Source organism: Danio aesculapii, chromosome 1 (genome assembly GCF_903798145.1).
Source record: "Danio aesculapii chromosome 1, fDanAes4.1, whole genome shotgun sequence".
Lineage (NCBI taxonomy): Eukaryota > Metazoa > Chordata > Actinopteri > Cypriniformes > Danionidae > Danio > Danio aesculapii.
Genome location: NC_079435.1, coordinates 47,104,485 through 47,242,045, shown reverse-complemented (window position 1 = coordinate 47,242,045; position 137,561 = coordinate 47,104,485). Strand labels below are relative to the sequence as shown.

Below are 137,561 nucleotides of genomic sequence, written 5' to 3'. Positions count from 1 at the left end.
CATTCTGAATATACTTAGTCTTAATTTGGTTGCAGGAAGTGACTGTAAGGCTCTTGATGGTTTCGCATTAATATAAAGTGTGCATACTGCAGCTTGTGGGAAACAGCCCAACAGGTAACTGTAGTCAATTTGGTAGGTAAACTATTAGCAGGCTCTTGTAGGTATTAGTCCGGTGGGTCCAAGCCTGTCTGTCAGCTGCAGTGCAATACTGTAATTAAGTGCCTGGATCTACAGAGCATGTAATCTCCTGCTTCGCACCAGTGATGCGTTGCACTCTGGGAGTTGTAGTCAGTGACAGGATTGATGGCTGCCATATGTAGTCCATTTATCACTGGGTTTGTTTGAATTCCCTTTAAAATGAGACAGGAACAGCCAAGGGTACGGACACAAACACACACAGCCTACAAAGCCTGCATTAAAGTGCACAGAAAGTGCAAGTGTGAGAGAGAGAGATGTTTACTGATACATCAAAGACTTCATCACAAAATCACTACATCAAACATATTTTAGATTATTTTACTATGATTTCATTTATTTCATTCATTTCACTCCTATATTCACTCCTAACGATGTCTCACTCCATCCATCACTTAAACTAAGACAAACAGATATATTCAGACAAACACAGATAGAACGATGGATAGATGGAATGATAGAAAAAATAGATGGATAGAATGACAATGGATGGATGGAGAGAATGATAGAATGGATAGAATAACAGAACGATGAATGGATGGATATAGACAGACAAAACAATGAACAAACAAACAATAGATGGATAGATAGAATGACAGACAGACAGACAGAACGATGGATGGATGGATGGATGGATATAGACAGACAAAACAAAACAATTAACAAACAAATGATAGATGGATACATGAAATGATAGATAGACATACAGACAAACAGATAGATAGAACGAACGAACAAAACAATGAACAAAGCAAAGAAGGATGGATGGATGGATGGATGGATGGATGGATGGATGGATGGATGGAATGAACTATAGGCACAGCCAAAGAGACAGACAGATAGACAAACAGATAGATAGAAAAAAACAATTAACAAAACAATGAATGAACAATAGATAGATAGACAAACAGACAGATAAACAATGAACAAAACAACGAACAAATTATATATATAGATAGAGCAATACGATGATAAATAGAACAATAGATGAAATATTAGATAGAATGAACAACCAAACGATGGATGGATGGATGGAAACAGACAGAGCTACAGACAGAAAGACTGACAGAACCAAACATACTAAGATAGACTGAATGACAAACTGACAGGCAGAACTATAGTTAGAAAGGCAGACAGAAAGAGAAACTGAATGACAGGTAGACAGGCAGACAGACAGAACAACAAAGAATGACAGACAGAATGACAGAAAAACTGATACGTGACAGAAAAAAAAACACTAAAAGGTGGAATGACAACCCACAGAAAGAATGGACAGAACAGAGAATCCCTGACAGTAAAAGAAAACAGCAGAAAGATGGAATAGTAGACAGTCAGACAGAACAGTAGACAGACAAACAGAATAGCAGACGAACATGATGATGGAATGATAGAGTAGAATGAAAGACAAACAGACAATGACAGAAAAAAGGAAACAAAGACTAAATGATGGACAATGATAGAAAGAACAACAACAAAGACAAAATGTCTGAGAGAACAAAAAACAATGTATTAGAAAAACTGACAGGCTCAAATAATGTTAGGTAGAATGGCGGACAGACAGATAAAGAGAACAGACAGTTAGACAACAAATGCTCACAGAATGGAAAAAGGGAGAAAAGCAGAACAACAAAGGATGATAAAATGGCACGCAGAAAGAGTGACAGAATGGCAGACAGGCAAAACAACAGACAGACGGATACATACAGTAGATGACAGGTGAGAGAAGGTGTCACAAGATGGATGAACAGATGAATGAATGAATGAATGAATGAACTGACAGAAAAACAGACTGAATGACCATCACATTCAAAGAACAAGAACATGTTGGATGTTGACACTGATAGCATTGAGGGGAATGCACTGACATATAGCCCCATTGCACTTTGGGCATGCTGAGTTCAAGCCCTGGCTCACAAAAGTTTGCCAATCCATTCCCACCTTTCTCTCTCCAACTGCGCTTCCTGTCTAAAATATTGTCCTTTCCTAATAAAGGCAAAAATGGCAAAAAAAAAAAAACCAACATGTTGGAAATTGCAATGACTAGATGGAATGACAAACTGACAGAATGATTGCTAGAATGACAGACAGATAGACACAAATTTGGACAGGATGGAAGAGACCATAAGAATTACAGACAGACAGACAAAATAACAGACAGAACAACCGACGGGACGGCAAACAGACAGAATGATGAAGAGAACAACAGACAGGTAGAAAAACAGACTGACAGAATGTTAGGCAGAATGGCAGAAAGAGAGAATTACAAACAGACAGACATAATAAATAATAATAGACAGAACAACAGACAGATGGGACAACAAACAGACAGAATGATTTATAGAATGACAGACAGAAAGACAGACAGATGTTGGAAAGAATGGCTTACAGATAGACAGACAGACAGACAGACAGACAGACAGACAATAAAACTGACAAACAATATGATGGATGGATTGACAAACATATGGATATAACAATAAACAGAATAACAGACAGATGGAGTGATTAATAGAAAGACAGACAGGTTGAAAAACTGACAGACAGATAGAACGTTGGACAAGATGGCAAAGATTTTTAAAAAATTACAAACAGACAATGATAGACAGAACAACAGACAGATGGAACAACAAACAAACAGAATGATAAATAGAACAACAGACAGAAAGGTAGAAAAACTGACAGACAGAATGTTGGACATGATGGCAAATATTTAAAAAAAATTACAAACAGACAATGATAGACAGAACGACAAACAAACAGAATGATAAATAGAACAACAAACAGAAAGACAGACAGTTAAAAAAACTGACAGACAGAATGTTGGACAGGGTGGCAGACAGACAAAGAGACTTACAAACAGACAGACATAACGATAGACAGAACAACAGACAGATGGAACGACAAACAGACAGAATGATTAATAGAACGACAGACAGGTTGAAAAACTAAAAGACAGAATGCTAGACAGGATGTCAGACAGACATAATGATATACAGAACAACAGACAGATGACAAGACCAACAGAAAAATAGAATGACAGACAGGTCTGACAAACAGACAGAATGTTCAACAAGATGGGAGAGACAGACAGAATTACAAACAGACAGATATAAGGATAGACAGAACAACAGACCGAATGATAAATACAGTCAACAAAGAAAGTCAGAAAGACAAGTAGAAAAACTGACAGAATGTTGGAAAGGATGGCAGACAGACATAATGATAGACAGAACAACAGACAGTATGATAAATTTAATATCAGACAAAAAGACAGACAGGTAGAAAAACTGACAAACAGACAGAATGTTGGACAGGATGGCAGAGAGATAGGACGAAGTACAAACTGATGAACATATTGATGGACAGAACAACAGACAGAAGAAAATACAAACAGACAGAATGATAAATAGAATAACATTCAGGTAGAAAAACTAACAGACCAGCCTGATCTCATGAGAAAACGTAAGTATTTTACGATTTGTCAGTTTAGTGGCTAATTCGTACAAATTTGTACGAGTTCAGTTGTACGAAATTGTACGATTTTAAAAGGGAGGCGTGACACCTAACCCCACCCCTAAACCCAATCGTCATTGGGGGATGAGCAGATCGTACTAAATTGTACGAATTAGATTGTACGAATTCATACAAATTAGCCACTAAATAAAAGTTACTAGAATTGCCGTAAGATTGTGTTGGACAGACTGTTGGACAGGATGGCAGAGAGAGAATAACAAACAGACGGACATAATGATAGACAGAACAGACAGATGGAATGACAAACAGACATAGCGATAAATATAATGACAGACAACGACAGACAGTAAAAAATGAAGAAAACAAAATACAAGTAGAACGAAAGCTGACAGACAAACAGTAACTCAACAGACAGACAGACAGATATTAGCAATGCAAATGCAATAACTCAGCTGCGGGTTTAAGGAGATCCAGTGCTTCAGCGGAGTGGAGGAAAGTTTGTAAAGAAGTTGACGCTGCTCATAGGTGGCCTTGTGTGTTTCTAATTTGAGTGTGGGTGTGTGTTTTTCGGGGATTCTGCTGGTGTTTATCTGTGCAGTTGCTGTACGTGGGGGTTCTGTAACGATTTGCCCACACACTGAGAAAGAATTGCCTTGTTATAGCCGACTGACCACTAACCACAAACATACACACACACAACACAGGAGACTCTCTTTCGCTCGGACACAAACAAACTCTCAAATCACAAACTCAATTGTTCTTACTCTTATATTGCAGAGAAATGGCCACAGACATGTATCTGCTTTTACCCTTTGCCTGTCTTCCTCTCTCTTCTGTCTCTCTCTCTCTCATGCACACCCAGAGCAAAAGGCTGTGAACAACACCCAAACCGTTCTCTAAAGCCGCTGCATACGAAACCTCTCCGATAAGGGAGGGTGTCTTCTTTCAAAACAGCTTTTAGCACTCATTTCTTGGAAGTGCCTCTCTTGCTTTCCTTCTCCCTCTCTCTCGCTCGCTCGTTCGCGGCAGTGTTGCGCGTATCAAGAGCTCCTCCTGCTGGTCGTTTTCTTAAATCTCGCTTTCTTGTTAACCGGATTCAAATGACTTATGAATTGGTCTTCAATTATTTATCGACTAATTTCCATGATGTTTACATGGAGTTTATTAAGGGAAGCTGCCCTAACACTGCCTTGTCAGAATCCATCACTTCCCGTTTAACAGTCTATCATTAGTTCATCCACGCAGTTGACTGACAGAAATTATATTTGCTTCGGATTTGTGGATTTGATTAGGTACCCATTTAGGAGTGATCTTAAATCACACAGCATTGTGTAAATGGCTTTAATTCTGGTCCATCTCCTCCTCCGTAAAAAAACCTCCAGTGGTTTTAGACTCTAAAATTTCCAAGTGTGCAGATATGAAAGGGACTCTGATAACAGCACGTTATTCATGTTTCTGAATAGATGTATTATGGCAGTGAGAGAGAAAGGGACTGTTGGTGCGACTGTGTAGTCGGCCGCCTCTTTCCTCTCTAGACTGTTAATCCTATTTGGTGTGTGCAGTGAAAATGGCTGTCAATAGTTTAAGCTGATAAGCGAGAGAGGCAAAGGGTTTAACCACAGACCTCCAAACAGAGTCTGGTCTCCACAGAGCAGGGATAGAGTACTTTCATTCGTCCCTCTCTCTCCGAATCATTCTAGCATTGCAAAGAAGCTCAGAAAATCTAGTTTTTGTAAGTCATTTTATTCACTTCTCCCTTAACACTCATACACTGACTCCCTAAGATGAACGTATCGCTTTTGATAAGGTCAAACTGCATGCCGAACAGTTCTTAAAAACAGAAACAGTGCGTACATACTCCATCTCAAGAGTTAATCCCGGAGGTTAAAGAGATCTGGGTCAGGAGAAAGCCCTGGACTGTTAAATAACCAACGCTGACAGAATATGAAATGAATAGCGCTGCAATAAAACACTCCGGTTGCAGGAGTTCACCTTTCTGATGATGGACAGCGTGGCATTAGCATTTCATGTAGTGCTTGATGTAACTTATATGTTAAAGGCTTTGAGAAGCCACATGTGGAGGGTCTGGGTTACGGTGTGTAAGCTAATGCTACTTTGCTCTGCTGTCAGGATAGATGATATCTGTTCGAGGCACGTTTCAATCCTCTGGATGTTCTGCGGAGTACTGAACACAATTGTGCAGTGGCTTGAGTTGGAAAGCATTGATCTTGAATCTGACCCCTGCTGGAGGACATGGCTTGAATTTCCATTCGAGAAAATGGGAAGACTAAGACGTTGAGATATGGGGGCACTTTATACTGTTAGGCACTTTGATAGGTTGAGAGAATGGGGAAGGCTATTTTTGATTTCTTTAACTTGGAAAAGGTTAACAGCACATGAATCACTCCACATATATATATATATATATATATATATATATATATATATATATATATATATATATATATATATATATATATATATATATATTAATGTTCACTTACTGTGAGGTCAGCAAGATTGTTTTTTTCCAGGAAGGTCATGTTAAATTGATCAGAAGTGACATTATTTTAAAAAGACATCAGTATTAATAGTCAAAGAATAATGAAATAATGCAGAGTGGTTTACACAAATGTTAATACAGTGGTCCCTCAGTCAGAAGTAGTCAGCTATGTTTTTTTTTTACAATTATTACAGATGTTTTAAGGCTGTAAAAACCCTCACTACACACATTTCTCAGATAGGCATTAACATTTTCACACTTTTCTCTCTCGTTTAAATACTCTCAAAGATCAAACCTTTGTAGAAAAATAAGTCCAGTATTATTAAATGAAACCAAAGATCAAAACCCTTTGATCTTCATTTATTTATTCTGTAATGGCACCCTACAGCTGCGTAACTTGTACCTTCCTTTAGCATGTAGAGAAGTCCAACTATTTGTGCGATGGTTAGCATCTTCCTCTGCCTTTTGGGTGCTACTGCAGTTGCCTTTGATGATGCAGAATGTTTCATCGACATTGTGGGGAGTAAACTAGCAAACATACACAGTGTTGGGGAGTAACTTATGTAATGGCGTTACATCATTTGATTGCAAAATAAATGTAACTGGAATTCGTTAGTTACTGAAAAAGAAATGTGTAATAAAATTACAGTTATTTATGAAAATGCTAAAGAATACAAATGGGGTTACTTCTAAAAATTCTTTCAAAATCTTGCATATGTTGAATAATATTAATCTGTTGCTTTGCCTGTTTTTGATATGCATGATGCCTTCTGCTAAGGCCATTTATTAAAGCGGTGCTATTCTGCTATAACTACATTTCTCAGTAGCGTCACTACTTTCTAAATCAAAAAGCTTTTCAGTAGCGAAGCAATTTTTTTAGTCATGTAGCGCAGTAGCATCCACACAAGCTACATTTACCAATCGCAGATCAATAAGTGAGTGCACCGACATTCACGGAGCTGTGAGGCTGGTGTCTAGCCGATGAAAATAAAGCCATATGATGGCAAGAATGACGATGTCTTCTTCTACCTGTTTTTCGGTGGTTGACAACAAACTTTTTGGTGTGTTACTGCCACCTCTCACTGATGTCGCCAACCAAGGCTAATACGAAAAATTTGCTTGATGGAAAGATGACTGAGGGAGAGGAGTAAAGGCTAACGTATACTATGGTAATTACTATTAGTTCATGATAGTTACCAATAATACTACATTATGTAGTTCATTTAATAATGAAGAGTTGTAAATATATCTACACAATATAATGCTTATTCCTAAATATTTCCCTTCACTATAAATTACTGTAGCATTTTAAATGGGCAACAGTTGGTTTGCTATATACTGTAATTTGTTTCTGTTTAGTGCAGCATATTATTTACAGTAAATAATTGAACTGAACAATTCTGTTTCATTGACAGTTTTATTGATCACTAAGATATGATTGACTTGGATTTGAGTTGCTTCGATTTTAAATTGAAAACTGCAAAAATAGCTTAGATATATTTTTTTTTATTGCAAATGCCACAAAAAAAAAAAAAAAAAAAAAAAAATCACCTTGCACAACTAAAAATTTGATTTTGTAACAACAGTAAATACTTTTTTGTTATAAGGTCTGGTTTTGTGGTGGCTGTACTTTAAAATTAAACTAATATCTTAATTCAAGTGATGAAAGATTTTGAAATTCTAACAGTAAACAGAGTGCTACTGTAAGGTCACATCCGCTTGGTATAAATGCCTGAAAATGATTTAGTTGAAAATATCCATTAGAAAATTAAAAGTAATCAAAAAGTAATCAGATGTAATCAGTTACTTTACTTTTATAAAAGTAATTGAAAAGGTGCACTAATTACATTTTAAATAGGGTAATTTGTAATCTGTAATCTATTACATTTCCAAAGTAACCTCCACAACCCTGAACAGTACAGTCACAATGCTGGCGATCAAAGATTTTTGTAAATCTGGCAAGCTGAACACATTCTGTACTGTAAACAGGGCATGGAGGAGATTGATTGACAATGGTCTACAACCAGTCAGGATGCAGAACACTATGCACTAATCAGGAAGCAGAACATAATGCACTGTAGAAAAAAAAAGCATTTCAAATTACATGACAAACATCTGCGAAACTGCAAGGCCACGAAAAGGGAATCGCATTATAACGAGGCAGCAGCAAATCAGCATTTAAGAGCAATTTTTGAAGGATCATCTGAATGCTAAATGTAAAAGCTGAGATTGCCTAAAACTAAATTAAAATGGAAATCTGTTCTTTATAAAAAGGCAGTATTTCACAATATTACCGTTTTGCATTTTTAATCAAATACACGCAGCCTTCTTGAGCATGCAAGACTTCGATAAAAACATTCAAATATCTTACTGACTGCGAGATTTGAACTTAAATAATTAAAATAATTCCTCTCCAGACTGAGTGAACTTAAATAATTCAAACCAAAATGAAAAAAAAAAAAACACTATTTACTTTTATGAATGAAGAATCAAGAGGCAAAAATCTTTCCAGATATTCTGCAAACCTCCGTAAAATGATAAAATAGCACTGATCTAAGATACACTTAAGTTTCATCAAAGTTAAAATGATGAGACATTATATTTATTCATTTATTTTTTACCTCATATGTGCAAAAGCTAGGGTGCTAAGTAAACACGATTTAATAATAACAACAGGTTTTTACCATAGCAAGCACTATTTGTTTGTTTGTTTTTTACATTTTAGGTTATTCTTCACATGCAGCACTTTAATGGCAAATAGAAGTTATATAGGCTTAATGTTTTGTCGTTTTTGTTGAGTAACACTCTTGCTTATCAAGCAGACTAACTGCAAGAAAAAAGAAGGCATTTTGCTAAATATCCCTATGGGTAAAACAAAACATCATATGCAGTTCGAGAATCATGAGCACAGCTTGTATTTGTGTGAACTGTCTCTTGAAAGATAAAACACAAGTCGGTTTTTCTCTCCGGCAGTAGCACAGGCATTTTCGAGAGGGCATAAGCAGAAAAGCTGAGGGGGTCAGGATTCGAGGGCGATTTTTTTTTTTTTTTCTCTTGTGAAGTTGGTGTGATTGAAGTGTGGAAGCTCTAATACAGAGCAGGAGTACCAGAGAAAGCAGCAAAAACACATACAGACAAGGCAACAGACGAGAATAACACACGTATACAAACAAAAACACCACAGTCATCAATAAATGTGACCCTGGACCCTGTCTTATGCTGCATGGGTATATTTTTGGCAATTGCCAAAACTATATTGTGTGGGTCAAAGAATTATAGATTTTTCATGTGAAAAATCATTACAACATTATGAGAATATCATGATCCATTAAACATTTTAGTAAATTTTCTACTGTAATTACACTGTTAACAACTTCCAGTAGAGCCTACAGTAACTTACAGGCAGTGGTTCGCCAGTAACTTACTGTAAATCAATTACAGCAAAAACACTGCATTTACCACTAGTGTTGATATAATACAGCCATATTGCACTGCTACGAGTGTGATATTGTGCTAATCCAACAGTTCGAAGTATATAAAAGAAAATCAAAAATGGAGACTCTAAAAATCCCTTTGTACAAGGAGCTACTTTCTTCCACCATTCATTCACATCTGCAGCTGACGTCAGAACAGCAGAAACCATTGCTAATTCACAAACATCACAGTAGAGCTAGTATTTGAATGATTCTCTAGCGTAATGTCTAAAGTGATGACAAAACAGGTGATTTTGCTCACATTTTAAGATTGAAATGCCATCAGTCTAGAGACATTTCCCTGTATTTCTCTGTTATGCCGCCCTTAGTCACAACGCGAAGGCTGAGGTTCCTTTTTCACAGATGTTTAATGCACTTATCGACACAGATGCCGACATCAACACCGTAGAACTGTATAAATGATTATAATAACAACATCAGATACATTCACATACATAAGGATTAAGCATACAACTTTAAAATAATTAATGAACAAAAATACATTCACATACCACTTTGCCTGCTTGTAAACTAAGAGAGGAGGGATACATCCTTCGAATTCTTGATTATAGCACTTATAACTTACAAAAGAAACGTCCTTGAATCTTGCCGTTACTTTCCTCTTTCACTTTCATGCGCGTGCCAAACCCGGAAGTAGTATTTTAGCTGGGCAAGATGGGAATAAAAATTAAAAAATGTCCAAAACCGTCAGAATGAATAACTTTTGCTCAAATAAACCATAGATCGGTAAATAACTCAACAATAAGCATTTTAAAATTATCAAAAATCGAAAATTATACATATTAAACTAATCACAAGTTATTGAAGAAAACACGTTTAAAGTACACTAGCGCCATCTAGTGGAAACAAAATACCACTGCTTTATGACAGCAGTTACATCTGTTGCAATTGGGATATCACAATAATTAACCCCGAAAAAAGCCAAAACAAAGCAAACACTACCAGATTACTATGATATAAATACAGCACTACAACATACAAAAGAGAGAGATCGACTTAAGAGTGTGACTCACCTGTTTTGATCAGCTGTAGTTTGAAATTAGCTTTTTTTTTCCCTAAGGGCTTATTATGCAGTCTCTGTCACCATCTTGTGGCAGAACGTCAACCGTCTTTGCTCTGCTCAGTATGACAGGCTGATGGATGCTGATGCGATGCATCTCAGAAATTATAAATATTTAAAATAGGCACTATCCTTATGAATAAACTTCATAGTTGCAATCTAAACAACTATATTCTCGCCCTTAAAGCCTTCAAAAGTTACATTATGTTGTCCAACAGCTGCAATATTTGTCAAACTGTAGTGAGCTTATTGATCTGCTGTCCCTCTATGTGGGTGGAGTAATACAGAAGGGTGAGGAGGCTGTACAAGGGCTGTTATTGCAGAATTTCGCACTGCTATCAGCCAATCAGATTCAAGAACCAGATAGAACTGTATATACACACACACACACACACACACACGCACACATCACTCAATTTTTGAAAAGTAATATGTAGTGCCAATTTAATTTAGACAACTTTAAAAGGCAATTTTCCCACTATTTAGATTTTTTTAACCCTCAGATTATGGTTTTTCATATAGTTGTATCTCCACTAAATATTTCATATTCTAACAAAGCATACATCAATGCACCTTTCAGGTGTTGTATACATCTACATTTAAAAAAATGTACACTTATGACATGGTTTTGTGGTTATGGTCACAAATAGCAGTGAACAACTTATTCATGGTACATATTTACAGATATTACTTGCCCTTTCGGCTGTTAGAAAAGATGTTAGCACAACAACAGCAGAAAATATTATCATATATGACAAAGAGGGGTAAAAACAAAAGAGTGAGCGAGTCAGCTACAGAGAATGGGATATTATGTTATCATTAGGCTCAAATGTGGTCTCATAGGGCCTTAGTTAACGACTCTGTGTCTGCACTCGGAGTGCGTGTGATCATTTGAGACAACACCTCTTCATTTCTATATTCCCCGTACACTACCTCATTACTGCATCTCAGCCATCAGACCAACACTTAATTACCGCTCCCTCCGCTGTGCAAAGCGCTCTTTCAGTGCGAAAGCATCCGCAGAGCAATAATACTCACTCTTCTCTTCTGGAGTTTCTCGCCACTGAGTGATCATGTGTGTCTGCTAAAGCACCTTGACAGGAAAATGCATCATCTACAGTCCGAGTTTCCCATCAGTCCCTGCCATGTACATTCTTGCAGTTTCTATACTACACAGAGGAATGGAGAGAAAGGAAAGGCGAGGGAACAAATCTGTTTCTTTGGTCTCCGTCCAGGTGACTGTGGTGCTCTGAGACCGTGTGAGCGGGATGATCCGCGCTTGGGCTAAACTGTCCTTGGGAACGACGCCACGTTCCCCATCAGCCAGTGCCGACAGAGCTGGCAATGCTCCACGTGAACGCCGCTCTGGAGAGTCAGCTTCCATAGAAAAACGGGAGAGATGGGATGAAGAAACAAGAAAGAAAGCATAAAATGAGATCAAGTCTTCATGTTTGTCAGAGCAGTCGGGATGTTGAGGCTAATTAAGAGATGGATAACAGAGATTAGAAAGAGCGAGAGAAAGAAAAACGCCATCGCAAATGGATTCAGGATGGATTAGGTCCCAACACACTATTGGATGCGTTTTTTGCTTTCACACTCACACAAAGCACAGGCACATAAGGCAGTTTTTATCTTCTGCATACAGCATTTGTGATCCATGTTGCATGGCTATTCTTTTGGCAACAGCCAAAAATATATTGTGGGTAAAATGTATTGATTTTTCTATTATGGCAAAAATCATTACACTATCAAGTATAGATCATGTTTCATTAAGATGTAGTACTTTAAGTATTTAAAAACTCAATTTGTGATTAGTAATATGCATTGTCAACAACTTAATCTGGACAACTTTAAAGGCAATAGGGGTGTCAAAGTTAATTGTTTCTTCGATGAACCGCAATGCAGATGCAGACAATTCAATATCAGTTCAGAAATAATCAAAACCGGTTATTACTTACTGACGTCATTTATCTCCTATGCGCTATGTCATAGTAGAATACTATGGCAGAGTAGGCGAGGGCGAGTTGATAAATCTCTCCAAATACTTAAAAAGCAGATAATTGTGCACAGAGTTTTGTTTAAAACATTCAAAAATAGTGTTTTCTTCGAGCAAGTAAAATTAAAGGTACAATACAAACAGTTGAAGTCAGAATTATTAGCCCCGCTTTGAATGTTTTTTTTTTTATATATATATTTTCCAGATGATGTTTAACAAAGCAAGGAAATTTTCACAGTATGTCTGGTAATATTTTTTCTTCTAGAAAAAGTCTTATTTGTTTTATTTCTGTTAGATTAAAAGCAGTTTATTTAAAAAAAAAAAAAAACATTTTAAGGTCAAAATTATTAGCCCCTTTAATGTATTTTTTTTTTTCGATGGTCTACAGAACAAACCATCGTTATGCAATAATTTGCCTAATCACTCTAACCTGCCTAGTTACCCTAATTAATCTACCTTTTAAATGTAAAATGCCTTTAAATGTCACTTTAAGCTGTATAGAAGCATCTTGAAAAATATCTAGTAAAATATTATTTACTGTCATCATGGCAAAAATAATAGAAATCAGGTAATAGAGATGAGTTATTAAAACTATTATAATTAGAAATGTGTTGAAAAAAATCTGCTCTCTGTTAAACAGAAATTAGGAAAAAATTTACTGGGGGGCTAATAATTCAGGGGGCTAATAATTCTGACTTCAACTGCCAAATTAAAAGAACAAACGTGTATTACAAATAATATATAAATACATTTATAGATTTTATATTTTCTTGTGTTGTGAAGTAAAATATCTAATTGTGGTTGGAAAGCATCATCAATGCACCGTGATGCACTGAGATATTGAATTGAACCGAATCGATGCCATGATAATCGTAACTGAACCAAACAGTGTTCATATCCCTAAAAAGCAATTTTATCAGTAATAAGATTTATTTTGAACCCTCAGATTACAGATTTTCAAACAGCTGTACCTCTGCTAAAAATTGTCCTATCCTAAGCTAACATACCATACATCAATGGGAAGCTTATTAATTCAACTTTTAATTGATATATACTTCAAATTTTCAATACATTGACAATTGAGACCACAGTGGAATGAAGTCCCCACTATTCCAGTATTTTTACGCAGCAGATGCCCTTCCAGCCACAACCCAGCACCGGGAAACACCCATACACTCTTGCGTTTACACAGACATGCATACACTACGGTAAATTTAGTTCATCCAATTCACTTATACCGCATGTCTTTGGACTGTGGGGGAAACTGAAAAAACCCACGGGAACACGGGGAGAACATGCAAACTCCACACAGAAATGCTAACTGGTCCAGTCGGGACTCAAACCAGCGCCTTTCTTGCTGTGAGGAGACAGTGCTAACCACTGAGCCACCGTGCCACCCGGAAAATGTTCTGACTTTGTGTAATTTGTTATTTAGCAGACAGTTTTATTCATAGCCATTTACAATAGGGAAACTGCATTAATAGTAAAGTAATTGACTTGCTCAAGGGCAACTGCAATGTAATAGAATGCAGACACATTCATCCCTCAAAACCTTGGGGTTGAAAATGCTGGAAGCCTGAAGGTGCTGATTTCAAATGTGATCCTGCAAAGCATTTATAAAATGAAAGAGCTTTCCACCTTAGAGCAATAATAAACAAAAAAATGTTTATTTCTTCATTTAAATTCCAAAAAACTTAGCAATTCCTGATTTAAATGTAATTTCAAACTCTGTAAATAGAAACTATTAACTATCTGTAAACAGTAAAACTATCAGCAAACTATAAAAATAAGAAATTAGTGATGCACATACCTGTCAACATTGGGATGTAAAAATACGGGATATGCCCCCGTATCCACTGTTTTTTTTGATAACAGAGGTGTCCCTTTAAGCATCCCCAGATCTATTATGAAATAATTTGATTACTTTCATAACGGTTTATGCACATTTAAGACAAAATTATCTGTTTAAAATAAATCACGCCAGGACAGACATGTTTACATATTATTTATCAGTTTAAAAAAAAAAAAACACCCAAATCCCAAAGTGTTCACTTTCGCTCTTCTTCAAATCACTTGTACAGAAGCTGATCTGGGAACAGTGTTTATAAGGGACGCGTCCGTCAGTTAGCACCACTGAGGTTTATTTGCATGACTGATGCAGAGGTTGCATAGGTGACAATCGACATGTAGCTTTAATAGAAAGGGAGTGAATGTGGCCGTTTTAATATTAATTTCAACGTGCTTTCGAGCCAAAATAAAGCAAAAGCGTAATTCTCTGAAACAGCTCTTGCAATTCTATCACATTTGAGATCGGCTCTTTAATGCAACTTTCAAGTTTCATAGAAACATTTAAAAATACAGGAGAAATATGGGAAACTACTTAAACGGGTGATAGTGGGATAGAATGGTAAAATACTGGAGAAACCCGGCAAAAACGGGAGGGTTGACAGGTATGGTATATGATGCATGATATATCAATAGTAGCGGATGAATTTTTATTTGTAAATTTATCCTTATTGGCACGAAAAGAATGATTTATTTCTGTTGGTTGATCTACATTACTTGTATGGTGTTAAAAACAAATGTGAATTTTAAATTTTATCAGTCTACACTCACAAAAAAAAAAAAAATAAAATAAATTGTACAATGTTGTACCAAAGAAGGTACAAATCCTTGTCACTGGGGCAGTACCTTTTTATGGAACAGAATTGTACCTTAAGACAAAGAAACAAATTTGTCCCATTGCAGTTTGTAGCTTTAAGGACATGATTTGTACAATGGGAAACCAAAATGTACCTTTGTTTATTAAAACCTGCAGATACAATATTGTACCTGTTAAAAATGCCCGTGTCAACGAGCTTGGCATCCCCTCTGGCCCCCCTAAATTTGGACGTGTATTTTTGTGTCACAACTAAAACGCCACAAAGAAGCGAGATCAGCCATCGGTGGCAGACTGTGGCGATATAATTCAGGCCTCTCACACGCTCTCGGTGTCACGTGCACTCGCTCTCTCTGCTTTCTCTTGACTTTTGTCAGGTGACGATGCTGCGGCATCAGTTTCTCACATTCATCACAAGTTAAACCCCAAATTGACACAGGTAATAAAAAAAAAAATTAAACTTCAGTCATATTCATGTTGTGAAACACTATCAAAATATCCACTGTTGATTAAATTAGACTTTTGTTTCCAATAGCGATTTTAAAACTTTTAATATAGGAAGTCCTCAGCTATGCAACGGGCTATTATTGATCAGAAACTTACAACTACATAAACTACATAGTTTTACATTAGGAAATGCAGTCTTGAATTTACAAACAGTCGGCAAGTACCGACTTTAAAAACATGGAAAACATTATTTTAAATTAACAGGAGGGCAAAAAAAAATTGACTTCAACTCTGTTGACGTTTACAGGTGGAAAAAAAGTGCCTTGATGTACTTGAATGTTAAAAATGTGTTATCCTACTACAATACAAAGTTTCTTGTCAAATAAATTAACATGGAAGATTAGCTTGTTTATGAAGACTACAGAGTGATGCATAAAAATGACTTCGAATAATCGGTTAAGCAGTTTGTGATGTATGTTAAAGTGTGCACCCTAAAAGTACAGGTGGCTCCTACCCGGCCTCCCAGTTACTCATGTCTAGAACCGCGACTGATTGTCCTCACAGAACATATTTTTATGTTTGATTACTTCAAAAGAAATATGTTGGCTGTTTGTTAATAAAATACTTATTTAAAATGAGCCGAAACACCACAACTCTTAAGGTTTTTTTTTTTTGGGACCACTTCTTGCAAGCTTCATGTTCAATCCACTTAAATTAGTAAAAACTAACAAGTTAACTTAATTCCTTCATGTTGTCCCAACACAAATTGAATGTGTGAAACCAAGAATTTTTTACAGTGTTGGCTAACATTTCCATGTCCGTGTATTCCCAAGATCCCACATGGACTTGTCCTCAATGTAAATTATACAGTTATAGGTTATACTTACAAATTATAGGTTTACTTGCAAAAAACACAGATTTACAGTAAAAATTACTTGAAAGGCGTTGTTACTTTATTCACAGGTTTTCTCTTATTTGGTAAGATAACTTAATTTTAAGTTCATGTTTTTTGCTTTTTTTCCTGTTAAAAAAATAGAAAATAGAAATATGGTTTACCGTTTACTTATGATATCTTCTGAATTATTTACAGCTACTTTGATATTTAATGTTCATTTGTTTAATGTTGTCCTTCCAGACAATCATCATTAAAATTATTTACTTGGTTATTCTAAAAATGCAGGAGGAATTATAGATACTTAAAGGTTTATTTTGGACCCTAGTCATATCTATTTTAGATTTTGTTCCTCGTCCTACTCCTCTTCCAAAAGTGCTCTCCAATTTTCAACAATCTGGTACTTTCCTCTGTCAGCTCTATGTATATCCATAAATTTACATCAGCTACAGACTGTGATCGTCTTGTTCCGTTTCGAAGGAGCGTGGAAAATGCCATGCTTGATAGACACTACAGGGATAGGCAGTGTATGCACTCACTAAGGCCGAGCATCACAATTACTGTTGCTTGGAATAAGCGTTATGGGTTTGGAAAAACTCTTAAACAGTTAAAATTGAAAGAATATTGCTAAATATATTGTGATCACGAACCACAAAGTGTCAAGACAAAGTCATAAGTGTCAACGTTTTGAAATTGAGATTTATACGTCACCTGAAAGCTGAATAAATGTTTTTCATTGATGTATAGACTTTGTGTGGAAGAAATATTTGACAAGATACAGCTATTTGTAAATCTGAAATCTGAGAGTTAAAGATTGTCTAAAATGTTGCCTAAATGAAGGCATATCAATGCACATTACTACTTTAAAAAAATTCAAGACAGTATATTTACAGCAAGAAATGTACAATTTCACAATGAAATATAATAAAATAAAAATTTTATTAAATTTAAATAAAAATATATTTGGGCTACATGTAAATTATGCTATAAGGATGCCTCCAACAATGTAGCGTGAAAACATTGAATAAATTTACATTAAAAGAGCAACCCACAACCACTCAGAACACCCAAATAGTAGCAAACACTCTAAAATCCACCCAAAAGACCTTAGCATGCTTTCACAATGTCTTATCAATTATGCTGACATGGTTTGCACAGGCAGGCAACACTCACAATTACTTAAGAAAATGTGGAAATCTAGTTTTTCTTGCACCCTCCATCATGTTAATTATGATCATGTTCTCTGCAACAACATTTTTCCATTCACACCCAGCAGACGCCACACATAGTGAACAGAACAAACATGTTATTGAGTATACCACAGGAATGAGTCTTAACCTGAACTCAAGTTAACATTTCCAACTTCTGATTTCATCATGGCATGGTCAGTGTGCTTTTTTCAATCCACTTTGTTTTCATGCATTTTTGCAATTAACACAAGCTCAGGTACAGTAGGTCCATCGGTAATCGTGGGAGTTACGTTCTTAAAAATAAACTGCAATAGGCGAAATCCGCAAAGTAGTCAGTTTTATTTTTTACAATTAGTATAGATGTTTTAGGGCTGTAAAACTCCTCACTACACACTTTTCTCAGACAGGCATTAACATTTTCACTTTTTTCTCTCTTGTTTAAAACTCTCAAAGATCAAACCTTCATAGAAAAATAAGTCCAATGTTATAGAATGAAACAAAAGATCAAAACCATTTGATCATTTATTTTTTCTGTAACGGTGCTCTACAGCTGCGTAACTTCTACCTTCCTTTAGCATGTCCAGAAGTCCAACTATTTATGCGATGGTTAGCATCTTCCACTGCCTTTTGGGTGCTACTGCAGTTGCCTTTGACGGTGCATAATGTTTCGTCGACATTGTGGGGAGAAAACTTGCAAACATACAGTACAGCACTTCAGTCACACTGCTAGCGATCGAAGGTTTATGTAAATTTGGAAAGCTTAACGCATTCTGTACTGTACAGGAGATTGATTGATGTGCTAATCAGGACGCAGAACACAATGTGCTGTAGAAAAGCAGCATGTCAAATTGCACCAAAAAAAAATCTGTGAAACTGCGAGGCTGCGAAAGGTGAACCGCATTATAGCGAGGGGCAGCTGTAATACATAACATAAAATAAATCAGTGATGCTTATTTTTTTATTCTTATTGTCTATTGAGAAAGGTAATTGCAAGTGTTTAACACTACCAGAATTCTATTACTACTAGTATAACCAGCAGTCTTTCTGACCGTTCTCATTTAGGATTTCATATTCTCAAGTCATATTTACATTCAAAGTTGCTATTAAGATATTAAAAGTAAGCTTTGCATGTCTGTTGTCATATTTAATGTAGTCATTACCCTAAAAATACAATCTTTTAGTGATAAGGCCCATTCGTCTTAGGCTACTAGAACATCTGCAAAGTGCCACACCTCACTTTGACTTTCACTTTCACAAGCAGAGGAGAAGGCTTTTTCTAGGGACTGAAAATGCTGTTTTGAAAGACATATCTGAAGTAAGGTTATGTTTTTGCCATCAGAAAGCGGTTTACGTTAACAGGAAGTTGCTAGGCAATAGAGGGACGCATATTCAAAGTAACGGGGAAAATAGCAAACACTGAAATGCATGAGGTCAATTTGACCTCTGTGGTAATTAGAAATACTCATAGCTCTTTTGTGTTTTGTAAATTTAATAAAATAACAATGTTAGAAACACACAGTTAGGAAAAGTCAGGGTATTATAGACAAGTGGGTTTTATTTTAACAAAGTTATTAAATACAAAAATTAAAAACTGTCAATAATTGACTGCTTTTGTTTTTCTAGTGTTAAATAAGACCGTTTTGATGTCTTTTATCATCTTGCAGCTATTTTACCTCAAATTTAGGTTTCAAATAAATACTAAAAGAGTCAGAAGCTCATTGGTGGTGATGTTAAATCTGTTGGTTTTACAGCATTTGACCTTTTAGTAATAAGCTTTAGAATAATGTTGCTTTAATTTATGAAAATCATCCTTGAGGAGCGCAAACTTTGAATGTTTGTAGAGCATAAGTTGGAAATAAAAAGTCAATCCTACTGGACTTTTGTCAAGGAAACCAGGCGTACAAAACATGTCATTACAGCAACTGCCAATTTATTTGTTTAAAGGTTCAATTCACCAATGAAATAACAATCATTAGCAAAAACAGGACAGAATTTGGTGAACACTGACAGGTATTTCAAAGTGCTTTTCCTCAATATATAAATGTTATTTTTCCCAGTGTTCATAATTTCCCAGTAAACACTATTTATAGGGGTTCAAAGTAAAAAAATGTAGTAATAAATAAATAATGGGAGACAATTATGTTTTGAAGTGCAGTGCAGAAAACAAATCTGCAAAAAGAAAAGGAAAATAATCAGAAGGAACAAAGCGAGCAGACTTAAAAGATATTTTGTCACGGTTATTCCTGTGATACCAATGATATGTTTGAATATCAAGCATTATATTATTTTCCAGACGGATAAAAATTGAGCGTGACTGAAAACACACAGCTCAATCTGTCAAACCGACAGATACATTTATTCATACTGACTGCAACCACGATTTGTTTCACTCATTTTGATTGGAAGTTCTAATTAAAACCTGAAAAAGGATGGGTTTTAAGGAAATATATAAATACATATAAACAAGCAAGTGATTGTTGGAAGTTGAGTTGCCAAGAACAGCTATTTTGTGAAGCCTTTTATGAAGTCTGAAAGCATCAAGACATTGGCATAACTCACAGGTATGTTATTTAAGCCTATTTTAGTTCAGTGTGATTTCTGTTATTTGGAAAACGTGGATGTAATGCTGACTTTTCCGGAGAGTTTGGAATATTCCGGATTAATACACTTTAGCAGAAACAAATAAGACTGTCTTTCATAAAATCTATAAAGACATTTAAACAGGGGCATTATAAAAAAGGCTGATTGCAATGAGGTGCTGTGGTGAAGAGGGTAATAGCGGGAAAACCAAATAAAGGTAATTAACCATCTGCATCAATAACAATAACATCTCACCTAGAGACCAATTACAAAGGAAAGCTACAGCTACTACAGACAAAACAACAATAATGACAAGTGCTCATGCGAGAGCGGGTGGTGACTCTGCTTGTGTGTTTTTCCCAACCGACTTTAAAAACTATGCCATTTATGTGACAGAGAAAATGCAAAAAAAATAAAGAAATAAATGAATCGAAGGGGAGGGATGAGTAGCCGAAAGTTGGAGCCACAGATTTCCAATGATTTGATTGTGGCAGTGCAAACACATACAGAAAAGGAAGGTATTGTAAAAAAAAATTTTTATTATTTATTTATTTTTAATGTTTTAAATACCATATCAGCAACATTTGGCTATATATTTGTCAAAACCTACAAAAAAAAATACAATATATAACATACAATCCTATCAGTTTAAGTAACATTAATTGTACAAACAAACTACAAATAACAACACTGAAATGGGTCATATACAATCTTTTAGTTTGATTAATGATAAATATTCAAAAATTCCTCCAGAAGACACCTTTTCAAACATTTCCTGAATAAAAAAAATGTTCTCTAATATCAGTTTAAAATACACATTCTATTAAAATATGTTTTATCGTCAAAATATTCTTACACAAGTCACAAATGGGTTTTTCTTCCCCTTTCAATAAATATGAGTGTGTTAGTCTTGAGTGTTCGATTCTACATCTCCAACTCAGGCTCATTCTGAAAACGTACCACTGTATACATTTCTGGAGAGCACCAAATACTTCCCAAAAGCTACGTTCTTTTGCAGTTTTTGTGAATCCACCAGAGGTCGCTGTGTATGCTTTTTGAGATCTCAAATTTCTCTCGTGAGTGCCATTCACATCTGCTGTTCTCGCGTAAAGAACAGGCCTTTGCTTACTGACTGAACGATCGACTGACCCACCCTCCTCCTTCCTAAAACCCAACGAATAGTGTTTTCATAAGCACCGATTGACCAGCCCACCCACTTCCCTAAATTGGTTGGACAGTTTTCAAAAGCAATCCAGAAAAAGAAAAGCCCTCCCCTGATTTTACCACGTTTTTAGAGTTTACCACATTCTCTTCTTGTTATTTACTTGTTTATTTTATTTTTTGGCTTCTGTTTTTGTTTTGTTTCTGTTACGGCTACTTAATTCGCGGTCTCCAGAAACGTCCACGGGACTACGTTTTCAGAATGAGCCTGTGTTGCGTCATATTGCCCTGTAGCATTGGTTTTAAAAACTAAAATGCAGCCATACGTACTTCTGGCTACATAATTTGCAATCTCCAGAAATGTATATAAGGTTACGTTTTCAGATTGAGCCTATGTTGCACAGCTCGTTTGTACAACCTGATCATGTCTATTTTCAAAATGTTATTTTTTGAAATTTTGCTAAATTGAATTTTTTCCTAAATTGAGGTTGTTGTTTCTTTTTTTATTATATTGGATACATTTTTTTTCATCGTTAATGTTTACATCCCTATACTGTGAAAACTCCATCAATTAGAAGATTTCCATATTTTGAGATTCATATTTTTATTTTTCCCCATTTATTTCTGCTTTTGAATTGCATTATTGGACCTTGATCTTTCTAACAGCTTTTAATCTTGAAAAGTTCAAAAAAGTGACTTTTATTAACATTTTTAATAGTTTGAAGTGATATATTGTCTGGGTTGGTGTTGTATATTACAGTACAAAAACCTTGTAATAAGCTAGCAGTACATACCCTGTTATTTTACAGACTTGTTTTTCTCTATCTTAAACATCATATTATTTTAAACTATACTAAACTGTCAGTGAAAGTCACTTTGTTAAACAGTAGAGTTGAATTTTCAACATCAAATGTCAACAGAGCAGAGATCAACATCCCATAATGCAATACAAAACTGCAAATAAATGGAAAGCACTTGCGAATCACAAAATACAGAAACTTAATTAATAGATATTTTTACAGTAGTTGAACTAAACTGAAAACTAAAATTAAACTAGACTGACAGACTGTCCTGACAATGCTTAGAGTTTGCTTGTGTACATGATAAGACAATATATTTGATGACATAAAACGTTCACGTCCTCATATAGTGACATAATTGAAGCTGACAACACCACAAACTTCACATGCAAATAAGATTGTGTGGAGTAGTCAAGTGGCAGACTGATATAGGATCTTTAATGGCCGATGACAATCATGTCGATAGTGAAAAATCAATCTGCTGGTTGAGTGATAAGAGGCTGCTATAATGCACATACGCTACAGCCAATTTAGTTTATTCAATTCACCTATACTGCATGTCTTAAGACTGTGGGGGAAACCGGAGCCCCAGAGAAAAAACTATGCTAACATAGGGGGAACATGCAAACTCCACACAGAAATGGCAACTGACACAGCTGGGACTTGAACCAGCAACCTTCTTGCTGTGAGGCGGCAGTGCTGCCATACACTGAACCAGCATGTCACCCAAGCAAAGAATATTGTAAGCAAAATGATCTTATTTCAAAGTGAAAACAATATTACTTTGCTTACCTCACTGGCAGATTATTTAGCTTGTTTTATGGAAAAACTCACTCAATTGTTACGTATTGTTAAAAATAGACAATATTTTTAGCTTGTCTAGAAACTGCTTATTGATTTAAAGTATTTTGTAGATATTTGGAATACAAACAAGACAAAAGAAAAGCTTTTTTTTTTTTTTGCAGTGCATTTTCTGAGCGGCAGATTCAGCCAATGATAAACACAATTGACATTTTGCTCACATAGCCATTTTTCTACTTTCTAGTAAAACCGGAAGAAAAAAAAGAAATCTGTATTGAATCAGCCAATATAGTAAAAAAAAATAATAATCCAAATCGAGCACAGAATATCATGATCGGTGCATCACTATTCCAAATCGTGACATACAGTTAAAGTCAGAATTCCAAGTCCCCCTGTATATTATAACTCATTTCTAATATCTCTTTTTTTTATCTTTGTCATTATGACAGTAAATTATATTTTACTAGACATTTTTCAAGACACTAATATTCAGCTTAAAGTGCAATTTAAAGCCTTAAGTAGAATAAGTTAACTAGGCAAGTTAATGTAAAACTATGGTTTGTTTGAAAATAATATATTGTTTAAGGAGGTTAATAATATTGAACATAAAATGTTTGTTTTTTTTTTAATAAAATTGCTTTTATTCTAGCCGAAATAAAATAAATAAGACTTTCTCCAGAAGAAAAAATATTAAGTAAATACTGTTGAAAATTTCCTGCTTTGTTAAATATAATTTGGGGAAAAAGAAATTCACAGGAGGGTGAATAATTTTCAACATATAGGCTCACTTTGAAAAATGTAACCCTATATACATTTCTGGAAATTGAGAATTATTTAGCCAGAAGCACGTATGGCTGCATTTCTTCTTTAAGTTTGTCCAGCTAGCTCTTTATGTACGGTCGGTGGACTTGAGACACAGAGAGAAGTTGACCACGAAGTTTGAGTCCGGTGAAGAATGGTTCCAGAAAGCAGGTAAGACAAAAACAGAAGCCAAAAAATAAAATAAACAAGCAAATAACAGGGTGAGGATGTGGTAAAAGCTGAAAACATGGTACAAATCAGGCAAGGGCTTTTCTTTTTCTGGATTGCTTTTGAAAACTGTAGGTTGGGTTTAGGGAAGTGGGTGGACGGGTCAGTCAATTGGTCAGTCGACAGCGGCCTCTGGTGGATTTACACAAGAACAGCAGAGACGAATGGCACTCGTGAGAGAAATTTGAGATCTCCAAAAGCGTACACAGCGGCTCCTGGTGGATTCGTGAAAATAAAAACTCCAAAAAAAAAACGTAGCTCCTGGAATGTATTTGGCGCTCTCCAGAAATGTATAGACCATTTTGAGAGATGTAAACGAAAACAATGGTCCCAACAAATTTCCTGTTTTACTTTTTTTTTTTCTACAGCTTCCGAAAATCTAAAAAGAGCCACATATTGATAAACAATGTTATGATAGCTGTTTTAATATTAAGTTATGATTTAATTGCCTCTGCTTGCAGTTATGAAATAGTTTGAAAACAAGCAGGAAATGTTTCATGGGCCAATGACATGACCACATTGAAATGGTCTACATAGGGCTACGTTTTCAGAATGAGTCTGGGTTAATATTACTAAATATTTTAATATTACTATATAACATTAACAAACTGTACAACACTACTTTAACTCATCTACAGTTTACCAAATTCCATAACATTCCATGTTTTACATCTAATTCTGTTTTCATAACTGGATTCCACAACTCTGTCAACATTTTCCACACAGGACCCAATAAAAGCCTCGGTTTGGCTCAAGAGCAGATGGTTGGGTTTACGTTTTGTGTTTATTTGCAAGCGTCTACCTAACACCACCAACCTACATCAACCACCAAAACCCCAAGCACCTCCATCTTCCACCTCAGAGAATAAAAACACACATGCAAAAGGCGGGTTACTGACACACACTTCTAGAAACAAACGGCCATGAGCAAAATCCCCCGAGAGCAAAGCAAAAAAAATCCTTCCACTCTGTCTCTCCCTCACACACATTTTTAGACTGCCAAAAGCCTCGCTGAGATGTTGGCACAGATGCAGCGTCACAAAACACTTCCATAAATGAATTCTGTCAAGACACACACACAGACACATGCTCGCCAAACGGCCCAGGCATTTGCTAATTTGTTGGCAGAGCGATGCTTCTTCAAGTAGACTCTCAGGAGAAGTTCTTGTTTGCTAACAGCACAACAACAAAGCGCTGACAGATATGACTCTGGCCTGCTGGTACGAAACCCGTTTTTAGTGTCTCGTGCATTCGTTTTTTTTTTTTTTTTTTTACTTAGGCGACTGATCTTTGATGCGTATTGTATCACATGCCTGTAGCTGGCAAATGATCAGTCTTGTTTAATTCACACCTGTGATGCTCGAACACCCAAACTCTCTAATCGTAAAAAAGACTGTGTAAAGAGGCTGAGCTACCAGGATGTTTTTAAAGAAGGCCTTTCAAACTTTTTAATGGCTGTGGTCTTTCATGTATAAAGATGCATTTAAAGTCAGTGAGAAATAAAAATACCTTTAATTGAAATGGGATATTAAGATTTTAAATTGGCAGATTTGGATTTAAGTCAAAGGGCACCTATTTTACCCCTTTTTCAAGATTTAGGATAAGTCTTTTGTGTCTCCAGAATGTGTCTGTAAAGTTTCAGCTCAAAATACCCATCGGATTAGTTATTATACTTTTCAGAGTATTGGATTTTCTGCTCTAAACACAATTTAGCTGTAATTATAAACATGCACTGTTTTAAAAATGTTTTAAACTTGTAAAAACTCATTCTTGATCACATTTGATGATGATTGATGATCACAGAGAGCTGAACAGACTTATTGTCTTTATACTACTCTAATATGACTGTGGACACACTATACCTACACGCAGTTCTGTCTAAACAGCTTCCAAAATAGGATTTTCATCATAAGTGTTCATCCTTTAATGTTTCAAATTAGGGCTGCTGATTAGATCAAATCAGTGGTGGGTGTAAATAGTTTCAAAGTAACTATTAGTGTAATTAGATTACTTTTCCACAGAAGTAAAGTAAGGGATTACTTTTAATTTTCAGGTAACTTAATTACAGTTACTTATAATATGCATGTTTAAATTCTGTACATACATTCAACAGTTCTGGATAAATCAATTAAGAGAAGAAAATAGAGTTCTCATTCTTGTTTCTCAAGCATGTTCAATGTATGTCAATTTGTGGAATGTACTGTATGAAATATTGTGTCATTGCTTTCAAAGTTATGAACATTATATGTATCAAAACACAAAACATTTCAAAGTGTTACATTTTTTTAATAAAGCCAAAGTGTCCTGTTTGGCTCTGATTTAAGTCGTCATTGAGTTTAATTTCCATTCTCCATGCGGCGTTGAGATTTATATGTAATGCATTTATGCATTGAATTTTTAGTGTTGAGTCAAGTAATTAAATAACTTGAGTTACTTCTCAAACATGGTAATTAAAAATGTAATTTAAATACAATTTTGATGATGTAATTAGTAATCAGCAATTAATTCCTTTTTTAAAGTAACTTACCCAACATTGGATCAAATTCAGTAAATGTGTTGAAGCGCTGCAAAGATAAACCTCTCTATTTTAAATCTGCAGATTAATATGATAACTTTGACATTTTGCATGCATATAAAAACAAATGAGATCTTTTAAACATCTCAATTGTTTAATCTAGTCTAGACAGTTATTTTATCATTATTTATTATGTTTATAATTCATATAATGTATAGGGATGCACAATTAATCGCAATAATAGTATATGCAATATACATAATCACAGACATATGTGATAAATAAAATGTATGCAACGGTTGTTTATCTAAATTTGACCAATCAGATGGGGCCGTAGTATCTTTTACCACACCTCCTCACTAGCTGCCAATAGTATCTAAATGCAGACTTGGATTTGAAAGTTGAGACTGCATATCTCAGACTTGCAATGTCAGACACAATGCACTCAGTGGAGCTAGTGACGTCACTGTGAGAGGTAGGGTTAGGGGTGGGGTTCGGCAATGCATTAAAAAGCATTGCATGCAGCTCACCTTGCAACCAAGTCTGCATTCAGACCTCTCTAATAGTTGCTGTTCTGCTATAGACTGATTTCACACGGCCGCCATTTTAAAAAAAGCGAAAGTGAGGCTGCGGTGGGAAGAATCCCGAAAGTATCACGCATACCTGGCTGTATATCTAATTAGCAAAGAGAAAAGTGACACAAATTTATAATTTCACTACCTTCCGAGTGACCCGAAGGTCTGTTCTGAATAGATAGTGAAAATAAAAAGGATATCCGACCTTATTTTCAGCCAAGTTAAAGGAAATGGCACTAGTTAACTAACATTATCTTTCCCAAACACACATTTTAGATGCCATTTATTAAACTCAATTTAATGAACGGATTCTTTCACTATATTACCCTTTTCACAATACTGAATTTTGTTACTGAAATAAAAAAATAAAATAAAAAACATCAATTTTCCGTTAACGTGTTAGCGCCGCTGAGCGCATTCTTAAACACCACAGATTTGCCACAGCATTCACCAGTGCTCAACAGAAATGACTGAAATTGGCTGTGAACAGTGCCGATGAAAGCTTAACTGGCGCTGTAGGCAAACGTTGATCATCACGAAAGTGAAAAGTTTTGGGTGGTGTCGCGGAGTTCACTGCACTTCACCAATGTTTACTGAGTGTAAACACAAATGAGCAATCGATTGATCTTCACGGCTTTAAAACGCTCCAGTGTCCGTGTATCTGTGTTTGCATTCGGTGAAGAGCGGTGATGACTGATGATGACCTAATAAATACTTTTTTTAAAACAAGAGGAAAATAACAACACTGTCAGAGAGTCAGAATCTGTCTAGGTTTTTACTCATTAATAGTGCTTTAAAGACTAAAGGTTTGCACCATGACACAGTTTTTAGTCTCAATTACTAATGAATTAGATCTGAAAAAAATATTTTACATGTTTATTTTAATATCGGTTAATTAATAAATGATTTAAAAACATAACTTATAAAACTGATTACTGGAGCAGAGCAAGAAGTACATTCACAGACATGCTGTTTGAGAATACAACACACTGCTGCTGCAAACATGACATACATGTAACCATGTAGCAGATCTAAACACAGGTGGAGCTGGGGTGGAGGAGGGTCTTCAAGAACGGGCTGCAGATTGTTAGCGAGGCATTTAAAATGTTGATGAGCGAGCTCATTGGCTGCTGAAGCGATAGCAACCAATCATCTGCGCCATGTAGTTGATGACATAGTAGGAGCAGATTAGATATACCTGTCTTTTTTTTCCAGCTTTTGTCATAATTTCTAATACTTAATCCAAATGCAAAAGTATTAAATATAATATAATATAACACAATATAATGAATTGTTACGCATTAAGTCTTTCATCTAATATTTATAGATTTTATTTATTTTATTTCAGTTTTTAAAGTTGACAAAATTTATCTTTATTCGATTTAGTTTATATTAAATGAGTGAAAATGCAGACACTGTATGTAAATCTCTTGCATTTCACAATTTATTTATTATAACATATGCCTCCATTGCGTTCAAATTGTGCCTAAACCTAATAAACTACTAAAATCTGATATCAAAAGATAAATACCTCAAGCTCTCCTAAACAAATGCATATAGAGCCAATGATATGAGCTGCACCATCCTCGTTCATTTTAAAGCCCTATACTTTCAGTACAGTGTGGCAACAACTGTCTTGTTTGTTTTTATTTTGTATTTCTCTTAAGGAAGTTTTGAAGAGACATCTGAAACAAACTTTGACAGACATGAAAGAGCAACCTCTAAGCAATAAAAATTCAGAGCTGTCACATGGTGAAATGCTGCCAACCTCAGAAATGACCAGCTCAGAGCAGAGAGAAAGAGAGCAGGAAGGAGGTCTGTGTTTCTGTGTGTGTGTGTGTGTGTGTGTGTGTGTGTGTGTGTGTGTGTGTGTGTGTGTGTGTGTGTGTGCGCATGCCAGCTGTCAGTCCTGGGATCAGACCCAGAGTCTGTCCTCAGCAATGCACATGCTGGTGGACCACAGAAATGACCAATCAGAAGCCAGACTCGTCCCCTCGGTCTGAAAATACTTTCGGTCAAAACATCAAAATGTGAAAGATTAAATGACAGGCAAGGAAAACCTTAATCTGTACTGCATAACTGCTCCACTTTCACCATATCCATCTTATATTCCTACCCAAGCATAACACAGAAACTTACACACACACACACACACACACACACACACACACACACACACACATACATATACACTCACCAGATGATTTATTAGGTACACCTGTCCAACTGCTCATTAAATGAAAATTTCTAATCAGCCAATCACATGGCAGCAACTCAATGCATTTAGGCATGTAGACATGGTCAAGACGATCTGCTACAGTTCTAACTGAGCATCAGAATGGGGAAGAAAGGTGATTTAAGTGAATTCGAATGCGGCATGATTGTTGGTGCCAGACACGCTGCTCTGAGTATTTCAGAAACTGCTGATCTACTGGGATTTCCACACACAACCATCTCTGGGTTTGAAGAGAATGGTATGAAAAACAGAAAATATCCAGTGAGCAGCAGTTCTGTGGGCACAAATGCCTTGTTGATGCCAGAGGTCAGAGGAGAATGGCCAGACTGGTTCGACTTCGAGTTGATAAAAAGGCAACAGTAATGCCGCGTTCAGACTGCGTGATTTTAGCCCTGATTTTGTTTCCCCGATAGGTTTTGTGAAATCTCAGACAAATGCCTGAAATCACAGGCAAATCGGTGCTCGTTCACGTGAGTGACAATCATACAGTATGAACTATCAAGGACGTGATATGAGAGAAATCGCAGATGAGTCACCGACGCCCGTGAGATATTTGGCATGCTTAATATCTGGAGTTGTCAGCGATTTAAATCAGGCCATGAGAATGAGTACTGATTGAAAATAACATCCGCGATCACCTACAGCCAATGAGAGAGCAGTATTCACTAGTATGGGTACCTGCAGGCCAGCAGGAGGTTGGGGAGAAGTTAAGTGCTCATTCTATTTGGACCCAAGAAATGTAGGAAAAACTAGTGTAAATTTGGCAGGAGCACGGTGTCTGTTTGACGTGTCATTTGATCAATATCACAATCAGGTCAAAAAGTAAAAAAAATAAAATAAAAAAAGTTGAGAGATTGGTAATTCTCTTCAAAAGCCAGGAGAGCAATACAAGTTTCTAAAGCTAAAGCCTTCTTTTTCCATTATGAAGTTAATAACAAAAAATAAACAGTATTACGTGACCTCGCGTTGTTTCTATGTCACTTTGTTTGGTTGTGAGACATGGTTTTGGACAAAGTTGTCTGTGATTCTTCCTAATTTAAAGTCATGGAGTGTGAACGCTCCATCCTACAGTGTAAATACAGCATAGACAGAACACTACCCCAGATAGATACTTTAAAAATAAACTCAAATAACCACCCATTACAACGGAGGTATGCAGAAAAGCATCTCTAAATGCACAACACGTCCGAACTTGAGATGGATGGGTTACAGCAGCAGAAGACCACACCAGGTGCCACTCCTGTCAGCTAAAAACAGGAAACTGAGGCTACAATTCCCACAGGCTCAGAAACAATTAAAATTGGACAATTAAATATTGGGAAAACGTTGCCTGGTCTGATGAGTCTCGATTTCTGTGTTAAATTCACTCAATAACTTACATTATACTAATTTTAAGAAACAAAAGCCAGTAAAATAATCAAATTATATTAACAGTGAACAAGTTGAGAGGCCTTGTTTAACTAGCAATTGCCATGACAGCACAGTAGTGTTATTGTAAGCAGCACGAACAAGAACTGCATAGAAATGTCCTGTCTGTGTGATTTTTAGGTGGCCCAAAATTCAGTGCATGCCTATTTACTACACTGCCTGATTGCCAAGACATTGCGATATGTTGTGTTCCAGTGTTCTCTCTATGATACGCTGAGCCATCAGTTACAGAAATCCAAGAACGCTAAGGGATTAAACAAGCTGGTATTATATTATTTAAATAAATGCTCATTTCCCCTTGTCTATATCTTTTAAAGGCATCTTATAGTCTTCGTTGCAGCTCTGAATACAATGTCTACAACAATATCCTTGTGGTTTGTGCACGAATGTATAATGCAATTGTAACACATGCAGGCAATCCAAGGACAATTCTTGGCTCAAAGTCTAGTCAAATTTTCACATGTATTTTCCATGATGCCCATGATTTTAAGAGTCCATCTGTGGAGCTTAATGGGAGTGAGTGGAGCTAAGTGCCTATTTTGGTATGCATTTCCCCAGAATGACTCTTTGATTGGTGGAATTTTCCTCAATTGTCATTCTTTCTTTGCGCAAATTCTGCTATTAAAGTCTTTCATGAAAAAAAAAAAAAAAAAAAAAAAAAAAAAACATTTTCCCAGTGCTGGGTTGGAGCTGGAAGGGAATTTGCTGCGTAAACGCCATGTCAGAGTAACTGTGCGTTCACACCGTAAGTGGCGAGAACATAAGAATAGCCGAAAGTCATTCATTCTCAATGGCCGATTAGCGACGAGGAGCGGCACCACAACGGTTTGGGTGTCAAGAAGTGTTGAAATCAAATCAACTTTATGTTAATGAGCTATGACGCAGTTCGGCGGCCAGCAATCAGAATGTTGAAGTCCAAAGCTTGAGATGATTCCAGAGAATGCAGACCTGTGAAAATTTGGTTCCGACCACAGTTGGTCCCAAGGGTTTTATTATTGCGGTCTCAGAATTTCCAACTATTTATTTTCTTACAGGGACATACATTTTAAAAAGTTACTAGCGAGTTACAGGCTGCACGGTGACGCAGTGGGTAGAACGTTCGACTCACAGAAAGAAGGTCGCTGGTTCGGCTGGGTCAGTTCGCGTATCTGTGTGGAGTTTGTATGCTCACCCTGCGTTCGCATGGGTTTCCTCCGGGTTTTCCGGTTTCCACCACAGTCCAAAGACATGCGGTACAGCTGAATTGAGTAGGCTAAATTGTCCGTAGTGTGTGAGTATGTATGGATGTTTCCCAAAGATGGGTTGCAGCTGGAAGGGCATCCGCTATGTAAAACATATGCTGGATAAGTTGCCGGTTCATTCCGCTGTGGCAATCCCAGATTAATAAATGGACTAAACCGAAAAGAAAATGAATGAATGAATAAAGTTTACATTAAAGAGAACACACACACTAATATATATATATATATATATATATATATATATATATATATATATATAAAAATAAAAACACACACACACAGATTTATTTATTTTTAACATTATTTTGAAAAATCACCTTAACATTTTAAATAATAAGTGATATCGGTATCGTAAAAATTAACAAAAGGTATCAGTATCGTATCGCCCATCCCTAGTTCCCTCCTCAGAATAAGCAAGTTTTATCTACTTGTATATTAAGGTAGCGTTTAGAAAAAAACAAGACACCAATAAAGAAACTCAACACAGAGGAACATAAAAGCCTACTGCTAGCTAGTGTTTCGTAGTTATTGCAGAGCAGAAGTATAAATGCACGATTAAACGCAAGGCAGGCACCGTGGGTCACGGCAATCACTCGACGCAGAAGAATAAACCAGCCTTAAGCTGAAGGAAAATGAATGAATGTTAAAATATAAATAGATGGTTTAAAAAAATAAATAAAAAAGCATATATTCGACTGATAAACAACCTCAAAGCTATTAACAGGTACTTCTTTAAAAGATTATCAGTTATTGTAAAAAATCTGTTCCTCCAGATTCCCCCATATTGTGTTTGAGTGATGTCATGATTAATACTGCCTAAATCTCAACACAGCAGACATGTGGATGTTAGGATTAATTTTAATATCCTTAATGTACCTAAAATTGCACTTAATGCTAGGAAAGTACAGATATCAAATTGGGACTGCTTGATCCCTATTTGAATAAGATCTCTCTCTAATTGCTCTCTTTTACTTGAGCCATCTGTCCAAATGTTAGAAACCAGACAGGCCTGGTATGAAGGAAAAGCCACATGGAAGCCCAACAAACAAGAAAGCCAAAAACAAACCGATAGAGGGGAACATCAAAAAGCTGGCTAGAGAGAGGTCATGGGGGTTAGATAGGGGAGACGGAGGTAGAACAAGAGAAAATGGGGCAGAAAAAGAAAGAATGACACAGCCAGCTGCTTTGAAGGTGGAAACCGAAATGACACGGGGCAGAAGAGACAGTGTAAAGTTTTAATGACAGAGAAAAGAGTGGAAGAGGCCGGGTATGAGAGAAAGAGAGAGATGAAAGATATGAGGGTCATTGAGGCACCGCAATAAGGCTTACTGAACTGAATAAATTACAGAGAAGGAGTCGTTAATGAGAGAGGAAGAGGAGGATAAAGAGATTGCACAGGTAGGACAGGAACTGTAGGTTTGTACTCTTTGTAAGGCAGCAGTGCCCTCTGTAGGCAGAAAGAAAAACCAATCATGGAAGCCAGTTGGGTGCATCTCTGTCAAAAAAGAAATAAATAAAGAATTAAAATGACAATAGAGCGAAAAGATCTAAGCCTTTTTTCCCCTTTACAGGATGGCTGTTTTTTAATGAAAAGTTAAAAGAAAACAATCCCCGACAGATTTCACCACCCTGCAGTTTCATTTCACACTGATTCCAAAGCAACATGACTGATTTTGAAATAAAAGCTTCCGGGCTTCACACAAAAGGCTTTTGGAATCAAGACTGAACAATGCAAAACTAATTACATGACGTGCAATAATAGAAAAGGGTGTTCATTTTGAACGCATTATTTTTGGGCAGCTTAAATCAGCTCGTTTAGTAGATAAAAAGAACGAGGAGGGGAGTAAAAAAGACATCTCAGCCGGTATACGACTTAGTTAAGCTCTAGATCACTCTACTCAGTTTGTCTTTTAAATGTCGGACAAATTAAACACCCAGTTTATCAAAACCTCTAATCCGGCCTGAGGGCCTGTCTGCGCTCATATGTGCGTCGGATCGGAAGGGCGGCTTGCCTCGGGCAAAAAAAAAATCCCAAAACATGAGCGGCTGAATTTGAAAATAAAAGGCTTGTCATTCAAAAGAGAAATGAAGTGTGCATATGTGTGTGTGCTTGTGCACCAGTCAATTACAGCATCCTTGAGAGAAGGACAAGGGTTTAACTAGTGACACGAGGAAGTCAAAACAGAGTTGCATTGCACACACACAAACACATTCACAGCGGTCTTATTTAGAAGCTCAGCTGTTATTGCCAGTGGCAACAGCATCATATATTGATTTCCACCCAGAGGAAATGCGACGGCGATACGGAGAGAAGAAATAAGAGAGAGAGAGAGAGAAACTTTTGATTGGCATGCAATAGATAAAGTGAACTGCTTATAATGCAGTGGCAGTAGACGAGAGCAACTTGACTTAACCAGCATGGACAGAGTAAAAAAAAAGAAAGATGGAGAGCTGCGAGTTCTCTATGAGGGTGCGCGTCTGAGGTGGAGTAATCTGTGATCTTTAGTTTCCGCCCTCCCTAATCAACTGTTGCTAAATCCGGATGACCAGATGACCCCGACGTGCTCTTTTATCCAAGAGCTTGAGCGACAAGAAGAGAGAGTCATGCTGAGAGTGGGTAGGAGGGGGGACAACGATGAAAGAAGACTACTTTTACTTGAGGACACAGAGAGAAATTGCTAAGTGAGCAAAGATACTTTAGTAAAAAAGTAGAGGGAAAAAATAAATCGAACGGACTGAGGGTGAACTCAGTTACTGCACAGCCTGCTTAGTTTCCAGAGATAGATGAATTCACTCCACCTCAACTCGAAAATGATCAATATGAGTGGGGGAAAAATGATCAGAAATGTTTCAAGTCTGGGAATTGCTTCTGGCAAGATCAAAATAGGGTGTCTGTAAAAACCAACAGTGGGTTCTGTACGCCTATTTGAGATTAATTTGCACACTTAATATACAGGTTCTAAAATTAGGTAAAAATACAGCCATTTTTGGGCTCCTTAAGGAACCTTTCCATGAAAAGCTGAAGAATGTATGAATGTACATGACGTATGCATGTATCCAAGTTTTAGGAACAGCAAATAATATCTTGACTTCTAGTTGATCATTTGGTATCAGAAGTGGCTTATATGAAAAGCAAAGGCCTCTAGATTACACTTATTTTAACAAAATAAAATATGATCATACCTTGATCTTGCTTAGACAAAAGTCTTGTAACTTAACAGAAATAATGTACAGTATAGAATATAAAGTCATGGTTCAGTGGAAAAATTAATATTGTATATGACTCCCATGAGCTGGGAGGACTGCATCCATACATCTCTGCAATGACTCAAATATCATATTAATAGTCATCTAGAATGGCAAAGAAAGTGTTCTTGCAGAACTCCCAGAGTTCATCAAGATTCATCTTCAATGCCTCCTCAATCATACCCCAGACATACTCAATGTTCATGGCTGGTGACTGGGCTGGCCAACTAATCAACTAGTAGTCAAGTTATTATTTGTTCTTACAACGGGGATTGACGACAAGACTTTTGTCAGGAAGTGTATTTTATGTAATATAGTATAAAGAATATTTTACTAATCTGAGGATTTCAGTGATGGGCAACGTACACACATTAGGCACTTGAGTAAAAGTACAGATGCCCTAATAAAATCTTTAAAAAAGTAAAAATGTCCTCCTTTTCAATATCACTTCATTGTTAAAGTACAAGAATACTTGAAAATTAATTATATCAAGTAACAAAGGTACTTACTGGCGAACATTTATTTTGCAATAAGGTTTTCCAAAAATGTTAGAGTTACAAATACTTTTAAACTCCAATAACCACACTGACAATTCATGATTATTCAAGTGAAAACATGTAGCACCTTACTCACACACAGAACCCCATTCAGAATTCGCAAAATCAGTGATTCAATTACTGGAGACTCACTTTGAATGGATAATTTGAATCAGTGAGTTGTTTACCAGAGACTCACTCTGAGTGAATCTTTTGAATCATTGATTCATTTACTAGAGATTCACCCTGAACTAATTCACTAATTACTCCAATTCACTAATTAATTGTTCAGTGCAATTTGTGATCCCATTTAACAGGTTAACTTGTAAAACTAAGCTTCTTCAGGAATTAAACATCTTGTCTCTGAGAATGACCATTTTTCCCCCAGTCAAAATAATTTTACTCAGGTTCATTTAGAATATTTACAACAGTGGGCCCCAACCCCTGGGCCGTTGATCAATTGGTACTGGGTGGCACAAAAAAATGATTATTTCAATTTCATCTAGCCAAGGAATAGATCCCCAACCTGTTTGTCAACAAATCAGGTGAATCCACCATGTCTATGCAAGAAGATCAACCGATGGAGATCGCAAATGATGACGGCCATTTACATATCGTGTCTATTCCACGTGCAAGTTCGTTATTTCCAATGGAGGTGCCACACACTTGCGCCATCCAGGTGAACCCAGTTGAAAACATCTTCAAAATGCCGCGAGTGCACCACAAGTCACATGACAAAAACTGACCGATCAGCTCATATTTTCAATTGAATATACACACTCCATAAATAAAACTTGTTTCAGAGTTGTTGCAATGTTTTTTCAGCTTGTCATACTCTGAAAAAAATGGTTGATGATCACCTAGAGGACCGCGGTAAAATTGTCAAGTGTTGTCTGGTCTGCGGTGATAAAAAGGTTGGGGACCACTGATATACAATGCTTTGTTTTGTATGAAGTAAAAGTTTGCTAAAATAAAAACAGTCTAATAAAGTATGGACAATTAAAATATGTACTTTTTGAAAAATATTTTTCACACATAAATAAAAAGTTGCTACAAATCTTAAAAGTTTTTCATTAAGTCATCACAGCTTTATTTTTAAGGAGTAGGACTGGGTGATGATTGAATATTTAATGCAATTGTTATGCATTAATGAGAAATTAAATGGCTGCTCTGTTGAGCCACAGGGACAGTTTATCCATTCACGCGAATCTCACTTAAAAATAAAAGCACAGCATGAGTTAATGTTGTTTACATGCGGATAGGTCTGTGATTAAATAGTGCCAATTTGTTTGGCCATATCACCCAGTCTTATTTAAGATCGCTAATGCTTTATATTGCAGATGTGGATCGCATGCTGGGATTTTGGTGGCTTAGTAGCATTAGAGCCATTCTGCTGGTTGATCAACAGGACACTAGAACAGCAGGATCCAAAACATTTTCTGGCAACCAGTTGAGGTCTTTGCTGCAGGGGTTCTTGAATCAATAGTTTTTAGTTGTCACTACATTAATCTTGCTCTATGCCGCTTTCCTCAATTGAATATTTAAATAAGCGTATTAAAAACCGGTCAGATCTTAAAGAATCAGAATTTCCTTGATCTTTGGAGAGAAGTGTTTAATGTACTGTGAAAACATGCGCAACAGTAAGTTTCAGAGCTCAAAATATCCTCTCCAATTCAAGAAATCATAGCTTCTTGGGGCTGGTGTAAACTACATACTTTTGCACAGATTTTGCCATCCGAGTGAGTTCTATTTGCCCAAAGTTAGAGCCAGATTTTGTGCAATCAGTGCTGACAGATTTCACAGAAAACCAAAGTGTATGATGGGCAACAGATGATGATTCCATCTTGTCAGAGGATATCAAACATGTATGAGTTTTAGAACACATACTGTTTTAAATTTCCATGCATCTCCGAGCAACAAGGCACATGTTTTCGCATGTGTTTCTTGTGTTTGGAATTACATGAAAGTCTGGTAGTGTGTGATCCCCAGTCATTTGGTGTGTGATGCCCAGTTTTTCTTTGCAACCACTTATAAACTTGGCAAGTGAATGATGCCTAGTGTTCAAAAAAGATGTTCAGATTTTAAAACTTCTTAGTACATTCTAGCCTTGAGCAGAACAAACTGACCTGAAATATTTGAAAACACACCAACATAACAAATGCAAAACATTAAAGAGATCGTTCACTCAAGATAGAAAAATTACCTTATGTCTTTCCAAATCTTTCTGCATTTCTTTTGAGGAACAGATTTTCTCTCTTAACTTTGTCCATACGATAAAAGTAAAAGAAGTTATAAGTATGAAACTCAGAGCAGGGCTGCACAATTTATCGATTCAGCATCGATCATTTCGCAGGATAAGCAATGTTGAGTTGGGATTGTAGTTGATTACAACCAGTGCAGAGTTTAATTATAATGGAGTAAAAGTTTATCCTCTGCATGCATTTTAAAGAGAAAAAAAAAAAAGTAACGTTACTCACTATTTTCATTTCACCCTTCACTTGTTTCAAACATTTATGGGTTTATTTTGTACGTTTGACACAAAAATATATGACACTTTAATAACTTATAAGCATTTGAAACAAGTGAAGGTTAAATAATAAGTAAACAGTGAGTAAACTTTCATTTTTGAGTGAACTATCCCTTTAAGGCCCATGAATGTGTAAACATTTCAGAGTTTAAAACAGCGGACCACTAGAAATTATATTGTTTTTAACTTTAATAAAGATTACACAACATACACTCACCGGTCACTTTATTGAGATTTTGGTCCATATTGACAACATCACGCAGTTGCTGCAGATTTGTCGGCTGCGCATCCATGATGCCAATCTCCCATTTCACCACATCCCAAAGGTGCTCTATTGGATTTAGATCTGATGACTGTGGAGGCCCTTTGAGTACAGAGAACTCATTGTCATGTTCAAGAAACCAGTCTGAGATGATTAAAGCTTTATGACATGGCACATTTTCCTGCTCGAAGTAGCCATCAGAAGATGGGTATACTGTGGTCATTAAGGGATGGACATGGACAGCAACAATACTCAGGTAGGCTGTCATGCTTTCCAATCTTCTATGGTCCAATTTTGGTGTGCCTGTGCAGCCGGGTGTGGTCTTCTGCTGCTGTAGCCATTTGCCTCAAGGATCGACATGTTGTGCGTTCAGAGATGCTCTTTTACCTCAGTTCAGTTGTAACGAGTGGTTATTTGAGTTACTGTTGCCTTTCTATAAGCTGGAACCAGTCTGGTCATTCTCCTCTGACTTCTGGCATCAACAAGGCATTTGTGCCCATAGAACTGCCACTCACTTGATATTTTCTTTCGGTTTGAACTGCAGCAGATCGTCATGACCATGTCTACATGCCTAAATGCACGGAGTTGCTGCCATGTGATTGGCTGATAAGAAATTTGCGTTAATGAGCAGTTGGACAGGTGTACCTAATAAAGGGGCTGGTGAGTATTTTATAATACAAATTTTGAATTGTTAATAAGGACTATTAATAACTCTTTCCCTGCTGGTGTTTTTTAGAGTTGCCAACTACTGCCAGCATTTTTGATGGATTCATCTCAATTTGACTGACCTTAGAATATTTTCAGCTTGGAATATATGACCATATTAGCCAATATATCAAAATAAAGAACCAAACCTCTGCTTTCAAAACAAAAAAGTATTTTTATTCTGTCTTTATGTGTTAATGTTTTATACAAACTTAAATGTTTCATGTTTCCAGCCTAAATGCTGGAAGGGCATTCACAGCGAAAAACATATGCTGGATAAGTTGGCGGTTCATTCCGCTGTGGCAACCTCAGATTAATAAAGGGACTAAGTCGAAAAGAAAATGAATGAATGAATGAATGAAATCAGCGACATGTCTCCAGGCACAGGCACATCAGTAATGTGGTTTTTTTAGGCATTTTTATGTATTTAGAGAACGTAACATATATTAAGTCCATTTTTACTGCTCATTGTCATATTCTTAATTAACATATTCCCATTTTGTTTTGCATTTTTGTTTTAAAAATTTTATATTGCCATTAACATGGTTGTTGTTGTGTTTTACTTGTATTTTTGTTAACTTGGCGTGGCTTATTGTAAATGACATGCCTATTTATGTTCTATTTCTATATCCAGATAAGTTGGTATATGTATATAGCGATGGATGGATGGATGGATGGATGGATAGATGGATAGATGGACAGATAGATAGATAGATAGATAGATAGATAGATAGATAGATAGATAGATAGATAGATAGATAGATAGATAGATAGATAGATAGATAGATAGATAGATAGATAGACTGTTGTGCTTCGTGTGATTCACTGTTTATTTTATTTTCCACATCTTATTTAACATCAAAGCGTATTTAAAAACACGGGCCTGTTTCAGCAGTCAGCACACAGACAAAAGAGAAAGTTAAAACATTAAAAAACTAGGAAATTAAAACGTCCACAAGAATAGCAAAATTGATTAATGTTCTTTTAAGACCGCTGAACGCGGCAGCGCTGTGTGATGGCAGGCATTCCAGGATTTTTTTTAGAACGTTCAATTTATTTCGAAGACATCTGAGAGTCAAGTATTGTCAAACGATCTGCTACAAGAGAGGTAAACTTTTACAGCCAGTGTTTATTTGTATATTATTTCATTTAAACGTTTCTGTAAGTATATATTTTTAGCCTATTTGATTTATTTTCTAGTATTTTTACTGTAGATGCAGGCAGAATTTCTCTAATGAGGATCAGCTGCTGCCGACACTTGTATATGTTGTAGGCTACTAATGTCAGATAGGCCAATTACTGATTATTGTTTTATGTTTTATTCATATGCTGCCATTTTGCTTAGCAAAATTGATTGAAAGCTGTTAACTAACACATCGTGACTCACCTAGATAGATTTATTGAATATGACAGGGTGTCTGATATTTTTCAGGTATATTTGTCTACTTGTTTTTTCTACAGTTTGTCTTTAATATGGAGGCACACTTGTCTGAGGATCAGCTTGCTGATCAGATAGTTTGAAGCACAGCAAAGAAGAGGCAGAGAAAGAAGAACGAGAGGAAACATAACCAAAGTAACACCATAAGTCCTATCACCCGGTTTCACAGACAAGCCTTAGGTTAATGTTAGTCCTAGATTAAATTGCCTGTTTAAGTTTCTCGGTTCATAATAAATTATAATGAGATATCCTAAAATTTATCAGTGCCATTGTTTTGTCTCCAGACACAAATTAATAGTTTTTCTTAGTTGTTTTTATAATTGTTTTTTAAATAAATACCCTAATTTGCTTCAGCTAAGACGTTTGTGAAACCGGGCCCATGTCACAAAATGTAACAAACTTAAATTTTTATTGCTTAAGGTTATATACTTTATTTGAATGTTGCCATTTGGTTTAGCATTCGTACGTTGACATTGTTAGACTCTCATGACTGTTGTTGTGCTTTGTTTTTGTTTGAACGTTTTTAGGACTGTATGGTGGTGGGCATCAAAGAGCTTAGAATGACCGTCCTCCCCCACCCATTTTTGTTCTTTGCCACTGGCCTGCGTGGTTTGGGATTTGTGGAGCTGTTCATTGATGGACTTGCTCTTCAGTGTTTGGACTTTCAGCTGTGAAAATTAAACCACACTAAACTGAACTAAACTGAACTTCATTTCTGAAAACTGGACTAACACAGTTTCAATTTACTAGAACTTCTATGTTAAGCTGCTTTGACACAATCTACAATGTCAAAGCGCTATAGAAATAAAGATAAATTGAATTAAAACTTAATAAAAAACCTAAGAGTGGAATTCTGGATGCTTCATGCATTCAACTGGTGTAGCTTAAACAATGTAGCGGAGGAGGCGGCGGGGCTTTCAGACTGTTGTTGAGTGACAAAAGAACTTTATAAAGTTCATACACTAGACAATTGAGTACACTGTGAGTAAGTACACAGTGTATGGTACATCATTTGGGACACAGCTAAAGTAGAAAAAAAAAATCTTCACCAAATTCTGACAGTTTTCCTGTCATCCGTGTCCACAAAAAAAGGATTAAGGATGAAACAGGACTGGAAGGGAAGGAGTCTGACTGAGAGGAGAGAATGAACACGCCGCCAAAAAGGTCATGTCCCAGCAACCATCCCGCCTCAGGCATTACTCATTAGCCTAGCACCAAGCTAAGTCCAGTGACAGTGATGACCTGAGGGGGGGATCAAATCAGAGAGCAGACTCACTACATCTCTGAATTTTACCATGATCTTCTACTGAAATACTGAAGAGCTTTAAGTTAACCATGAATAATGACAACCTTGAGTTTAAAATGAGTCAATGTGATCCAGGTCAATTAAGTGGAAACCTTTCAAAAACATCGACAGCATTTTCAGCCTCCAACATGCCGTATAAATTGCATTCCTCTGAGATGAAGAAAGGAACTCAAAAAGAAACAGCTTTCGGAAAAGGGGAAGAGTCAATCTTGACTAATCAAGAGATCTTAAGACGACTGAATTAAGTTTAATAATATCCCCTTTTCTGGCACCAATTAAATTCTTTTTAATTTGGCTCTGCCTTTTGGCTTTTTGGAACAGCATGAGCATGTTCTGCTCTCAGTGGGCGCCATTCACTGACAAATGTACTGAAGTGCTCTTATGTGCGCAGAGAAGATTCGCACAAAAAGCAGGTGCACACCAAGTAACACCTGGAGTCATCCGTCAGCCTGCTCATTTATCTCACAGTCCCAGAACTATCCTGAGCTGTGACATGAAAGGCACAAGACAAAAGAAAAGTCTATTTCATGCCTTTCAAATCCCTCCAAAAACAAATGGGGCGCCACTGAAACATTTACCATACCACTGTGAAATAACTGTGATTTATGTTCCTTGCATAAAAAGATATTAAGTATGAATAAATAGCTACTTTTGAAAGGCTGTCAGAAGAGATTTCTTTTTTCTTCTTTTGAATAGTGTAGTTTTAACATCTACCAGCAGGGACACTGCTAACCAGACAATCGTGCACAGCTAGGTTTGCTCTTATCTGCATTTATGTTGATGAATCTATATTAGTATGCAGAGCTGCATGCTAGCATAACGAACATCCAAACTAGTTGAAATCAAAATTTTTAGCCCCGCTGAATTAACAGGGGGGCTGTTTTTTTTTTTTTTTCTTAATTTTTGTTTAACAGAGAGAAGATTTTTGATTAACACATTTCTAAACATAATAGTTTTAATAACTCATTTCTAATAACTGATTTATTTTATCTCTGGTATGATAATAGTAAATAATATTTTATTCGATATTTTTCAAGACACTTCTATTCAGTTTAAAGTGACATTTAAAGGCTTAACAAGGTGAATTAGGTTAACTAGGCAGGTTAGGGTAATTAGGAAAGTTGTTGTACAACGATGGTTTGTTCTATAGACTATCGAAAAAATATATAGCTTAAAGGGGCTAATAATTTTGACCTTAAAATGGAATTTGAAAAATGTAAAACTGCTTTTATTCTAGCCAAAATAAAACAAATAAGACTTTCTCCAGAAGAAAAAAATATTATCAGACATACTTGAAAATGTACTTGCACTGTTAAACATAATTTAAGAAATATTTAAAAAAAGAAAAAGAAAATCAAAGGAGGGCTAATAATTCTGACTTCAAAAGGAAAATATTCAAAGGTTTGAACTCAGTGTGCCAGAAAGTTTTGAGCTCTCCTCTTTTTTTTAAAGGAGTTATTTTATTAATCATGGGTTGAATTAAACCAAACTGACATTTCTAATGTTACAAAATATTTCTATTTTATGTTTTATTAAACTTTCTATTCATCACATAATCCTGTGGAAAACATAAAGGTTTCAACAAAAATTTGAAGCGGCACAATTGTTTTCAACTATGACAATAGTAGCATTTTTAAAGCAGCAAATCGGTATAGCATTATGAATTCTAGAATAACTGTAATTACATTTCATAATATTGCTGTTTTTGCAGTAATCCTGATCAAATAAATGCAGCCTTGATGACCATAAAAGTGTAAAAATATATATATTATATAATATATAACACAATATATGAATATTTACACAATACACTCAGATAAATGTGTGTATGTTGGTTTAAGAAAATATGTCTAATGTTGGCCACCACATTAACAAATTAAATATGTCATTTTATATACAAAAATCATATTAGACGGAAATGAAAAGACCTATCAATTTTAATGTTTACAATAACTTTTGTGAAAATAAAAGGTTAAATTATGGGTCAAAAAAAATTTCCAATATTATATAATTTTTTAAAATATGTAAAAATAACCGTGCCTTCAGAAATTTTCTGCTAAAATTAGCATTTATTTCAGACTGTCGTGTGTAGTTTCAGTCACTTTCTCAGTGCAAAGGATAGGGTATTTTCATCACCTTTAAAGTAAAATAACTGAACATAAACATAGGAGGTTATGAAAAATACTAATTTTAGAGAAAAATTTTAGATGCCACTTAGAGGTTTTTGCATCTTAACTCTTCGTATTTATTCTGACATGACCTTAGTTAAATATATGAAACAACAAGTAATCATTATAAATTTTATTATATTTTAAAGTCTTAACTTTTGCTGACAATAGGTAAACCAGTGGTTTGAGTGATAAACGATAGAAAAGTATAAAGATTTACATTCACAATGACTTAGTATGGAATGACAGGGTGGCACGGTGGCTCAGTGATTTGCACTGTTGCCTCACAGCAAGAACCAGGTCACTGGTTCGAGACCCGGCTGGTCAGTTGGCATTTCTGTGTAGAGTTTGCATGTTCTCCCCGTGTTTGTGTGGATTTCCCTCACAGTCCAAAGACATGAGCTATAGGTGAAATGAATCAGGGATGTTTCCCAGTACTAGGTTGCAGCTGGAAAAGTATCCGCTATGTAAAACATATGCTGGATAAAGTTGGCGGTTCATTCCACTGTGGTGACCACTGATGAATAAGGGGATTAAGCCGATAGAAAATGAATGAATGTTTTATTGAACTTTCTGCTCATCAAATAATCCTGGGGTATCAAATATCAGAAATTTCAACAGAAATATTAAGCAGGTTTTTAACAATGATAATAATAAGTAACATTTTAAATAGCCAGCATTTTAAAGCACGTTATGAAGGGTTTATAAAAACTTAAATAAGTAAAATTATTGTAATTACATTTTACAATATTGCTGTTTTTGCATTAATCCTGAACAAATAAATGCAGACTTTATAACCATAAGTATCAAAAATGATTCGACAATACATCATATAATATTTTCACAATATACTACAATGTATGTATGTATGTATGTATATGTATATATATGTATGTATATGGGTTTAAGATGTCTAATTTTGGCATCAAACTAAATTTACACAAAGTCAATTTATATAAAAAGCATATTGAAATTAGGAGGCCTCTCTAACATTTATATAGGGCTTTTCTGGACACTCAAATCGCTTTATACATGTTTGCATTCATATGCTTCACGTTTGTTTCTATGTTTGTTTATATAACTACTATTTTCATTTATAACACTTCATTTTTGCATCTCATTTAAATTTATGAACAGCAGCTACGCTAATTATTTACTTTATTCTCTATTTCCACCTGTGGATACTCATCCCAAGGCCTCTAGAGATTGTCCAGCACCATTGATGCGATCCAAGACCAGTGAAGAAATTATGCCAAGGTATCCATAATCCTGGACCAGGCCGTATCCTGAGCTGATGCTGTGGTGGTTATGGAGGAGTGGAGTGCATGAGGCTGATTCCTGAAAAACCACAGTGACAGAAGAGTCCCTGCATTGATCCTGTGGGCCAGCCTGATCACCCGCCGGTGACCTACTCACACCTGCAGTTTCTCCACGATGGACGTCCAGCGTTCTCCAGCCTCCGGCAGCCTTCCTCTCCACTGGATTGCTTGGTTTGGGACTTGGGGCATCAATGGATTTGCTCTTCAGTGTTTGAACTTTCAGCAGTGAAATTAAAACCACGCTGGACTGAACTAAACTGAACTTCAACTCTGAAATCTGGACTTTACTAGAACTTCTATGTTAAGCGGCTATGTTTATCGTCTCATTCGAAAGACAGCGCTCACTGACAGTTTAGAGTCCCCTTCACTATATTGGGGCGTTAGGACCCACAGAGACAGCAGGTTGAGTGCCCGTGCTGGCCTCACTAACACCACTACATTTAATTATGTTGGAGCTGAACTATAATACTTGAAGTTTTTTAGCATGATTCTTGTTCTGAACTATTGTTAAACTGAATTATATTTTAGTGGTTGTAAATCATATCTGTTAGATTTTAGAGGTTAAAATGCATGTTAGTCTTATTTTAACATTCAGAGAGAAGAAATTCACACAGCACATTCTAATTTATAAGAATTAATTAAGATATATTACATATACACACACACAATCCATATTATTACATATTACATACAGATATTTTCATCTTTGTCCTGCACTGAAATTCTAATGGCCAAGTTTATACCGAATTATTTTTCCCTTCCAATTTATTTTTCTTTTCCAATTCATTCATTTATGGTCCTCTTTCCTTCATCCTGCAATAATAAATGACGCTTTAGGTAATCTAATGTGTTATAATTTATCATACCCCTCACTGTTCTTACAAATCTGGCTCCATCTTGCATCTATGCTTCATTAAACCTCATAAGCTACAGGCGCAGCTGAATCCAAAGTGGATACTCTACCTGTTCAAGCATGTCCAATTGGTTTGTATATCTTATCATTTATAAATGAAAATGAGGGATGTATGGATCTACTGGGGATCGGGAACATATAAAAATGTTAGAAAAATCTAATTCATATCACAGAATGGGCCTCTGTGAAAAATGGGCCTGTACTTCCTCTGTCCTATTGAACCGAATGCAACAATTTGCAGCAAATGGATTTATGAACGATTAATGCACAAATTTATTCTGCTCGTGTTTCATGAATAAGAGCCCATGTGTTTGCCCAAGGGACCTGAAAGAAAGATCAGATCAACCCAAAACCAGGTTTTATCAGCATTTAACACCACCTGCTCCCATCACTGTTGGTGTCAATATTCTGCTTCATCATATCCGAAAGCCGCAAGGTGTTTGGAAGAAAGCAGCATTTGATATTTTAATGGAGATATATTTTACAACCCCAATGATTACAGATGAATAAATAAGCATTGCATTTACTATAACAAGGCTTCTTTGTTAATGGCCTCCTGCAATTGACACTATGGTCCCACTTTATATTCAGTAGCCTTAATTATTATATACATTTAAATGAATCATTTGATACATTGTACTTATAATTATTTTACACATGCATGTTTTACATTGCACTTAAATTTTAATTATGTCTAATTTCTGTAATTGCATGTATAATTACAATGACGACTAGTATAACGTTGCAATATTTTGTTATTCTGAAATTATATATATATTATATTATATATATATATACACTTTCATTATGATTTTATATTTTATTATTACTATTTTTCTATAATTGTTGCTTTATTATAATTTCCTTTTTTCCATGTTGTTATGATATTTTGACTGTGAGGATTCAACACTTGTTTTCTTGAATATGAGATAAGAGAATGTCTCCATTTCAAGGTCTGTATTGTCACTGGACAATGTTGTGAAGCAGTAATTTTCCATTGCTGTTGCTTGTGGTATAATAACACTTATTGGATTTGTCCTGGTCAGATGAAGTCTGAGCATTAAAACACACGCAATAAGATTATTCAATAAACTCGGCTGTTTTCGTCATTACTTTGTCTCCTGCTTCTGCACCTCTCTAGTTTTTTCAGTCAACTTCTATGTTGATAGAAGATTGTTAATTCAGTTGAATACAGGTTAACAGGTTTGGGTATTAGGCGGCTCTGCTGGCTTGTTGTCTGGATATCCAGAGAAACAGACATTTTCGGACAGGATCTGGCTCTTATTTATCAGACATGGAGAGTGTTTTAATAGTCCTCATCTTACATTTTTTTACTTTTGTTCTTACACAATATTATATCTATATTATATTTATATCTAATTTATAGTGATGTGTCTGATTAACAATTAAAATATCGAAATATTGAAATTGTTTTTAAGTTAATGAAAATGTTTCCTATAGCTGTTCATAGGCTAACATTAAAATCTGAAGATATTTCTGGTGTTCATTTTGTGTCTATGATAATGTTAATAATATTTTATCATAATAATCTAAATAAATTGATACTTGAATACAAAAGCGGAACAATTCTGTATTTCCACATGCAACACCGACTCAGCCCAGGAGATGGCGGTCTAACTCCGCTGATCAGCAACCCCCAGTCCAGTGACCTTGCTTTGGTTTATACAGCTGTTTTCGTGGCACGTGTTTGCTAGAGGAGGTCACTTATGTTTCCAAACGGAGGCAGATCGCATCGACACAGGCAATAAACAGCGCAATAGAGGAATATTCAGTATTTGAAGCCAATCTGGTGAGTGATGACATCGGCTACTCATAGCAATGCTTACCTTTATTGTAAACGCTCGTGTCGTCCTTTATGTTTTCTCTGCATTTGTGTTTCATCGGTCCGCAGTAAAGCGCAGAGCTCATTCAGACTCCCCTCCAAACCAGACATGAAATTAATTAAAAAACATACAAGTTATACACCAAAATCATGTTAAAGTGCTGCGTGTGTTCCACTAGCTCGCGTGACCGTCACTGTTTAGGAAGGACACTCAATACACTTTTTGACAAACATTATTCACAATGACATTTAAGAAACTTTTAAATTCGAGTTTTTTACATTTGATTATAAAGAACGACGTGTTATCAAAATGTACAAATAATAATGTTCCAGTGTAAGAAAATTACATCACAGTTATTTTACTCTCGGCAACTATTAGTTCGGAAAGTCAGCATGAGTGTGATTATTCGGTGAGCAAGAGGCTGCGGGCAATCAGTTGTCATCACTGGAATAATTATATTGACTTTATAAAACTGTTCAATGAAGCTATTGATTAACTTACATTTTTGACTCAATATTACCAGTTCCAAACGGAGGAATACTGTTAGGACCTCCAAGCAATGAACGTGACGTTTCGTTCCCCAATTTAATGAGTCGTCGAGTTGCACATAAATCCAATTTCGCCACCTACTGGCGTCAAGACGTAACCGTTCAAAATATTGACGTCATTCCCTAGTGAAAAAAACAGCTTAAACCAGCCTAGGCTGGTTGGCTGGTTTTAGCTGGTCGACCAGCCTGGTTTTAGAGGGGTTTTGGCCATTTCCAGGCTGGTGGCCAGCCATTTCCAGCCTGGTCTTAGCTGGTCAGGCTGGAAAATGACCAGCTAAAACCAGCTTGACCAGCCTAGACAGGCTGGGAGCCCAGCCAAAACCAGCTATGTCCAGCTTAAACCAGGCTGCTCAAGCTGGTTTTAGCTGGATTTAGCTGGTCATTTTCCAGCCTAACCAGCTAAGACCAAGCTGGAAATGGCTGGAAACCAGCCTGGAAATGACCAAAACCCCTTTAAAACCAGTCTGGTCAACCAGCTAAAACCAGCCAACCAGACTAGGCGGGTTTAAGCTGGATTTTTCAGCAGGGTTCAAAGGGTAGTTCACACCAAAAAATTAAATTTGCTAATAATTTACTCAGAAGATGAAGGTGACTTTTGTCTTCAGTGGGTTTTAACCAGCGTAGAGAGGAATACTCAGTATTTGAAGCCAATCTGGTGAGTGATGACATCGGCTACCCATAGCAATGCTTACCTTTATTGTATACAATCATGTCATCCTTTATTTTTTCTCTGCATTTGTGTTTCATCGGTCCGCAGTGAAGCGCAGAGCTCATTCAGACTCTCCTCCAAACTACAGACATGAAATGAATTTAAAAAGCATGCAAGTCATAAATCAAAATCATGTTAAAGTGCTGCGTGAGCTCTACTAGCTCATGTGATCGTCACTGTTTAAAAAGCACAATCAGTCCACTTGTTGATAAGCATATTATTAACAATGACATTTAAGAAACATTGCTTGAAATTTGAGTTTAGACAATTGGTTATACAGAACGACATGTTATCAAAATGTAGAAATAATAATGTTCCAGTGTAAGAAAATTACATCACAATAACTCTCAGCAACTAGTTCAGAAAGTGAATTATTAAGTGATTATTCAGTGAGCAAGAGGCTGCGGGAAATCAGTTGTTGTTGTCATCACTGGAATAATTATATTGACTTTATAAAACTGTTCAATGAAGCTAAATCGATTAACTTACATTTTTGACACACTATTACCAGTTACAAACAAAGTAAAAACGGAGGAATACTGTTAAGACCTCCGAGCAATGAATGTGACGTTTTGTTCCCCCAATTTAACGAGTTGTTGAGTTGCACATAAATCCAATTTCGCCACCTACTGGCGTCAAGACGTAACCGTTCAAAACATTGACGTCATTTAAAGGGTAGTTCACACCAAAAATTTAATTCATGTGAATGAGGGAGTTGTTTTGACAGTGTCATAATGCAACAGATTTTCAAAAAAAAAACAAAGGTGTTATTCCCAATTTGAAACAGTTGTTGTTGTTTTTTTAATCAAAATACCCTTAGATCACTTGTAATTGGTTTCTTTCAAAAGCGAGCGAGACTGTGAAAAGGAAAAATAGGAGCAGATTATTTACAAAACCCATTTTCTTTCTTCTGTTTCTTTCTGTTCTGTTTACACCAGAGGAATTTTTAATCGTTTTTCATAATTACAGGCGGAAGTAGACATTTTTTGGTTATTTTCACATTGGGAACAGATATAATACTGCCTTTTGGGAGAACTAAATTCACTCCCTACTTCTGAGTTAAACAAAATTATACGTTTATCGGGCAAATGCATTCACCAGCACATTATTATAAAGTGTTACAAAACATACATATGTAAGCGTGAAAACTAGACTGACACAGTTTCAGTTTACTAGAACTTCTATGTTAAGCTGCTCTGACACAATCTACATTGTAAAAGCATTACAGAAATAAACATGAATTGAATTGAATACATAAAAAATATATAAAATCTATTGTTAGACGTGTTACCTTTTGGCTTTGTCTGCGGTGTCTCAACCCCTGTGATTTGCAACAATACACATTCTCATAAATAATTTTATAAACTGCATAGTTTCAAGTCTACATTTCAACTCTGATTTCACAAAACGCACAACAAACTCACAGTTTCACTCACAGCATCCCCTATCCCCCAGTTTTTTGTTGGAAGTTATGCTTGATCTTGCGTTTGGTCAGTATGCGTCACTTCAAAAGTCCTATGATGGTGTGAATGCAACCAGGAAAATCACCCAAGGACAAAATTTAGTTCTAGGATAACTGGGCCTGGTGGCTAGTTCTTAGAAGTCCTATTATGGTGTGAATGCAACCAGGAAAATCACCTGAGGGAAATTTAGTTCGCACTATTGTGTATTTCTTTTCTTTTTCATTCTTTTATAACCTGTTTTAACACATTTTAATCTGTTTTTACTTATTATTTGTTTTTATTTTCTTATACTTGTCTCTTGTATTCCTGTTTATGTAAAGCACATTGAATTGCCGCTGTGTATGAAATGTGCTATATAAATAAACTTGCCTTGCCTTACATAGTATGAAAGCCTCAATGGTAATGTAAAAATGCTTTTAGGTTATTTTGGACTGTTTTTGTTGACTAGAGAAGAAATATACAAAGTAATTGTCCAGTTTTAATCTAATGAGGTCTGGAGCAGCTCAAACACTACACAAGATACATCGAAGAAAATACAAACTAGGGGAAAAAGAAGATTCCTGCACTACTTGTAACAAAAATAAGACATTTTTTAGCTGATAAATTCTAAATTTGTTTCCATTTTGTTACAAGTAGTGCTGGAATCTTCATTTTCCCCAGTTTTCATGGAAAATATAAGCTACTTGGTGACTATTGCTTTAACAAATGTCATTGATTTAAATCAGATCAAACTTTAAGTGGTACAGTATGTTATGTACCTTTGTAACTCGCATTGTAACACATTTCATTCTCAACCTTTGAAAGCATGTTCTGTTCTGTCTAGTGTAATTGTATTTCAGATATCATGTATTCAGGTAGGGCAACACGGTGGCGCAGTGGGTAGCACAATCGCCTTACAGCAAGAAGGTCGCTGGTTCGAGCCCTAGCTGGGTCAGTTGGCATTTCTGTTTGGAGTTTGTATGTTCTTCCCCTGTTCGCGTGGGTTTTCTCCCATAGAGTCCATAGTGTATGTGTGTGAATGCAAGAGTGTATTGATGTTTCCCAGTATTGGGTTGCAGCTGGAAGGGCATCCGCTGCGTAAAGCATATGTTGGAATAGTTGGCGGTTCATTCCGCTCTGACGACCTCTGATAAACAAGGGACAAAGCTGAAGGAAAATGAATGATATCCTGTATTCTTCATGTTGTCAATTGTCATTCATTCATTCATTTTCCTTCTCTATTTCAGAGGTCGCCACAGCGGAATGAACCGCCAACTATTCCAATTTAGTTTATTCAATTCACCTATATCTTTGGACTTTGGGGGAAACCGGAGCACCCGGAGGAAACCCACACGAACACGAGGAAAACATGCAAACTCCACACAGAAATGCCAACTGGCCCTGCTGGGACTCGAACCAGCGACTTTCTTGCTGTGAGGTGACAGTGCTAACCACTGTGCCAACGTGCTGCGCACTAGTAACTTTAATACTATTAAAAATTTGAAATATTCCAACATAGTACTGTTGTTTTGACATAGTGTTTTTGCATACTATGGATGCAGATATGGCCTTTAAGCAATCGGATGGCTATCAAATCAATGAAAATGCATGAAGCAGTCAAGCATAAACAGACCTTTTTATGTACTCTGGTGCGTAAATCTCATTATATCTTATCTTCTAAAATTTTCCCTGACTGCATCGGCTGTCCCTCGCAGCTGAACGGCTTCTTTTATGGCATAGATAAGCAGGTTAACTACGAGTCAAACTTCAGGAGATCTGATTAACCTCATGAATGAATCAGAAAGAGATAAGGGCAGATATCGTCATTTGTTACGACACATTCAATCAGTAACATGAAGGTTCATCCTTAAAGTACGTTAACCCTTTAGTAGAGTTGTTTTGGTCTGTCATACTGTTGCTGTGCTTCCCCTCATTCTGTTTGTGTTGATGAAGCTATTTTTGATGTGTGACTTTTAAGCATGACCTTAAAACATCAAGTTGAGTGGCACTGAGGTATATTAGCACAAAATTATACTGGAGGATATTTTGTTTTTTAATTGTTTAATTAATTGTATAATATTAGCAGATCTAACTGAACATATCATAATTTTTTAAGTGAGCAGCTATTGTAGTGTATTTGTATGTGTATATATATATATATATATATATATATATATATATATATATATATATATATATATATATATATATATATATATATATATATATATATATATATATTGCGGCGCGAAAATCGCGGTGCAAATGGCGTGATAGCCGCGAAGGGCATGGCACGAATTGAGCGTTTTGTGCGTTTGACGCCCTTAACGCGCAAATCGCTCGAGTAAAAAAAAAATCTGAACTTAATCGGACATTCACGCCCCGTTAACCAATCAGGAGCTTGCTCTTGTGTGGGTCAAACGCACAAAATGCTCAATTCGCGCCGCACAAATCACAGCATTCGCTCCGCAGGATGTCTATTCGTGCATTTGCATTGACTTAACAAGTAAATCACTCGCGCTTGACGCGTCTCTCGCGTCTGGTGTGAATACAGCATTACCTGACTCATAGACGAGAATTAGGTTTATTAATTCTTACCTCCCTGACATATCATCCCTCATTTTTGCTTCACACAAGGAGCCATACTTAGTCTAAATAAGATCACCATCATATTGTTTAAACTTTGTTTTGTCGACTTGCAAAACTCACTGCGTGCGACACCTCCACATAGAAGACTGTTACGCAGGTTTCACAACGCAGGAGCAGCGTGTGATGCACAGATTTTTTTTTTTCTGCGCACATGCTCAGTTTGCATTTTGATTAACATAGAGATTGACATATAGAATAATATCTTTAATTTGGAATTACATCTCTTAATAAATACACTTACATATGAAGTAATTCACATCTCAAAGCATTTACTGGGGCATGTGGTCTAGCGACGCCCCTGCTCTAATCAATGTTGAAGCAAAGCCAGCAAACGAGTATCTGCTATTGACTCTGTCAGATAAACAATGACTGATCATCCATGATGACTGATAGAAAACTGTTCAGTCTATTATATTGAATGGCGATTGTAAAAATGTTCCCCATTTCCCTGGCTCGATCATCAGAATTGTGAAAAAGTATACACTATTGCCTATTGTATGCACTATATTTATTATTAATAATATATATATATATATATATATATATATATATATATATATATATATATATATATATATATATATATATATATAAACATATTGATAGCGAGGTCCGAGAAGACGTTAATAACATTAACATCTGATGTAACCATATATGGTTCGCCCCTGCTTGATCGTAGGTCCTGGATTGTGTGTGCTGAAATGCGTGTGGGTCTGTGGGACTGCAGCTGGAAATGAATGGAAGTTACAGTAAAACAGGCTGTATAGCACCACCTTGTGTACTGGGGTATTTCTGTTTTTCATTAAGCGGCATCTAATGTCAGGCATTGGTTGTTTAAAAAACACTATGCCAATAATTAATAAAGTGAGTGTAAATAAATGTCCTGGTGCGCACAAGGCTTAAAATAGTGTGTTTATTGGAAAATGCGGCAAGATTTTTTATGAATAGAAAGTTCAAACCAATAGCATTTATTTCTCATTTTTAGAGAGGGGATTAATAAGAGGGATTCAATTGATTTTATGTTTTGAAGCCTTTCTTGATCACAACCTTACTTGGTAATATCAAATGTGTGCAAAAAGGTGACTATTGAATTACAGGTTGTTATGAATGTACAAGTCACATGTTGTAACAGTTCCTGCATGCCAAATCACACCATTTTAGTGACATCCACGATTAGATGCATTACACCATACGCTATTCATCACACTTCTGCATAACTAGTGATGTGGTTTATTTGCCAATGTGTTTTGTCAATGCTTTGATGCAGGACATGCATAGTATGACGTGCATAAAATCACATGTGGTGGCATGGTTGCATTATGTATCCTAGAACAAACCTCTTGACCTGTGTGTGTGCGCGTGTGTGCGTGTGAGTATGCGCGTCCATATGGTCTCCTGACGTCTGAAGGCTGTAATCTCATTCTGTCAGAAGCAGTTTAACACACCCAGCCAGTGGTGCAGTTCTGCTCTGCGCATCGCTCACACAACACACACAAACACACTACGCTGTATAGGACAGACTCCAGATCCAGCACTGAAATCATGGAGGTTGTTGGTAAGATAAATTCATCTAATGAAATGTCTTTTATTATTATTATTATTATTATTGTGCTATTTATACCAGTTTTTATAGTAGCTTAAATTAGTTTTTAAGGTCATGAGTAAAGAACTTCGATACTGAGTATTATTATAGTTCTATTAACATATTTGGTGTACTTTTCTGCATGTATCATGTCTATACTATAGTGCAGGGATTCTATCAGTTAATAATACTATGGGAGTTTATTCTGTAAAATATTTACTGTCTGAGCTTTACATTGAACTCAGTCTTATCTAGTTTTTGATTGACAATGAGAGAAAGATTACAGCATTTTTATGTTTTTTTGCACACAGATTGGTAAGTCTTTTAGTAAAATATTGTATGTGTGTTGTTGTTGTTTTGTTTGTTTCTTGCTTTATATGCCAATGGTGACAAAATCAATGATTGTATTCTTTGACCTGAAGTTTGCATGTCAGTAACTCAAAAAGCATCATTCATTCATTTTCTTTTCGGCTTAGTCCCTTTATTAATCTGGGGTCGCCACAGCGGAATGAACTGCCAACTTATCCAGCATTTGTTTTATGCAGCGGATGCCCTTCCAGCTGCAACCCATCACTGGGAAACACATACACACTTATTCACACACACATACACTACGGACAATTTAGCCTACCCAATTCACCTGTACCACATGTCTTTGGACTGTGGGGAAAACCGGAGCACCCGGAGGAAACCCACGCGAACGCAGGGAGACTCCACACAGAAAAACCAACTGACCCAGCCGAGGCTCGAACCAGTGACCTTCTTGCTGCGAGGCGACAGCACTACCTACTGCGCCACTGCGTCGCCTCAAAAAGCATCAAAGATATCTAAATATCTATTCTTAGATTTTGGTTCTTAAACTTTCCCTTGTTTATTTAAAAAAAACATTAATTGTTATATGATTCATTTCTGGAGATATTGGGATTTTTTTGTTCAAAAAGTTGAATTCTGGTCCATCTTCAGTTGTCTGTTTGAAGAAGGATATCTGAGCAATATCGTAATTGAAAGTGTCTTGTATGCAAATCAGATGCATATGACAACTTTCTGTATTTCTATATTTTCCCACAGTTTGCATATCTCCGACTCAAGAAGCATTAGATAAGATAACTTAATAAGTTAATACATTTTTCTAATCATAATTTAATCATAATAAGACATGATTTAATTGCCGGGCTACCAGGATCTCAGTGTGGTAACATTGCATAGAGAATTTAAAGTTTTGGTAGCTTCAGAAGCTGTTAAATGGATCCCTTCTTTCAAATGTCCCAAATGTTATTAACAAAATATTGAGAGCAAGTTAATGTGCCTCAACATGACCATTTTGCCATTTTTATGCCACTCGGACAGGTTTGCTCTATGTAATTGGTTTGGTAAAAGGAAAGAGCTGCATTTCTAGTTTGAACTTTGAACTCCCATTTAAATACAGTAAAGGTCAGTTGTGCACAAAGTGACTCACATTTGTTTTTTGATGACAGAAAATCTAAATTTACTCCTGGAGCCACATTGAAATTCCTACATCAATGGAAATTAAAGCATATGGAGCCTAAAAATTAAAATACTAAAAGAATAGTTTGCTAAAAGATCTCATCACAACTTCCGGTGTTACAGCTACACAAACATTGGGGGGACAAAATCAAGTGCTCTTTCCCCCATTTTTGAACGGCCACCTTAGGCATATATAGCAATACGTGTTTTAAAAGTCAACACATTTTACTATTAGATCTACCAGTCTTTCTGTAGGCAGTTTTTTTTTTTCGGCAGTTTGAACGCATTCAACCAAATGCACATCTACAATACAATAGCAATTGACCCCACTCTACTAAACAGTTTTACTACGTAAACATGTCTAATCATGTCTTTCATTAATATTTATGATATGTTAATGAAAATATTAAGATTTAAGAGAGACCCCTAAACCTACCCCTCTCTGGGGAATGATTAAATTGCAAATTTATGCGAAATAGCCACTAAATCAAAAAGTTATGATTTGCTGCAATGGTAATTGCAATGGTAAGCATATACCACAAATGTGTTTCTCTTTGGAAATGCATACCGATGTATATCTTTAACTGGTAGGATTGTCATTGCTGCAATTGGCACAAGTTTACAAACTGATACTTTTAATTGTCATCTCAGACCTATAATTCCATGCATTAACATTAACCATAAAGTTAACTACTGGATTCATGCTAGAGATTAGCTGCAGTCAGTCAGATAAGGAGCATGTTTAATTTTAATTACGACATAACTTTCACCCGCCATTCCATGAGTTTGTGTTCTTTCTGTAAACATGATTGATGTTAGCTACTATGGGTGCATCTCAATCAACTCCCTTGCGCACTAGTCAGGGCACTGATTATGGAGCCAGTTTAAGGGCTGTTTTAATCGTAGAATTCTTCCAATGCAAAAACACTCGCTGCCTAAAAACATCCCTTATCAGAATTATGAATCCTGTGAATAAAATCACCAAACATAACAAAAAAGTTTACTTTTTTTTTGTGAAACATACACTCACCGGCCACTTTATTAGGTACACCTGTCCAACTGCTTGTTAACGCTAATCTATAATCAGCCAATCACATGGCAGCAACTCAATGCATTTAGACATGTAGACATGGTCATGACGATCTGCTGCAGTTCAAACCGAGCATCAGAATTGGGAAGGAAAGGTAATTTAAGTGACATTGAACATTGCATGGTTGTTGGTGCCAGACGGGCTGCTCTGAGTATTTCATGGTATCTACTGGGATTTTGACGCACAACTATCTCTAGGGTTTGCAGAGAATGGTCAGAGAAGAAAAATATCCAGTGAGCTGCAGCAAACGCCATGTTGGTGCCAGAGGTCGGAGGAGAATAGCCAGGCTGGTTCAAGTTTTTAGAAAGGCAACATAAACTCAAATAAACACTCCTTACAACCGAGGTATGCAGAGGAGCATCTCTGAATGCACAACACGTCCAACCTTGAGGCAGATGGGCTACAGCAGCAGATGAACACACCGGGTGCCACTCCTGTCAGCTAAGAACAAGAAACTGAGGCTACAATTCACACAGGCTCACCAAAATTGGACAATAGAAAATGTTGCCTGGTCTGATGAGTCTCGATTTCTGCTGCGACATTTGGATGGTAGGGTCAGAATTTGGCATCAACAACATGAAAGCATGGATCAGTCCTGCCTTGTATCAAAGGTTCAGGCTGGTGGTGGTGTAACGTGTGGAGAATATTTTCATGGCACACTTTGGGCCCATTAGTACTGAGCATTGTGTCAACGCCACAGCCTACCAGAGTATTGTTGCTGATCATGTCCATCCCTTTATGACCACAGTGTACCCATCTTCGCATTAGGCACCATGGCATAAAGCGCAAATCATCTCAGACTGGTTTCTTAAACGTGATAATGAGTTCACTGTACTCAAATGGCCTCCACAATCACCGGATCTCAATCCAATAGAGCACCTTTGGAATGTGGTGGAACGGGAGATTTGCATCATGGATGCGCAGCCGACAAATCTGGAGGAACTTTGTGATGTTATCATGTCCATATGGACCAACATCTCTGAGGAATATTTCCAGTACCTTGTTGAATCCATTCCACAAATGATTAAGGCAGTTCTGAAGGCAATAGGGGGTCCAAACCGGTACTAGTAAGGTGTACCTAATAAAGTGGCTGGTGAGTGTATACAGCCTATAGATTTAACCGTAAACAATAACAGATGAATGAAAGTTGCCGCGAGATTGTTTTGGTCATTCAGTGTAAAAAGTTTAAAACCAAATTGTCATAAAAATATGTCACACCTAAATAGTAATAATTAATAAATCAAGTTCAAGTTTATTATTGGTGCAGCATAGAATCTATAAACATCACACAAGACAATAAAAAAAGAGTAACAACACACACAATGTACTAAAACCTCACTAATGTAAAAGTCTTAAAGCATTGGGAATAGAAGAACCTCTATTGCTTTTAATTGTAGGCATGCTATAACATCGAGCAGAAGGAAGAATTTAAACCCGTTAAACATAATGAGCACATTCTCCAAAAATAGTTTTTGCTTCTGTAAAAGAAACTACTCGAAACAGTTCAGTAGACTAGTCTGCTTAATGCCAACGATCTTACTGCCTTGGTTGACAATACCATTCAATAAGTTTCTGTTTTAGCTCTACATTTCCAACCAAACTGCATATAGAAAAACAAAGTAGATTCAACATATGATTTATAATGCATGATCATAAGAGTCCTGTTAATATTAAAAGAAGACCATATCCGAAGACAGTGTAGACAGTTCAGAGGCTACTGGGTTACCAGCAAGCATGATTAAGTTGATTAAGGCCAGGATGGATTACCAGAAACCTAGAGACCAACAAAAAGCTTCAGTGCAGCCAAGCAGGACATTCCTCTGAACTGAAGATTTCACCTGTGAACTAGTATGTTACTGAGATCAATGCAGCCATTACATGCCTGAACTGTTCTCAGCTTTGTGTGTCTTTAACAACTACTGCTGCTTTCAGGATAAATGGATTAACTGTGTGTTCGCTTGTCCTATTTGAAGCAGACACAGGACAGAAGGAAGTAAGGTGAAAATAGACGCAAGAGCCTGATTTAGTTCAGCACAACTGCTCAGTGTAAATGTGTGTTCACACTGACAGATATTTGCAGTGACAACATGAGCAGATGTCCTCTTTTTTTTTTAGCAAGACACTGCAGACAATAAACATTTTTTCATGCACCTGTCAGTTCAGTTTTTTCAGTCTAAATTAAAGAAAATGTCCACAATACACTTAAAAGTGCCATATACTGCATTGGTGTAATAAGTTAAATTATTCTCTGATATATACATAGTAGGTTTATGGCTTCGGTAAGTTCAAAAAATCTCCAGAAACTAAATTATAAGCCAATTTATTACTCCATAAATTACTCCTAGAACCAGAAGGTTCATGATTGACCATATAGAGGTCCGTTCTGACGTGCCGCTCTTACAGACACACTCACACACAGAGCATGATGTACGCAGAACACGGACAAGTATAAACCCAATCAGAGTAACGTTAACCTATTTTGCTCATCAGATCTGTTTTGTATGAAGGCTAAATTATAATTAAACTTCTCAAAAGACAGTGATATAGATGTATAGCAATATATTTTGAAGCTACAGTCAAAGAAAACAGCTAGAAATGAATATCAGCCTCTGCATGAACAGATGACAGTTGAGCTGACAGCAGCATTAAGCAGTTTACATGTGTTTGATAAAATATATACATCAAATTTTTATGATCTCAGAGCTGCATATGAGTTACGTTCTCTTGATGACGTCAGCTGCTCGTCAGGTCCGGATGAGTGACCTAAAGTAGGCATACATGCAAATACGGAGGGTGTGGCCCTTGAGTCTCATCACAGTTTATTTTGTCCACTGATTGGCCGATTATCCACCGGGGTTTTACACTCGTGGAATTTACATGAGAATGAGGTGGTGTCTGAAGCTCAGAGTATGCTACTTTCCGTATACTGATCTTCTATTATTCTGCTATGCCTTGGTATACCCAGATATTCATTATAGGGCACCTTTAAGTTTAGATTTTTTGCTCTATCAATTTGTGTCTGTACATGCATATTTTTAAAGGGGTCATGAACTTCCTTAGTTTTTTATATTGTCCTGTTCTCTGACCTCCACTTAAATTGTTGTCAAGATTTGTACATCAAAAACATAGTTTAGAAGTGATTGACTATTTACAGTGCTGTCTTTGACCCTCTCATCAAAATGCTTTGTTTGATTGGGCGTGGCCGACCCACGACCCGTGGCCGAAGTAAACGCTCACTGCTCTGATTGGCAGATAGTTTTTGCATATTAACAGGGCTAAACATGCAGTGAAGTAGAAATAGGCATCTGCAGATGCAGAGCTTATCCACACTATTACATAATAGATTGCGACATTCCATAACCTGTCATTTTGACAGACTGCCTTTAATATAAGCTGTTTTTAGAGGAACCACAAAGTTTTGAGTTAAAAAACTAACAGCATGTTTTTATAGTATCGTAAGCTCTTATATGTCAAAATATCAGAAGAATTTTGGTTTCTCAAGTAATGGCCATTTTCTCAAAATTATATTTTAAAATTTTTTTCCCAAATGATGTTTAAGAGAGCAAGATTTTTTTCACAGTATTTCCTATAATATTCTTTCTTCTGGGGAAAATCTTATTTGTTTTATTTCAGCTAAAATAAAAGCAGTCTTTAATCTTTTTAAGATTAAAAAGATCTTAAAATCCCCCCATTAATAGCAATATTTTTTTGATTGTCTACAGAATAAACTATTGTTATACAATGATTTTCCTAATTACCCTAGTTAAGCCTTTAACCCGTATGTACTGTTGGGGATGTTTTTATCCACTCTGGGGGGATTTTGAGTCTTAATTTGGCCATAACTTTTTCTGTGTTTCAGCTAGCAGAATGATTTTTGTTGACAAATCTTATTTTGACACACAATATGAGAATATATATATATTTTTTTTTTAAAAACTCAACAATACACTCTGGGCAAATGTACTACCCTTTTGTTATGTTCGGGTTGAAAACATCCACTAAATTAAACTGCTGTAAAATGCATCAGATAAATATTTTATTTTTTATTTTTTTGCAAAAATCTGTTAATGAACCTCAGTCCTGATCAAACTACTAAATTGCTTAAAAAATGACAGGATTTTAAGTGTTTTATTACCAATTTCATAAATTATGTCACTGATTTGGTGAAAAAAAGCACTCAAAAAAATTATGTATTTTCAATATAAAAACTAATTGTGGACTGGAATTTTTTACCGTTTATTAAAGTCTTGGACACGTGAAACAACATTGCCTGTGATGCATTGATTTTAATTTTTTCCCCTAATTTACTGTTGGTGCCTATTTTTGCCCCACTGACTTCCATTTTAACCACATTTTTTATTACTATGACTATGACACCATATAATCATGCATTCTTGATTGTTGGCGATGGGAAGAGGTCAAATTTGTCATTTTTACTCTTGATCATCAGTTGGCACCATTAACCATTTAACCCTTTTTAACCCACTGCCTGTGCAAATTTTATATGGATTTTATATGGAGTATAACAGCAAATCAAAGTGTGTGTGTGTGTGTGTGTGTGTGTGTGTGAGTGTGAGTGACCTTAATGCATTTACCTTGATGTGTCTGAGAAAATCAAAGTATGCATCTCAGCTCTCAGAACTACATGGAGTAAACAAAAACAAAGACTGTGTATGTATGCACTATCAAACGTGGTTGTAACGGGGCATTAATACAATGGGGCAAAAACAGCCACCAACCGTAAATTAGGGAGAAAAAATTAAAATCTAACACACATCAAAGCCAATGTTGTTATTAATCGCTTACATGTCCAAGACTTCATGCAGTGACATCATTTGTGAAATTGGCAATTTAACAGTTAAAATCCTGTAATTTTTTAAAACAATATATAAATATTATGTACTGTCATCATGGCAAAGTTAATAGAAATCAGTCATAAGAAATTAGTTATTCAAAATATTATGTTTAGAAATGTGTTGAAAAAAATCTTAATTTAATTAATTTAATTTAATCTTAATTAATTTTGTTAAACACACTTTGGGTAAAAAAATATACAGGGGGTTTATCATTCTGACTTCAACTGTATATATTTTTACCCTATTTACCTGGAAAATTATTGATGGTTAGTTCTTATCTCTCTCTCTCGCTCTCTCTCTCAGCGTGTTCCATGGGCAGCGGCAGCAGCAGCAGCAGTCTCTACAGTGCCCTGGCCAAGAGCATCAGCAGATCTCCTCTCCCTCACGCCTGTGGCTCTACGTACAGTCCCGGTGACAATCTGAATCTGGATCAGGACCCGGCCGACCCGCTGGAGCTGCTGCAGGAATGTAGAGAGGCTCTGAGAGAGCGACCTGCTCATCTGAAGAGAGCTTTCGTTCAGACGGGGCATGGAGACGCTAGGAGGACCATCAGAGTCATGCAGTGGAATGTACTTGCACAAGGTATATATTCATCTTCACACACGCTGTCATTGAAATGTTTTAGATATATTGATAAATTTTAAAATACTATTGGTAACACTTTATTTTGATGGTCTATTTGAGTATAAGTAGACTGTCTGCTTGATATCTGTTGATACTGCTCCTTCAACAGACATTTAACTGACTATATGAAACTTTGCAACTTACACTAAGCCTAACCCCAACCCTAACCTATGAGTCTACATATAATCTAATGAGAATTAGTTGGCATGTAGATGCAATGCAACAAATGGACCATCAAAATAAGTGTGACCACACTATTCATTGCTGGGGTGGAAAAGCTGAATTTTTTGCTGTCATTATTCTAGTCTTAAGTGTGTGATCCACATTTTAATATTCTGATTTGGTGGTCAAGACACATTTCTTATTATTGTCAATGATAAAAAACATAACTATAACAAATATATAACATATATAAAGCTAAGAAAGTATGGCAGTATTCATCTATAATAAAATAAAAGGAAAATGTTGGTTTAACTCTAGTAGGGAAGTCATAATTTAGAATTTTTAGCAAATATCCTTATAAAATATGCACTTTTTTGTATTTGTAGCTATAATATGTTGAAATACATCACTAACCTATACACACTTGGTTGGGAATTACAAGAATCAGAAAGTATACCACTGAAAAAAATCAGCATTGGATATTACTGTTGGTCACTTTAACATTTCTGTATTAAAAGTTGTCTACTATTTAGAAATAGTTGTCAAATATTGAAGCGATTGTTCTGTGTTTCTCAATCCTGTTCCCGAAGGCACACCACCATTACACATTTTCAACCTCTGCCTAATCAATCACACCTGAATCAACTCAGCAGATCATTAGAAGAGACTCCAAAACAAGTTAATGGGTCAGATATAGGAGACTTTCAAAATTTGTACTAATAGTGTGCCTCCAGGAACAGGGTTGGGAAACACTGGGATAGTTGACCAAAAACTGAGAATTCTGTTATTATTTACTCACCCTTCACTGATCACCAAACAGTTTGACTATTCTTTCGTCTATTGATCACAAAAGAAGATATTTCAAAGAAAGTTGAAAACCTGTAAACATCAACTTCCATAGTATTTGTTTTTCCTATACTGCAGTTCACACCAGACGTCCTGATGCATACACGAATAAATCACGCTATTTTGCCATAAATCGCACTAACATTTTGAGTTTACTCGCTTCATTGTGCGTTAAAATCACTTCATTCGCACGTGAAATTTATTTCATAATAAACACGGATTCGCATAATGGGCAGGGTTTCTGTCAGCCTGGTGAAGCTTCGTTGCAAAATGGCTAACATGGATTTTATTGAGAGAGTAGCTGTGCTTTATATGCTTTAGGAAGGCTGAAAAACATCGTAGATTTATTTGGCGCTGTGTTTGAGTCCACTAAATCCTTTCAAAGGTGCAGCCAGCTCTGTGAGTTCATCAACTCCTCTAGAAACTGTACCTGGATGATGGAAGCTTTCAGCAGTGCTTCAGACTAAAGCCTGGTTATACTTCTGCGTTGAGTGATCGGCGTGACCCACGGCACGTTACTTGCGCATTGTCATGCATTTGTACTTCTGCTAGCTGTTTGTGTTGCCTTGCAATAACACTTCCAAAACGCTAGCTGGCAGTAGGTTTTTGTGTTCCTCTGTGTCGAGTTTCTTCGCTGTCTTCTTTGCTGTTGTTTTTTTCTGGAAAACTTTCCATCTGGACCTTCTTTACAGGACTCGACACTTCAAAGGGTTTGCGCGGCTCTCGGTCCCGTCCACACTCGTCAGTGCTACCAAGCCGACCAATCACAGTGCTTGCGCTACTCGTCATTGCAACGTGTAGTTACACTTTTTTAAAGGTGTGCGATGGCCACTGCGAGGGCTATGCGTCCACGCGATGGCTGCGCCGGAGCATACGCATACGATTGATGCAGAAGTATAAACCAGCCTTGAGCCGAGCCCAGTTTGATGAGCTGTTGTCCGGTGTTGACAGGAGGATTTCCCCTCGGTACATCAACAACAGGCACTACGTCATAATCAGGGCCACACTAGAGCAAGCCCCTGATTGGTTAACGTGGTGCAAATTCTGATTTTCCAACTTGAGCGAATCGCATCAAGCATGTCAAACGCGCAAAACGTTCAATCGCGCTGCTTCATTCACATGAATAGCGTCATTCGTGCCGCATCATTCGCGTGAATCATGCCGCAGGATGTCTATTCATGTTTTGCATTGACTAAACATGTAAATCACTCACGCTTGGCGTTTTATCTGTGTCTGGTGTGAACGCAGCATAATAGAAGTCAGTGATTAGCAGTTTCCGGCTCTCTTCAGAATTGCGTCTTTTTAGTTCAGCAGAAAAAAGTAACTCATAAAGGTTTGGAAGGATTTGAGTAAATAATGCATGTACATTTCCATTTCTAGCTTACCCATTCCTGTTAAATAATTTCCTGGTCTCCACCCAACCTAAAAATCTTGCCTTAAAAGCTTTTTGACATCCTTAAAACAAACATAAATGCTTTAACAGTTAATAATAGCAGTTACAACAACAACAACATCAAAACTGCTTCACTAAGTTCTAAAACTTTAGCATTTCTTCATTTGAGATGATTTATGGCCATTTTATTTTAACCTATCTTCTCTCTGTCCCATTGCAGCACTAGGTGAAGGCATGGACAATTTCGTGCAGTGCCCCTTGGATGCTCTGAACTGGCCTGAGCGGAAGTACATGATCCTGGAAGAGATCCTGACCTACAAACCAGACATCCTCTGCCTTCAGGAAGTCGATCACTACTTTGACATGTTCCAGCCTGTTCTGGCGAGCCTGGGCTACCAGAGCAGCTTTTGCCCCAAACCATGGTCTCCATGTCTCGATGTAGAAAACAACAACGGCCCTGATGGCTGCGCTCTGTTCTTCAACCACGAGCGCTTTCAGTCAGTAAACACAACTCACCTGCGACTGTCTGCCATGATGCTGAAAACCAATCAGGTGGCAATAGTCGCTGCTTTGCGTTGTCGTTCAACAGGTCAGGTCTTCTGTGTTGGAGTCACGCATCTGAAAGCGAGGAGCGGTTGGGAAGTCTTACGAAGCGCGCAGGGTGCAGATCTGCTGCGAAACCTGCGAAACATTGCACAGAAAATCGAAACAGAAGAAAATGCTGAGTCAGCCGTTCCTCTGATAGTATGCGGCGATTTTAATGCCGAGCCCTCAGAAGACGTCTATAGGAATTTTGCAACATCTAGTTTAGGATTGGACAGTGCGTATAAGCTTTTGAGTACAGATGGGAAAACTGAGCCACCGTACACAACGTGGAAGATCCGACCCAGTGGCGAGAGTTGCCACACACTGGATTACGTTTGGTATTCGCACAGAGCGTTTGACGTTAATGCCGTTCTAGACTTTCCTACAGCCGAACAAATCGGACCTAATAGGCTGCCGTCATATAACTACCCTTCAGATCACCTTTCGCTAGTCTGTGACTTCAGCTTTAAGGATCCAATTAATTAGTTGTATTCAGACATGCTAGTGCATAGCAATTCGTAATTTAAAAATAATAATAATTTAATAGCAAAATTCATACAATCTCATTCGTACGTTTTAGTATGATTTGGATATGCCCTCAGTGTTGGTTATGGTTAAGTGGTGGGCTTTCTTTTGAAAAATCATACATTTTAGTATGACACTGTGCAATTTTGTATGAATTCACCACTTTTTTACATGAAACAGTTTTGTTTTGCCATGAAATCAGCCTCTGGAAGACATTTCTGACAAGACTTCATTCTGACACCAATCTCATGGCAAAAAATACATTTGTTTTGGTGGATTAGTTACTTATTTTTACACCCTGGTGAGTGTTTAGGGGTGAAGTTTGAGGCTTTCGTGCTTGTAAAAAGATCTTATTTGTTAATATATGTGAATGCATTAGCTAATGTGAACTAACAATGCGCAAATGAAACATTTGATAATCCTGCTAAATGTTCCTATAATTAAATGCTGATGTTAGTTCGCAGTACATTCACATTAACAAATACAACTTTTGATTTTAAAAATGTATCACTAAAATTTTGTATTAATATGTTAATAAATGATGCAGTTCATTAGTTTTTGTTACCAACCAATGCAAACAAATGGAGCAAGTGTTACTGGATATTCTTTCGTCAATTACTCACCTTTATTTGATTTTATTTATAAGACAATATATAGCATAATGTAATCTTCATAAAACATGATAGTGTCATAAAAGGAGTCTGGACAGAAAGATTTACCAAAAATAATTGAATTAGTCTGTTTCTTGCACAGCTAAAGTTATATTATGGCTTGATAATTATTGAAATGTAGTAGTTAAAATGTGTAAAATGGCATCTGTTTTTGTTGTTTGGACAAAAGCAGCTTGGATATTAAGTCAAATGTCTTGCACGTAATATAATAAATATCTACAACTCTTAATAAGATGGTAAGTAAATGATGATGACAGAATTTCCATTGTGTAATGTGTTCTGTAAGCTCTCTCAAGCAAATATGTTATGACTTTATTTCTAATGTCTATCAACCAATTATTTTTAGTCTTTTTTTTTCTTTTTGTAATATGACCACAGCTTTAAAAATAGTTTCAGGTGTCAAATTCCGCCTAAACAAGCGCACACATGCATAAATGAGAGAAGTCTTGTTTCACAATCATTTCCTTTGTGCAGCTGGTTTCACCAGTCTCTGTCTGATCAAAAGCAGACATTTAAACTATTATTATCCGTCAGCTGAGCTCCTCGTTTCACAATCAGATTCAGACTGTATTATAGTTAAACAACAAAGTCAACTGAAAACGCTATTTTTGCAGTTTTTAACAGCACTACTCGTGTTATTTATTTCAAGTAGAGTTTTGTAATGTTTGACCAAGATGTCTCGGCAGGTTTCGAGAGGTTTTGTTGAAGCAGAGTTCTTGTGTGGAAAGTTTCTCATCAGATCACACAACAAATGAATAGCTGTCTTATATTCACGTCTCCCCCCAGTGGATGAATGTGTAACTGCACGTACAGAACCAAACACAAATACAAGTTCGCACTTCAGACTCTTGGCGTACAAAAACAATGAATTAATGTTTGTACATTTCTTTTGGAATCTCCTGATGTGTTCCTAATTCATGTTAGTCAATAAAATGTACCCCGTTTTACCTCATTCTCCGTGAATTTCTTGCTCAGACGATCGTTTCTCTTCAGAAGACGTCAATGCTACCACTAAGCCAAGGGTATTCGTTTTAATTTGGCTGTACATGTTTATTGTTGTTGTTTCACTCACAAAAAGCGCTGATAGCAGTTAAAATGCAATTTTCTGAATCGGCAAGCCCCTATATTTTACAAAAATACATAAATGTTTTACTAAAGAAGGTCATCTTATAGACCAGTGGTGCTCTCGAGCCACATGTGACTTTTTGATCAAAAATACATGGCTCTGTCTTCCTTCAATAGTATTTTATCGTTTAAAAAATTATAATCATGACAAAAAATCCGTTTCCTATTGAAAATATAATTACAATTCCCTCTTTATTGTAATTTTTAAAGCAAAATGAATAAGAACTAGGAGCCAAGCCAAAACCAGCAATGTCCAGCTTAAACCAGGCCTTTCATGACCTAATGTTTCATGTAATGTATATGTATACATGCTAAATAATAAGAAAATAATGCATTGTTAAAGTTATTACAGCATATCATAAAACATGCAACAGTCTATTTAGTTTAAATGAATCTTTATATTTATGTAAAATTATTTAGATAACGTTAATAACCCAGCACTAATGATGTGAGAGCATGTGTTTGGCCATGGATAGAAAAGAAGACAACTTACCTATGTTTATTATACAGATATTTGTTAAACTAATTTCCTTGACTTTTCCAAAACTTTGTGGGTTTTTTAGTTTTTTCAAGACTTTTCCAGGCCTGGAAAATGCCATGTCAAAATTCCATGACTTTTCCAGGTTTTTCATGACCGTATGAACCCTGCTTGTTACAGTTCTGAAATAATTTGATAACAAGCTGGAAATGTTCGTGGGCCAAGGAAATCACCACAACTAATATTAAAGAGAAAGCTAACTCAAAATTTTAAATTCTGGCATCATTTACTCACTCTCCATTTGTTTCAAACCTGTTTGAGCTTCTTATTTCTTTTGAAAACAAAAGATATTTTAAAGAATGTTGGAAATCATCCAAAATTAGTCGTTCTCCCAAGCATGGAAGTCATGGTTTCCAATACTCTACAAAATATCATATTTTGTGTTCAACAGAAGGAAAAACTCTGAGAACACTTGAGGGTGAGTAAATTGTGAGTAGGCTACATTTTTTCCATCTTTTTAATGACTTTTAAGAAAAATGTATTCCAGAAAGAAAAGGATAGTTCCAGTTAAAGTTGCAATGATGTCATGGGTCCCAAATAGCATTGACACAAGTTATCAGGGCCTCAAAAAGTCTTAAATTTTAAAATCAAAATTTTAAGCCTTAAATCACTGAAATAGTGTGTTGTAGGTTTTAAATCATTTTAAACAGGTCTTAATTTTCCTATGTCCATGTAAAGCTACCCAATCGGGCCAACACCCATCCAATCTCTATCACTTCACTCAAAAGTTATCAAAATTTTATTTATTAACTCCTATTAATTAACTCTTTTTACCAACTTGATTTAATTACCTTCCTTACTATAACATTTGTTTTTTATAATGTTTTGGTCCATTAGAAAAAAAAAATCCTTAGCATTTAGCTTTGTGCAAGTCGGAAATTTCATTCATAATGGTCTTTAAAAGGTCTTAAGTTTTTAATTTTTCTTGCTGAAACCTGTAGAAACCCTGGTTATATAATTCTTGACTATATAGTAGAGAATAAACCACAAGGACAGTATGCGATTTTGGCCAAACACACAGTTTGACAGTGCAGTAGGAGTCAAGCTGCAATTTTGAATGGATTTTTTGTGCACACAAAAATATGCAGCAAAAATAAATAAAACAAAAGGCTTTCCATATCAGATCTCCAAAACACTGCTAACTGCTAAACATAGCCCGGTCCCTCACTTTTTAAGGTCCCCCAACAAATTTCCACTGCGGTCTGCAATATTTGCAGTGCGCTTCTCTATTTGTAAGTGTTCTTATATGTGTGCGTTGTAAATATGAAGATGTTTCCTCAGTTTGTTAGTGTTATTCTATAAGCATGCATTTTCTTAACTTGCGATGAATTTGAGCTCTCAGCCACCAAATATGTCTAAAGGAAAAACTACATCGTTTAAATACGTTTTTACTTATGTAAATAAAATTTCAGATATTCATAACCGTCCAATTTACAGAAATAGTTTAAAAGTCAAATTTAGTAAAGAGTATCATGTATTTCAATGCATTTGATGCTCGATGTCAGTTGGAGATCAAGAAAAAGTGACCTAAAATCAGTGGTGTAAAGTAACATTACAAATACTCAAATACTGTGAGTTGTACTTTAGTAATTGTAATTTAGTAAGTAGTTTTAAAAATATATACTTCTAGTTTCCATTGACTACATTTATAATGCAATATTGGTACTTTTACTCAATTATTACTATTTTTTCTTGTCTATGCGGATTAGAAAATGTTGTCCTGGGATTCCTGTTCAACTGAATCGCATAATAATGAACTGCCGCAAGTCATGGGCGATTAAAAATTTCAGCAAACTGTTTGCATTAAGCATTAAAAGTGTCCAAGATGTCCAAAATCTTTACACGCATTGACCCAGAGACTGTTTAGATGCATGTCACTGATGAAAAAATGACGGATGTTTACTGTATGATGACCGAAATGGCTTTAAACAACCAGCAGGCACAAGACGTCAGATAGAAGTTGTACCCCAACATCGTGGGGTCGTTGCATTTAGTTTGGAAATAAAAATCGGGTTGACGTGAGAACTCAATGTCAGGCTGACCTCAACGTCCAGCATCCAACCTAAAATCAACCAAATACCAATGTCTAATGAGGTTATAGCTTGACATTGTGTGGACGTTACCACTATGACGTCTATCAGATGTTGGATTTTTGTTGCCAAATCTTACGAATAAATGTCAGTTTTTGACGTCAATATGACGCTGGTTTAAGATGTTGAATCGACGCTGGATTTTGGTCACTTTCCAACACAACCTGAAATCAACGTCATTATTGGACATTACAATAACCTTGTCTTTAGACGCTGGCTAGACATTAAATTTTGGTCATCTGACATCACAACCTAAATCAAACCTAATATTAACGTCTTATGACGTGTGTGCCTGCTAGGCAATAACTAAATGAACTACAGAATGTTACGTTTACACACATCTACAAATTTCACGTAAACGCATCAGCTTTTCGCAGTGTAATACTCAATACTTTTGAAAGGTCTACGTTTTACTCATACTTTGAGTAACAACAGTTACTTTTACTCTACATTTTTAGGCAAGTAATGGTACTTTTACCAGAGTAGGATTTTTTAGTACTCTTTCCACCACTGCCTAAAACCATGCAACAAAAGCAGTGAACACGATTAAATCAAACACAATGCCACTCAAAGTCAGGAATATTTTTGTATTTGAGTAAAATCTACTTGAGTACACTTTGAAACAAGAGTACAACAAAATAGAACGTACTTCAAATGTTGAATATACAAACTAGATTATTCTGAACACAAACATCTTCGTCTCCCCTGTGTAAGGACTAATATAAAGCAAAAGAAAACAGAAGCGGAAGAAATGTATTTGCAGCGAGGATGCATGCTGCTGATTGACCTTTTCTTTTTTCCTCTCTCTCTCGCTCTCATGGTTTTTTTTTTTTTGACATAAGGGTATTGTTCCAGAATTTGGAACCAGATCTGATTACAAACAAATACTATGGCCTTTTTAATCCAGGAGATTGGGATGATGAGAATGCAAAAAATGCTTTGCAGTTTGTTTGCCAATAATACTGTGCTTGGTACAATGATGAGGAGAAAAGAGAGAGAAAAAACAAGAGCTTAAACACAAAAGCTTAATAAGCTTGACTTAAAAAGAAACAACAACAAAAACAAAACTGTTCTAAGGCTGCTTTGTTTATAAATTCAGTAAACTGTATAGTTCATATATACAAAGTCCATTTCTTCCCTTAGTAGAAGTGGAAGGAGAATTGACACGTTCCTGTGAAACACAGGCAGAAGCGTGCGCTCACAGTGATCGTCAAAACAAACTGCTGGCAATTTTAATATTCAAGGGAGAGAAGAGAAACTCTTTATACAAGATTATAAAACGTTGAATTTATCCTCCCTTCAAAGTTCACATATTTGACTACTTCACTCTTTAGTGTTCTGCTTAAATGGTATTAGTGTCATTTAAAAAGAAATGTAGTGTACTTTACATTGGTCCCTTTAACAACTCATAATTGAAATGACGGACATCCAGATTAAATCCACATGATGTGAGATTTGTGGTGCCGTATAAAGGCAGCTTTTTTTTAATGATGTCTTTATGTAAAATAAAACCACACTTAAACTCCGAAACTGTACAAGTCAACAAATCTCCAGTTTGCACTCCCAGAATGTGATTGAAGACTATCTGGGAAATAGAAGTTCATTTCTTATTGTCTGTGTCCAACTGCATCGCTCTTCAGCTCTCGGCTTCAGACAGTGGTTTTGAAGCTTCTTCTGGCACTTTAAGCGTGGGATTGTCAAGCTCGGTGATGTCAGGTTTGGATTCTGTTGTCTTTTCTTTTGGAGAGAGTTGGCTCTGTTGAATCTGGATCTGCAGCGGGACCGACTGTATAGTAGACGCAGTCTGAACGGAGATGGGGATGTGAGTTTGCGTTTGGATTGAAACAGGCACTTGCGTCTTTGCCTGCACTGGACTCTGCTGGGCTGGAACAGCCAGTCTGACCACCTGCGTCCCTGGTGCCACTGACATGGGTGTTAGGGCCCGGACGGTGAGCGGAGCACCCATTAGATTGATGCCTGTAGGGGTGCCGGGTTTGGCCTGTAGCTGGCACTGCGTTAGCTGGCTTGCGGGGATGGTGATGATCTTGGCGAGCTGGACCGTGATCTTGTCTCCGTTCTCTGCGGTGGCGGGCACCATCGTTGGCATGGTCTGGATCAAGACTTTAGGGGCGTTGGTGCCAGTCGGTGAGCCGGTGTTGGTGGGCGCAGTGGTGAGGAGCGAGGGGTTTGCGGACTGAACGGCCACTGTAGAGATCTTCTGTCCCAAGGAGTTAGTCATGACGACTGGCACTTGCATAGCAACCCGCACAGTCCTGCACACAATGTTTTAAGACAATGTCAGAAAAATCTGTGTTCAACAATTGCCCATATTTTGCCCCTTTTATCTTTTTCTCATAATGTGTATTGCTGTTCCACCTTGCACTTCTTTTGGGTTGCTTTCACACTAGTACTTTTGGTGTGCTCGTTTGACACCAGAGTTCAGTTTGTTTGGCTAGTCAGTGTGAACAGTTTTCAGAAATGCCTATAAACCGTAACAAAATCTGATTTTCAGACTTTAATGCTTTTGAGGGTGCTTTCACACCTAGACATTTGTTTAAGGAGGCAAATGCGCCAGGTTCGGATCTCGTTATTTGGCATATGTAAATCCAGCAATCGCACTTTGATCCGCGCCAAAACAATCGGTTCAAGATCACCTGAATACCTCATTGGCTCGATTAAAATGTACTCTACAGTGGAACGATTGTAGTGAGAAAGCAATGCGATGCAACAAACCCGGCTATATCACAGTGTATTGTGGTAATGTGAAGGGCAAATATGGCTATATGAAAAGAGAATTATGATTTATGTTAGAATTATGTCAAATACGAAAGTTAAACCGTACCGAACTATTAAAGAGCCGTATACAAGTTAGGAAAATTGACCGAACTGTCTTGATTTCTGTTATTTCTCTATATAATGTTAAACCTATAATGCAGTATTCTTATGCATTATGAGAAAGTCTTTCCGCTGATTTATATTTGGAGACTATGTCTGTGGGTGTCACCATTCAAAATGAAAGCGCATCTTTTTGCTTATAATGTCTTCTTTTTCATCATCATAAATTAAAATAATGATGCAAGAAAACCGAGTGGGACTAAACTGTGGAATTCTGACCAATGTCAGGCGAGTTTACTTGCACATGACTTTTAACTACTTTGGTCTATTTAGAAACTTTGCCATGTAAAAGCGAACCACACCAAGAACAAAGTGCAACATTGTAACAATTTTAATCCTTGTTTCGTAACAAAACAATCAATCTCTAGGTGTGAAAGTGCCCTTAGTCAGTTTTCTGACACACATAGCTAACATGGTGCAAGCGGAGAGAATGTATCCATTTCTGTTCAACTTCTCCAAAAATCAACTTAACTTTTTACATTACATTCATGACAAAAAGATTCATTTGCTGCTCAGTGTTCACTTCAACTTAAGCAGCGATGTCCAGCCATTTTGCATCTCCTGCAACATTGTCGTTACTTAGCAATAGCCATAATTGTTATGACCATTGATGCAAACTTACTTCATTTTGATGATGATTTAATGTAAATTGGTTATTTTATTTTGTTGCACCCCAAGAAGAACAGCCACTACCAACAAATAGTGGCTAATGGGGATCTAAATAAACAAACCACGCATTCGAACCCGATATGAAAGAACCCTTAGTTCCTGTCTTTTTAAAGCCCTAACGGAAAGCTGCTCTTGTTGGTTAGATTGGCTGTAAAATAGCTACAAAAATAATACTATAACTATGTTTTGTTTTTGTCCTAAAAGTGTTTCCTGTAAAAAGTGTAAACAGTTCACGGCCTGAAGAGTAGGTCCTAAATTCTGCTTTCATAACTTATTAGATTATTATAAAGACTTTCTAGACACAATCTAGCATGCGTCTTTATAAATAGAATGCTTTTAAACTCTTAAGTGTTTTTGTTTAACATCATTAAAACTCCAATTAAGATATTGTAGATAACTATTTCACACTTCAGTACCTGGTATACTAGGGTTGTCACAATACCATTAATTAATCTTACGATACTATACCAGTTGAAGTATCACGATACCAAGTAGTATTGCGATACTGTAATTAATAACTCAAATAATAAAGAAAATGATCAGAAATACTATATTTGACATGTTATAATAGGTCTACTTGAATTTAATTCATAACTCCCTTATTATTAAAAGTATTATTTGCATGTCACTTCACCTATATGTATTCATTCTTTTTGTTTATTTTGTAGATAACTGACCAATAAAAAAATACATTAAAATAAAGATACAAATTATACCAATTGAAATTAGTTGTTTGTAATTTGTTCCAACAAAATTAGGCTATATAAAATGGTCAAAATTTGTTTCAATGTTTCCTGCTATTTTGGGTTTTTCATTTATTATTATTATTATTTTTTTTTCATTTTTATCAGGTAACAATCCAAAATAGGGTTGTCACGATACCATTACTTAATCTTACGATACTATACCAACTGAAGTATCATGATACCAATTAGTATTGCGATTCTGTAATTCATAACTCAAATTATAAAGAAAATTGTCAGAAATACTATATTTTATGTTTAAATAGGCCTACTTGACTTAATTCATAATTCCCTCAAGGTTAAACAATATTATTTGCACCCCACTTTAGCTAAAATGTATTCAATCTTTTTGTTTATTTTGTAGATAACTGACCAAAAATATATATTAAAATAAAGATACAAATTATACCAAATTAATTGTTGCAAAAGAACATTTTGTCAACAAAACTAGGCTATATGAAGTGGTCAAAAATTGTTTCAATGTTTCCTGTTGCTATTTTGGGTTTTTCATCTTTTTCAGTCTTCTCAGGTAACAATCCAAAGTAAATCAAAATTTCACTTTGTGGGTCATTCTTTTAAAGAGATTGTCACGGTCGCAAACTTAAAGGGCTCCACAGATTATTCAAATAAAATGGTTTATTGTTGTACAAACGTGTGAGCATTTTAGCGACTTTTCCACATGCAACATTAACTGCAGTGGCACTGCCAGTATTTTGGACCCATTGTATCACGATACTACCCAAGTACTGGTAAACTGTGCAACCCTAATCCAAATGATTTTAAAATGTCACTTTGCGATTCGTTCTTTTTAAGAGATTGTCACGGTTGTTGTAGCTACTAAATCATATTGACAGGATCAGAAATTAACTGATTCAGATGTGCGTTCCAAATGGCAGAAAACATGCAACCTTAAAGGTCTCCACAGACTATTGAAATAAAATGGTCTATTGTTGCACAAACGTGTGAGCATATTAGTGACTTTTTCACATGCAACATTAATGTATTGTAGATAAACCGTTAATAACGATACTACTGTTTACAAACTACAGTGGCACCGCCAGTATTTTAAAGCCATAGTATCGCGATACTACCATAGTACCGGTAAACGGAGCAATCCTATAGTATACAATATATGACTTCAGACACAGTGAACGTCACACTGATGACAAACATACAGCATCTCCTACATTGCAAAAATCACTTACATATTGGTTACTGAGGGAGAGTAAAAACCACCAACAGGCACACATTATGCAAATGTGCAACACATTGATGTAGCTGGGTCACAGAAATGCCAGCAAGACTACAAATGAGGCATTTCAGCCAGATGCTATCTGTTGAAGAAATTAACTCCGTTTGAGGTGAATTTTGTGCTTTGTCTGTACAATACACACTAATTGAAATATACACTATGAATGCGAGATCTAAAGAAAAATATCTGGTTACCTGGGTGCATTGGCATTGGAAATAATGGTGGCATGGGACGGATCAGCTGTGGACACCATTACTGTGCGCTGAACAGGAGTTGCAGTAAGTGCAGCTTTAGCTTTTGGGGAGCCTGGATGAAGCACAGTCCTGCCGGTCGCTCTCAAGATGGTCGGGTTTTTGGAAAGGTCAGTCAACAGAGTGTCAGACGAAGGAGGAACGCGCTCGTAGGTCTTCTCTCCAATTACATCATCGCCCGGGTCGCACTTGTCATCATCGATGACAACAATGTCTTTAGGCATTTCCTTAAACTGATAAACCAACCTCTGACCCTCGACTTTAGCCAAGATGCCTCTCTGATAGTAATACCTGGAGAGAAATGATACAAAGTAATTATATAAAACTGATGGTACGACTGATGGTATTCCAACAACATAAAACACTTTACACACACACACAGAAGCTGCTCACCTGAGCGCTCTACCCATGGTTTCATAGTTCATGTCTGGTTTGTTTTTGTGTTTGCCCCAGAGTTTTGAGACCGCTTTGGAGTCAACCAGCTTAAAGATGCCCTTCTCTCTCTGTGTCCACTTGATGTATCTGGGACAGGTGTTCTTATCCTGCAGCAGGTCCAACAGGAACTCCCACAGGTATGTACTTCCTGTAAGAAAACAAGCAATATTGGTTAAGTAAAGAGAGAGTTTGCAGAGGATTTTCTAGGATGGCCTGGGGTCATCATGAGAGATGCTCAAGACTCTAGACTAGGCAAGGGAATGGTATAAGATTCTGATGGTATAATAACCTTGGATTCAAATATCACAGTTTCACTGTGTCAAGATAATTGTGACTAATCCTCTAAATTATGTTTACGTCCATAAAATGCTCTGATGTAGGTGCATAAGTGATTTGTGTAGCGAAATGTTTGCTGAAACAGGGGCGACCTGTAGCTTTAAATGTGGATGGTCCTTTGCTACTGGAGATACTGTTGCCATTAAAAGAAATTCTGACAACATGTAAAAAATAAATTAATTTAAAACAAAACTGCAGTCACTGCTTCCCACACATAAACTTATATTAACGACCATCCAAGTATGTTTAGTGATATATTTTTTGTACTACTATTATCATTCTCGTACACTTTTTTTTTTTATATCCGCCTAATATAATCAAACATCCACGATCGATTAAGTAGAGGATAAATCATCTTTCTCGTTTAGCGTGTTTGCACAAGACCTGTTGCACTCCGAGTGCTCTCCAAAAAACACACCTTTTTGGGACTTAATGCGTCCAGCCGGGGTTTTTAAATCTCCTAAAATGTCTGGGATTTGTTTTTGGTTTCGCTTTCTAAAGCTGTTGTCAAATGTATGCGCACAGCCACGAGAGCAAGCAAAGCATTAAATAATTAATTCTTTAACCAAAACGACACAGAAAAACTTTATTAAACAGTCGGACAGGATATAATTTGATCTAAATTGGCTGCAAAATATTTGTACACCATTAGAAATGGTTAATAAACTCATTTGCCTTATTGAAAAATGTAATTGTAATCATTATAATTTTTAGAGATAATGCCTGTTTTTTCTGTCATTTATTTCTCATTTGCTGTATATTTTATTAATTTGATGCTATATTGCATATTTTATATATCTAAAATGCTTTGGCAATACTGTACAAAATGCTCCTGAATAGCACAAAAGTAAGAGAAATAGTGGATTTCTTTCTTTTTTTTTTACTTTAATCTATTCCAAAAAAAACAGTGTATAACAGTTAAAAAAAATAGTTAAAAATCTAATTATGTTTTGTTTGTTGCATATAGTTAAATATATATGTGATGTGGGTAAAAAAATGTATTTCAATCCGGCTACCACTGCAAGTATATTTCAAACCTGTGGGAAGCACTGCTGCGGTAAATCTCTAAAGCAGTTATCGTCCTGTACCTACTGTAGACAGGATTTTCAGTGGCCTGATTGGTCCAGTGCTGGCTCGTCACTAAGTTTTTTATTTGCATGTAACCAATTGCAAATATTCATGCAATCAGCACGACTGACAAAAATAACTGTTCGTGCAAGCAAAAGGAAGCGGGGCAACCATGCCTAGTGAGAGTACACCCTTAGTCTAGGATAATAAAAGGTAATAATTAAATATAAATAATGTTCATGGTCATGTGGATGTTCTCGTTTGTGCACAGAGCATTTACTCTGCTTCATAAGACCTTGATGTATCAAGAGCTGCTGGTATTTAGATTTTCCTTCACTTTTTTTCTATTCAAAGTGTCTCAGCTAAAATAAAAAATAATAAAACGATTATCTACATCTGCATGGCCATGGGGAAAATTAAACTAATCTAAATATTTTTGGTGAACTCTTACCTTAACAACTTCGGACACTTCAGTGATAATTTGATGTTCAAATTTATAACAAGCAATTGAATGGATACATAACAGTTTGTGTGACATACCTTTCCCTTCTCTAGACTTCTTCTTGATACCCATATCTGGAGATCCATTAGAAATGTGATGGGGTTTGGGCTTCCTCCCAGCTAAAAATAAATAAATAAAACCAACAAACAAAAGTTTAGAAACCTCAAAAAACAGAACAGAAAAACATCTAAAAACTGCCTGTGAAAATGTTCAAGCATTCTCACATTTTCTTCTCTTGCTGGGTTCAGAGTCCAGCATCTCAGGCTCCTGAATAACGGTAACCACCTCCATGGGCTCCATGTCCTCAGTGCTGACCTCCACCACCGTCTCGGTCAGCACGTCAGGTCGCATGGCAGCATGCAGAAACTCTGAAGTGTTGACACATGGAGGCACAAACACCTCTACACAAGAAAAAAAAAACATCTCAGAAATGTGTTCCTTATTGTTTAGCTGTAGAGCTTTGTTATAGAATGCAAAGGTTAAAACTAAATGGAGATGAGCAAGCAGTGTTTACCTGGGCTTCTGTCTCCACGCAAACTGGAGGGAGAGTCCATGTGAAGAAGAGCTTCAGCCGCCTCGATGGTTTTATCAGAGCAATGCACACTAGAGCCATGAACTGATGCTTCCACTGCAGTGAACAAAACGAACAAAACTTAGCATTAACTTAAAGCTTTGATTTTATAAACAGTTTATAAGCTTCTAGATTTATTCCTAGGCTGCATTTATTTGCTCAAAAATACAGTACAAAAGGAAATAGCAGCATATCACAATTAAAAATATTAGTTCTCCATTTGAACACATTTTTAAAACTGTCATTTATTTCTGTTGTGGCAAAGCTGATTTTTATTATTACATTCATCTTTTTATAATTAACTGTAATGTCATGCTGAATTGCTCAATAAATATTTTTTATTATTCACAACATTAGCAATAACATTAAAAATTATTCCATAATAAATTTAATAAATAAATATTTCATAACGGTTTTGTTTTTCTTTCATTTGATCGTTTTAATGCATTCTTGAAAAGAATTTAACTAAATGTGTGCACTGAAATGCCAATAGTTCTAGTTCATTCATTTATGAAGTCACAAAACTGACTAAAGTGCTGCACATAAGTCAAGGTAGAATAAAAAGAATATAAAAATCTTAAAAACCAAGAAAAATGACTAAATAAGTGTAAAAATTAAGCAGTAGAAAGGACTATTAAAATAATATTATAGGCCAAGCTAAATAGATAAGTTTTTAGGAGTGATTTAAAAATATATAGTGATGGAGCCATTCTAATATCAAGGGGCAAAGTGTTACTGAGGACCCACCACAGAGAAAGCTGTCCCCTCCACGTTTCAGTCTGGACTGAGGAACTAAGACTAAAAGGATTGTGAAGGAATTTATATACCAGTAAAACACTTTAAAATGAATTCTGAATTGGATGGGCAGCCAATGGTGGCCCCTTAAAAGAGGGGTTATGTGGTCATGTTTCCTACTATTACAAATGAATCAAGCAGCATATTGGAGCAATAGAGGGCGCTATTGTGTCCCAAAATCACAAAAAGATAAATAAATAAATAAAAATCACACACAGAACCTCACAATGAGTTTTTTGCCATGAAAACTAGTCTAGCAAAGTAAAAAATAAACAAAATAAATGCTACTATCACAGAAAATAAATAAATAAAAAAACATGATGTGCTACCTTAAAGTTGTATGAGAAGTTTTTTGGAGAATGGAAACTAAATTTAAATGTTTAACGCTTCACAAGGACTTTAATCTTCTTCAGGGTTTCTGCAGGTTTTGTCAAGTCAAATTTAAGACTTTTAAGAGGCTTTTAAGACCAGTAAGAATGAAATTTTAGACCTACACAAGGCGGGGGTTATTATTTTTTGCTAACGGCCTGGTATTATGAGGAATTGTTTTTAGGTTTTTATTTACTTAATTTGGGGAATTAGCTGTAAAAATGTATAATAGCTGCTGTGTATTGTATCTCTTTGCAATAAAAAATTAAATATAAAAAATAAGGTTTTATTGAGATGTACTGTTGATCATTGGATGGATGTCGGCCCAAATTGAATAGCTTTACCTGGACAAAGCAAAATTAAGACCTGTTTAATACGATTTAAGACCTACAACCTACTATGTCAGTGAATTTCAGACTTCTTAAGGCCTAAAATTTAGGTTTCGAAATTTAAGCCATATTAAGACCCAGCCAAGACCCTGCTCTTATTCAAAAACTACCTGACAGATAACGCTGACAGCAACATGAAATAAAAAAAAGTGACTTTAATAGCTTAAAAATAACCAACACAAAAATCCTATAAAGCAAATGAGCCATCTATGAACTGTTGAGATCCTGCTGATGTGACTAAACACATCCAGGGGTGTAATACCTGCGATCAAGTCACCTCAAAGCCCAATTAAAAGACAGTTTGGATAAAAGCATCTGCTAACTGATAAGTCACTTCCTTCGCCGCTCGTATTCAGAAACAGGTGCAGAGGCTGATCTCAAGACAAGCAGTTCATGCATATATAGGACAGAACCTCGCGCCCCTTTCTCTCTGACGTGAACATGCAGAGCCACTCGCACCTGTGCCGGTCTATCCAAGCCGTCACTGAACTCCCATTATAACCTGACCCTGCCCATGTTTGGCAATGTGTGTCTGTTGCTGCACACCGGGTCTATCTTTAGGCAGCCCCAGTCATAAACACATAAGCACGGTGTCCTCTAGAGCGGGTGACCCGGCATGCATTTACTTCCTGTATTCGGACAGATCTGCCCTTGGAGACAGGACACAAATCAAAGTGTAGTATCAACAGAAAAATAATGACATTTTGTATAGCAGATGGAAGATATCAGACAATTTGAAATGAATTATTTAAAAATCTGTAAGTAATAAAACTTAGATTTTAGATTGAGTGTTATCCATTATAAGCTTGATAATCCTACAATATTTACAAATTCATCAAAAATGAGAGTTCAGATAAGCTTGTTAGATATTTTAAGAACTTGGGGTTGAACAATTTTAGGATAAACTACTTTTAAGGGGTCAAAACTTATGAAATTCAAAAGTAAATCTGAAATTATAAAAACTAACCATAAAAAATAAGGAAATATGGAGTCAAAGCATCAATAATTTCAGTATCTATAGCAAAATTTGACAAGCAAGTGGAAATACAAACTATTGTTTCATGATAATGGACAAAAAATACTTGAAATTATTGCAGCTGTTAATGTAGAACATGTAACTAACCACGTCCTTTATGTTCATGTAATAATTAATGGTAGTAACACTTCAGGAAATCGTAAACAACTGACACAAGAGACCGTGTATAGCGGTACTATTTGTCTGTCACGAAAATAGCGGTCCACAAGAAAGTAGTGCAGTCCCTCTTCACTTCCGTGTTTACAGTCGTCAGAGCTTTCCCTCCAGTTCTTTCTGAAGACGCTCTGTGAGCTTCCTGCCACTCAATCCCCGCCCCTGCTCTGATTGGCCGCTTCTCTGATCAACGCCGTAACAGCCAAGCAAAACGATTGGTCAAGTGTAGGATTTCGAACGCGCCGCGAATACTATTGGACGACGAGTGCTGTCAGTCAAAATGAAGACAGCCCAGTGGAATAACAATGCTTCCGCCATCAAATTAGCTCTAAAATCCAAACACCCACATTAATAAAACTTAAAATACCCGCTCGACACTTTTACAGCAACACACTTCACGCCTTAAAACGCACACGTGTATTTTAAGGAATTATTACGGGTTATGTTTTTCTAACGGAGCTGAACATTCACAATGTTAAAATGTGCGACCACGTTTAGATAACGGGACATCTGCGACATGAAGCGAACATCCATTACAGAACTAAAACTCAGAGTTTATTACATACATCTTAACACTGTGAGGAAATTAAAATGCAGTTGTAATGAATGTGGTCCGCTTGTTGTTTTTTCCTACAAAATGTCACATTTCTTTTGAAGATGGGCCATTAAATTAACAAATCGTCAAACGTAAAGCTCTCAGACGCTATTTCATAAAGTAAACAATGCACATCGCAGCTTTACTACTATTTACATTTCAACTAGATATATTTCAGAGTTTAAAATTAAAACTCATGCCCTTCCGACTCCAGACAGCGTGGCAAAGACGTAGGAAAGACAACATCTCTCCCACTTCCTGGTTTCAGAGCAGCGCACCACCTCCAGAGAAACCCGTTATTTGAACACACACACCACATTAAAACGCACTCAGCGCCGTGCAAACTCAACAGTGTGCACGCTGATCGCGCACAACACAACATGCACGCTCTCACGCTACTTTTCAGCACTCAAAGAAAGCAGATAAGAAAATTAGTCAACGCCATGCAGGTTGCCAACCAAGGTGATCACTTCCTGAAATGCCCTCCATTACTTCACAGCACAACTTCACGGATCTCAGCGCTGCGGCGCGCGCACCGCTCCGCTACGGCCGAAGCGAACCCACGCTGGCGAGCCTGGACGCGCGCTTTGGCGTTTTTTACCTGCTCGGATAAGTAGATCGAGCTGGTTAGCGGGTCCCTCATGCAGCGACGTCGCCATGTTTCGTCCAGAGGTGCAGATTCACATTGACTCGCATTGAAAGCGTTTAGAGACGCACAACTCGCAGATCACTCCGCCTCCACAGGAAATCTCCACAAACTCAACCGCGCGCGCACAGATCCTTCCGCGTCAAACACAGGAAATCCTCCGCGCGCTCTGCCTTTACGTTCGAATTATGTCAACAACGGAGAGAAAGGATTCATATATAACAAGTGGTCATTCACAGTACAACTGCGTTTTAAATAGTACAAAACCAGATGCCGTGCTTAGAATGAATACAAATAACACTATCTACACGAGAGTAAAGTAATTGAAAATGCTTCCGAATAGACACGGATGCGACAGAAGTAGGCGTTTCTTCAAATCTTTTTTGTCGTCGCATTTTATTCTAAACTAAATGGACATTCCTTATCAAATGTTTTAAATGTTCATATTGAAATAAACACTGCAAATAATACACAAAGCATGGACATGAATTAATGTCACACTACATAAGCCTTTATAACCCATCAATAGTATGAGTATTATAATACTGTCAAGAGCACTAAAGCAAATTTTTGTTCCATGTTTTTGGTGTCATGTTGTATCCTAATATGAAGGGACATCTTCATATTGACTTATAAAATTGTAATAAATTATCTGAAAATTAAAACAAAATCACTGAATATTTGTGTATTAAGACACAAATATGAAATATAGCTTTTATCTAGCAAAAAGATTTATTATTTTTGTATTAATATTACATTTGTCTATATCTATTTTGCGCAGCATTTTCTTTTATTCATGCATAGAATACCATGCTCCTAATGACATCACGTGCATTACAAGTCACTAATATTGACATCATAAAAATGATAATTACAATATGATAATGATAATACAATAAGTTGTTTTGGAGATATTTAGAAATGAACATTTTTCCAATCCTTATGGACAGTACTTCATAGAATGTCCACAAGAGGGAAGTACAGACCAATCACACAACAAGGCCATGGCAGCAGACACAATTTTATCCACAATTCACTCCCTCTTGTTGCTTCAAACCAGTCTCACTTTCTCTTTTGGGGAAATTAAAGATTTTAAAAAGATAAGCCAGTCACTTTTCACGTTCATTGCATTTTTTTTTCACCATACAAAGAAAGTAAATAGTGTGTGAAACTTTTAGGTCTTAACATTCTGCTTATATCCTTTATGATTCCTTAACAAAAGCTACAAAAAGGTTGAAAAACAACCTACGGGTTAACCAGTTATAACATCATGAATTTAACATTTAAAAAAAAAAACTCTCCCAGACCACTGAAATATTCTATTACAGGACAACTTTGTTTAAAAACTGGTTATAAAAATGCACATGCAGCAGTGCTAGTGGCTGAAATACAAACTAGTAACTGATAGAAACCTATGTTTTATACCATGCATATGCGGTTCCCCTCTATAATGATGACAACGTAACAACAAACAGAAAAGTCTGCATGCACCAAAATAACCAGAGTGCATGACCACAATCACAAGTGAGACATAAGAGCCACTCTCAGTTCTAGTCACTCTCTCTCTATGATGTAGGATTTACTGTGCATTCATACACATAAAATAATGTGAATTAACGGTCATATGTTTGTGAAATAGCTTCACAAAATCCCAGTGTCAACAACTGCTGCAGAATATCATCACTGCACTACAATCACTGCCAGATGGAGAATTTTGTTCAAGTTAATAAAACCTAATTAAATAACAACAGTAGCTGTGGTGAAGTGTGTATTATATGTTTCCGCCATTTTATTAGAGAATTCAATACATACATTTTGAAAAGCTATAATGTTGACTTTTGATGAATTAAGTACAGACACAACAGGCCTTTCACACTGTAATGAGTTAAAAATAGGGTTGGTATCGTTTGGGGTTAATTTTTACTTTTAAAAAGGTACCGGTGCCAAAACGATGCCTAAACTGATACTTTTGAGCCACAAAATAATTTAACAAAAAATAAAAATATTTGAATCATTATAATTGAACAATATAATTATATATTTGTAATAAGTTTAAAGTATACATCAGTTCATATTTTATATATTTGAATTGCGTTAATATACTTCTTTTGATTATTTGTTTGTTAGCATGAATATGCACAAAGATTGATTAACAACATTGCGTCACCGAGGTATCCACGTTTCCTCAGCAGTTTCATGTAATTTCAGGTTTTTTGACTTGAACTGCAGTTTGGATTCAAGAACATTTCAGTCATGCCCCCCTGACGAACTGAGGTATTGAATAAGAATATGAAATAAGGACTGGTGGAAGAGTGTTGTTTTTAATGAATTTTGAATGAAAAGAAAAAACCTCCACATTATATGACGCAGGTGTCTGCCGTCCTTTAAGTTAATCAAAAATCACTGTTTACATGGTCGTCTTTTAATCAGAGTATTGTCTTAATCATATTAAAATCAGAGTATTGGACTCTCAATAGTGATTTTTAAACCACACTGAACTGAGCTAAACTGAACTTAAAAACTTTAAAAGCTGAACTACACTATTTCAATTTACTATGATCTTTTATGTGAAGCTGCTTTGACACAATCTACATTGTAAAAGCGCTATACAAATAAAGGTGATTTGAATTGAATTAGTGTCCATGTAAATGTTCTCAGTGAAAGTGCCAGATGATGTTGCAAGCTGTCAAAGATCTATTCCTTTAAGTTGATTCCATGCACCCTCAAATGTTTCAATAAGTTTGATGCGTTTCCCCCTTACACGCAACTTTTGTAAAGCATCTGCTGCACGTTGCTGTGTCAGGATCCTATATAAAATATAGCCACACTTTAGATCGCTTAGTTTAAACAAATTAGATGAATGCGATCATGTGTGTTGATGAAGGGAGTCGCTCACTGGATGCGCCGTACTGCGCACTTTGCCTTCTATATCTAAGCAACAAGAACAAATGCCTAACATCGGCGACGGTGTCCATATCCATCAAAGTTGTTTGAAAATGGTGACACAATACGACCTGTGTGCCTTTGATGCACACCTTGATGCTTCTTTCGTATTTGTCACAGCACCAGTGGCACCAAAATTCATATGCTGATTTGGTCCAGTGGATACTGGTTAGAAAGGTACCAGTGCCATAATGGCACCGGGTTTTAGTACCCAACCCTAGTAAAAATAAATCTAGATTGTCTAAAAACAAGAGTTCCTTTATAGGGTCATGTGACTGGCTGAGAAAACAATAAAAACAAATCATCCATGTAAAACTCTTCTCACCTAATATGACTGTAAACAATAATAATTGCATGTTTTATTCTTGTATCATTTTGTACTGATTAGTATTCTGTAAAATTAAATTACTGGTATTTTTGTCCATCTTGCTATAAAATTATTTAAATCATAAATGTAAAGGGATAAAAGGGATAAATCACCCAAAAATGAAAATTCTGTCATCATTTACTTACTCTTTACTTGTTTAAAAACATTGTTTATTAGAGTTTCTTTCTTCTGTTAAACTTAAAAGAAGGTATTTTGAAAAAAGCCTGGCTCCCGAGTCTGACTTCAATACTATATTTTTGCTAATATTGAAGTCGATGGGTCCCAGCTACCAGCTTTCTTGAAACTGTCTTTTTTAGTGTTCAACAGAATAAAAAAACATTTTTTTTTAGATTAAAGAAAAATACTCTAAATAAAACTGTAAAACTGCATGAGGAAAAGTAAATGAAGTAACTTTCTTTTTTGGGTGAACTATCCCTTTAAGTTTGAAGACCTTAAAAGCAGTAAACCAGGAAGACCTTAAAGATTTTATTTCTAACAAATTTATAAATAATACTACAAATTTCGGAAGCTAGAAGCTACCCAAACTTGGAGCATACGAAAAGCTCAGAGACACTGAAAACACTGGATCATAAACTGCTCGAATGTAAAATAAAACAGTGGCACACTTTATTCTGAAGCATGCAGAGCTTGTTTCATGAAATCAGTCTTCACGATTTAAAGGGATAGATCACCCAAAAAGGAAATTTCTGTCATCATTTACTGTCTCTTAACTTGTTCCAAACCTAATTGAGTTTCTTCTGTAGAACATGAAAGGAGATATTTTAAAGAAAGCATGAAACCTTTAACAATTGACCTCCATAATATGTTTTTTTCTACTATGGAAGTCAATGGTTACAGGTTTCCAGCTTTCTTCAAAATATCTTCTTCGTGTTCAACAGCAGAAAAAACTCATTAAGGTTTGGAACCACTTGAGGGTGTATAAATAGTGAGTACATTTTCATTTTCAGTTTAAAAACATCACCAAGCCATTTTAATATTGACGTTATTGTGATTACATGTGCAGCCCTATGAGGTTGTTTGTATAAAGAGAACAATGTGTACTGTGTGTGTGTGTGTGTGTGTGTGTGTGTGTGCGTGTGTGTGTGTGTGTGAGTGTGTGTGTGTCCATGAAGCACTAGAACGACTCTTTGAACATCCTGCACTGAATGAAAAATGATTTATTGGATTTACTAACATTTTTTAAGGTAAGTGGTTGCAAACCATTAATATAAGCTGAAGTTAAACAAACAAATTAAGTTGAACATTACTAAATTGAATGTGTTTGTTTACATTCAGCCCACATAAATTGTCTGCAACCACTTACCTTTAAAAAATGTTAGTTAATCCAACGTATCGTTTTTTTTCAGTGTGGCCAGAACGGTGGTGACGGTTTTGTCAGTGTTCTCACCTGTCTCCAGCACCTCCGTCTCCACCTCCTGCTCCTCAGCTACTCCCTGCATCAGGTAGGTCTCATCATCATACACCAGCACCTGAGCAGCAAAGCCCTGCTCCATCCGCGCGCTGGGCACCGGCTCCACAATCACTGCTGGATACTCCACATCGCCCTCCACCTCTCCCTCCAGTTCACCCTCCACCTCATACACGCCACCCTCCTCCTAGATGCAGAGCAGAGGTTTCATCAACAAGGAGAGACATCTGACAACAAAACATAAACTATAAAAACACTAAATGCTACTTTTAACAACTCAAAGTGCTATTAACGGTAACTTCAGCACCTCCGTGCATGTGAACAAAAGTGAAAATCTGATTGGTGAGGAAGGTTTTGATGCGTCAAAACAAAACAAAAAACAAGCATGAGGCGTTTCTTTAAAAATGATGCTTTTTTGCCTGACGTTTTGCGCATTGGTGTGCACAATCACATTGGCGCCCTTTATTTAGAAACGAGGCGATAAATGTCGACCGAAAACGTGAGCAAAAAGCATCCCGGTGTGCACGGGCCGTGGACGCATACAAAAGTACACACAACTACTTCTGATATGTGGTTAAGCAGAACATCGGAGCTTTACTCTAGTTTGACGGTGCACACACACAGTAGTCTATTTATGTGTTTTGACATAGGTCTGTTCAAGAGACGATTTGTCACACCTTTACAAGGTGATTTTTATTTTATTTTTTGCCTTGTGTGTCTGTTTTAGAGACATGCTACAGGTCTTTGATGAAGATAAAATTGTTTTTTTTTAGGAAATATGTTTCAGATTCACACTGTAAAACGTCTGTGTGTGTAAAAATCTTGATTAAAATCGAAATCGCAATATTGTTCAAGAAAATTGTGATAGGTTTCTTTTGCCCATATCGCACAGCCCTAGAGAGAAGGGGGTAAAAATAAATAAATAAATCACACCCAGACACAAACCTTGTCTTGAACCATGCCCCTTAATGTCAAGTTTCTTTGCAAATCCTGTTTTGTCATTACTCATTGCAATGATAGATGTTAATACGCGCCTGTCAATCCAATCGGTGGGTGAGAAAACCACTGAGATTTGGATCCTTTTTTAACATCAGAAAATAAAAACAAATAATACAACAGTGAACACACTTTACCTACAGTTCTGTCCAAACAGATTCCAAAAGTTGATTTTGCATCATAGGTACCCTTTAAATATCAGCCAATGTACTCCCAGCGAAATGGTAAGAGTTATAATTAAATGAATATATATTACAGCAATTTAACATCATTAAAAGTACATAGGCTGAGTGACTGATGTTGTTGATTTGTCACAGTTCTGACTTTCATTTTCAAACCGTCTGCTAGTTATTTTACTTGAGGTGAATGATCTCCTGCTGCTTTCAGTAGTATAGCAATAAATGTCTAAAATGGAGTTCAAACTCATTTAAGGTAGCATTTATCACTGAATAAAGCGGATAATTGTTACATGAGGTGATAATTGTCTTTGAAGTTTATGCTGTTGTTTTGCCACGGCATTGTGGAAGAAACAATTTCGAAAAATAGAAATTTCACGTGTTGCCATCACAGATGGTCAGGACAAAAACTCATTTTAACATCAAAAAGATACCTTTTTTGTGTGCTTTTACTTTTATTGTGTCGCAGACTGCATCATGTGTAGTTAAGAAACAGTGTTATTGCTCCATGCATATGGGATTAGTTTTTTTTTTATTTTAAGTGTGTGCTGAAGTTAACTTGTTCTTGAAATCATTATTAAAACTATCATAGTTATTGGTCTAAACAGCTTTAAATATTGTAAAAGAATATATAAACACTTGTTTAGCCAGAATTTTGTATTAATAACGTCAGACTTGATCCAATTTTGAAAGGCCAAATTAATAGAAAAGATAGTCCTACTAACACGTAATTAAAAGCAAAAGTGACATTTGCAACATTTAGGCAACTTAAAGGCCCAATCCCAATTCTACCCCTTAGCCCTTCCACTTACCCCTACCCCTCGCTTTGCACATGCACGCCAAGGGGTAGGGCTGTCCCAATTCTGATTAGCTTGATGGCGTAGGGCTAAGAGGTCGGGGTATATAGCCCTTCAAACGAAGATTTTTCAGGACCACACTTGAAACCAAGGGGTAAGAAAATTTCCCAGAATACACCTGCCACAACAGCAGTATTGCTGAACCCGAAAGTAAGGAGATCCACAAATTAGTATTTTTTGTCATTATTACGAATTTTACGACAAACAAACACGTTTTAATATATTCATAACCGCGTTCATGTTCTCCCGTCATGCTTTAAAAAAAAAAAACCCCGCTAAATTGATGAAGCAAGAACTCAGGATGATGTATGATGAGGTGTGCAGGTGCTGTAGTGCTGTCCCAATTCTTAGGGGTAAATTTTTAAGCCCTTCCCCTTAACCCTCGGTTGTAAGGGCCAAGGGGAAGGGGTAGAGGGGTACAAAAATAGAATTGGGATTGGGCCAAAATCAAAACTGACCATACTTGCTTTGTTAGAGCATATCATAAAATAAGCTTTCATTATACAAAATATAAATTAATAGACAAAAGAAAAAACTTCAAATAAAACTGGAAACATTAAAATAATCCTGGTGCTAAAATCATTTGATCCAACTTTGTCCTTGTATACATCTCTTTGTAATCTCTAGTCAAAACCTATAAATTTGAAGATCGCACATAAGAATATGGCAAAAAGATTTTTTTTACCTCAAGACCCACTATCTGCTTTTTAAAATACTCCATTTAAATTTAAAATGCAACACTATAAAGATGCTGGTAACAATTTCTGTTTCACACTGACTTCAGGGGTAATTCACCCAAAAACTAAAAACTAGCTGTTAATTTGCTCACCCTCAGGCCATCCAAGATACAGTTAGCTTTTTTCCTTCAGTAAAACTTGTTGTGTATCCACATTCCATAGACACAAGATTTGTTTTTATTATCCGTTTTATACACAACTATTTGAGTTTGTATTAGGTGTGCTTTCCAAGAGTGGGTATGTGCAAACTGCTGCTCTGCCATTTCTGCTTGAAGGCTGTCAAAACCATAACTCATATCTCCTCTACATTTGTCTGACTTCACTATTGTGCTTCAGGGTTCACAGTGGCTTGACCTTGCCTTCACCCTGACCCTAACTAGGTGGAGGAAACATCTGGTAAGCTGTAGATTAGTGACAAACAGATAAGTTTGTTTGCGCTTTACTGATTAGCATAAACATTCTCCTGCCTATAAAACTCAAGAATCTTCTCTAGGAACGCTCTTGCATAAGCTGCCAAGACCTTGGTCTTTAATTATTTTCTGAAAGCTTATTATATTCAGATCTCAGGCTATTCAGATTGTCAGATTTGTTACTTCTTTGATATTTAAAGTGTTACAGCATATCTATTATTGCCATTATTATTTGATTTATTCTATATAGAGAGGCCAAACAAAATTAATAAAGATGATCCACTGGTCTTTCAACATGAAAAAGAAACAGAAATTGCACATTAATTATTATACTGATGTGGACATGCTCAGGAGGACCATTCACGGAGCCTTTTCATTAAAGTTAACAACATTACAAATAATGTAACGTGTGGTGTCTTGCCCAGACTGATCATTATACTTTGTAAGACCTCAATCTAACATCGTAAGATGTAGCAAAAAGTACTACAAATCAGTAATAGTTTGATTAAGGTGTTTACATGTCTGTACTGCACTTCAATATTGAGACTAAAATAGGAATACTCCACGTGTTTTAATTCAATTTCAGTTTAGTTCGAATATGAGTTTAGTAATGACCACAGTGAAATAAGCCAAGCGTTCATTTTATGTATAAACTACATTTCAAGAGTTCACACTTAGATATTGTTTGACAAATGTTAGCAGGTTTGGCATGCTGTCCTGGGAGAGAACCCTGAGCTCAGAGATAGTTGAGCCCAGGGCTCCCGCCTGGTCAATAGAGCATGTATGGGGAGTTCGAGATTAGGTGGTTCTTGAGAGTTCCCTGTGGTAAAGGAGGAAAGGGGAAAAAGGGGTGGGTGGGGGGTTTCTTCAGAAAACGAAGGTAAGGGAGTAGTCCAGGCAAGGCCACTTATAGCGACTTTGGATTATTCTGATTGGCTAACTAATGATTGTAGATGGGTGACCAGCTGCAATCAATTATATCACGCGCTCCTCGAGAAATTAGTTTGTAAAACTTCACAAAAAAAAAAAAAAAAAACAATTTAAACAATTATATAGTAGGCTACAGGCTAAATAAAGGCGCCTTCTGTGAAGAACAGGCTATCTATACATCTATACATCTATACATATATATATATATATATATATATATATATATATATATATATATATATATATATATATATATATATATATATATATATATATATATATATATACGACAAACCACAGAATCTCAATTACTTCAGTTACATTATTTAAGGGCATTCATTACAACACTGATAGGATCTGATGTCAAGCTTATGTTTCCTTTTTAATATTAAGATATTTTCTTTGATGACTGTACTACCACTTTTGTCCCTCAACGCTGGTAAAATAACCAGCCTTTGTATTTAATGTATATTTTCCTGCCAGTTTGATGCAGGCTTAACTAAATTGTAGCCAGTTTTACTTATTAAAGTCTTTCGCCCTGAACTCACCGTGGGTGAGACGGGAAATAAAATGAAAGCACATCAGGTTTGTGATGAAACGATTACAGTGAAGCATTAATAAAATCCTTTATTTCCACGGAGCAAAACAAAACATCACCGCACAGTTGTGTAGTGGACGAGCACGAACAAAAATATACACTTTATATAGGCTATTTTTCTTGGAAACATATTCTTTTTGGAATGATTTTAATTTGGTATCATTTATATTTTAATTTTAATGTATGTTTTGTCAGTTATCTACAAAATAAACATCAACAACAAATAACATTTGAGGTGAAGTGCTTTAAAACTATTCTTATATGCTTCAGCACCAAAACAGAAACTGGTTTCACTTTAATTTGTTTAATCAAGTCATTTGCCCACAATTTTACAAGCTATTCGCAGCAATGAATGTGTTCCCAGATTACCTCGGAAGAACGAACTCTGTTGGAAGGGTGAGAGAACTCAGAAACAGGATGTGAAAATGGAGCTTGCTGCTAACTCAAGGTCTTTTGATTAAAAGGGTTACTGACAATCAATCAGAGTAATCGTTAACATCCCTAGTCAGTGTATAGATGCAAGACTAGCAGCAACTTAATACAAAGTGGCAAATATGCTAAAGACAAATATTGTATCTTACCGTTAAATGGTCATCGACTGCAGTGACATACTCCACCACTGCTCCTCCACTGTCTACAAGCACCACAGAAGTCATGACTCATGCCCAACACTCTGCTGACCTCCTGTGGCAAACTCCAGGACTGCACAACAACAAACAAGAGAAAAAAAACCTGTTAATCTTTCATGAAACAAAGCAACCTGCATGCTTGTTTTATCAGTCTGGTTAAACAGGAAACTCTTTGCTTAGGAACAGAACACCAAAACAGGAAGTCTGAATATGAACCACTGACGCCATAGCAACAGCTAACACGTTTTGGACTGTAGAGCATAGAATAATGTTCTTCACAATAAAACCTTCATTAAAAGAAAAAGGGAGAGAAACAAGAAGCGTCAGTGGGACAGTCTATCAGCTGAATTATTGAGTGACTTCGCCAACACACTCCAGACGGCTAAAGTGACAGAGCACCGCAATACAGTGACAACATGTGCTCAAACCATTGAGATCCAAAGGAATGCTTCAATTAAAATCTAAAATGCCATTCCAAGCCTGTATGTCTTTCTTTTATATGAAAAACAAAAGCAGTTCAACAAAATGTTCTCAACATTTTTATCTAATAAAAACTAGAGGATAAATGTGCACCATAAAAGTACTTCACTTGACTACAGAATATTAAAATGACAATAACTGAGCAGTTTTCTTTTCAGAAAGTGAAAATACCAACAGTGACCAATACTTAAATACCAGATAAAAAAAATTAAATGGCATCAAGAAAACAGAAGATTGCATGTAAAATGTTCAGAAATACAAAAAAGAAACAATAATATCTTGTAAGATAGCAAAAAAAAAACTTGTTTCCGAGTACAAAAATACTTAAAGGTGTTGTATGCTAGTTTTTGACTCTTCTAAAGCAAAAAATAGCATAATATGTTTGCAGATATTTAAGAAACATGCCAAGTGAACATTCTTGTTTCTCTGAAAAACAATGCTGATCGATCTCATAGTTTTCTGTTGTTTACCTGAGAGAAATAGAAGCCGTTTCTAATATATCAATTCGAGGTATTGGTTATGACAAAACTCTTTTTACTATTGAAATATTCCTTCTATTGTGTGCCATTGCTTTTATTTAGAACACGACTTGAATCAGCCTTTAGGCTCAACAGTCCGGCACACTGCTGTTGGCGTCGTAAATCTGGCAACCTGCAGTTGCATTTGTTTTGAACCAGGAGTGCAATACCTAATTTAACCACTAGGTGTCAAACTTACATACTGCAACTTCAGCTGCAAAAACAAAGTTATTACCCTCCATCACTTCCCCAAAATCTTTAGTTTGTTTGTGTTTAATGCCATGCCAACATCATTTCAAGGCAGGAAAAATGATACTTAAGCCAAATTATATGATGCACAATTCTTTTTTTTTTTTTTTTTGCTAAAATCTCTAAAACTGTATTTGGCTTAACTGTTTAGCATAAGTATAAATATTTGTATATGTATTTAGCTTAAACTCAAAAGAGTTAACCGAATTAAATTTTTTTTTTTAAACCAGAACAATCTAATAAAACAAGTTTAATGGATAAAGGCTTTTGCCAAAAAGAACATGTTGGAGGATCTTCTCCTCGTATTAAATCAGGAACGATTTCTCTCAAATCTCATTTATGTTCATCAAATAAAAGCATGTGCATTAGAACTTATGTTGAATGGTTCATCATTTTTAAACATCAAACTCATTATTCTACTAAATGTACATGAGGACTGAGTGAATAAGAGTTCTATAGGGGGAAAATACTTGCACTACATACTATGTCGTCATGGCATCAAGGATGTTTGTTTTTACTCAATTATCGCAAAGAGTAACTAGAGAACGTCAAAGAGACAAACAATGAAGATTGTTAAAGTTCCTTGGTAAATTCCCAGCCCGATTGCCAAAGCAACGCAGTCACAAGGTTTGCGCAGGGACGAAGAGGGGTGTGGCAAATAAACGTGACACACACACACACACACACACACACACACTTCCTCACAGATGCATCTGGATCATGTTATGGGCAAATCACACAAAATGACAAGTTTCTTTCAACTTTCCCATTAGAGATTTCCCCATAACTGCTGTTCTAGAACTACTTGTGTCCTTAAATATACAGAAATCTTCTAAAATTTCTGCATAACCTACAATAACATGTTATTCTACACTTTGTGGCTGAATAGCTCGCTGAGTGTACTGTTACTTAAAGCATGTTTCAATTCAACACTAGCGAAGTTATTAGACAGTATTACAAGGAAATTCAAGCAGTAACTCATCTGTTTCCAACCTATTGTTCCTGGTGTAGCAGAGGAATTCCTTGTCCGTTCTGAGATGTATTTCAACTTTGCAGGAAACATTCGAAGACAACTCCAGTCCACTTTAGCCATGGCTCCTTGTCCTTGATAAATCTTCACATTCCAACAAACTGACTCCACGTACGACAGGCACTTTCCCCAGCACAACAGCATCAGGGAAAGGGTGAGTAAGGAGCGAATGAGCGAAGCGCACGTAGTCTGCACGCCAGAGCTGTTGCACACTATTGCTTTCATTTCCTGTTATGTCGTTCACACCTGTTTCACTAAGTTTTCCTTCTTCAGTGGCTCTGTATCTTCCCCTTCTCTATCTTTCTATCATGCTCACGTCTCCAGGGTGAGACAGCGTTTGAAAGTTGGACTCAGCATTCTGTGAGGCAGGATCACATGGTCAGAGCTTTCCGAACAGGCGTCACATGACCAGGGCACAACGCTGCTTTTGTGTCCTCAACAGACTCTCCAGTGATGCAACGTCCCACCTTTAGAAACACACACACACACAGCGGACGCCAAAAATCAAGCCTCCACCCAACAGTCGTCCAGATGCAACAAATTACTCCACAATGAGAATCTACTGACCTCAGCTTTCGGTCAAAACATGTCACCTAACTGACAAAAAGCCACTTCTGTTTTTCCTAGATTCAGTTCTTCTGTAGCCTTCAGAAGCAAAGGTATATTTCACAAACATCATTTACTGATCCTTGTTTCTTTTCTTATTTGCATAATTTTCTTTTCCATGGGATGTTTTTAAAAAATATATGTATGCTATTATGCTGTGAAACCATGCAGTGACTTAAAGGGATAGTTCACCCAAAAAATTATATTCTATCATCGTTCATTCACCCTTGAATACCCGTGCGTTACACACACGAGACACAGACACACACACACACAGGGCCGGCGCGTCCATAGAGGAGCGGCTGAATAGAGAGGGCGCGGCGCGGCGCTCATTATATCCGCGAATACCCGTGCGTTACACACACGAGGAGACACACACACACACACACACATACACACACACACACACAGGGCCGGCGCGTCCATAGAGGAGCGGCGCTCAGTTATATCCGCGAATACCCGTGCGTTACACACACGAGGAGACACAGACACACACACACACACAGGGCCGGCGCGTCCATAGAGGAGCGGCGCTCAGTTATATCCGCGAATACCCGTGCGTTACACACACGAGGAGACAATAATATTGAGCTGAAATATTTTGAAACTTGTCCGTTGCATGCGTGTAAACAGCTGACGATCCGTAATCAAAGCGGCACGCGTCGCGTTTTCAACGTGGCTTTACACGCGATGAGAATATAAAGAGTTAACCTGATACAGTACACGCAGTTACAAGTACCAAAACACAACTAAATACATAATTTGACGAGGCAACAGTTTTAATCGCACTTACTTACACTTGTGAAATGGGGGTAGAAACTGATTCATGATGCACTGATCCATCAGTCTTTACTGATCCTTCCTTTAACAAACTGAAGAAGTCTTCTTTGAAAGCAGATAGTTTTCAGAAGCACTCAGAACTGCTCAAGGCTAGGCTATAATGCTGATGTTTCATCTTTGATTAGACTGTCCATAATATCCATCTGCACAGCGTGACTTCATTCGACCAGTGTCTGTGTGTGTCTCTGTGTGTGTGTGTGAGACTTTTTTTTCTGTTAGTGGGCGGGGCCGCAGGTTTCAAATCTCCCGGGTTTGCGCGCCCAACTACTTGTGTTTCGTAGCTGCGTCATCGCGAAACACCTAATGACTCGTTATCAAGATGACTCGTTTGAATCACTATGAGTCGACTCTTTTATAGATGAATCAATAGTTTTAAACACTGTACACTTACAGATTTAAGCCTTAGCTGGATATTTCACTTCACTTAGAGCTATGTTACACACTACATGGAAGGGCATTTTCAAAAACCCATAATATGGGCTCTTTAACAATACATTTAGGGATATTAGGATTTATTCAACCACTTTTTTTTTTAACCAACATAACAAAGGCAAATAGTTTTAATAGTCAAAATAAACATATGTAAACAACATATCTGATCTCTTTATAATAAAACCAACATAAGTGTTAAAGAGACTCTTAAACTTGATAAATAAAATAGGGATGTCCCGATCAGGTTTTTTTGCTTTTGATTTTTGATTTTGAGTATCTGCCGATACCCGATCTGAAACTTCAATAATACATAAAAAAAGAATAAAGAAGAGCAAAGAAACAGATCCAGGACGTTTTTATTTAATTCATCTTATTTTAACATTCAAAACTCTGCTAACAAACAGAGCACTTCTGTGCGGCAGCTAGAACAACTAAGTAATAAATATCAATTCTTCACTTTTGGACTTTAGTGCAACAGTAAATACAAAAAATCTAATATAAAACAAATAGCACCTCAACTTAAAATACCCAGCAGGCAATCCCAAGTTTACATATCTCACAGTTTGCTATGGCAATGTTCTAGTCATTAACTTTATAATACATCCAGACCGCAGACATACTCGCGCTTTCTGCTTCAAGCTGCTTGTGTTCTACTTTGCCGGCATTTACCCAATAGCGTCTCTGCAACAAAGAGATGTCATGCCGCACATGTTGCTGTTTCTGTGTGTCAGTCAAGAAAAAGGTTCACCGAACTCACTGCTGTTTACTGACTGTAAAAACAGATCCAGGGACACAGGAGCATTTTAAAGTCACGTCGATCAGCTAATTTGTCTATAAGCTGACATGCGAGCGATCTGCTAATGAATCGTGGCTTTAAAATGCTCCAGTGTCCCTGTATCTGTGGTTACACGCAGTAAACAGCTATGAGTTTGGTGAACCGATGACATTCACGGCCGATCACAGTCATTTCTGTTGAGCACGTGAACGCAATGGCAAATATATGCTGGAGGAAATGGACGTTTTTCAAATTTTGATACCCATTGGTATCAAATTCCAGTATCGTCACATCTTTTTCTTACCGTTGACCTGTTCCAGACCTCATACAGGTTTGGAACAAGTCAAGGGTAAGAAAAAGATGACAAAAAAGTTATTTTTGGATGAACTATCTCTAAGTCATTCGAGTTCAAAATGATCAGATCAAAGCCATATTAAGGAAACACATTCTTAATTATTATACATTGCGATTTTATCCATCTCTTTTGTCTGCTTTCAACCACTTAATTTCTTTGAGGGGATGGTCTTTGGGTTTGTGTGTGTGTGTGTGTGTGTGTGTGTGTGTGTGTGTGTGTGTGTGTGTGTGTGTGTGTGTAGGGTCCTTTTCTGATCTAATGTTATAATGATGACGATGAATTCTGATTTAATGCATGGCAACAAAGGCTATTCATTCATGGCAATACCATTTTATTAATAAATATACAATAAAAACAAAAAAACAAAATGAATACATGAATTTATAAGCTTAATACAATATTTTTAGCGTGAATACATGATAAAAATTGTAAAAAAATTTCACGGTGACGCTTTGCTAAAGGACTTAAGAGAGTTAATTAATTGCAATAATTAAAAGCAGAACAGTCCAGTAGAATGTGTGATCTAATGTTATAAAATGAGCTCACTGTTTATAAATATGAGTGAAAAGAGACGAAACCGTACACAAAGCAGCAGCTTTATATTCAATTCCACTAGCTACCACTAACTGCACTAAATGCTGTAAAATTGTGTAATCCGGACTAACGACAGAACATTGTACTTAGAATATCAGATGATAAAATAAAAGCTAGTCCAGCTAGTGTTCTTCAATACATCCCAAAATGTTGCAAAATTAGTTCAGTAAGAATAGAGTAGGTGGTCTTCATTGGCTATTTGAACAAATGGGTTTACTATCCTCTGTTAGCAGACAAGACTAAAACATTTCTGACCTTGTTTACAACTGTAATCATTTAACATTAGCCCCTTTCACACAGTGATACTGGTAAATATCTGGAAAATTACTGGAATGACTTTACCAGTAAATTTAAAAAGAAGCGCTGTTTACACAGACAAGAACGTTCCATACACACATCAATTCCAAAATACCGGTAAATTCTGACATTATTAACAATAAATGATCTCTAAACGGCTGCGATCATATTTGTAAACACAGAAGGGATCTGGCTTTTGTTGTTGGTACATAATATGTATGTGTGCAGGCGCTCACCGGCTGCTTCATGTGCACACGTGTCAAGCAACTGAAGCTGAGCTTGAAGGTAAACAAAAAATGGTTTATCATAAGCATTTTATTGCTCATTTTTTCCACAGTTGGCATTAATAATGACCATAGAAACGTTATTTTACTAACATCTAGTAGCTAAATGTGTCTGGAAAAATATTCAAAGGCTTTTCTTTTTATAAACAGCACAGATGTGATTGCATCTGAATGTTCTGATTGGCTGGAGTACATGTCTCACGTCAGCATGTTCTAAGCGTGAACGCGCTCTTCCCGGCAATATTTCTTCTACGTTCACACAGAGCATCATTCCGGCAAATTGCTGGCGATGTTACAACTTCTCCTTTCTGAAAATTGTCGGAACGAATTTACCAGTATTTAAAAAAATAAAAAAAGTTCACACATGATCCCTTTCATACATACAAAATTCCGGAAAGGTCTGTATGTATAAAAGGGGCTATAGTCCAATTGTGACCAGAATGACAAAAAGCCATCTTAATACTGGGTGGAAAGTCTTTTTAGGCCTAAAAATATTACAATCATAAAGCCTTTTTTTGACTAACGCACTGAAATTATTTAGTGAAACACCATTGCAATATGCTCTTCAAGAAAATAGTTATTAAAGATATCAATTTTTAGATATTACAAAAAACAACACCAGTACATAGACTAAACCAATATATTAAAAGATTAGTAATTTCTCATTATCACTCAGAAATGCAATCTGTTACTCCAACTCTAGGTTTGTAGTTTTACAAAAGAAGGTGGTTTCTTTTTTATATATATATTTATTATGACTCAGTCGCCAAAAGAGAAGATGGCAAACAGAGGAATCTGTGCATGAGTCAGCAGGGGTCAAATATTTGGGCCAACCACAGAGCAAATGTTGACTGACCTTGTACAAAATTGGTTCACCAAGCAGACAAAATTTCCAACATTCAAATTCTGGATGCCAAATGACAACACAAGCTTCAAATAACCAAAGCAGCATAAAGAATGCTTTCTGTATCTAATAAGAGATGTGCACATTAACAAACTTTAATAAATCATTGACTTCATAGAATAGTTTTTCCCACCAAATGAAGCTGATCTCTTATATAGTATTTATGCTTATATAATATATAGTTACACCAGATCTAATCTACAGAATAATGAACGATAATAAACATTAAAAAAGTATCACAGCACAGAATAGAATAGAAAAAGAATAAAAATCTGGTCAGTCAGTATTGTGCAAGAACTTAATGTGGCACTAATATTCTATTTTATAGGGTTTTGCATTTAGTTTTGAGTCTATCTTATAATATGTTTACATGCAGCCAGGGTCAAAAAAACAAAACATGTTTTTGTTGTTATAGATATATTTCTCATCCCTCTTATTTCCTGTGACTTAAAACCTGTCTTGAAAACAAAATCCCCACGTCTAAATTTCAGCTCTGATTGCGTCCTAAATCCTCATTGATTTTACCATACCAACTGAAACAGAGTCCAATGATCTAGAACTAATTTATCCACCCAAACCCACAAGGTCAGCACAAAATTAGTAGGATGTTTCACAGTGGTGTTTTTAAAAATAAGAACCAATCAACTTATGTTGAGCTTATGAACACAATGGCCAATCAGATGTGTTTTGATTAATCACAGCAAAAGGCAGAGTTGTGCTGAGTGCCCATGCTCAGTTACATCAAAATGAGCTCTCAACAATTCTCTCCTTATAGCAACAAAGTGCAGATTCATTACTAAAGGAGATTCGGGAGCTGTTTAGTTAATTTTCACTTTAAAATGTATTGGCCTGAGTAGGGTAGAGCCGATAAACTATATTATATCAAATCACAATACAATTTATGTCAATGACAATGATAAGCTCTGGGCTTTTTTTTCTATTTTGATATAGGAGCCAATCACAAAGCAAAAAGGTGCAACAATGGGAATCTAGAAGTGTGTTGATATTAGAGATGCACCGAATTTTCGGCTGCCAAAAAAAAGTTATGCTTCTTAAAAGACCCTCTAATTTGTGGCTTCAATCATTGTTGGAATACTCTTAAATCTGGAAGTAACAACAACTGATATCGAAATATATATGTTTATTGTTTAATATAGAAAAGAATTAATCAAGATTGCACTTTTGCAACCGCATTAACCAATCAGAAGCTTGTAGAAGCTATTCCCCAGAGTATATAATTAAGAAATGGAACGAGGGTGGCACAGCTGTAAAACTATCTGTCCATGCCAACGATAACTCAGAGGGGGCAAAGGCTTAGTATGTAATAATTCCAGTTCCAAAGAGCACTGAACCACACCCCACTTATTAATCTCAGCGCATCTGGAAAAGCAAGGAGACCCAGTTTATTAATCCAACCTTCATTTTTAACAACACAAAATCTAAATGTTCAGTCTATTTACTTTCCTAACACTCTGTTCTAGTGGAAAGGTTTAACATTTAAAACTACTTTCACTACATGACAATTTGGCATCTGATATACCTATTTGCATTTACACATCTTACTGTGATAAAGTCCAAGTTAGTTCAGTGAATCACTGAGATGTGGACTGCAGGAAAAACTCACATTCAATGAAAGCATAAAGGAAAAACTCACCCTATCATGGGCATTCAATCGGAAACCCAGCAACGTCTGCATAAGGACATAATCTAATGCACGAACATGCTTTTACGACCCGCCCTTATTTCGATTAATCTCCCCAATCTTTGACCTGTCCATGCTTGCTCATTCGTCTCAATAAACCATCTTTCTTTGGCTTTTAGACCATTTATAATCATATTGTGATTTAGAAGCAGATATGTAGATGTAATTCCTAATGGAGCAAAGAAATCCATTCAAGGCCCTGCACCTTTCAAAGACCTTATCGGTTAAAAATGAGCAACTGCTGATTAGGTGGATCAAAGTCTGCTTTCGTTGACTTCAGCACTTCCCTCCATTCTCAGCAGGCTATTCTAAATAAGGGGTTTTCAATCTTTTAAAAGCCAAAGATATGATTATCCTTGTGCAGGAGAGTAGACCACAATGGTAAAATTGAAATGGCAATTCCTAAAATTTAATTAAAATATTTAGATTTCATTTTTGTGTATAATTATTTTACGCTATATAAAATATTCTATATAACTTAACATGAAATTTCAATTTAAATAGTTCAAAAGCATTTATTAATTATTGATAGCAATATTTACTTACTCCCAGGGCCATTTATATCGCAGTTGATATTTAGCCGCACCATATTTGGTGTTTCGTAACATCTAGTTTTTATGAGGCCAGTTGTTAGCCCAATGTTCAACCCCCAATTTGGAGGACCAGGACATACACTAGGGACAATTTAGCTTATCCAATTCACCTATAGCGCATGTCTTTGGACTGTGGGGGAAACCCACATGAACACGGGGAGAACATGCAACGGGAAGAATTCACCACACAGAAACCAGCGACCTTCTTGCTGTGAGGCGACAGTGGTACCCACTGTGCCATGTGTCGCTCTTTTATAGCAATATTTACTAATACATTTTTAAAACAGTATGCTAATGTTAATTAATGGACAAATGCTTACAACAAAAATTAACAGTAACATTTTCATCAACTAACTGACAAAAAAAAAATCTGAAAAAATCTCTGTTACATAACATTGTTTTAATCTTACTCTTAATCTTAAATCTTTGTACTGCATTTGTTTGTATGGTCATCCACCAGGACCGAGTTTGGACACCCCTGATTTAAATGGTTTGTTTGTTTGTGCTTAAAGCAATGCCAGCATTTTTCTATTCGGCTATTGTCACATTGTCATGGCAAGAAAACGTACACTACTGCAGTTAGACTATGAAGTTTTTAGGAATTAATTTGAGCTAAAAACTCTAAAACTGAATCGAAGTGGGTGTAAACAATCTAGTCCCACTGGTTAGAAAGTTTATCGAGGTTTTTTTCCAAACATTGGGGGTAATTACATAGTTAGTTCCTTGTATGCAAGTCCCATTCTCTCTTTGTTTTTATAAACGTATGAACAATTTACTGGTTTTAAGTGAAAAGGAGTCTGCTTTCTCATTCTCTTTTGATTACATAGAATCAGAATAACACATAATAAGATCCTCCAATTCTAAAAGTCTGTTCAGTAATATAGTAATACAATAAGGTTAACGAACTACCATTGAATGATATTTCTAAAGTATTTATTAATCTTATTTCACATTAAATTTAGCAGATGCTTTTGTCTATAGTGACTTACAACTGAAGAGGTATTTAACAATTCAACAAGAAGCAATACACACGAGACAGGGCTCGAAAATTTACCTATGCGACCTCACAATATATTTGGGAGCATTTGTGCGAATGGATAAAAATGTTGCCGTGCAAAATGTTCACCACATGCACAGATTTAGGAGACTTTCATGCAGAATGCATCTTTGCACCTAAAAACGTAAAACGCATCACTAGGAAATAGTATAAAACAGTCAACATGTCAACATTCTACAGTAAACAAATCCCGCAATGCTTGCCTCGCCTTCAAGCTCTTCTGATGATGCACTGCTCTAGAACTGAGATCAAATATATTGGCTATGCTTTGTCAATGCTTTTTGCTTTCAGGTTATGGGAAGCAACAGCTATGAAAATGTAAAGCGCTGAAGATGAGAGAATGAAAACCACACTGACAGATTTTGTTTTAGAAACCATCTAAAGTTACAAATAATGGCACATCTAATTAGTGATACACTTTTCCAAGAGTGGCAAGGACTCGTAAAGCCATTCACTGTAAAGTCTGTATGATGGAGTTTTCAGGTAACAGTGTTTGCCATTGAATCTACACATTTTAAGTGTGAGATGTTCCATTTAATTCTTCATTTAATCGTCAGGATGATTTCAAATGCAATAAATCTGTTAATATAAAACTTGTAGTAGCTGTGCACATAATTCTTGGTGTGTGCGACAAAATTTTGGCTGGTGCAACTGCATTTTTAAAGTTAGGAGCACCAGTGCTACCAAGCAAAAAGAATAATTTAGAGCCATGCAAGAATTATACAAATAGGAATTATGAATATATAAGGAACTGTTAGTGTTCAGAGAATTAAGTGCTAGAACAAGGAGGGGTGCGGGGGATTATTATACAGAGAGAGAAAAGAGAAGAGTGTTTTTTCTACAGGTGGTTTGTCAAACCCACTCACCTGTTTGAAGCACACTTTATAAATGCACAATGTTTGTTTGTTTGTTTGTAGATATGGAGTGATTGTAAGAAAGTGTCCGGTGCAGGTGTCAGTTGAAGTGTCAGAGATAAAAGAGTGTGTTTTATACAGGTGGTTTGTCAAACCCTCTCACCTGTTTGAAGCACACTTTATAAACGCACAATGTTTGTTTGTCTGTTTGTTTTTAGATATGAAGTGATTGTAAGAAAGTGTCCAGCACACTCAGATTTGAAATACATTGATTTTAGTATTTACTGACACATTGAGGTCTAAAAAGTATCTGTTAGGGGTATTAAATGGACATATGCTAACAATAATCTTGTTTTTTAATACCATTACAAACCCCAATGCTACAACCCCAGGTCTATACGAAAAGATCAGTAGTCTAGATAGTCAAACATCACCGCATGCCAAAGGAATTGGTCTGAACTGTAGAAGAAAAGTCTGTGGCATGATTTTAACACTAAAGTAATGCCTTGCTTATGAGATCGTTATCAGACAGGTCTGCATTTCACAGTAACAATTAATTTACATGTCAGCAAATACAATCCTGATGTTTACCATAAGAGTGCGTGTAGCATCACTGTTTACACCAGTGACTACAACAAAGTCCTGATCCTGCACTCTCTCCAAATATGTGGGCGTCACAAAATAAACACTAAAGAAAATAGCACACACCAATGTTATCTCAATCCCTTAAAAGGAAAACCTACACTTAAAGTATACACGTGCTCTTTTATGGAATAAAGACAGCTTTTTCTTGAGCATAAACCTTGTGAACATTGAGCATCTCTGACACAAATGCAGTGGATCAGTTTCAAAACTAAAATATAAAGCTCACATAAGCTAATATAAATTATAAACCCCTTACTTCAACAAAAAGCCACATTTTAATGAGAAAAAAAAAAAGTATGTACAGCGTAACGTTACATGGTTATAGTTGTCAACTCTGCTAGCATTTAGCTTAGCCCGTCTGCAAAAAGACGACACATGCGAGCTGAAACACAACAAAGTCAGCCAATTCCACATATATATAAGAAAACAACAATTGTCTACATGTCAGGCATATTCTTTATATTGCAAAGCGAAACTAAAGAGCACCGCAAAGTGCCTCATTAGCTTCGTTTTACAGAGCTAAGCTAATACAACCGCAGAGTCCCTGCTAATGCTTCTTCGGGGTATGGGTGGCATAAAAGTAGATTTCTTACCTTAAAAGCTGATTTTCCCAATGAAACCCACGCTCTGTGTTGGTCTGGTTTACATAGATATAAGAAACATGGAGTTTGGCGGCTGTGGCGTGTAAAAGCCCGTCAGACTGTGGCCGTTAGCGGCTAAACGCTAACACACCTGATCATCACATACACACATATACGGGTCTCTCCAAACAGACACACTGAACTAGTTCACTGACTACTGATGATGATGATGATGATGATGATGATGACGACGATGGGCGTCCAGCACTATACAGCAGTGCAAGTCAAACCAGACTCTATGATGATCAGGCACATAGGACACGAAGTTGAGTTTGCAGACAGACTCCAGGTCAAAATCTTAGCAGAAAGACATCGACAGAGAGAAAAAGAAAGAGAACAGAGATAGAGAGAGAGAGAGAGAGAGAGAGAGAGAGAGAGAGAGAGAGAGAGAGAGAGAGAGAGAGACACTCAGAAGTTAATTACTGTCTCGATGAGAAATAATAAATAATCAAAGACCAATGTTGTGCAAAAATACATTTAAAAGTATTTTTAAATAAAATACCAAATACCTTAGTTTTAAGTGTATCAAAATAAACTACAAAATACATTCATTCATTCATTTTCTTTTCGGCTTAGTCCCTTTATTAATCCAGGGTTGCCACAGCGGAATGAACCGCCAACTTATCCAGCACATTTTTATGCAGCGGATGCCCTTCCAGCCGCAGCCCATCTCTGGGAAACATCCATACACACTCATACACTGCAGACAATTTTGCCTACCCAATTCACCTGTATCCGGAGCACCCGTAGGAAACCCACCCGAACGCAGGGAGAACATGCAAACTCCACACAGAAACACCAACTGACCCAGCCGAGGCTCGAACCAGCGATCTTCTTGCTGTGAGGCGACAGCACCACCTATTGCACCACTGCGTCGCCCTACAAAATTCAACAGTCGCAAAAATGTATTAAAATAAAATACTGTATTTTTGTATTTTAAAAATACTACAAAATACTTTTATAAAGGAGCATGACATCAATCCCTTTACCATTAAACTGACTCTTCAATATTCAGTGTCAAAATTGATATCTATTTTCTCAAATAAACTCTGAAACTCAAAAATAAAGGTACACAAGCTGTCACTGGGGTGGTACCTTTTCAAAAGGTACAAATTTGTACCTAAAAGGTCCATATTAATACCTCAAGGGTACATATTAGTACCTAAAAAGTACAAAAGTGTTCCTCTCAAAATGTGCAGGTACTAATATATACTTTTGAGGTACAAATATGGACCCATAAGTACAAATGTTTACGTTTTGAAAAGGTACCACCCCAGTGACAGCTCGCATACCTTTATTTCTGAGAGTGTATACTATATCCTGCTTTCAGTTTTTAGAAGTTTATTTTTATAGTTCAATTTTTTTTAATTGTTCAACAGCCAAGAACAAAGAACACACTTTACACTACACACACATGATACATGTTACATAGGCTATTCAGCCACCTGTCACACCAAGAAAATTCAGCTATAAGGAAAACAACATATAGTCAACACATATGGAAATTAAGGTTGTGGTACCTTTGTAAGTACATAAAGGAACTTTTACCTATATTAGATATCCCTAGTTTGTGTTTTTGGGAGATTACTACATTTTCATATCTGGTGTCACTTTGACATCTTAAGGCATACATCTTCATTTGCCATACATTGCAACTATACCTGCTGTTCAACTGGCATTTAAAACAGCCAATGAAGTATTGTAGGTATCACCACTAAGATTATTTTTTATGTAGTTTGTTTTAAAGACAAACATTTGGCATCAGCAATCCACTTTGTACAGTACAGCAATCCACTTTGTACAGCAATCCACTTTGTAACCCTATTTGTACAGTATACTCTTTGTCCATATATTTTATTTTTTATTTACTATTTTTAGAGTTAATTATGTCCAAAGTACCAATCAGAGGGTGCATTTATATGTCATCAGACTGCTTACAAAGTATTTTACAGTATTTTTAAATGCAAAAATACAAGACACTAAAGCATTTTGATACAAAATATTAAGCCATTACAAGTTACTATTTTGTATTTAAAATACAATTTGAAATACCTGTATCATAAATACTGCCCATTCCTGTCAAAGACTATAGACTTAGCTATATATTTCATTCATTCATTCATTCATTCATTCATTCATTCATTTTTTTCAGCTTAGTCCCTTTATTAATCTGGGGATGCCACAGTGGAATGAACCGTCAACTTATCCAGCATATGTTTTACACAGCAGATGCCCTTCCAGCTTCGACCCATCTCTGGGAAACATCTATACACACTCTTTTACACACATACACTATATGGCCAATTTAGCTATACCACATGTTTATGGACTTGTGGGGGAAACCAGGGCTCGAACCAGCGACCTTCTTGCTGTGAGGCGATTGTCACCCACTGCGCCATCATGCTGCCCCAGATATATTTCTTTCTAAGCATACTTACTTTGTACTCGAAAAATTGCAGTATATGTAATGTTGTAAGCACAGTAATGCCGAACAAGTTTTTAGGTCCTTAACAAAACAATCACAAAAACTATAGCCTCGAATCATAGCAAATATTAATTTGTATTTGAAAGCATAAGTCATTGTGTTTGGCAAGGCACATGCTGTTGTAAATCACACAAATGAAACAAATGTCAATATTTAAAACCATTCTTCATTTTTCATCAGAAACGTATCAAATGTGTTTGCAGAAAATGTTAGCTAACATTAGTATACAATAATGTATTTTGTTGAGCTCATGTGGACTTGATAAACCATGAGTGGTTAATAAAAAATCTAAATATGTAAAAAAAAATTTAAATAAAATAAAGAAATATGTTGTTGTTTAAACTTACCGCATAAATAATAGCCATATACAACAGTTTTCTTTATTCAAATACATTTTTCTAATTGTGTGCTGAGGGTGCTGCAGCATCCCCTGCCGGAAGCTGGGAAATTTAACATGACATGACTACAGCATTATTTTTTTATTATTATTATTTTAAAACTTTTTAATTTTACACAATTATCAATAAAATTGTTCAAAATATTATTTCGCTTTTACATTTTGTAAAAAAAATCTTATGTAAATCTTTATATAAATCTATAACAGAATGTACACAATTTATAGAATAGCATAAAATCTGACTTTTTATTGAATGTTAAATTGTCTGCAGTGTAGTTATTTTGCATTAATTGCTTTCAGAATAGAGAAAAAAAAATCATTTGGAAAAGTACAGATTTCCAGGAAATATAACTTAGATACAGATCTGGTCATTTCGTAACCTGTAGAAAATGGTTATGCTTTTGAAACGGACGGTAGGGTCATAAAATAACAGTATGTGGCGCCATCTGCTGTTTGAACTCGGTCACAACTTCGTTTGCTGCATTATTCCCATTAAATCAATATCGAGTAGTTTTAAATTATTTTACTGGAAATGTATTTTAATTAGAAGCCTGTGAACAAACGCTTTTCAAAACAAAGAAATCAAGATTGTACCAGAAAGAAATGAAATGAGAACTGGAAAACAGTTTTTTTACAGTTCGTTTTTATTCGTCAGTTAAAATGATGTACTACAATATCTGACTCATCATAGTTGATGACTGCTTTTTCACTAATGTCCATAATGCAATTTATAGTCTGTTCATTAGCTAGATTCATGTATGTGGGCAAACTATTTCCTTTTATTTTCAACGAAAAATTTACAAATATACAAAGATTTTAAAATATATTTCAACGATTTAATTTTGTGCAGAACAGTGGAATATACACTGTGCAAGTGTGCATACTTGAAATGACTTAAGCAGAATTCTTGAATTTCAATAATCTGAAAAGTATTCAACGTATTGAATCTGAAGACATGTAATAGTATGATTTTAAACTGCATTCTATAAATTCACACAAGTCTATAAGTTTTAATGAACAGAGAAGAACCGAAACTAACTCATTGAATACCGAATAACAAACCTGAACTGAAATAGCATATTAAATAACTAAGTAAGTAAATAAATAAATAAACATGCCACTTAAAGGGCAGGTACAAACACTGTAAAAATGAAATGGTCAATAAGTCAACAGTTTTTTTTGTTTGTTTATCACAAGTTAATCTAATTTATTAATTAATTAAATTTAGGTTAATTAAAAAAGTATTTCAAGTAATAAAAACTGTTTTAAAATGGGCTTGAAACTCGAAGGGCCCACACATTTTTGGGGCCCCCAGAGATACTCATATCAGGGGGCCCAACCGCTTCCTTCCCCCAAGTCTTTTTCCATCCCTCCACTTTAAAAATAAGCTAACCATTTAATTTTGACAGTGTACCTCTTCTGTGTTGTTTTGCTTTAAAATAATAAAAACCTTTTTTACTCTGCAACTTTAAAACATGAATGTGTCCACAAATCTACATAATACAATGTCACAGAACATTATTTCCAGAGGTTGATATGACAGTTAACCCCAAATCCTGTTAAAACTGACTAGTTTTCATAAATATTGATGTTCGGAAATTACTTAATGAATATAAACCATTGACTAAATGTGCAAACATATTTTGACTGATGTTATCTTATACCGTTATCATTGGATGGCTTTAAAACACCAGTAAATGTTAGTTCACTGTGTTATTGTGCAGACTCTTTAGGCTTCACATGATTTCTCAGGTTCCAAAGTCATGTTCTGTGGTACATTTACTTCAGGCTTGTGGCATGGTCATCGTAACATTTCCACTTTCATTATCTGTGGAAAAAAATTAACAAATTTCCAGAACTACCTCAAATGCATGTGTGCAATCTGGATTACAATATATATATATTTTTTGCGTGGCATCATTTACCTTCTTCTGATGCTTCAGCTGGCTTAATTTCATCCACTGCATCCAACACTGTCTCTGATATCTCCATGTCTGGTGGTGCTGTGAGATCTGTATGTTCTGTTTCTGTGCCAGCTAGATCATCATATAATGCTTTATATTCCTCCATTATCTGATGCACCACCTCAACAGTTTCAGTCATGGACTCTGCAGCTCCAGAGATTGTATCATCTTCTGTCATCACCACCACAGGGTTTGTTGACTCTACTAATTCCACAGTGTTCTCCATCTCTGCACCCTCTGCTAAAGAATGGCTTTCAACATCAGTTTGAGCAACATGAGAGTCATTTGCTTCAGAGTTGACATGGTCATCATCTGCCACCTCTACAGTTGTTTTGTCTACTGGGTGAAGTGCTGAAGACAGTTCATCCTGTTCTGCTGTATTTAGATCAGATGCATCTATCGCAGCCTCCCCTGCAGGCTCTGATTCGTCTGCTTTAACATCAACAGTCTCCAACCCGTTGAGGATCTCTGCTGTATTGTGATCTTCAGACAACCTCACTGCAGTCACCAGGTGCTGATCACCAACTGAAGCGGCTGCAATCTCCACTGTAGATCCAGCCAGGATTTTCACAGCGCTCATTAGGTCAGACATTGCAGTAACTGCAACAAAATTAGTAATATTTGGTATTACAGAAATTTGTAGATACAGTTGCAGTCAAAATTATTTGCCCCCCTGTATATTTTTCCTCCAATTTCTGTTTAACGGAGAGAAGTTTTTTTAAAAACATTTGTAAACATTTTAATAACTCATCTGTAATAACTGATTTATTTTATCTTTGCCATGGTGACAGTAAATAATATTTGACTAGATATTTTTCAAGACACTTCTATACAGCCTAAAGTGACATTTAAAGGCTTAACTAGTTTAATTAAGTTAACTAGGCAGGTTAAGGTAATTAGGCAAGTTATTGTATAACGATGGTTTGTTCTGTAGACTATCGAAAATAAAATTAGCTTAAAGGGGATAATAATTTTGACCTTAAAATGATTTTATTCTTGCTGAAATAAAAAAATAAGACTTTCTCCAGGAGAAAAAAAAAAATATTATACTGTGAAAATGTCCTTGCTCTGTTAAACATCATCTGCTAAATATTTAAAAAAGAAATAAATCAAAGGGGGGCTAATAATTTTGACTTCAACTGTATATAAGACAACATGCTGTATAGAACCAGGTAGAATCATTAGGTTTAATTTGAGTTTTTATTGAGAAAAATTATAATAAAATCCTCTTGGTGTAAACTTAATGCCTTGAAAACGCTGCATTGCAAGCTATAAATTTAATCTTGTATATTTATATAATCTTATATCTTAATCTCATATACTTATATATTAATACTTAAAGTCAGCTTAAAATGGAAGTTAAGATGGTTCTTGTTTCCCATATCCAACTGAAATGGTCCTGAAATTAACCCTTTAACTGTCTGCTCGATCAAATGGATGATCATATTATGACGGACTTTATTTTATTGAGAGGAGTATACCTAACTTAACTAAACCTGATTGAGCCAACTCTACTGATTGAAGTATGTTATGCCAAAAAATCCACTAGTTGTCACTAACGCAATCAACAGCACTCGACACAACATTGCTTCAACCATTAAAGTCAAAAACAAGAAAATCACTCCTGACGTGTGAACTGTTTTGGTTTTTTGAAAGACACAGGGTTAGGTAATAGAATATAAATATATTTATGGCCTAGGAAATGGGTATTTGTAGGTTTTTTTTTTTTTTTTTTTTTTAATTTATTTATTTTTTCTTTTGTGCCGATTTGTTGCATTATAAGGAATGCATAAGTTAGTCAACTCCTGATTCACACTCCAATCCAGATGGTGGCGGTAATGCTCCAAAAAGCTGGTTGCCAACCGCCAAACAACACACAACAAGAAGAAGAAGAAGAACTGTTTTTGGTGAAAAATTTGCAAGGTAAGCATATTATTTAAACATATTACACTCTATAAGCACTAACTTTACAAAGTTGTGTTACTTGGTGCACTGAAAAATATTTAGTATGTTTGTAATACTTCATTTGTCACTTTATGGTAAATGTATAAAAGCAAAACTAATGTTTTGATATCGTTTCCCCGGCTCAAACCAGGGACATTCTTCCTGGGAGGCGACAGTGCTAACCACTGAGCCACTGTGTTGCCTTGATTGTGGTATTTGATAAAAAAAAAAATAAACTAAATTAATGAAGTGCATAGATACATTATTTATAAAAGGCACTTACATATATAAAAAGAAAATTTGAAAAAGTAAATTTTATGCCAACTTTAAGGCAAGTTCTTGCTAATTGTTAGCCTGTTAGGTTAGTATGTTGCTTGCATATCCATATCATTAGCATATCATTATAATTTCTTGCACATTTCTAACATGTTTTAAAATAATTAACATTGATTTAAAACTTACAATGATTAAACACCATACTAGCATCGATTAGTTTATCATTTTAGCACATGGCTAACAGGTTTTAATATGTTAATACAATGAATTCACATATAGAGTTAAACATTACTTGAGTTGAACTGTTGCTAACATTTCTTATGCATTTTAGCCATTGCTAGCTTGTTTTTAAACATCTTAACTCATTGCTAGCATAAACTAGCATGTTTTCAAACATCTTAACACATGGCTAGCATAAACTAGCATGTTGCTACTATGTTTAACCCAGTGCTAGCATGATTTAATACGTTGATGTCCTGTAGTTGCTAGATTTTGCTAATGATAGATATTTATTATAAATCTTGTCATCTTCACCAATCCATGGAGTTCAGCCTTGTTGCACTGCAGAATTGTGTATAGTGTGTACAGTTTATCTGTAATAATTTGGCGCAGAGCAGCAGGGGGCAGCTGAAAGCCATTTGCTAATAGCACAAGAAAAAAAATCCTGTTATCTTCTAAGATGGATTTGAAGGTGGTGGCACCATTAGCAAATTCTTTTAAGACACACAAAGTGGCATAAATCTCCAAGATTAGCAAGGAATTAAACAGCGCAGTCAAAAGAGATTTACCTGGATTAACTGTAAGAGATGACTAAAGCATCTTTGAAAATAAAGTCATTATTATCAAGTCAGTCTGAAAACATTTGTGTTAAGTATGCAAACTGACATTTGGGAAGCTTTTGCCAATATGAAGAAAAAGAGTTTAATTCAGGATCATGGAAACATTTAACGTGGATTATCTAAAACAAGCAAAGCAAACAAATTGAAAGCAATGCAGAAAGGAGCTATTCTACAATTATAAACAGTATTAAAATATGAAATATAATGCAAATAGACATAGAAAGCCTTGGTAAAAGAATCAAAAACAAAGATCATTTAATGGCATAAATGGTTCAAAGACTACAATTAAAATCTGACTAAGTTTAATCTTTATTAAAAAAATTAATCAACACAAATATTTGTTTTAAATCAACAAGTTTTGATCAAACTTGAATTCAAACAGCATTGAGATGAAAAGCAAATGCCCCAGTGTCACATATTACTGTTATGTTCCCTTATTCTATTTTACATTTCATCATTTTTTTCATGTTATGATAAATGGCAGTTTAGTAAATTGCACAATGGCCTGCCACCATGATAAAAGATGAGAGAGGTCCACATTTAAAAGTGAAAAGCAATGACTATCCCAACAAATAGTTATACAAAATATTTAAAAACAGTCTTTGGAAGAATTGCTGAAGGTAATATAATATGGTTTGGAATTTGTAGAAATTACAAAAATACAAAAGTTAGAAAGATGTACTGCAAGTTTCAATGCTTTTATTTCAAAATAAAGAACTGAAAAATTGAAAAAGAAAATAGATTAAGGCATTCTGGGAAATGTAGTGTTTAACTTGTGTTTTATAGACAATGAAGCATACAATACTGATGTATTGACAACTTAATATTAAATAATTTACTTAAAATTAATATTTTAAATGTTCTTTTAACTAAATGATTATTTATTGTTGCTCAGAACGATTGAAAAATTACATCACGTTGAAAAACTACACTTTACTGGTGTATTATTTCTTTTGCTTGCTGTAAGATACAAAACATGTTTTTTAGTCTTGCTCTGACTGACAACAGAACCATAAAAACACCAAAAATACAACATTAAATCCCAAAAGTAATTAGTTTTTATGTCAAGTGTTTTTGAATGGGAAATGTGCACCCTCAAGAGTGGATATTTTCAGCTATTTGCGAGTTAAATTTTGCTTTGTACATCACACAAAACTATATCGTATTCTGCCCTATAAGACTGCGATTGTGATTTAAAGTACTTTTGGTACCACTGTTGACATTTTCACAATCAATTATTGTGACTGTGCTTGTTTGTAATGTTTCTCCTCATATTCTACATATTTTTATAGGACAAGTTATGACTTGATTTGGTTTAAAGGGAAAACACATGGTTTAAAGTTTTAAGAAATTAATTTCCTGCTCATATTGAGCTAGTACATTTTCAGTCTAATACATTTTTATGTTGGGTTAAGTGATCTAAAAATTTAAATCATATTCTAAATGATCTAAATCATATCCATAAAATCATAAAAATGCAAGTATCTTCATTATATAAGAGATTTGTAAATACTTGACATTTTTAGCTGTAAATGTTTAATAAGAATTATCTTTTAAATGATCATTCAGCATCAATCAAAACATATCAAAATGTATGTTTTTTTTTTTGCTGTAATAATACCCATGTATAAAATACAAGACCAGGCTGGGATGTGCAATACTTCTGGTATCAACTGCTTATGAATATTTTCTTCACATAAAACAAAAAAATGCTGTTGAAGGAACTTTCAGAGCAGCTCTAGAAATTAAGTAGCAGCAAGTACTCATAGTGAGATGTCACATGCTGAAAACAGACATTCTATATATATATATATATATATATATATATATATATGTGTGTATATATATATATATATATATATATATATATATATATATATATATATATATATATATATATATATATATATAGTTGAAGTCAAAATTATTAGCCCCCCTTTAATTTGTTTCAGTATTTTGCAAATGATGTTTAACTGAGCAAGGACATTTTCACAGTATGTCTGATAACATTTTTTCTTCTGGAGAAAGTCTTATTTCTTTTATTTCAGCTAGAATTAAAGCAGTTTTTCATTTTTAAAAACCATTTTAAGGACATAATTATTAGCCCCTTTAAGCTATATATTTTTCGATAGTTTACAAAACAAACCATCGTTATACAATAACTTGCCTAATTACCCTAACCTGCCTAGTTAACCTAATTAACGCAGTTAAGCCTTTAAATGTCACCTTAAGCTGTATAAAAGTGTCTTGAAAAATATGTAGTAAAATATTATTTACTGTCATCATGGCAGCGATAAAAATAAATCAGTTATTAGAAATGAGTTATTAAAACTATTATGTTTTTAAAAAAAAATCTTCTCTCCGTTAAACAGAAATTGGGGGAAAAAAATAAATAAATCAACAGGGGGCTAATAATTCTGACTTCAACTGTATGTATATATATAGTTTTGTTTTGTTTAATGTTCATCATATTAATGATTTTATTACAATGCTGCTTTTGTATTATTTAAGCAAAAGTTGGCACATTTTATTATGGTCTTTATTATACAGGCAATTCTTTTTATTTTTTAAAGTCTGCATTTTCCCCACATCATAGGAAAAATCATACAACCCAAATAAAATGAATAAAAAGTGGTCATGCTCCATTTTCCATTAATTATAGTAAAGTTAGCAACAAAAAAAAAACAGTTAGTGTGTTTAATTTTTGCCTATTCACAGGAAATTACTTCTATGTTCAGCGTTATAAAACATATTTGAAAAAATGTAAAAGATGTACACATTTCCAGTAAAATTTTCAAAGAACTTTTATAGAACTTGATAGAACTTTTTGACTATGTTTTTGTTTCTGTGTATAGGCCAATAAAACAAGCAGTCTAGAAGAAGGCCACTTGAAATTTAAACTATAAGCATTGCTATTGCCACAACCTCTCCTCCGCACCAGTAGGATTACTTCACAACTTGAAAAAAGCACTTTTTTTTTCCTCAGAGGACAAAAAGTCTATCAGGAGCACAACAATGGGAGTTTCTATAGCTTAATGGATATTCCAAGGTGAACTGGGAAGATTCACAAAAGGGTTTACATCTAGACTGCTGCTTCCTCTACAGGTGATTCCTCACCAGTCGGCTCTGCAACGGCAGCTTCAGCTGCAACATCCTCAACAGGAGCAGCCGATTCCTCTTCTTCAGCCACTACTGCCGGTACAATAGCAGATCCTGCTTCAAGCTCCACTGCTGCATCCACAGATTCAGCTGGAGACTCTTCAGCCTCTGCTTCCAGCGCCTCTACGACAGTTTCTACTGCTGTGGTTTCAGCGATAGCGGTGTGTTCGGATGCTGTCGATTCAACAACTGCAGCTGCTTCTGCTACAACAGACACCTCGGCCACTGCTCCTATGTGAAATACAGCAAGCAAGACTTCAAGAAAACGATCAAATCCAGGATATGAAAATAAATTGATGATGTTAATGGAAATAGAAAGAAGGTTAGCATCAAGACAGAGATCAAAACAGTGTGTTAATGAAAATAGTAAAAGCTATTGTGATTATACAGTTGAAGTAAAAATTATTATTATTATTCAAATTGTTTTATTATTTCTCATATATTTCCCAAATTATGTTTACCAGCAAGGAATTTTTCACAGTATTTCCTATAATATTTTTTCTTCAGTTTTGAATTTTTTAAAAACAATTTTAAGGTGAATATTATTAGCCCCCTTAAGCAATATTGTTTTAGACGGTCTACTGAACAAACCATCGTTATACAATGATTTTCCTAATTACCCTAACTTTTCTAATTAACCTATTTAAGCCTTTAAATGGCACTTTAAGCTGAATATTAGTATCTTGAAAAATATCTTGTCAAATATTATGTACTGTCATCATGACAAAGATAAAATAAATCAGTTATTTGAAAATTGTTATTAAAACTTTATGTTTAGAAATGTGTTGAAATTTTTTTCTTTCCGTTAAACAGAAATTGGGGAAAAAAATATACAGGGGGCTAATAATTCAGGAGGGCTAATAATTCGACTTCAATTGTATACAGCAATACAAAAGCACTTTTACCAAGTTCAAACTTAGATTATATGATAATGATTGATGGAATTTATCAAACATCAAATCTTCTCAGGCTGTGTAACTAATTTAGAAAAAGAGCTTCTGTTCTGAGTTATTGACAGGTAATGCTGCGGGCGAACCAAGTAATGACAGGCAGACTGAAATGTGAAGAAGTTTTGGTTAATGTCTACTGAGAGCATAGAAAACCAGTCATGCTGCTAAGACAGAGGCTAAATCTATACTCACCCTCCTCACCTGAAGGGAGAACAAAAAGTAAGGTGGTTAACAGCACGCAAACAACAGAAGTAAACATGTGAAAGCTGCTCTAAATGTAGCCGTAGCTTAGTGTCTGCTGCTGAGTAACGGCAGAAAGAGGATCAGGCCTGAAGAACTGCAGTAACACACACGCATACCAGAACAACAGCGGCAGAACCTGTCAGTTCAATGTAGGCAAGAATAAAAGAGCTCTGAATGACAATCTAATCCCAGCTGTCAGTGTAAATTATTCCACTTTACGGATTTTCAATGATTGACTGAGATCATTAAAAACCAAAATGAAAACAGGTATTCAGAGACAAAAACAGAACTACACCACAAATGCGTTAAATGCCTAATAAAATAAAATAAAATAAATAAAATAAAATAAAATAAAATAAAATAAAATAAAATAAAATAAAATAAAATAAAATAAAATAAAATAAAATAAAATAAAATGCTATTAAACAAATTCAATAAAAATAAAACTACATAAAAGATCTTTAAAAAAACATTTTAATAAAAAAATGTAAATAAAAAAATAAACTTTGTTTTAAAACAGGTATTCATAGATAAAAACAGAACCATACCACAAATGTGTTAAATGTGAAATAAAAAAATAAAACATGTTATTAAGCAAATTAAATAAAAAACATTTTAATAAAAAATGTTAATAAAAATAAAATAAGCTTACTTTTAAAACAGTTATTCATAGATTAAAACTGAACTATATCATAAATGTATTAAATGCTTTATAAAATACAATAATAAAAAAATTTTAATAAAAAATTGAATAAAAAAGAAAAAAAAATATTTAAAAAATGTAAATAAAAAATAAAATAAACTTCCTTTTAAGACAGGTATTCATAGATAAAAACAGAACTATACTACAAATGCATTAATTGCGTAATAAAAGAAAAGAAAAGAAAAACAGGCATGTTATTAAACAAATATATATTTTTTAACTAAATACAAAAAACATTTAATAAAAAGAAAAATGTAAAATAAAATAAAATAAAATAAACTTACTTTTAAAACAGAACTATACCACAAATGCATTAAATGCTTAATAAAAAAAATGTTGCTAAACAAATCAAATAAAAAAATTTACTAAATTAAAACAAAACATTTTAATAAAAAGAAAAATGTAAATAAAAAAAAATAAACTTACTTTTAAAACAGCTATACGCAGATAAAAACAGAACTAATCCACAAAACAAAATGTTAATAATAAAAAATATATACATAAAAAAATGAAATAAAACTAAATAAAAAATAAAAAATTACTTTTAAAACAGGTATTTGTAGACAAAAAGAGAACTATACCACAAATGCTTAGTAAAATAAAATATTTAATAAAAATAATTTTTAAAAAACAAAACAAAACAAAAATGATAAAATGCAATAAAACAATAAATAAGTAAATGTAAATAAAAAAATTAAATAAACTTACTTTTTGTTCTGGCCTCGATTTGAGCAATTCTTTCATTATATCTTGCACTGTCAGAGTTTATGGTCTTATAAGCCTGTCAGGAGAAATCATGAGAAAGCAGATTTTAGTTGAGGAAATGAGGATATTATTATTAATTATGTTGTAAAAATACATACGTAAACAATAGCAGCTGTAAGTGAGCTTCCACAAAGAACCGCGTAAGCCATATTTGTGCCAGACACAGGCAGTCCAAAGGACATCTGTCGTATAGGAACTACAGCTATTGAAAGAGAAAAAGAGACCTGCATTATTTTATGATATCTTGGCTGCCATACTGCCTTTAATCCAAATTTTACATTTTAAAACTTCATTATAAAGTTCTGGTAAAACCTCTAAATTATAACCATAACCAAACATTTGTACAATGTAAAAAATCAATCCGTAAAATTTTTGTCAAATCTGTAAAAAAAACAGCTGTGGTTGCCAGTATTTTACTGTTAAAAATACAATACAAACCATAAAAGTAATTCCTCATTTTTACAGTAAATTTACCGTATTTCATTAATTTATAGATGTAATATGTCTGTATTTTGAGTTATCAATATCTACACATCTTTTGTTACAGTTAGACATGTGAACACACCCATATGCAGGTAGTGATGAGAAAGTTACATGAACAAATGCTCAGCACAAACAACTTTTCCCCCAAGCAGAAAAAAGTATTAATATATAGAAGGTGCTCAGTGTCATTCATTCAGCTACTAAACACCATGTGGTAACACGCATAAAATTAAAGTCATGAAATAAACATTGTTTATTAACATTAGATGTAACATAAATCTCTAATGTACATAACTGATGGGGAAACAACTAAAAAGATTCATAGTAATGTCAACAAAAAGCATAAAATGTGATGTGCCATGCTGGGAATTCTGGGAAAGTCAATTGACGGTTATTTGGCATATATATTAAGGAAACACACTGTTAACCAGGTTACGGGTTTTTACTGTAGCATTTTTACTGTTGAAATCATGGCCATTTTTACAGTGTACAACCCTTTTTCCTTCTGATTCATAATACATACTTATTAGCGAGTAATATTATTGCAACTGTTAAAAACTTTTTTTTACTGATTATTACAAAAAATTTGCTCCATATTATCATGTTAACCATAAAAATAGTGTAAAATGGCAGAAACTTTAACAGTAAAATAAAGTGAAATCCCTACAAAAAGTGTTAAGTTATTTTTGCAGGGAAAAAAGTCTAAATTAACTCTCAAAAATGTGTGTCATTTCACAATACTCTCCTGTTAAAGGTACTATTTTAGAAGTAAAAAACAATAGAAAGAAATAAGTCATCTTAGTATTTTCAAAGCTATCAATTAAACACATATGAAGTGATATATAGATTTAAAGCTGATACAATGTACTGTATTTTTTTTAAAATACGAATATTCTGCCAACCACAGCTGACCCACATATATACAGTGCTCAACATATATGAGTACACCCCTCACAAAACTCTCATTTAAGTTAATATTTTCTATAGGAAGCTTTACAGTATTATATTTGTGCATATACATTAGATTAGACAGTAAAGAATCCAAATCTGGAGCTTATCTAACAAAGTAACTCAATTCAAATCAATTCATCGCTATTTCTATAGCACTTTTACAATGTACAGCTAAAGTCAGAATTATAAGCCCCCCTGAATTATTAGCCCCTGTTTATTTTTTTCCACAATTTCTGTTTAACAGAGAGAAGATTTTTTTCAACACATTTCTAAACATAATAGTTTTAATAATTCATTTCTAATAACTGATTTATTTTATCTCTGCCATGATGACAGTAAATAATATTTGACTAGATATTTTTCAAGACACTTCTATACAGCTTAAAGTGACATTTAATGGCTTAACTAGACTAATTAGGTTAACTCGGCAGGTTAGGGTAATTAGGCAAGTTACTGTTAACGATGGTTTGTTCTGTAGACTATCGAAAAAAAATATAGCTTAAAGGGGCTAATACTTTTGACCTTAAAATGGTTTTTAAAAAATTAAAAACTCGTTTTATTCTAGCCTAAATAAAACAAATAAGACTTTCACCAGAAGACATACTGTGAAAATTCCCTTGCTCTGTTTAACAACATTTGAGAAACATTTAAAAAAGAAAAAAAAAATTCAAAGGGGGGCTAATAATTCTGACTTCGACAGTAGATTGTGTCAAAGCAGCTTAACAAGTTCTAGTAATTTTAAACTGTGTCAGTCCAGTTTTCATAGTTGAATTTCAGTTTAGCTCATTTCAGTGTGGTTTAATTTTCGCTGCTGAAAGTCCAAACATTGAAGAGCAAATACATCGATATAATAATCAACTCATGATGTTGGTCTAAAATTAGTATACCCAAATTTAACTGTTATGAAAAAAACATTAAATATATTTTTTAAAAGAGCATCATTCTAGAGAAACGAAAAGTTCTAAAGTTTTGTCATTTGTAATTGTTTTGTAGTTTGTAATTGTTTTCCCAATATTTCACACATTCCTCGTATGTGTGAACATACCTGGCAATAAAGCTCTTTCTGAATATTTCACATGAATTTAAATGTATAACCTTTCTATTTCTAAAGATGTTCTGTGACTAAAATATTATTTGAATAAATATATCCAATTAATAAATCTGTTTTGTTCAAATGCACCAAAATATATTACCAATATTCACTGAGAAATGGATCAAAATATTCATTCTCAAAAATGGGGTGTAGTCATTTATGTTGAGCACTGTAAATATATATATATATATATATATATATATATATATATATATATATATATATATATATATATATATATATATAGTTTTTGTATTTTAATGTTTTTGTTATTCGCCTATTATTTAAATTTTTCGAACAATATTCCTGTCACTCAGTTGTGAACTCTTATTTCCACCACAAACAAATGCAGCACTAATAAAGTTTTGTCATTTGATGTGTTTGATGAGTTGAAATAGAAAATAAAATGCAAACTTGCAGGGGACCAGACAGACCTGATACAGCAAGCATGTGATACAGGCTTTTGTGTCTGTGCATGAATTAAGGCAAACACACATCTTCTGTGTAGCTGCAATGAAGCAGCAGAAGGGAACACAATGTCCAACAGTGCATCTGCCCCTCCCTTCATCTCCCTACAGCTACATTTCAACCCACAGGAGCACATGCACAGGACATACAATACCAAAAAACACACAACTACAGCGTCACATCACAAAATCTGAACTTTAAATAGTTATTTCCACTGAAGGTGAATTTGAGGAACGACCACAATAACAAGGTGACTGTCTGCACCAAGGTGGCTTGTGCCTCATTTGTACTTTTAATCTCATTTATGGCTGCGTCAACGGACTGTTAAGGTGAAGGTTGACCAGCAGGTGTTCAGGGCAACATGCACATTCTCTCTGAAAAAAGATAGATGAACATGCATTGCACTGTCAAACATGTCTCACCACAAATGTATTAAGTTACCGTAACTAATTTAAGTAGATTGAACATAAAAACAATTAAGTTTCCCCCCAAAAATCTCAAGAATTGTTTTGTTTCAGCTCATTTTCGTTTCATTTTGAGTGTGGGAGACAGCAGAATGCGGAAAATTTATGTTGGCACAGGGCCCATTTAAAATATTTGGGAAATGCCTGAACAGATTTTGTGAACACATCAGTTCAACCATGCACAAATTGTCGAGTCAGCACAAAAAAAAAAAAAGATTAGCACTCAAAGTTAAAAGAGGACTGGAGATTTTGGTTTTAAAACAATAACAAAAGGGCATATGTGGATGAAAATTAACAGGAAATGAAGTTTAAACAGATCAAACCCAGCTATTTCCCGCAGATGCGCTGGAGCAGAGAAGGGTTTACATGTCCAGCCGTCTGTTATGGAAAACTCTGCATTAAAAACAAACTCTAAATCCTCCACATAACTGTTAATATTAAACATTTTGAAATGAAACAGTTAAACGCAAATGTCCGTAAAAATGTTGTGCACGCACTGCAAACAATAAACAATTATGTACATAAATATCCTAACACCAATAATTACATTTGAAAAATCCTTACATTTAAGATCACAGAAATAAAAAGTGCAGTGATCAATTACAACTGTTTAATAAAAGTTAATAAGTTGATTTTACATTATAAATGTATTAGTAATTTTCTGACAGGACATTATCCAGTAATTATGGATTCTATTATTAATTATAAAACACAATGACGTGCAAACTTCAAAATACTGTACATGAAAAACACCTGTAATAATAATAATAATAATAATATCAACAATCATAATAAAGACTTCATAGTAATTCAGTTTTTTTTTTTCATTTGTGTGTACATAAATTCATCAAACAAAACAAAACACTTGAACAGACCGAATCTCAGTATGCTAAATTTTCTCCGCCTACTTAAACACTTCTGGATTTCCTTCAAATATATGTTTTTCCAGTTTGCAGATAATGTGATAAATTATTCAGCTTACTCCAAGGACATCCATATAAACAAACAAACCTAAAGTTGCATATATACTTCATGTACACATTCATACTGAACATCGTCGATGTGTTTAACTACATTAGTTACATAACGTAAACATCTGAACTCTATCTTCTGTATTGTGGTAAACTCATAAACTACCGACAAATCTCACTGATCATATTTCATATTTTATGCACGTTTTACATGTGCAACATCACTATCTCTTTTTAATTGTGAAGGTCCATTTGGTGAATTTAATTTGCAGAATCGAAACATTGATTATAAATTGGTGTTTTCTTACTATTACATTGAACAAATCAGTATATATATATGTACTGCTAATACCGATAAGTACATTTGAAAAATCAGTACATTTACAAATCACAAAAATAAAAAAGTGCAATGATCAATTTGTTGCTTTATAACTGTTTAATAAAATGTTAATAAGTTGATTTTATAATAAAAGTTATGGTATTTTCTTGAAATTTGAACTTTATTAATTATTAGGGATTCTATTGTTCTATTAATTCTGAAACAGTTTTTTTCCATTTTTGATTGTACATAAATTCATCAGACAAAACAAAACAAAACAAAACACTTCCATATAAACAAACACACAAACTTAAATCCGCATTTACACTTCATTTATATTGGTCATTCATACTGCACATCGATGTGTTTACATAGTTGTTACATAAATATCTGAACTCCATGTTCTGTATTCAGAATTTAAGCACGTTTTACACTTACAACGTCACTATCTCTTATTATTGTGAAGTACAATTAGATGAATGTCATTTGCGGAATCGAAACATTTATTATAAATTGTTGTTTTCTTACCATTACTGGATAAAGGAGTGAGTGTTTTGCGTGCCAGAGGCGCAAGTCTTCGCCAAGCCACTCTGCAGAACATCATTATTATTCCTGCTGTGGATCTGCAATGACAGCTCCTGAAAACTTCTAATAGATTTCCTCGACACGAGAGTTTTTCTCACACAGACTGGTTCTTTTAAACCCATACTGTCGCCTCCCTCTGTGTCACGTCAAGCATTAGTTCACGTGGTAAAAATCCTAATTTACATGCTATAAATACCTGACTGGATGGACACCCAACTAAAATAAACTAGTGATTATGTTTAGATTAGAATCCCCTTGTCTATTGTCTTTATATAGGCCTACCGTATTAGATTACAATTAATTTTATTATAGGTATCCATAGCAATGTTGTGCCCATGGTCTGCAATGAAGTTCTAACATAAAATTATTATAAATTATAGTAATAAAATATAAAGGGACTAAGCCGAAGGAAAATGAATGAATGAGTAATATAATAATAAAAATAATAAATATGACAATGAAAAAGAATGAAAATGGAAAAAAGACAACAGATGCAAAAACAATCCATATAAAAGCATATGGGCGTATATTTTAATTATCTATAGCATAGAAAAGAAATCCAGATTTCCGATTCTGGCTAATATAAAATGAATATTATATGAATTAAAACTATATATATATATATATATATATATATATATATATATATATATATATATATATATATATATATATATATATATATATATATATATATGTGTGTGTGTGTGTGTGTGTGTGTGTGTGTGTGTGTGTGTGTGTGTGTGTGTGTGTGTGTGTGTGTGTGTGTGTGTGTGTATAATGTCTAAATTTCAAGCAAATTTGTTATTCATATTTCAGAACTTTCAAGTTCAATTTAATTTCACTTCTTACATTGCTGGGATGTAACTTTAGTTGTTTGTTTATATCGTAATATCTTTTAAGTGAGTATTATGTGATAGAAAACCAATTGCCATTTGTGCATGTTTAATATATATTTGTTTTTTACTTATTAAAAAATGAATAATAACTTTTGTGCACACGATGACAACAAATCAGAAGTCACGACTGATATTTTGAAATCGCCACCGGATGTTCAGAACTTTTCTACTGTCTGCAGCGCTTTGCGTGGAGACTGCGGGAAAGAAGCATCCGTCATGGCGGGGCGCGGGAAAAGAAAACCCAGATCTTTACCGCAGGTAGTTCATAAAATCCTAATAAGTTTGACTAGTTAGAGTAAAGCTTTCAATTATCGATGAATATTGATTTAAAGGTTATGGGTTGCTTGATGATTGTACACTATTGACTGCGTTACACTACATATTGAGCACACACTTCAGTCATTTTGTTTGTACATTCATTGAATATGATGCCAATAATCACCATGTAAAGTTTGTAACTTAAGTGTTGTATACCTGCAGGCTGTTATAAAGAGGCACGTTTTGTCAGTTTCAAATAGTCTCATTAACATTGTTTCTGCTAGTGTACCGTTAACTTGTTTAAATGTTTCAGACTGAGATGCCAAACGGTGAGGTGAAGAAAGCAAAAGAAGGGCAGAAGGATGAGAAGACATCTGTCGGAGAAGAAATGAGGGAAGAAGTGGAAAGACTGTACAAGCTGCGCATGCCTGATGATTTTTTCCAGTTTTGGGAATTTTGTGAAGGTCTTAATGCTGATTGTCCACAAGGTATCGGTGCCTTATCGATGGCTCTTTAATTTTCACATCAGCACTCTGAAAACAGTTATTTGAGAAAACTGTTAATAACTGTGAAGTGCAAATTTCAAATAAGGTGAATTTAACCACATAAACAAGATTTAATGTATAAAGTCATTGAACGTTAGTTTCAAAGCTAACATGCTGATTTTATCTAGTAAAAGACTAAAGATTAATATTATATTGTAGTGAATATTATATTGTTTTGCATGTAATATTTTGAGTCACATCACATTTATTTAATCGACAGTTAACCATCAATATGGCCAGATAGAATCTGCAGACATTTTTACTATTTCTGCGCAGAATATTGTGAAAAAGCTGCGGATTTATGTGGAATGATTTTTGGGAGTACTGAACTAAAACTTAACCCTCTACCGCACGCATTATGATAAATCTGTAATAAAATATTTGACTGTTTTTCTTTTCTTAAAATTGCTTAATTTGAAAATTTTTTGTTTTTTAAGGTACTTAAAGATAACGTCCAACAGTGGATCAAACTTAGAAATTTCAAATTTAAAACTTTCTTTATAATTAATAATTTTGTTGTATGAAATGATTTAATTGGTGTTGCAGTATTATAAGCTTTAACACAGAACTTGTATAACACACTTTCCAACAACTCATATTCCAACAACTTGGAATTTATTCCATTCTTTTTTGCTGAATATTATTAAAAACAAACCTAATATTGTATTTTCATGTATAAAACATACAGTAAATATAAATATTTTCTTTATTAAATATTATAACAAAAAATAACAAGCCTTGTATATTCAGATGCATCAGAATAATGTAGCTACTAGCTAACAATATTTATATATTATACTATATACTATACTACACCTGTCTTATCCGCCTCTGAGCTAGCTTACCCGAACTGTCTCTATCAAATGTCCAGTCTGATTCATTCTCATGGTCACTAAAACCCATCTCATCCTCACTTTCATCTGCAGGAAGAGCCAGTTCTGTCCTTTTCTTCTTTCACTTCTATCATTGAACATGGTGGTGCTCGCTAATACACTGTTCCCTGTATTCATATCTATTTAAAAGTAATATTGCCATTAAAGTTAGATTTTGTCCATAATGCAAATGTCATTAACATACAAGTAATCAACATTATATTACTAGCATTCATGTTGTTATTGTTACAACTTAAAAGATCACAGCTGACCTTGCAAGCAAGCTAACCTATTGCAATATTGCACATTCCACTATTGCATAGTGTTGCCAATTGGCAACACACACATTTGATCGATTTACAAAAAACGAATTTGATTTAAAAAAATTGAGTTGTGAATATGTCATCATAACTGACGTTTTAGATTTTTTTTTTGTAGATCTGACATACTTTGATCCTTTTGTTTTTATTGATGTTTACAATTGCATTTAGCAACTACTCGCAATAAACGGCAGTCTGTCAGAAATCTCGCTACAGAAAAACACAGCATGTCATGTGACTTAACCAAAGCACATCATTGGCTACGCTAAGATCTTTTCTTTCCAACAAAAAAATTTTTATGTTGTTTTTAAAGAAACAGTGGCAGGGAAATGAACATAAATATCATGTTACCACATGGTAACATCGTGCAGTAGAGGGTTATGCAAAAATAAATTTTTAACTTTTATTTAATGTTTACAAAGCAAATCCTATTAGATCTGCTTATTTGGTAAACAAAGCAAGTCTCTCATATAATATATCTATCATATATCTACTAAAACACAGAAATTATTGTTTTACAAACTGTATTGGAAGTAAATCATATGAACGTTTTCATATTAGTCCGTAATATTACTTAAATTCGTTTAAAAACTGAATAAATAAAAATTTACACACAACTAAATAAATACTTAATGATGGGCGCGCTCAGATTCCGTGTGAGCCTAAACATAAGCAACAAATTTATGATCTGCCTAAAACCAGCTACTCGTTTTTGCATGATCATCAAAAGTATCTGTAAATTCATTTTGAGTCAATTTTAATGAATATTAAACAGAATAATATGGTTTACATGTCTTTTTGCATTGAAGTTTAATCATTCCATGTGTTTTTCTGTGCTTTGCAGATGCCCTAAAAGACACACTTGGACTTCTGCTAGTTGGCCCATTTGATATCCTCTCTAAAAAGCACAAAAGCTCATCTTCTTCTCAGGCCAACTTTCACCTTCATTGGCGTTATTTTTACGATCCCCCAGAATTCCAGACCATTATACAGGGCAATGCAGACACCCAACACCACATGGGATACTTCAGGTGACTATTTGGCTGCATTTACACTGCAGATCTTGATGGTCAGTTCCGATTTTGTGACTGTATACGTTTTTTTTTTTTTTTTTGATGACCTGCTTACATCATCTTTTAAAAGTGACTCGTATCCAATCGTCTGCATTTACACAGAACAATGCAAAGGCGCAATGACCAGGAAAAAAGCGGGCGCTGACTAACAGCTGATAATTAAAGAGTGCTCTTTTCTCTATTCCTGTATGTAATCTGTTCGCAGCTTTTGACAAGCTGTTTTACTTAGTTTATGACAGAAATGTTCTCATTTGTCCATCTTTTGATATATAGGCTTTTTTTTTTTTTTTTTTTTTTTTTTTATTGTATGCCCATATTCACAAAACATTAACATCAAAATGTTTTAACATTAAAGAGAATGTACAGTCTTGAGAGTGAAAGTAACAGAGAAATTAATGTAAAAAAAATATATAAATAAATAGGTGAAGAATAATTAAAAGTACAATTACATCATCTTAGAGTAGTCTTTAAGTGTAGGTTATAACAAAGAGTGTAAATGAATGTCAAGGATGTTGTATTAACTTAAGAGAGCTCTTTTATGTACTCCCAAAGGGGAGACCAAATTGACCAAAATCTATCAGATTTTTCATGTTTGTCATAGGTAAGTTTTTCTAATGGTAGCCATGTAGCATATAGGCTTTTTTAAACCTTTAGGCATCTTAATGTCATGTCGATGGCATGATTTTTGCACGTGATGTATGCACTAGTTTTATATTAGTTTGTATTGGTTACATGGCAGACATTGTGCTCTCTTGCTCTCGTTTACATTCTTAAATACCTGTGCTATATGACAATATAAAAGCTGTTTTAGTCCTCGTGTATGAGATTTAAGGTTTGGGACTCGGCTGAAGTCTGTTCGGAAAAGAAAGTGTTAGACTTGACATCATTCGTTATGGTTTTTAATGACATGCGACTCTTATTGACAGGTGAAAATCTGATCTACCTGCTTACACTGCAGACACGAGGGCACAGATCTGATTCATATCGGATAAATTTCCACATATGAACAAGGCCTGAATCTGATTTGAGTAAATCAGAATCCATGTGATTTGTTCCTGCTTATACGTACATGGGCCATATACGATCTGTGCCACATGGGAGAAAAAAAATAGGAATTGAGTCACTTGAACAGTGCAGTGTAAATGCGGCCTTTGTCTAAATAATTTTAACTTGGAAGAACTCATTGTTTTTTAACATTAAAACACTACCTAATGAGGTTTTCACTGTGATTTTCTCACTGTGCTTGTACCTCTGTTCAGAGATTTGCCCGATGCTTTACCTGTCTTCATTGGGGAGAACGAAGCCAAGAAAGGGTATACCATCACACAGATGGGGGACAACATTTTTGCAGCAGTTCTGTAAGTACAGTATATGCTTAATTTTTAAATGACCCATAAATGAATGCCCCAGCTAATTATTTTAGTTGATTTATTTATGTTTATGTGAATTGTTATTCTCTCGCTGTGCTACCACACCTTCTAGGCTGTTTTTGCAAAGGAAAAAGAAGGAGCAGAGACAACAGAAGAATGACGCAGCTTTGAACAGGCTAGAAGAAGATTTGAAGCGAGAGGCAGACAGGTTGGGTTTACCTCTGGAGCAAAAGACTAAATCAATGAAGCTAAGAGAGAGAAAGGTATGTTATATGTAATGTAAAATGAGAAATAAAATCGTGTGCGTGTGGTCGAATGTGCGTGTGGTCGGATGTGTGTGTGAATGCATGTCTATGTCTGCGCGACTGCGTTAGTGTGCCTGTGCATGTCCATATGTGCATGCTTGTGTGTGTTTGTGCATGTGGATGGATGTGTGTGTGTGTGTGTGTGTGTGTGTGTGTGTGTGTGTGTGTGTGTGTGTGTGTGTGTGTGTGTGTGTGCGTTAGAGATGCGCGGATCAGCTGAAATGTCACCTGAATTCACAGCTTCATACTAATCATCCACCCGCCACCCGCCCACACATAGAATTTTATGTGATACATATGTCCGCACCCAATCGTCACTTTAATAGTTCTAATTCTTTGTTTTAAGCATGATGATGATGATAGGTCAGCATGAACCGTTTGTTATTAACAGCAGATTCAGTGAGCTAATTTGTGCATCCCAGAGACAACATGGAAGGGGCGTACTGTGTATCAAGGCAGCAAAGGTCCGTCCACACATGCATCCACGTAACTTCCAATGGTATTTTTTGCTGTCCTGACGAATGTAAGAACTTAAAGTGCTTGTCAGACTTTGACTTGACCGGCCCTTCTATTTAGCACACACATGATGTTTCAGATTTAAGGTTCCAGTCTTGTGGCTTTCATATCAAGCGTTTTACAGCCATTGCATAGCCTATTACATACCCAGCCCTTGATTCAACCTCGTTAACCTTTGCTAAATCGCTCCCATGCGGCACTTTTCGTTCCTTCCTTTTGTTTTGTTTTTAATTCTCCATTTTAAGTTTCTCTCGGATCGGTTTCGCCTCCATTTCTACTTTAACAAATGTGTTTAAAAAGTACAAATCATTTATAATGAAACTCATTCACCTGCGACCACCTGCAACTAATCATAATCTATATTTTATTACCCGACCCGTGGATTATCTGCAGCGCCCGCAAATGTAACCGCCATCCACGCATCACTAGTGTGTGTGCGTGTGCGCGTTTGAGCAAGCATGTGCATGTGTGTGCATGCGTGAGTGTGTGTGTGTGTGTGTGTGTGTGTGCACGCATCTGTGTGTGCATGTGTGGTCTGATGTGTGTGCATGCGTGTCTGTGTGCCTGCATGCCCGTGTGTGTGCATGCGTGCTTGTGTGTGTGCGTCTGTGCTTGTGTGTGCCTGTGGATGGATAGATGGATAGATGGATGTTTGTTTGTTTGTTTGTGTGCGTGCGTGCGCATAAGTGTGCACATATATGTTTGTGCCTGCATGTGCATATATATATGTGTGTGTGTGTGTGTGCGTGCATGAGATCAGATCATCGCACATGTGGTCAGATGTTTGTGTGTGTACACATCTGGGTAGGTGAGTGTGCGTGCGTGCATGTGTGCGTGTGTGTGTTTGAGAGTGTGTGTTTGAATGTGTGTTCGTGTGATTGTGCATGTGGATATATGTGTGCATGTGTGTGCATGTGCGTCTGTGTGCCTGTGCATGCCTGTGCGTGTTTGTGCATTAGATGTGTTTGTGTGCGTGCACATCTGTGGATGTATGTGTGGGCGAGTGATTGTGTGCGTAGATATTTGTGTGTGTGTAGGCGTGTCTGTGTGCTGCGCGTGTCTGTGTGCATGTGTTTGTGTGCCTGCATAAGTGTGCTTGCGCATGTGCTTGTGCGTTTGTACCTGTGAGTGAGTGTGTGTGTGCTCACTTGTGCATGTGAGTGTGCACATGTGGTCGGATATGTATATTTGTGTATATGTGTGTGTGTGTGCTCGTCTGTGCAGGTAACTGCCATGTTTTGTGCTTTTTTTTTAAATCAAATGTCATCAGCATCAGTATAATTATTTGCTAATGTCCTTTTTCTTTTTTGTTCTGTAGGTGGTCACAAAGACGTTCCACGGAGCAGGAATTGTTGTTCCAGTGGATAAAAATGATGTTGGATATCGAGAATTGCCAGAATCTGATGGTAAACCTTAAAATCTCACTGCCATTTCTGTGATGTTTCATTTTTTTGACATTGAAAATTTGGATAATGCTGCTTTACCGCTGAATTATGAGACATTGACAGTGACTTGTTGGTTTATTTCACCTGTAGCAAGTCTGAAGAAGATTTGCAAAGCAATCGCCGAGGCCAAAGATGATGAGGAGAGGATGAAAGCTTTCGCACCCATTCAGGAAATGATCACCTTTGTTCAGTTTGCCAATGATGAATGTGACTATGGAATGGGCTATGAGCTTGGGATAGATCTGTTCTGTTATGGCTCACATGTAAGAGTTACACTCTCATGAAATCAATACTTCAGTGAAAGCTTTAACCTTAAATCCTTGCGCATATTTTAATTTATTTATTTACACTCTCTGGCCATTTTATTGGAACATATAGTTATTGTTGAACGTACCGCCTTGACTGTGTCTTTCTCTACTTAGTTTGAGTTGCTGCAATATGATTGACTGATTAGATTAGTGCTGCTTAGTGTATAAAATAATGTGACTGGCTGTATTATTAACAGTTGTCTTTGGTTTTTTAGGTGTATCAACGTATTTGAATTAGGGCTGTGCGATTTGGGGAAAATATCGAAATTGCCTTTAAAAAAAAAATAAATTTATTTTTATTTTATTTTTTTAATTTTATTTATTTTTTAATTGACATATTGCGATTTCATTAAAATTAATTTGAATTTAATTAAAGCTTCACTTCAATAATCTGTAAGCCGTGGTAACAATTCTGCTACAGCTTTTTGAAAAAATGACCTGTTTTTGTTTTGTGTCTGTGACTTTGAAACCAAGATATTCCCATATTGCAAATGCTGTTTTTCTTTGAGATGAATTAATCTATTAATGCTTCTGAAGCAGCAGACACTTTTTTTTTTATTGTGAGTGTTCCACATAGTTTGATTGCGCAATTCTGATTGGGCAGAACGAAAGTGTGCTTAATTGACTAGTAAGACTGTCAAACACAGACGGCAGTCACGCATTTGTTCTGGTTGAGGGGGAAATTAAATAATACATATTTATTTCATACCATAAGAAGTATGAACCATTAGTAGTACCATACGAATTACTAATTGACTCTTGTTTTAACTATTCTAAAAATATATAAATAGCATTTTAGTAAGTACAGGGTATCCGTGGGGTCTTAATGTCTTAAATTTCAAAATCAAAATTTTAGGTCTTAAATTGACTGAAATATTGTCTTGTAGGCCTAAAATCATTTTGAATGGGTCTTTATTTTTTTTTGTTTATCTACAGCTACCCAAATAATCCAACACACAAACTTTTAGAACAATCTTTTGTGCATACATTTAGTTTGTAAGGAGGTTTTATGGTGTTAATTAAAAATATATGTATATAACTAGGGTCTGCTTGTTTTGACACATTATTTAAAATATGTGGCTAAGAAATAACTAAGTATAAGTCTAAAATTGCATTCTTCGTGGTCTTAAGGTTTTAAAAAGTCTTAAATTTGACTTTGTGAAACCAGCAGAAACCCGGAAGTAAAATTGCTTAAAAACCATTAACAAATTAAGCAATAAAACTTGCTTGGTTCTTTTTTTGGAAATTTAATTACTATAAAAAATATACAAAAAATGTGTTTGTCAGCATTATTGCTAATATTTTAAGAAGATATTATACTTCAGCAAGTCGTTTAGACAGGATTTACTCTGCAGGATAATATAATGCACAGAGAAAATTGATATTTCTCTCTCTGTTTACATTCACTTAAGATGATATTGATTGTTTACAAATAATATCTTGCCACGACCAGAATTTCAATCAGGAAGTTGGCTTAACTCCCTCAACACACACCAAAAGCAAAATTTTACACCTTAAATGTCTTAAATCTACTGAAATATTAATTCTTTTTAACAGGTCTTAATTTTTCTTTGTTAATGTATAGCTGCCCAATGTGGCCATTACCACTCATACAATCACAAACAATCTCAATCTCTTAAAATTTTTGTTTAAAAATAGCATTTTTACTCTATTTACAATAATGTTTTAATTACTTTCCTTAAAATAACATTTGTTTAAAAGTTTTTACTGCTGAGGATACTGACCTGACCAGTATTTTTTATTATTAAATCATTATTAATGTATTATTAAATGTATTCATTTTTGATACAGCAAGTGAATTTTTTTTCCATCTGGGATATTCGAAAAAGATCCTTAGTATTTAGCCCTAAATAAATCTAAAATTTCATTCATAATGGTCTTGAAAAGGCCTTAAAGTCTTAAATTTAACTTGCTGAAACCTGCAGAAACCCTGTTATAGCTTTCTGCTTTTCATATAGGCCATCTATCAGCCAGTATGTCCCTGCATTGAAGGCACTGCAGTGGCCATTTCTGACAGGTTTTCTTTCTGATATATGGAGTTCTCCCAGACAACTGACCAATTGCATTTTTTGCAGTATTTCTTTAAGGTGGTCCGGCAGCTGCTGCCAATGGCATACAATTTGCTGAAGAGAGGTCTGTTTGGAGAGATACTGGAGGCGCACCTCACCAGTCGTTCCCAGGACAACCTTGACCAGCTCGCTGCTGTCTGACGTGTACCGAGAGGATAAGCTATTCAGAATGACTTCCTGTAAATGGTGTGTCAGGGTGGGGTCCGACAGATTACTCTGCACTAAATTACGCTGTTTGTGGTCCTACAAATTTTAGTCTTTATGAAATGTGTATTTGAGCAGTACATTTGCATATATTTCATTTGAAACTTAAGTAAAAGGCACATATTTGTAACTCAGCTTTAACTAAGGGTTTTGGCTTTCCTTAAAATTACTCCTAGATCAAAAGTGAAATTGAGTTCTTCACACCAGGTACTTCGTCCAGAGAATCAACATTTTGTGAGTAATACTGTGCCTTTCCAAACCTGATTTCCTTTCATTGAACCTCTCAGTCCAGTAAAGCTTAGAGAAATGAGTTGCAGCTGCTGAGCGTTCAGTATGTTACATGTATTATTTACGATTCCACTTTCTGCATTTCCATTAACTCAATTTGCATAACCCAGTTGCTTGAAAGCAAAATACCCTTCAGTTTGCTAGTTTATCTGTGCAGTAAGTCCTGAGTTCTCATCAGCAGCTTGGTTGCGGCTTCAGATCAGTTTGTTTTTGTGAAAGTGGAACAAATTACGTAACATAAGCGGCTCATTCTGATTGTTAAAATGGTACCCTTAAGTAATCTGAGAACTTAAGTTTAGAGAATGAATTTTCATGGTCAAGTTCTATTTGTTTGTCATTGTTATGATCATTCCGTTATTGTCGTCCAGTACTGTTCCAAAGTAGATGTTTAATAAAGTGTATATTTTTTATGCTGTTTTATTTATTGCCTTTAGCTGTCTCACCTTTAAAATTTTACTTGATGGACACTACATACTGTGCATCCGGAAAGTATTCATAGCGCTTCACTTTTTCCACATTTGTTTGTTGTAACCTTATTTCAAAATAGATTAATTTATTTCCTCAATTCTACACATTTCATTATTAAAAAAACCCTGAAAAATCACATGTACATAAGTATTCACAGCCTTTGTCGTAAAGCTCTAAATTAAGCTCAGGTACATTGTTTCCAGTGACCATTGTTGAGATGTTTTAGCAGCTTAATTGGAGTTCACCTGTGGTAAATTCAGCTGATTGGACATGCTTTGAAAAGGCATACACCTGTCTATATAAGGTCCCAGGGTTGACAGTCCATGTCAAAGCACAAACCAAGCATGAAGACAAAGGAATTGTCTGTAGACCTCCAACACAGGATTGTCTCTAGGCACAAGGCAGGGGAAGGTTACAGAAAAATTTCTGCTGCTCTGAAAGTTCCAAT

The 137,561-nt window shown here is 35.5% G+C and overlaps 4 protein-coding genes across 9 annotated transcripts; 2 read left to right on the top strand and 2 right to left on the bottom strand.

The window, feature by feature from the left end:
- Positions 1-48,385: 48,385 nt before the first annotated feature.
- Positions 48,386-68,659, top strand: noctb (nocturnin b). 3 transcript variants are annotated; one of them, XM_056461523.1, is made up of 3 exons: positions 48,386-48,506; positions 63,205-63,483; positions 66,147-68,659. In XM_056461523.1, the coding sequence occupies exons 2-3, from the start codon at positions 63,213-63,215 to the stop codon at positions 66,995-66,997; spliced, it is 1,122 nt and encodes a 373-aa protein (XP_056317498.1). In that variant the 5' UTR covers positions 48,386-48,506; positions 63,205-63,212; the 3' UTR covers positions 66,998-68,659. The 3 variants fall into 3 exon arrangements, with proteins under 3 accessions (XP_056317498.1, XP_056317507.1, XP_056317490.1); XM_056461532.1 differs by lacking the exon at positions 48,386-48,506 and adding an exon at positions 49,713-49,743; XM_056461515.1 differs by lacking the exon at positions 48,386-48,506 and adding an exon at positions 55,343-55,443.
- Positions 68,660-72,033: 3,374 nt separating this feature from the next.
- Positions 72,034-107,328, bottom strand: elf2b (E74-like factor 2b (ets domain transcription factor)). 4 transcript variants are annotated; one of them, XM_056461478.1, is made up of 9 exons: positions 107,046-107,328; positions 94,190-94,310; positions 88,884-89,091; positions 80,126-80,239; positions 79,836-80,012; positions 79,650-79,730; positions 77,664-77,853; positions 77,214-77,561; positions 72,034-73,733 (listed from the first exon to the last, which is right to left on the bottom strand). In XM_056461478.1, the coding sequence occupies exons 2-9, from the start codon at positions 94,262-94,264 to the stop codon at positions 73,097-73,099; spliced, it is 1,830 nt and encodes a 609-aa protein (XP_056317453.1). In that variant the 5' UTR covers positions 94,265-94,310; positions 107,046-107,328; the 3' UTR covers positions 72,034-73,096. The 4 variants fall into 4 exon arrangements, with proteins under 4 accessions (XP_056317453.1, XP_056317469.1, XP_056317462.1 ...); XM_056461494.1 differs by lacking the exon at positions 107,046-107,328 and adding an exon at positions 103,256-103,356; XM_056461487.1 differs by lacking the exon at positions 107,046-107,328 and adding an exon at positions 96,478-96,910.
- Positions 107,329-117,800: 10,472 nt separating this feature from the next.
- On the bottom strand, positions 117,801-126,249 carry mgarpb (mitochondria localized glutamic acid rich protein b). Its single transcript, XM_056448854.1, has 4 exons — positions 126,096-126,249; positions 120,917-121,020; positions 120,762-120,834; positions 117,801-118,388 (listed from the first exon to the last, which is right to left on the bottom strand). The coding sequence occupies exons 1-4, from the start codon at positions 126,169-126,171 to the stop codon at positions 118,081-118,083; spliced, it is 561 nt and encodes a 186-aa protein (XP_056304829.1). The 5' UTR covers positions 126,172-126,249; the 3' UTR covers positions 117,801-118,080.
- A 964-nt stretch (positions 126,250-127,213) lies between these two features.
- Positions 127,214-137,055, top strand: LOC130216814 (histone PARylation factor 1). Its single transcript, XM_056448728.1, has 8 exons — positions 127,214-127,309; positions 127,623-127,797; positions 129,891-130,077; positions 131,379-131,477; positions 131,602-131,752; positions 133,629-133,716; positions 133,846-134,018; positions 136,160-137,055. Exons 1-8 carry the CDS (start codon positions 127,268-127,270, stop codon positions 136,292-136,294), a joined length of 1,050 nt encoding a protein of 349 aa, XP_056304703.1. The 5' UTR covers positions 127,214-127,267; the 3' UTR covers positions 136,295-137,055.
- Positions 137,056-137,561: the final 506 nt, after the last annotated feature.

Bases quoted from the DNA above. Each gene is read 5' to 3' on its own strand.
- LOC130216814 (XM_056448728.1), top strand. From the start codon at position 127,268: ATGGCGGGGCGCGGGAAAAGAAAACCCAGATCTTTACCGCAG. The intron at 127,310-127,622 runs GTAGTTCATAAA...TAAATGTTTCAG, and splicing joins AACCCAGATCTTTACCGCAG to ACTGAGATGCCAAACGGTGA. The intron at 131,753-133,628 runs GTATGTTATATG...TTTGTTCTGTAG, and splicing joins TGAAGCTAAGAGAGAGAAAG to GTGGTCACAAAGACGTTCCA.
- mgarpb (XM_056448854.1), bottom strand. From the start codon at position 126,171: ATGATGTTCTGCAGAGTGGCTTGGCGAAGACTTGCGCCTCTGGCACGC. The intron at 121,021-126,095 runs GTAAGAAAACAA...CTCTTTCAATAG, and splicing joins CACTCCTTTATCCAGTAATG to CTGTAGTTCCTATACGACAG. The intron at 120,835-120,916 runs GTATGTATTTTT...TTCTCCTGACAG, and splicing joins TTACAGCTGCTATTGTTTAC to GCTTATAAGACCATAAACTC.
- elf2b (XM_056461478.1), bottom strand. From the start codon at position 94,264: ATGACTTCTGTGGTGCTTGTAGACAGTGGAGGAGCAGTGGTGGAGTAT. The intron at 80,013-80,125 runs GTAAACACTGCT...TTTCTTGTGTAG, and splicing joins GCGTGGAGACAGAAGCCCAG to AGGTGTTTGTGCCTCCATGT. The intron at 79,731-79,835 runs GTGAGAATGCTT...ATTTATTTTTAG, and splicing joins ACCCAGCAAGAGAAGAAAAT to CTGGGAGGAAGCCCAAACCC.
- noctb (XM_056461515.1), top strand. The intron at 63,484-66,146 runs GTATATATTCAT...GTCCCATTGCAG, and splicing joins GTGGAATGTACTTGCACAAG to CACTAGGTGAAGGCATGGAC.